Raw genomic sequence first — 144,179 nt, forward strand, 5'->3', positions numbered from 1 at the left:
AATGCTCAACATCACTCATCATCAGGGAACTACAAATCAAAATCACAATGAGATACCACCTGGCACCTGTCAGAATGGCTAACATTAACAACTCAGGCAACAACAGATGTTGGCAAGGATGCGGAGAAAGAGGACTTCTTTCGCATTGTTGGTGGCAGTGCAAGCTGGTGCAGCCACTCGGGAAAACAGTATGGAGGTTCCTCAAAAAACTAAAAATAGAACTACCCTATGACCCAGCAATTGCACTACTAGGCATTTATCCACGGGATACAGGTGTGCTGTTTTGAAGGGACACATGCACCCCATGTTCATAGCAGCACTATCAACAATAGCCAAAGTATGGCAAGAGCCCAAATGTCCATCGATGGATGAATGGATAAAGAAGATGTGGTATATATATATATAATGGAGTATTACTCGGCAATCAAAAAGAATGAAATCTTGCCATTTGCAACTACGTGGATGGAACTGGAGGGTATTATGCTAAGTGAAATTAGTCAGAGAAAGACAAAAATCATATGACTTCACTCATATGAGGACTTTAAGAGACAAAACAGATGAACATAAGGGAAGGGAAACAAATAATATAAAAACAGGGAGGGGGACAAAACATAAGAGACTCTTAAATATGGAGAACAAACAGAGGGTTACTGGGGGGGTTGTTGGAGGGGAGATGGGCTAAATGGGTAAGGGGCATTAAGGAATATACTCCTGAAATCACTGTTGCACTATATGCTAACTAATTTGGATATAAATTTAAAAAAATAAAATTTAAAAACAATCTGAATAGACCTTAAAAAATAAAAAAGATGATGAGAAATGTGAATTGAAATGGGATGCAAGAAATGCCACTTTTCTTTGATAATTCTCCATTACTTGCACTAGATTCCTGGCTAGCTTCTTTTTGACCACTGTATTTGTAATTACTGGTAATAAAAGGCACACACCTTTCATAATTGGGGTTACATTTTGCAAGATAACAATTTTTCAATACAATTTTAAACTTATAAAATATATTTTGGGAAGTAGTGTTATTCATGAACTACTCTTGCTGCCCTGGCCTTAGCTCTAAAAGTTCACCTTGTGGTAGAACTTTAAAACCCACATCTAAAACCCTGAACATTACACTACAATCCAGAGAGTTTTAGGTTAGTAACTGTATTTTACTCTTTCCTTCCTCTCCTCCTTTCCCCAATGCTGTGCACATTTGATCTATCATTTCGCTTTATCCATCTTGTATACCATCTAGTACATTGAGAGCCCACAACATTTTGAAAGATATGTTACAAATGAGACTGATCATAGTCTCATCATTGTATATTGTGTGGAGAATAGAGCAAATGGTATCTTTTTTTGATATCTCTGATATCCATACTAAGAGGATCTGTACCCAAGGGGCTGTATATATATCTGGAACTGGTACAGAAGAAATGATTCTGGACCTTAAGCCAAAAGCTGTAATTGCCTGAGACTTTGGGTATCTCGCAATTGAGTGGGCATGTTTTCTATCTGAGAGAAATGTAAATAATTCATTTACAGAATTCATATCCAGAGAGTGGATAGCGACATATTAAAAACAATAACCAGAATATTTTATATCTCCTTCAAATAAGAAATGGATTTTTGCCTAATCCCTTGAATCTTGGTTGGCCTTGTAAATTGCTTACCACTATACAATGTGGCTGCAGGGTTGTTGTGTGAGTTCCAGAGCTGAGCCCTTAACAGTCCTACAGCTTTGATTTTCATCATATAAAATAAAAATTTCATCACATAAATAAGCTCAGGCTAGACTACTGGATGTAAGATACTGTGTAGAAAGGAAGAGACCCCCAGCCATTTCAGCCACTCAAGCTGAGCAACAAAAATGTAAGGAAACCCATCCTGGATGTTCTAGCACCAGCCAATCTCCTAAATAAATTTAACTGAGTCTCTCCTGTGGATTGTGGGGAGAAGTGAACAGAATTTTTCTATTGTGGACATGGTTACATAAGAACTGCATTTTCCCTAATCCCCTACCCTGCAGGTTTCTGGGTTAGTATTGTTTAGAAGAAGTTTGTTTGGGATGTGAGAGGAGTCAGCATAAAGCAGTAGCCATTCCCCTCTGATCATTATGGTTAGATTAGATATGCAGATGCAGACATTCCAAGAGGTTCTGGTTCTGGCTTGTTTTATTCCAGCTCTGTATCCCAATTCTTTTTCCTGTCTTATTTGAGTATCTACAGTAGCCACAGGCCATGACAGATGCACATAACTTACAGATGCAACTGCCTATGCACACAACTAACAGTTTCACATCTTTCTTTCTCATTCTTTTTCTTCCTTCCTTCCTTCCTTCCTTCCTTTTCCTTCCTTCCTTCTTTCTCCTTCCTTCCTTCCTTCCTTCCTTCCTTCCTTCCTTCCTTCCTTCCTTCCTTCCTTCTTCCTTTTCCCTTTCCTTTTCCTTTTCCTTTTCCTTTTTCTTGTACCAGCTTCCTTTTATAGCCCTACTTCATTGGCTAGATGAGCTTGTTTTCTTAGATTGACTCATTGGTGTTGCCTCTGATTCTGCAACTCCTTATTTTATATTTTTACTTCTGCAGGTCTTTCCATAATTGTTCAGGGTCTGATTTCTATGGTTGAATCCTTATCCCATAATGCACAGTGGCTCTGCTTTCTAAACTGAACTCTGACTGATAGAATTCAACCTAAGTAAAAACTAACAACCCAGATATATTCAAAGAAGTTTTTTTAAAGAACTGAGATTTTGATTTATTACTAAATTCTACTTCTTGGGGCACCTGGGTGGGTCAGTTGGTTAGGCGTCCAACTCTTGGTTTTGGCTCAGGTCATGATCTCACAATTTGTGGGTTCAAGCCCCATATCAGGTTCCATGCTCACAGTGCAGGGCCTGCTTGGGATTCTTTCTCTCCCTCTCTCTCTCTCTCTCTCTCTCTCTCTGCCCCTCCCGCTCTCTATGTCTTTCAATCTCTTTCTCTCTCAAATAAGTAAACTTAAAAAAAGTACTAAATTCTCCTCCTCTTAGCTACTTCATTAATTTCTTTAGCCTTATTTTGGCTTCTGCTATATTCTTTTCCTAAATTTTTGAGTTGGGAATCTAATTCACTTATTTTTGATAAATGTTTAAAGCTATACATTTTCTTCTAAATGCCATTTCAATATTCTTTATAGATTCAAAAATGTCATATATTTATTATCATGAATTTTAAGAAAATCTATAATTTTGGTTTGTAGTTTGTTTTTTAGCCACCAGAGTTTAAGAGAAGATATTTAAAATATTTAAATTTCCATGTGCAAAAACCTTTAAAAAATTCCATTATTTTCTAGTTTTGTTGCATTTGATCATAGAGTGATTGTAACATTTCTACTTTATGGAACTTAAGCCTGTTGTTTTCTCGACCAAAAATCTACATGGTTCGTATCCTTTTTATTTTTTTTTAAATTTTTTCCAGCTTTATTGCAATATAATTAACATATACATTTAGGTGTACAGCATGTTGATTTGGTGCATTTATATATTGTAAAACGATTACCACTGTAAAGTTAGCTAACATCTCCATCACTTCATCCAATTAGCATTTCTTTTTTGTGGCGAACACATTTAAGATCTATTCTCTTAGCAACCTTCAAGTATGTAAAACAGTATGGTTAACTATAATTACCATACTTTACATTAGATCTACAAAATATATTCATCTTGTAACTGAAAGTCTGTACCCTTTTACCAACATCTCCCCATTTCCCCACTCTCAAGCTTCTGGTAACCACCATTCTACTCTCTGTTTTTATATGTTCAGCTTTTCTAGATTTCACATGTAAATGACTCTCTGTTTGACTTATTTCACTTAGCATAATGTTTTCATGTTATTGCAAATGGCAGAATTTCCTTCTTTCTCATGACTGAATGATATTCCACTGTATGTAATACCACACCTTCATCCATTCATCTGTTGACTGACACTTTGGTTCTTTCTATATCTTGGCTATTGTGAATAATGCTACCTTGAACAGTGCAGATATCTCTTCAAGATCTTGATTTCATTTCTTTAGGGTATATTCTCAGAGGTAGGATTGCTGGATCATATATGGTAGTTCTATTTTTGATTTCCTGAGGAGCTGCCGTCCTGTTTTCCAAGTGACTGAACCAATTATGTTCCCACCAGAGGTGTGCTAGGGCTCCCTTTTCTCTGCATCCTAGGCAACACTTGATATCTCTTATCTTTTTTATGATAGCCATTCTAACAGGTGTGAGGTGATCTCCTATTGTGGCTTTGACTAGCTTATCTTTTCAAATTAGTGTTATCTCATTTAAAATTCACTACAAAAAATTGAGTATTTTTATGAAACTGAATATGTTTTATATTTCTCATTACAGATGAGGACATTAAAGTTCAAAATGATAATGTGGTAATATTCTCAGGGTAATATAGTAAAGTCTTGCCCTGTGATGTGAACTCAGGCCTCCAAATCTAATATCCAATGTTCTTTATTACCCCAGCTGTATATAATGTAGTTTCATCAAATTATTTCCTTTTACTTGATGAGTACAAGTCAAGCACAAGGTAGATATTTCAAAATTTCTCAATAGAGAAATACTTAATATTCATCTAAATTTTATTGGTTGTTATTCTGATTATGTAGAGATATTAAAGACTTAATGATGACTTAACATCTTTTATGTATTTAGAATGTGTCATATATTTCTTCACTTTTCATTTTTTTCTTCCCCTACTCTATAATGATTCAAGTGAATATTATAAAATCTAAACTCTCAACCATTCATTGATTCTATTATTCACAGTATGAATTTTTCTCTGAGCAGGGAAACACAGGCCTTATTCTCAAAAATTAGTGGAGGAACTGAGAGATGACATTTGTAATCCCACAAGTCAAATAATCTTATTTTTCTTACCTTTGCTATGGTCCAAGATAAAAGTTAAAAGCCTACTGGCTTCCCTTATCCCACAATATCCATACCATATACATGAAGCACTTAAGAACAATCATAACATTTTGTGATTCATCTTTAACTGTGGCCAAATTTGAATGTTTTAATAACTCTCACTGCAACTTGAACATCTGTTTATTCCCCAAGCAGCAGCTGGTCTTTTTCATGCCATGTCATTTACTGAATGATTCCTACCAATACAGACATTATAAATACAAAGGTCCCATGAATTGTGAGCCTCCTTGACTTAGAAATTAGGCGTAGTATTGACATGAGGTCACTCTCAAGCAGTTGTCACTGCTTTCAGGTACTAATTGAATGTTGCAATATTAATATGTGTGTGGAAAGGATCTTAAAATCATCCAGTTCAACCAACTTGTATTATTTATGAAGAATCAAGGCACCAGATGATTTAGTAAATTATCCAGTCTCACATATGTAGGACAAGATTTAATTCACATTGTCTGAATCCTGGGCTGCCACTATTTCTGCTACACCAATCTAAGTAAGAGCTGTGACACCCATTTTAATATCAGGTATGTGGGGCCAGAAACAAATCTAAAAGTTTCTGGAATGGATAAAGTCAGAAGAACAATGTGGAGTTAAGGAAAGAGCACCCAAATTTCAGGGGGGAAAAAGCCAATAAATATGGGTAATTGCGTGTATAAATAGGATTTAGTCTTAGAACAATTCATTTAAAATGTGTACTTCTAGCAGAGTTTTGAGAAAGAAAAAAGCTTAGTTTAGTGGCAAGAATAAAGGAGTTTGGAGTTTGTTGTGAATTTTAAGTACATATCTTCTCAATTGGCTTTCAATGCAGTTTGTAAAGTCTTCTTGGATCTCAGTGAGAGCTAGATAACCTAAGAAGTCTAGTTTTAACTTTTAAGGCATATGGTATTACCTAACGTGTAGGTTCACCATCCCCATCTTCTGTCTATACTTAAATCTGTCTCCTATTTGTTCCAAGTGAACTCCTGAAACAGGAAGAGTTTTCTGCTTCAAACTGCTTCAGTGAAAGTCTATAAAAGCTAGCAGTTAAAAAATATTTAGGTAGCATGCCATTTAACAGTCTTTCTGTTTAAAATATACATGGCGGGGGGGCACTTGGGTGGTTCAGTCGGTTAAGTGTCTGACTTTGGCTCAGATCATGATCTTGCAGTTGGCAAGTTTAAGCCCTGCATTAGGCTCTCTGCTGTCAGTGTGGAGCCTGCTTTGGATCCTCTGTCCTTCTCTTTCTGCCCTTCCCGCACTTGTGCTCTTTCTTGTGCTCTCTCTCTCTCAAAAATAGAATAAACATTAAAAAATAAATGAATAATAAAATATACTAGGAAATTTATAAAACCTTTACACTCTAGCTACATCCTGTTCACCAGCCTTTGAAAAATGCCTGGCCTTGGGTAGTGTAGAAAACAAATGTTATTCATGTCTGCATGACTGAAATGAAGAACTAAAAATGAGAGGCTATTTCATTTTGATTCTGGACAATCTCCATCTGAAAACTGGAATAGATTATGTTTCTCTGTAGCTCTTTCCCCTCCTTATGTTCTATTCCTTTATCCTACCCACTGTAAGAGACAGTGCCCACATTCCTTTCCACTTGTGTGTTCCCACTTACCATCTATCATCATTCTCAAACTTTGTCCACTCCAGTCCTTCAGTCATCATGATGTTTTGAAAAAGGTTACCATTCTTCCCCTTCAAAACTTTTTGGAAGTTGTGAAAATTTTTTTAAGTACTTCACAACTGAAGAGTAAATCTTCAAATAGCTGATTTTTTATTTCCTGTTATGAAGACTTATATCTTATTTTTAAGCAAATTTCTAAGTCATAAGATTTAATCTTGAATTGAATCAATTAAGATACCTGGAAAGACCATGGTGAAGTATTTGACCACTGTGATCAGGGAAGTGATAAAACAGGGAACTATTTGGTAGTGGGATGCCACTAAATTATTTCATGCCAAAACAAAACAGAAACAAAAACACCTTACTTTTAATTTGATCACTGTATTTTTTCCTAGTTATCCTCCCATCTGGAAATGTCATAATCCTTCCAGAAATCAGAGTGAATGGCCTGGAATAATCAGTCAGTCGTAACTGAATTCATACTACAGGGTCTCTCCGGTTCTTGGGAACTCCAGATCTTCTATTTCCTGTTTTTCTTCATAGTCTATGCAGCCACTGTACTGGGGAACCTCCTTATTGTGCTCACCATCATGTCAGAGCCACACCTTCACTCCCCCATGTACTTTTTGCTGGGCAATCTCTCCTTCATTGACATGTCTCTGGCCTCATTTGCCACCCCCAAAATGATTGCAGATTTCCTCAGTGAGCACAAAGCCATCTCTTTTGAAGGCTGCATCACTCAGATATTTTTCCTGCATCTGTTAGGGGGTGCTGAGATTGTACTGCTGATATCCATGTCTTTTGATAGGTACGTGGCTATATGTAAACCTCTAAGTTATTTAACCATTATGAGCCGAAGAATGTGTGTTGGGCTCGTATCACTTTCCTGGATTGTTGGCATCTTCCATGCTATGAGTCAGTTAGCATTTACTGTGAATCTGCCCTTCTGTGGACCCAATGAAGTGGACAGCTTCTTCTGCGACCTCCCCTTGGTAATTAAACTCGCCTGTGTAGACACATACATTCTGGGAGTATTCATGATCTCAACCAGCGGCATGATTGCCCTGGTGTGTTTCATCCTTTTGGTGATCTCCTATACTATCATCCTGGTCACTGTGCGGCAACATTCCTCTGGTGGGTCCTCCAAAGCCCTCTCCACTTGTAGTGCCCACTTCACTGTTGTGACCCTTTTCTTTGGCCCATGCATTTTCATCTATGTGTGGCCTTTCACAAATTTCCCAATAGACAAAGTGCTCTCAGTATTTTATACCATTTTCACTCCCCTCTTGAATCCAGTGATCTATACCCTTAGAAATAAAGATGTCAAGGATTGCATGAGAAAACTTAGCAGCCATATCTTTAAGTCTAGGAAGACTGATCATACCCCTTGATTTCCTTATACAAAAATGAAATACCTGTTTGGCATTTACCTTCCTCATTCAGTTGGTCAACAAAGCGATGCTACTTCGAGAAACCAGTAAGTTCCTGGCAGAATTATTTATGTAATCAGTCTTAGCACTCACTGAGTTCTGTTCATGTTAATTGTTCTTCACACAATATAACATTTACAACAGGGCATCATCACATCTATACTCAGCATTTTACTGCCCAGAGACCCACTTTTTAGAATATCCAGCTTTTGTCAGATATAAACAATTTATTTGAGTATTCCTCCCCTGAGACATTTGCATGTTTTAAGAGTAAATTTGCTTCCAGTCTCTTGTAAGTAGCCTCTAAGCCAACACCCAGTATACTACCCTGTACACTAAAGTAACAATGAAATTATTTGTTGCTGACAAAGGTGCTGATGCATGAATTATTTTAGTTCAAAAGTCGGGAAAAAATTGAAGATTCTTATGAATTAAAAATATGTGGTATTTAATATTTTGAAACCAAAAATAAGAATGTACCTTATTTATATTCTGTCCCTACGTTCCCTAGAGTGGATTTTCCAATTTTAAAACAGTACAGTTAACTCCAGAAAATTCTGGTAGTCTTATATATTAAAGATTGATATGTAGTATACAGCAAATTCCATCCACACTCCCATTCTAGAACCTGAAACTAGAGACCCAAGGACACTGTAGCTTTTTCATGGTAATGCTAATTAGAGGCAGAATCTAGGTCATTCACCTCCAAAGAGAGAAATATGTTTGTTTTCTAAACAGTAACAAGTTATTTTGGTGCTATGACATTTGTTTTATTGTTTTTATAATCAAAAGATACCTGTAAAGAGTAGTGTCCTAACAGATCTGAACCAGTTTCCCCCCTGGTTAGACACAGTATTTGACTTAAGGGACCTATGAAACAGTGGTCTTTCAACATATTTGATATACCTAATAACTAAAGTTTTTAGAATATAGAAACCATCTAGAAATATCTATTTATTTTATAGATGATGCAGTTGAGAATCAGGGAACAAAGTAACTTTCTCAAGTTCATACATCTGTATGACAAAGTCTAGCCTAGAACGTGCCTCTCCTCTCTCTCTCCCTCAACTGAACAAGGGCTAGGTTATGTTCAAGAGCATTTGGTCATTGTCATTCTGAGAGTTACACATAGAAGAAATGTCAGTGCATATAAGTGGACTAACTGTAACCCTAAATAATTATCCAGCTTCCTGGCATTGTCAAAGTTTGCATAATATTGTAATATTGTATTCGTTTGGGCTTAGGTAAAGACAGGTGAATATCTAGAGATGACTGATGGGAAAAATAGATTGTAAAGAGTTGAAAGAAAGATAAACCAATCATTAGCCGAATGGATGAACAGATAAATGGAAAAGCAGATAGACGGGAGATGGATGTATAGCAAGATATAGATAGATACATACATACATAAGAAATGCTTGTAATCATAAATAAATGAATAAAAACTTTACTATATTGACTCAGTAGTCTGTGTGTTGAATCTGTACAATTGTGAATTGCAACTATCACTTGTTTAAAATTATTTGAAAGGTTATTGAATTTAGTAAAGTTGAAAAGGGATACTCTTAATATTTATTTATTTTTGAGAGACACAGAGTGTGAGTGGGGGAGGGGCAGACAGGGAGACAGAATCTGAAGCAGGCTCCAAGCTCTGAGCTGTCAGCACAAAGCCCAACATGGGGCTCAAACCCATGAACTGCAAGATCATGACCTGAGCAGAAGTCAGATGCTTAACTGACTGAGCTACCCAGGGGCCCTGAATAGGGAAACTCTTAAATACTTCTTGTGATGAAGTACAACTAGTTCAGTTTACTAATGTGTTTAATGGTTGCTTGAGAGATCTACCAATGAATTAATATTAATGAAAAAAGTAATTTAAAAACCTTTTGTTTATTTATGACTCTGGATATTATAAATCTGTTCTCCCACCTTCTCAATTCTGTTAGATCAAGTTTCCAGGTTGTTCATATTTCATTCTGATCAATAGCATATGATTGGCTGATCAGGGTAAGGAATATTGCATTTTTTTTCTGTGTCAGACTATGTATTTTCTGCTCCAGTTTAGCATCTTAACATATACACTAATAGAATTATTGCCAAATAAATATCATGGGTTCCATTATATGGAAATTTACATGTGCTTTAAAATAAAGGTCCAAGTATTAGGAATGCAACATGGTAAATTAACCCCAAACACAAAATCTAGATGGTTAACATAAGCACCAACCTAAGAAAATTTGAATAAAGGACTCTCCCATTCTGCATTCTAAGCGCTCCACCTACAGGGTTCTCTCCCTCCCTGCCTCATATTCTCTACTGACACTCAATTATCTGAGCATGCTCTTTTACCTGGTATTCTCATTACCACAAAGAAGAAGCCTAACACTGAGTCTCAACAGTTTGCTGTAAAGGATAAACCTGACAAACAATTTCAGGAAATAAGTTAATTTTATGATGCCATCTCTTCACCTGGAAGAGTCATTAGCCTAATTGAAACCATGACTACTGTGGAGCAATTTTTTTCTTTTCTTTTTTTTATTCTTTAAATAAGTAGATGTCCTTCATTTATCTCTATTGAGCTTATTTTACAAATTGATCTCTTAATTATAGTCTAATAAATGAAACCAGGAATAGATAAATAAATATATATGTATATATATATGTCAAAGTACTTAATATTGTTCAAAAATTAAATGTACACACATAAAATTGAGTTTGTCTCAGAGTGGATGATCTCAGCAGTGGGCCATCATCCCTAAACTGGGTTCCTGATATCAAAAATCCCTTTAGATATATTTCTCTCCCAGCAAAAAAAAATCATTGTTCTGCTCAAAAAACTACTGTCTCCTGCTCATTTGAGGAGAGAAAAACCAGCAAAGTGGCCTTTCATCTGATGATGTAGCTGAGGGTTTGTGATGCTTCATTATCAAAAACTTTTTTTCTTGTGTCATTTTTTCTGGTCAGTTATCATTTTGCACCCCCCCCCCCCATGATTTAGAAGATGATGTTACAATTTTCATTTTTAAAAATTTCAATGGTTTTATGGGGCACCTAGGTGGCTCAGTCAGTTGAGCATCCAACTTTGGCTCAGGTCAGGATCTCACACTTTGTAAGTTCGAGCCCCATGTCGGGCTCTGTGCTGACAGCTCAGAGCCTGGAGCCTGTTTCAGATTCTGTGTCTCCCTCTCTCAGCCCCTTCCCAGCTCATGCTCTGTCTCTCTCTGTCTCTCAAAAATGAATAAACGTTAAAAAAAATTCAAAAAAATTTCAATGGTTTTAGAACCAAGACATAGTATGATCTTATGACATCCTCCTTGAAGGTTTAACCTAAGCCCCACCTCTTCAAAAGCGGCTCCTCAAATTCTTTTATTAACCTCTACTCTTTTCAGAGCTGATGTTTCCTGCATTATTAATTTTATACATTGATATATATTGTTGCCTAACCATTTCTTGAGTCTGTCTTTTCTTCTTGTAATTTATAAACATTTTGAGAACAGAAACTTTGCCCTTGCTTGCTTTTGTTGTTGTTATTTGGGTAATTTGTTTTTAGTACCTGCCATAACATTTGACTCCAGGCACAGTTACAAGTAGTGATTTGGTACAATTTTTAAAGTAATAATGTTTTTCCAAACACCCTTTTGTGTTTTCCTTGTTACTACCCCACCATTCTTTTACTGTATCATATTAATCATAGAAATGTTCAGATAGAGAGCATTTCAGAGATAAATAGTTGCCCCTATCAAATTCTGTCCCCATCAAATTCTGCCATTAATTATGGGACCTTGTGCAAATCTCTGATCTGATTGAATCATCTGTGACGTGCTTTGGAGTACTTGTTGTGTGTAGGACCTTTGATTGTCAACTCATTTTATCATATGGTAATTCAATTATAAAACTTCCTAAAAGTCAGGAGAAATTGAGGTAGAATGTATAGGGAAAGGGACTCTGCTTTTCTTTTTTTAATAATAACTCCTTATGCTTTTTATTTTGTATTCATTTCTGCATTTTTTTTCTTTTTTTAAATATAATTTATTGTCAAATTGGCTAACACTCAGTGTGTAAAGTGTGCTCTTGGTTTTTAGGGTAGATTCTCATGGTTCATCGCTTACAAACAATACCCAGTGCTCATCCTCAATGCCCATCACCCATTTTCCCTCTCCCCGACACCCCCACCCCCATGGGACTCTGCTTTTATACTCTTCAAAATATCCTGGAGACCCAGGGAGGTATGCATCCCATAAATTTTGGTATGTTGTGTTTTCATTTGTCTCAACATATGTGCTAATTTCTGGTTTTATTTCTTTTTTGATACAGTTGTTCAAAAATAAGCTAATTTCTACATATTTGTTAATTTCCCCATTTTATTTTTGTCATTGATCTCTAATTTTTTATTCCACTGTGCTTGGAATAGATACTTGGAATTATTTCAGTCTTCTTAAATTTGTAATGACTTGTTTTGTGACCTAGCATGTGATCTCTTCTGGGGATGTTTCATGCACACTTGAGAAGAATATATAGTCTGCCGCTTTTGGGTGAAATGTTCTGTATGTGTCTGGTAGGTCCATTTGGTCTGTAGTGTTGTTTCCACCTGCTGTTTCCTTATGAGTAGTTAGTCTGGATCATCTGTTCGCTATTGTATGGGGTATTGAAGTCTCCAACCCTATTGTATTGCTGTCTTCTTTTTAAAGTTTATTTATTTTGAGGGGGAAAGAGAGAGAGGGTATGTGAGGGGGAAGGGACAGAGAGAATCCCAGGCAGGCTGCGTACTGACAGCCTGGGGCTCAATCCCACAGACCAGGAGATCATGACCTGATCTGAAACCAAGAGTCAGTCGCTTAACCGACTGAGCCACTCAGGCACCCCTATTTTATTGCTATCTATTTCTCCCTTCAGATTTGTCAATGTTTGCTATATATGTTTAAGTATTCTCATTTTGTGTACATGTATTTTTCTAATTTTACATCTTCCTGTTGAATTGACTCTTTAGCATTACATAAAGACCTTCTTTGCTTTTGTGACAGTTTTTGACTTACAGTCTATTTTTTCTTATAGAAGTATAGATACCCTTCTCTCTTTGGGTTACCATTTGAATAGAATGTATTTTTCCATTCCTTGACTTTGAGCCTGTTTGTGTGTCCTTAAATCTAAAGCAGATCTCGTATAGACAGCATATAGTTGGATCTTGTTTTTTATCCCTTAGCTGCCCTATGTCTTGTTTGCATGGTGAGTTTATTTACATTTAAAGTCACTGTTTATAATAAGGACTTAGTGTTGCCATTTTGTTCATTGTTTTCTGTTTTTTAATTTCTTTTGTTCCCTTTCCTCTCTTGCCACCTTCATTTTTAATTTTTTTTTTCAACGTTTATTTATTTTTGGGACAGAGAGAGACCGAGCATGAATGGGGGAGGGGCAGAGAGAGAGGGAGACACAGAATCAGAAACAGGCTCCAGGCTCTGAGCCATCAGCCCAGATCCTGACGCGGGGCTCGAACTCACGCACCGCGAGATCGTGACCTGGCTGAAGTCGGACGCTTAACCGACTGCGCCACCCAGGCGCCCCGCCACCTTCATTTTTGATTTGATGATTCTTTGTAGTGCTATGTTTTGATTCTTTTCTATCTTGTATTGCTACAAGTTTTTTCTTTGTGGTTACCATGGGGCTTGCAAAAAAAACTTATTATAACAGTCTATTTTAGACTGGTAACAACTTTAATTGCATAGAAAGACTACACTTTTACCCCCCACACACAAACCCTTTGTAGTGTTGTTGTAAGAATTTAAGCAGATAAAATAGCATGTGCAAAGGCGTCCAAAACAATGGAGTGTTGCACATGAGAAGAAGAAAATTAGCATCTAAAGGGGAGAGGAATGTAAAATAGGGCTGAGAAGGTAAGCAGGATCCAGATGATGCATGGCCTACTATAATTTGTAGTAATTTGTTGTTGTATATTCCCCAACCACATTAGCATTTTTTCTATGATACATAGAATGAAGCCTGTCACATTTTAAGCTTTTAGTAATAAATATTGGAGAATAAATGAATATATGATCTTCAGCAGTAGTGAAATGAGCAGTGTTCAAATCAGCATCAAATCAGAACATTTCACCCTTAGAGACACAAGTGCTGAGAGGTATATGCCTCACCGGGGATGTCCAGTTCTCTTCTCTAATCCTTCCTGCTCCCCTCCAGGTATTCTCTGTCACCTTAATGTAAAGGCTCCCACCAACTTGCATATCATCCACCCAGTGAAAACACACTAACCTGCCATTCAGAACAGACATCAAGAAGCCAGTAAGATCATTTCAGGGTATGGGAGGAGAAGAGATTCTGGGGAATAGCTTCAAGATGCAAGGTGATGGGAAAAGAAGAGAAGAGGTAAAAGGAAGCCTTATTTCCAGAAATTACTGGGTTAACAGTTGCAAGTCAGCTCACCATATAACTTAAGATTGAGGATGCTGGTCAAGTAAACAAATTCAAAATTATACAGGAGAGATTGTAAAGAGATAAGAAAAGCCAGGATAACTTCTCTTCTGTGACTCCAATATCGTCTTCAAGTGCAGACTATGTGTTTGGCACCCTTTTATCAATCATACAGAAAATAAATAAGACAGAACTTTCATCAAATCACCTGAGAAGGCTGTAAAACGTTCTCACAACAGGAACTGGGTAAAAGATGACCCATTGCTTACAGTCTGCCCTCAGTTACCCAATGCTTCCTCCTTCTTTCCAGGGCTCTTGCCACTTTCTTTCAGTACAATCTCTTTCTGCTAATTTAACATCTCGTTCTCTAAAAATAATAAACCAGGGGCGCCTGGGTGGCTCAGTCGGTTAAGCGTCCGACTTCAGCTCAGGTCACGATCTTGCGGTATGTGAGTTTGAGCCCCGCGTCGGGCTCTGTGCTGACTGCTCAGAGCCTGGAGCCTGTTTCAGATTCTGTGTCTCCCTCTCTCTCTGACCCTCCCCCGTTCATGCTCTGTCTCTCTCTGTCTCAAAAATAAATAAACGTTAAAAATAATAAACCATATGCAGCTCCTGAGTTCACTAGGCATTTATATTTTTCTCTGCTTTTTGCCCATGTTGTTCCTTCCCTGTGGCATACTTTCCCCCCAATTTTGCCTTCAAGTCTCAGATTCAGCACTACCTCTGAGGAGCTTTCTCTGACTCTGCAGGCACATTTGGACATGCCCTTTCCTAAGTCTCCATATTACCATGTGCAAACTTACATCATGACCGTTATGACACTGCGTTGTGATTACTTTTCTTTGTACTAGATATAATCTCTTTAAAGGTAAGGGATAATGTCTTATTATTTGTGTTTCCAAAGGACAGAGCATATATCCTGAAACAAACAAACAAAAAAGCCCCAAAAAATATTTCTTGGAGTGGGGGCACCTGGGTGGCTCAGTTGGTTAAGCTTCCAACCTCAGCTCAGGTCATGATCTCATGGCCCGTGAGTTCAAGCCCCACATCGGGCTCTGTGCTGACAGCTCAGAGCCTGGAGCCTGCTTTGGATTCTGTGTCTCCTTCTCTCTCTGACCCTCCCCCTCTCACACTTGTCTCTCTCTCTCTCACTATCAAAAATAAATAAACATTAAAAAAAACATTTCTTGGAATATCTATACTAAAGGGGGATATTAAGGTGGCACCTGTTTGACAGAGCAGAAAATTCTACCTAAGTAAATGTCATCTCCTCTGTTCTAATACTGAACTATTTCAAGAAGAGGGCAGTCCTATCCTCCTATAATTAAAAATGCTGAGGTAGCTCTTCAATATAAAATGAAATACAAGTGACCAAGAGCAAATTTCCACTGGAGTGTAGTCAAAAGAAAATCAGGACATAGGAGAAGAAAGGCATTAAAAAAAGAAGAAGATAGAAGTATAATGAATTTTTTGTATCCCAGTTAGGCTTAAATCCTCATATAGAAATTTACAGGAATATCAGTATTCCAAAGAGATACAATAAATGCTGTTTGTTGAGAGTGAGTCATCAAAAGTTGGGGGCATAATTGAATTGTGTCAAAGTATAGGTTAAGGCTGGAAGAAAAGTTATAAGCATGGTGAAGGAAAAGGCATATTATACATATTATACATTCTTTATAAGGATCAGAAACTGTTGGAGTAATATGCATGAATGGAGTGGCCTAGTTCAAGACAAAACAGAGAGAGGAGATCTCTGGTATTAGCCGAATCTGAAAACTCAGCTGCAACTTAGAATTGTGGTCCAGTGTTCGCAGGGTTATTTTTCTTTTTCTTTCTTTCTTTCTTTCTTTCTTTCTTTCTTTCTTTCTTTCTTTCTTTCTTTCTTTTTTTTTTTTAGAAAATCTATCAAGCTCGGATGCTTGGGTGTCTCAGTCGGTTAAGTGTCCAGCTTCAGCTCAGATTATATCTCATGGTTCATGAGTTCGAGCCCTGACTCCGGGCTCTGTGCTGACAGCATGGAGTCTGGAGCTGCTTTGGATTCTGTCCCTCCCTCTCCCTCTCTCTTTCTCTTTCTCTCTCTCTCTCTCAAAAATAAATAAGCATTAAAATTTTTTTTTAAATCTATCAAGCTATATTTTCTTGTGAAATCTCCCAGTATCTAATTTTGTTGAATTAGCTTGATTTCTTTATAAACCTTTTAGGGAAAGACAAACATGTTGTGAATGCAGGCTGTTGGCTTCCAAACTCTGCTAAAAGAATTAAAAAAAAAAACTGGGATAGACAATGACAAACTTGCACCAAACCAGAGGCTTAGTAAGTGGTTTAAAGCTGAGTTTAGATCAGACAACCTGGCTTCATTGGTGCTATTCACAGTCCCCACTCTGGGAGTTCTTAGTCATGCGGGGGGAGCTGGGGGAGACATATATGTCTCTAGCCTCTTCATTGGAACAATATTGCAAACACAAACTAAAGTACATAGGAGTGTAAAGAAGACCAATTATACTGAAATATAGTTATCAAAATGAGCTATAAATATAGTTTGGGGTTTGACTGATTCCCCAGGAATAGGCTTAACCACAGAAATGCCCAGGTAGAAATTAGATATTTATCCAAAGCTTCAGGGATATCTTAGCAAAATGAAATGTCTGACTTAATGCTATAATTTCACAATTCCAATTTTAACAGTTTCTTAAATAATACTTCTACCATGTCTCCAAATAAACTATTCCCTTATATTTCTGTAAATCTGGACAAGATCTTTCTGCCTGTAGTGGTAACTTCTTTATTTTTAAAAAAAAATTTTTTAATGTTTATTTATTTTTGAAGGAGAGAGAGACAGAGTGTGAGTGGGGGAGGGGCAGACAGAGAGGGAGACACAGAATTGGAATCAGGCTCCAGGCTCTGAGCTGTCAGCACAGAGCCCGAAGCAGGGCTCGAACCCACAAACCGTGAGATCATGACCTGAGCTGAAGTCAGCTGCTTAACCGAATGAGCCACTCAGGTTCCCCAGTAACTTCTTTATTAATAAGCTGAATATAAAGTGAATAGGTAAAAGTCACCATTCGTTTCCCAGTTAATATTTTTTTAATGTTTGCTTGTTTATTTTAAGAGAGAGCAAGCATGGGGGAGGGTAGAGGGAGAGGGAGACAGAGAAACACAAGCAGGCCCCATGCTGCTAGTGCAGAGCCCAACTTGGGGCTTGATCTCATTAATTGCGAAATCATGACCTGAGCCAAAATCAAGTCAGACATTTAACTGACTGAGCCACCCAGCTGCCCCTCCCAGTTAAGAATTTGAAGCATTTCCCTATCTTTTGAATGGGTAAAACATAAAGACAGACAAAATACATGAATAATATTTTATCACTTTTCAATCATAAAAACTTTATTTAAAAACATTGTCGTGAAACAGGACACTGACCTGTAGAACATTGTGCATTGTTTTTTCCCTCCTATGCAATCTTGGAATATATTTAAACTTAAAATGAATAAGAAACTTCTAAAATATAATACTTCCTTTGCAAAACACAAACATACAAAGGACAACATTAACTACATAAATGCACCAAAGATTAATAATTGGCACAAATCCAATATTTTAACATTAGTTAATATTTAGGTAAATTGACACATCCTAGACAGTCTTAAAACCATGCCCTTTAAGTTCCGGTAAGCACATCTATTTCCATTCCGTTTACCCTGTCATTTGTGCATATCTAACACAATGGCACTAAGTAATATTTATTAGTTAGTATTGGTTAAACGTTTAATGAATGCCAAGCACTGCTAATTGTGTTACATGTCTTTTCAATTTTCACAACATTCCTAGTGGTTATATACTAGATCCACATTTTATAGGTGAGAAAACAAAGTCTTAGAAACGTTAGGAATACTTGCTTAAAGTTGTACAACAAGAAGGCGATGCAATTGGAATTCAAGACTGGTCCCATCTAATTGCTAAACATATGTCCCTCACAAACAGAGAAATAGATCTTGTACATTAACGTAGTATCATCAGCACCCAGAAAGGACCTTAAACAGAATGGGTGCTCAATAAATAGTCATTGGACTAAAGATTGCTATTTCAGAAGCAGGGTTTATATTTTATTTTATATGTTTATTTGTTTATTTATTTTTGAGAGAGAGCGAGTGAGCAAGTGGGGAAGGGGCAGAGAGAGAGGAAGAGAATCCCAGGCAGGCTCCATGCTGTCAGCACAGAGCCCGACATGGGGCTTGATCCCACAAACCATGAGATCATGACCTGAGCCGAAATCAGGAGTCAGACACTTAGCTGACCAAGCCATCCAGGCACCCCAGAAGCAGGGTTTATATTTTAAAACAAAGATGATAATTTTTGCTAAAGAATGGAGATGAGACAAAAGGACATTTTTACTTTTTCTCATTTGACTGACTTTATGGCAAGAATAAAGAGTTTATGATTTGGCTAAAAATTAACTAGTATTTTAAACTAGAATGTGGTTTTTATACCTAGCTCCAATACTACATTTCTTCATAAACCTCTGCCACATTATTTAACTTCAGATATTAAATATTTATCTTGAAGATTGTGTTGAATCATGTTGAAACCTTAAAAGTCCAGAATAAATATAAGAAACTATTAATACCATGAATGTCATCATAACAGATTGTTTCCTAAACTATATTCATAAACTTCAGTCAATTCAAAGAGATGCAGCCTATCAGTATGTTGTTATTCATAAAAAACACAAAGTATCTGGCAATCTAATTTCTACAACCACCCTCCATGTTAACAAGAGTCTGTGTAGTTGGGAAGGGAAAAGAAAATGACATTTTTTGGAGTCTGTTGTGTCCACTTTCCATTAAATGGTCACAACAGACAATTTTTATTATCTTCATATTAGAGATTAAACAGGGTAGAGAGATGAAGTGAAACTCCCAGGATAACACAACTAGGAAATGACAGATCCAAAATTAAATCTGGGGTCTAGGTATATTTAGAGCAATGACTTTTACCCATTACAGTAATTCAGTCTTGAACCAGCTCTAAGAATTTTCTGTATCTTAGGTTCTTCCACTGTTAGGGAAATGGTTTGGCTAGCTGATTTTCAAAAAATGTCTTGGAATAAAAAGTATGTTTAACACAATCACTAATAAGCCAGATTAGGAAGAATTGTGCTATGTATTTTTTTAAATTAGTTTCATCTTTTCTTCCTCTAGGCTACGTTATGTTGAGAATGAGACACAAAACTCATACTAAGACTAATAAAGTTTTGTAATGTTTTACTTTGGAAATGACGAACTTGTCATGAATTTAGTAGTTAATTTTTCAAACATTTAGTCTTGAGAGTAAATGAATGCATCATATCTCTGACATTCAGCCAGGTTTTAGGAGAGAATCATATTTTAGTTGTTTACTTTCTATGGTTTAAACTTCACAAATGGCTGTTTAAATAATTATTTGCTATATCAAGTGTGGTAATGATCTATACACCTCTTAAGAAACCAGATTGTTAAATTTCAGATCCTCCAAACTGTTCTCTTTTGTTCAAAGTTGACTCAGAAGAATCTCTTCACCATTTGAATTTTCCCATAAAAATATTTCTAATGAAAAATAAACACTTTTAATCAAAGTTCTGCAAGTGGACACCATCAAAGTACCACAAGGCTGTGCAACTGAGTACGAATGTTCTGGGGTAGAAGACAAGAGAACAGTATTTTATCTCAGGTTTCTCTAAGTTGCTGAGGTATGTTGATAGGATTCATGGGTATATGAAGCCCTGAATTTATGTTTTGATTATATGTGCATTTTTCTGTGAAAATAACCTATAGATTTCAGCAGATTTTCAAATGTGTCTGTAACCTCAAAAGGCTCACAAACATCTCAGTAATTTTTAGACAAGATTACTTCACATCTCTCAACCCTGGCTTCTTCTTTTTGTGAATTTAAACTAAAAGACTTGAAATGAAGATACTAAGTATTGCTATAAAAATAAACTGATGATATAAATCTCAGGAGATTGATTGCACTGGATATCTAGGAGAAGTTTTCCCAAGATTTAGATATTGGTTACTTAGTTTCTTCTTCACAGCCATCTTCATTTCCTGGTTTCTCAAAGTATAGATAAGTGGATTCAGGAAGGGGGTAAAGATGGTATAGAAAACAGACAGAACTTTGTCCACCAGGAAGTTGGTGAAAGGCCACACATAGATGAAGATGCAGGGCCCAAAGAACATTAACACAACTAGGAAATGTGCAGTACAGGTAGAAAAAACCTTAGATGATCCTGTGGAGGAGTGGTCCTTGATAGTGACAAGAACAATGACATAGGAGGTGAGCAAAAGCAGAAAACTTACAAGAGCAATCACACCACTAGTTGAGATCATGAAGATTCCAAGAACATAGACATCTATACAAGCCAGCTGGATGACCAAAGGAAGGTCACAGAAGAAACTGTCTACAACATTGGGACCACAGAAGGGTAAACAGAGAGTAAAAGCTAGCTGGCTCATTGTATGCAGGAAGCCCACTGTCCAAGAAGTTACCACAAGCCCAACACACACTCTTTGGCTCATAATTGTTGAATAATGGAGAGGTTTGCATATGGCAATGTACCTGTCAAAAGACATGGAGATCAGCAGCACAATCTCAGTCCCAGTGAAAAGGTGCAAAAAGAAGATCTGAGAAATGCAGCCCTCAAAGGAGATGGTCTTATGCTCAGTGAAGAAGTCCATGATCATCTTTGGAGTGGCAAAGGAGGACAAGCACATGTCAATGAGAGACAGGTTGCTGAGGAGGAAATACATGGGGGAGTGAAGGTGTGGGGTGCATAGGACTGTGAGCAAAATCAAGCAGTTGCCTGACATAGTTAGTAAATAGAAAACAGAAAACATCACAAAGAAAAAAATCTGGAGCTCAGGAGAATCAGTAAGTCCAAGTAATACAAATTCAGATACTCCAGAATGGTTGAATCCCTCCATGATCTGCAGACTCTGCTCTGCAATGACAAAATAGGACAAAATTACAGAGCTAGAAAATGTGACACTTCTACAATTACACGTGAAGGAATTATGGTATCAATAATTCACAAGAACACTGATTACCTAAAAGCCAATAACTATCTCAGTGAAGATTTTTCCTTTTGGCACAAATTTAACAATTGCTATCAGATATCACTTCAAATGGACAACTTCTTGATTTTGACCAACATCAGCACATTTTGGGTTATATTCATCACATACCCACACACTAATATTCTGGATACTAAGGAGTTATATAATCCATATTTATAGAGGAAGAATTGCACTAAATGTGCTCTACTTATTATTCAGGTATATAAAAAATTAAATGATGGTTGAAATCTCCAAGCTTTCTGTTAAACAATAACAATAAAAATATGATGATGTCAAATCCATTATTGTTGAGCACTGGATTTAACTAACAGTTTAACATAACAATTTCAGAAGACCCATTTAGTGTCTCCTATCAGGGTAATAACTAGTGACCTTCTGTTTCCTCAGCTACAGAAAAAACCCAGTTCCACCCTTACTTTACTTGCAAATTTTCAAATTGTTTTCTCACTATTGATAAGTACTATTCTTAATACTTAAAAATATAAATAATAAGTTACTTTCTTGACCCCATTAAACTATTGATAACCAAAAGGTGTACCTATGAGTTTTTCTCAATTTTATTTTATGATCCCATAGAAACATTTGAAAGAGAGAGAGTATCCCTCCTTCTCATGCTACTCCAACAAAACTATTTTTTTAGACTAGAAAAAAATATATTCTACAACTGGACAAGGAGATACACAAGATAAGTGTTGGACATCCTTGAGTACCATAATGCTCAAAACAAAACAAATTTAAAAATCCACTTAGATGGTGGTATCTCAAGGTGACACAGGAGCCACTTGGGGGAGGGTGGGAAAGACACGTTAAGGACTCAGACTCATTCTTCAAAATTGAGTTTGTAATTTGCAGCACATTTCAAGTTCTGCAAATACCTTCTGTGATGTTCTTTTTAATTTAAATAATCTCCTGTTTTTCCATGACAAAAAAATAGGTTTCATAAACCATTTGCAAATACTCATTGTTCTTTCAATATTGATAAATATCTGTAAAATTTATCAGAGAACAATAGTCCAGAAATATTAAAACTGGACTGTGGCAAAGTAGTTCAAAGGGTTAAGGTGTCCTTACCCTGCTGTGTGGCCTTGATCTTACCTTGATCTTGATCGAGAGATTAAATTAGATAGTCTGTATAAAGCACCTATCATATTTCCTGGGCAACATTTAAGAATTCTCTAGGTTTCAAAATTCATAGTTAAGAATACTGTCCTGAAATAATCAGCTTGTTTTAGTTCATTAATAATAATAATTACAGCATAAATATTCAAACCTAGTTTCAGTGCAGGGATTTAGGAAAAGACGTGTTCTTACAAAAATCGTTTCACCTTTTTCAAGTTAAATTACTTCATTTTAAATGAAAATTATGAGTACCTTGATATATTAAATGCACTGAAAATACTCAGCCTCACACATTTGAGTATTTCTTCTGTTTTCCTAACTTGATAATGTAATTAGTAATGGAAACTCAGAAACTATTATGCCTAATCTATATATATGTATATATGTATATGTATATAGGATGAATATATTGTATATTCATTGTAACTGAATAAACAGTTGTCAGAGTTTTTTCTCCTTTCATCTACAGAATTCACATTTAATTCCTATTTAGTGGAACCATCTATCTTTACATCTTCATTATTTTTTTTCTTTGCTACTCCATTATATTTGCTCTATAGAATTATTAAATGAATTGTTTTTGCCACCTGAAGAACACAAAACACGACCGCTTCCCAAGATCCTTAATATTATTTCCAGATTTTAACCTACCAGTTATACATCAGGAATCAAAAACACCATGTAGTTTGAGACTCACAAGCCTACTGAAATCACCATAATTCTTAGTAAGCATCAAAAGCCTGGAGTATGGATATAGGTTTTTCCCATTCCTGGTATAAAAACCTCTAGAAAGCAGCGACATTCAGGAGATGAGGGATTAGACACTCCTGTCTACTTGCAGTGGGAGTTATTAAAATGTTGAATTGACTTTTCCCAAAGTTACAAGAATTGTGGAGTGTGTCTTTGCTATTTAAAGTGAGGATACACCCATGATGAAGCAGTCTTCATTAGAGAAAGAGCATAATTGGGACTGGAGTGGGAGAAGGACACCTTTGAGCAACACCAAGGAGCATTTTAGTAGCAAAAAATTGCTCCTTTGAATATAGAAATAGTCCCACCTTTAAGCCACAGTGTTCAGTGTCTTAATGTTGGAAAATTACTCTTTTAGGCTAAGATACTTTGTCACCAAAATATATATATATATATATATATATATATATATATATATATATATATTGCTTACTGGAAGAATCATATAAAGGTATAATCTGCATTAAAGTTTTTTTTTTAATTTTTTTTCAACGTTTATTTTTTTGGGGACAGAGAGAGACAGCATGAACAGGGGAGGGGCAGAGAGAGAGGGAGACACAGAATCGGAAACAGGCTCCAGGCTCCGAGCCATCAGCCCAGAGCCTGACGCCGGGCTCAAACTCACGGACCGCGAGATCGTGACCTGGCTGAAGTCGGACGCTTAACCGACTGCGCCACCCAGACACCCCTGCATTAAAGTTTTTGACAGGACATTAAAAATTATTACAGGCTAGTAGGTATAATGATATCTGCCACCACCAATAGGTGAAATCTGGGGAAGGCGAAGTTGGAAAGCCCAAAGTAATAACAAGAAGTTAAGACAGGTACTTTGCAAGTAACCTAGAAAAATGGTGTATGAATTAAATTACACAAATGTAAAGCATTTAGCACAATACCTAGCATAGAGAAAGTAGTGAATAAAATATAGAATAACTAATGGAGGTGATTCTAAATAACATTATTTTTTGAAATGTCCGTCACACATAATTCAGGAAAATACCAGATGTAGATTCTCAACCTGAAACAATAACTGAGGATGTTGCCGTATTTACTTGAATCATTCATGTGTGGATTGCTCTTCAAACACAACTTTCTCCTCAAATACCTCAGTAATTTGAACTCCTCATAGCTATACTACCTATCCTACATTCCCCAGAAGGCTAGCAGTAGAGTCCAAGGAAATCTTCCCTAGATGACCACATTTCTTACAGACTTTGAAATAATAAACAACTTTGTTTTGAATATTTTTACAATTTCTGTAAAGAAAGGAAATTTTTTAAAAAGCCAACTAACATAAGAGCAGTTGAAAAAATTCACTAAATTTTACATATTTGCCCAATTTTTAAGCTTTTTTAAAAATTTTTATTTATTTTAAGAGACAGCAAGTGAGAGAATCCCAGGCAAGACCCATGCTGTTAGCAAGGAACCTGATGCAGGGCTCGAAATCATGAACCATGAGATCATGACCTGAGCTGAAACCAAGAGTCGGATGCTTAACCAACTGAGCCACCCAGGCACCCCAATCAATATTTGCCCACTTGAAAACAAAAAGTAAATGTATACAGACATTACCAGAGTTAACCTGGAAAGGTTAAGAGAATTAACAGAAAGATAATAGAAATAAAAGATAAGTCAGAAAGAGTATGAAGGAGTTTGGGGGCATTATGCAACTGTTCTGTATCTTGGTTGCAGTGGTGGTTACATGAATCATTACATGTCTTAAAATTCATAGCACTGCATACCAAAAGAAATCAAAACCAATTTTAATTTAAGAGAATTTATAAAGTATAATTTTAGAAAGCAAAACCAGATAATTTTGCTTACAAAGTAAGCAAATAAAACCACGAGCTTTCTTATAAACCAACACTAACCTAATAAAATATATAGTAAAAAAAAAAAAAAGCCTTTTCAGATAAGCAATAGAATACATAGAGTAAATAGGAATAATCTTAATCAGAAAGGTGTTGGATCTATGTGACAAGCTATATAATACTCTACAAAAGGAAAAAAGCAAATTAAGGTACATGCTGTGTTGTTGGAAGGCAAAATACAGTATCACTTACAGTATCAGTAAAGTAAATTTTTTTTTATTGAAGTACAGTTAAATACAGTGTTATATTTTCAGGTGTACGATTATGTTACTCAGTGCCCATCATGGTAAGTGTAGCCACCAAACAATGTACCACATTAACCATATTAATAACCATATTCCCTATGCTGTACTTTTTTCTCTGTGACTTAATTTATTTTGTACTATAAATTTATACCTCTTAATCCCCTTTATTTCACTCGTCCCCACCCCTCCCCTTTGGAAACTACCTGTTCTCTGTATTTAAGAGTCTGGTTTTTTTTTTTTTTTTTTGTCTTTTTCTGTTTCTTTATTTCTTAAATTCCACACTGAGTGCAATTATATGGTATTTGTCTTACTTTGACTGATTTCACTTAGCATAATACTCTCCAGCTCCATCCATGTCATTGCAAATGGCAAGACTTCAATTTTTATGGCTGAATAATATTGTGTGTGTGTCTTCTGTTACCATTCATCAGTTGATGGACACTTGGGCTGCTTCCATATTTTGCTTATTGTAAATAATGCTGCAATAAACATAAAGGTACATATCTTTCAAATTTTTGTGTTTTGGGGCAGGTAAGTACCCAGTAATGAAATTACCAGATCATATGGTGTTTCTATTTTTAACTTTTTGAGGAAACTCCATAGTGATTTCCACAGTGGCCACACCAGTTACATTCCCACCAATAGTGCATGAGGGTTCCTTTTTCTCCACATCCCAGCCAACACTTGTTTCTTGTGTTTTTGATTTTAGCCATCCTGACAGATGTGAGCTGATATCTCATTATGGTTTTGATTTGCATTTCCCTGATGTTTTAGAGGTGTTGCACACCTTCTCATGTGTCTGTTGACCATCTGTATATCTTTGGGAAAATGTCTAATCAGGTTCTCTGCCCATTGTTTAATCAGGTTGTTTGGGTTTTTTTGGTGTTAAGTTGTATAAATCATTTTTGTATTTTGAATATTAGCGTCTTATCATATATATGACTGAAAATATCTTCTCCTACTCAGTAGGTTGCTTTATCTTTTTCATAGTTTGTTTTGCTGTCCGAAAGCTTTTTATTTGATGTAGTCCCAATGGTTTATTTTTGCTTTTCTTTCACTTATCTCAGGAGACCTATCTAGAAAAATGTTTCTATGGAAGATCAAATAAATTACTCCTTATGGCTTCTTCTAGAGTTTTACAGTTTCGGGTCTCACATTTAGGTCTTTAATCCATTTTGAGTTTATTTTTGTGTATGGTGTAAGAAAATGTTCCAGGTTCACTTTTGCATGTAGCTGTCCCGTTTTCCCAGGACCATTTGTTGAAGAGACTTTCTTTTCCCCGTGGTGTATTCTTTCCTCCTTTGCCATAGATAAATTGACCATATAAGCGTGGGTTTATTTTTGTGCTCTCTATTTTCTTCCATTGATCTATGTGTCTATTTTTGTGCCAATACTGTTACTGAGAGATAAAAAAGGAAAGAAGCCTTGGTTCTTCTTGCTGCCACTGTGAAGAATAACAGGACAGGAAAATGAAAGTAAAGCAGAGCAGTTTTACTAAAATATACATCAAGGGAGGAACAGGCCAGTCAAGAGAGACAAAGGCCCCAGAAACTCTGGGGTATGAGCTTATATCAGTTTTTTCTCTTTGGGGTGGGTCCTAGAGTAGCGACATTTGAGTGACAGGCCTGGATTATATAATAATTAGCCAACCAAGCATGTCTTTTACCAAGATGCATTTGAAATCCCTGCACAGGGTAGGAAACCGCATTATTTCTATTCTAGAGATAGAGGTCAGATAAGGACCGGCAGCTGCTTTCTGCACAAATGCAACAAGCACAACAAATTTAACTCTTCTTCTGCTAGGATGTTGTAACTGCAAGCTGACTGCTAAATGAGTGGGATGGAGTGGTCCCAGCGTGTCCCTTGTTGGGGCTGTCAGGACGTCTAAGGTCCATCCTCCTGTTGCACATGCCAAGCTTCCTGCCTATCAAGTACCATACTACTTTGATTACTACTACTTCATAGTAGATCTTTTTACTAAAGTTTATTTATTTATTTTGAGAGAAAGACAGTGTGAGCAAGGGAGGGACAGAGAGAAAGGGAGAGAGAAGGAATCCTAAGCAGGCTCCGCACCGCCAGCTCAGAGCCCAATGTGGGGTTCAAACCCGGGAGACCATGAGATCACGCATGACTTGGGCCAAAACCCAGAGTCGGACACTTAACCAACTGAGCCACCCAGGTGCCCCTGGAGTATATCTTTAAATCTGGGGTTGTAATACCTCCAGCTTTGTAACTCTTTAAGACTACTTTGGCTATTCAAGGTCTTTTGTGGTTCCATACAAATTTTAGTGTTATTTGTTCTAGTTCTGGTGAAAACTGCTATTGGTATTTTGATAGGGACTGCACTGAATATGTAAGAATGCTTTGGGGAGCATGGATATTTTAATATTAATTCTTCCAACCCATGAGCATGGAATATTTTTCCATTTGTTTGTGTCTTCAGTTTCCTTCATCAGTGTTTTATAGTTTTGGAGTACAGGTCTTTCACTTCCCTGGTTAAGTTTATATAAATGGGATTGTTTTCTTAAAGTCTCTGTCTGCTACTTCATTATTAGTGTATAGAAATTTAACAGATTTCTGTATCTTTTCTATCTGCAAATTTACTCAATTTTTGTTTTAGTACTTTTTTAGTAGAGTTTTTAGGGTTTTCTAAGTATAATACCATGTCATCTGCAAATATGGACTGTTTTACTTCTTCTTTACCAATTTGGATACCTTTTTTTCTTATCTGCTTGCTATTTTGAGGACTTCCAAGATAAGTTGAATAAAAGTGGTGAGAGTAGACATTCTTGTCTTGCTCCTGATCTTAGAGGAAAAGCTCTCAGTTTTCACCATTGAGTATGATGGGATAGCTATGGCTTTTTCCTTTGGGCCTTTATTGAGACATATTCCCTCTAAACCCGCTTTGTTGAGGGTTTTTGTCATGAATGGATGTTGCACTTTGTCAGATGTTCTTTTTCTGTGTCTATTGAAATGATCATATATGATTTTTATCCTTTCCCTTGTTAATGCAGTGTGTCACATTGATTTGTAAATGTTCAACCACACTTGCATTCTGGGTATAAATTCCACTTGATCCTGGTGAATAATTTTTTGATATATTGTTGGTTTAGTCTGCTAATATTTTCTTCAGGATTTCTGAATCTGTGTTCATCAGAGACACTGGCTAGTAGGGTTTTGTTTTGTTTTGTACTGTCTTTGGTTTTGGTATCAGGAAAATGCTGGCCTCCTAGAATGAATTTGGAAGGTTTCCTTCCTCTTCTATTTTTTTGGAATAGTTTCAGGACAGTGGGCATTAACTTTTCTTTAAATGTGTGCTAGAGGGGCGCCTGGGTGGCTCATTCCGTTAAGCAGCCAACTTCAGCTCAGGTCATGATCTCGCGGTCCGTGAGTTCGAGCCCCGCGTCAGGCTCTGTGCTGACAGCTCAGAGCCTGGAGCCTGTTTCAGATTCTGTGTCTCCCTCTCTCTGACCCTCCCCCGTTCATGCTCTGTCTCTCTCTGTCTCAAAAATAAACGTTAAAAAAATAATAAATGTGTGCTAGAATTCATCTGTGAAACCATCTGGTACTGTACTTTTGTATCTGGAGAGTTTTTTGATTACTGATTCAATTTTGTTGCTAGTAATTTTTCTGTTCAGACTTTCTGTTTCCTCATTCAGTTTTGGAAGGTTATACATTTCTAGGATTATGTCTATTCCTTCTAGGTTTTCTAATGTGTTGGCATATGATTTTTCATAATATTCTCTTATAACCCTTTTTTAATGGTGTCCTTCCTTCATTTCTGACTTCATTTATTTGAGTCCTCTCTCTTTTTTATTGATGAGTCTGGCTAAAGGTTTATCAATTTGGTTTATGTTTTCAAAGAATTAGCTCCCAGTTTCATTCATTTTTTTCTATTGTTTTGTTGTTTTTGTTGTTGTTGACGCTATTTCACTTATTTCTGCTTTAATCATTATTATTTCCTTCCTTCTACTGGCTTTTGGCTTTGTTTGCTCTTCTTTTTCTAGATCCTTTAGGTGTAAGGTTAGGTTGAGATTTTTCTTGTTTCTTAAGATAGGCCTATACTGCTGTAAACTTCTTTTAGAACAGCTTTTCCTACATCACCGCACAATGGTTGTGTTTTCATTTTGATTTGTCTCTGTGTATTTTTTATTTCCTCTTTGATTTCTTGGGTAACCCAACCATTATTTAGAAGTACATTATTTAGCTTCCATTTATTTGCTTTGTTTCCAGATTTTTTTTCCTGTAACTGATTTCTAATTTCATACCATTGTGGTCAGAAAAGATTTATTTTATTATTGCAATCTTTTTTAATGTATTAAGATTTGTTTTGTGTCCTAACATGTGTTCTATCTAGGAGAATATTCCATGTGCGCTTTAAAGAATGTGTATTCTGCTGTTTGGCTATGGAACAGTGTGTGTGTGTGTGTGTGTGTGTGTGTGTTTTTACACACACACATACCGTTGGCTTTGAATGACACAAGACTGCATAGATCTGTTTCCTTGTTGATTTTCTGTCTGAATGAACTATCCCATTGATGCAACTGGGGTGTTAAAGTTCCCTACTATTATTGTATTATGATCAATTTCTCCCTTTTTCCCTGTTAATAGTTGCTTTATGTATTTAGATGCTTCCTTTTGGGATGCATAGATATTTGCAATTGTTCTATCCTCTTGTTGGAATGTTTCCTTTATCTTTCCCTACAGTCTTTGCTTTAAAGCCTATTTTATAGGTTATAAGTATTGCTACCTCAGCTTTCTTTTCACTTTCATTTGCATGATGTTTTTCTATCCCCTTTCAATCTGTGTCTTTAGGTCTGGAATGAGTCTCTTGTAGGCAGCATATAGATGGGTGTTGCTTTTTAATTCATCCTGTCACCCTTTGTCTTTTGATGCAGCATTTAGTTCATTTACATTTGAAGTAAGTACTGATAGGTGTGTACATATTGCTATTTTGTTACTTGTTTTCTGGTTGTTTTTGTAGTTGTTTTCTGTTCTTCTCTCATCTCCTCCCTTGTGGTTTGATAGCTTTCCTTAAATTGTTATGCTTGGATTTTGTTCTCTTTTCTGTGTGTGTATCACAGGTTTTTGATTTGTGGTTACTATCAGGTTCATATATATCATCTTAGGCATATAGCATTTCTATATTAAGTTGATGGTCACTTAAATTCCAAAAACACTAAATTTTAACTCCCCTCCCTTTTATGTGTATAACTTTTTACATCCTTTTGTGAATCCCTTGGTTAATTTTTGTCAATATAATTGATTTTTACTGCTTTCATGTTTTAACCTCCCTACTGGTTTTATAAGTGATTAATCTACTACCTTATTATTTTTTTTTAACTGCCAATTATGGACTTTCCTCCTTTCCACTCAAAGAATTCTCCTTAACATTTCTTGTAAGGCTGCTTGAGTAGTGATGAACTCCTTTAACTTTTCTTTGGGAATCTCTTTATCTCTCCTTCTCTTCTGAAGGATAGCCTTGCTGAATAGAGTATTCTTGGCTGCAGGTTTTTTCCTTTCAGCACATTTGAATATATCACCACTCCCTTCTGGCCTGCAAAGTTTCTGCTGAAAAATCAGTTGGTAGCCTTATGGAGTGTCCCTTGTATGTACTATTTGCCCTTGCTGCTTTAAAAATTCTTTATCATTACTTCTTGCCATTTTAATTATTATATGTCTTGATGTGGACTTCCTTGGGTTGATTTGGGTGGTGGCTTTTGTTCCTCCTCCATCTGATATCTGTTTCCTTCACTAGATTAGGAAAGTTTTCAGCTATTATTTCTTCCAATATGTTTTCTTTCCCTTTCTCTCTCTCTTCTACTGGGATCCTTATAATGTGAATGACATTATGCTTGATGATGTCACTGAGTTTCCTTAACCTATTTTCATTTTTTATTCTTTTTTCATTTTAGCTTGCCTGCTTTCCATTACCCTGGCTTCTAGATTGCTGGTCCTTTCTTCTGCCTCTTCTAATGTGCTATTGATTCCCTCTAGTGTGTTTTTAATTTCTGTTACTGTGTTCTTCATCTCAGACTGGTTCTTTTTTACATTTGTGATCTCTTTTTTGAAGGTCTTACTGAGATTCTCCACTCTTTTTTAAGTCCAGTATCTTTATAACCATCACTTTGTCTTTATCAAGCATATTCCTTATCTCCATTTAAGCTTTTTTGTTGTGATTTTGTTCTGTTCTTTCATTTGAGACATAATCCTGTCTCCTTATTTTGTCTAACTCTGTCTGTTTCTATGTATTAGGAAAGCCAGCTATGTCTCCTGATCTTCACTGTAGTGCCCTTTTGAAGAAAAAGTCATGTGGTACCTTGTAATGCACATACTCTCTGGTCATCAGAATCAGGCTCTCCAGGGGTGTCTTCTATGGGTCCATGCATCCTAGTGTTCTGGCTGAGCCATGTTTCCTTCAGATCAGTTGGCTGCATGGCCCACTTTGGCTGCTGTGGGTGCATAGGGCAGGGTTTGGTCGTGTGCTGTTGAGAAGTCTGAGGCTTCCATGGGCTTATAGCTGGGCAGTGTCAGCAGTCAGGCTAGCTGTCCGCACTCATTCTGTCAGTCTGTCACAGTTACTTGCACAGTGAGCTGCAGGGTACTCTCCCTGGGCTGCCCACTGAGAGATTTTTGTTTGTTAGTGGAGCTGGCATTCAGACCAGTTACTTGTCTGCCGGAACTGTGGGCACTCTGCTGTGTGTGGTTATCTTCCCTACTCCTCAGGACAGGAATCACTTTTGGGTGACACCAGTCCCTGCTGGGGCTGCCTGCAGGGTGTGTCAGGGCAGGAGCTGCTTTACAAGGACCCCTGTAAGTGGGGCAGGTCTGCCTGGGAATGCAGGGGTGGGGAACATGGTAGCAAGATAGGTGAAGAGTGTTCATGCTGGTTCTCACAGTGCTGGCCTATCTAGGCTGGAGGAGGGGAAGAGAAATGGTGCCCATCAGCACTTTTATTTTTGGAGAAGTCTTCTAAAACTCCCTGCCTTTCCTGGATTAGTAAGTATATCTCCTTCATATACCCAGGCACTTTTCAAACTACTGCAATATGTTGTGTTTTCATTTGGTTATGCTGGCTATATGGTTATATGTTACAGTAACTCAGTTTCTTATTGCCCTCCAGCACTCCTAGAGGCTATAGAGCTAATAAGCCCACTGATTTTTAAAATACTTGGAGTTAGTGTGAGTCCCCCATGCTTGGGGTGCCTGGAGAGTGGTCTAATCCTCTTTCTTCTCCCATGGGTGATTAGTTTCTTAAAGAGGTTTGGTTCCCAACCACATCTCTGCCCCTCCTACTCTTTTTAATGTGACCTCTTTACTATATGATTAACTGTAGAAGATCTGTTCTGCCAGTCTTCATACTGTTCTCAAAGTTAGTTGTACAGATGTAGCTGTTATCTCAGTGGGTTCAGAGGCTGAAGGATTCTCCTACTCCACCATTTTCCTGACCTCCAGCAACAAGTAAATAAGGTTTTTTTTTTAATTAACAAAATAATTCCAAAGTTTGTCTAGAGGCAAATAACTGGGAATAATATTTTGGGCCACCTGGGAGGCTGTCTTTAAACCCCACGTCAGGCTTTGTGCTGATAGCTCAGAGCCTGGAGCCTGCTTTAGATCCTGTTTCCCTCTCTGTCCGTCCCCAGCTCACACTCTGTCTCTCTCTCAAAAATAAACATTAAACAAAGAAAACAAAAGAAAAATAATTGAAAAAGTAATGGCTTAGGGACTTTGCAAATTTGATAAAAGCTATTCTCACGTAGATCCAAAAAAAAAAAAAGGAAAATCACTATTTTATATGTATACATAAAATAATGTAATTGCTGAAAATCAATGATAAAAATGAAAAATTGTAAAGCAGCCAGAGAAAAAATAATACATGATACATAGGGAGAAACAAAGATGCATGACTACAGATTTAGTAGTCATTCTTCTAATAAATTCCAAAAGTATGCACAAATAAAAAGGCAATGGGAGTGGGATATTTGAAATATGAAAAGAAGGTGCGGGTAGCAGGACTCTGTCGGCCCAGAATTCTATTCCTATCAAGAAACTCATTCAAAAAAATAAGAGTTTTCAAAAACTGAAATGCTGAAATATAATTCATTATAAGTAGACCTGTACTCAATGAAAGCTAAAGGCAAGTTTTCATGTAGAAGGGAAATGATATCAGATGTGAATCTGAATATACAAAAGGGAATAATAAAATATTAAATATATATATGAGTAAATATGTAAGAATTTTGTTCTCATTTTTAAACTCTTTAAAGCAAAAATAGTAACAACGTGCTGTAGGTTCCATAATACATATAGCAATAAAATGTATGAAAACAGTAACACAAGGGAACAGGAAGGCAGAAATGGAAATATACTATTCTAAGGTTATAATAAAGTTATATTAATTTGTAATATAGAAATTAAGAATGCATATTCTTAAGAATGCATACTTAACAATGTAAATCCTAGAACAACCTGGAGAAAAGAAAAAAAACAATATAGCTAATTAAAGAGAGAAAAAATAAGAACAAATGATACAAATAGAAAAAAAAGCACAAGATGATTTAAAAACAATACTGATGAGTACATTAAGTATAAATGAAATAAACCATGTATTATGGAGTAACCATATACTGGAAACTACAAGTGTGAGCCCTAAATATTTTTAAAAATTAATATCCACATCTTAAAAAGTAAACTGATGAAATTAGTTTAAAAATATTTTATTCAACCAAGTATATCTAAATATTACTTCAATATGTAGTAGATGCAATCTTTTTTATATACTTTTTCATACTAAGTCTTTGAAATCTGATATGTATATATAGCACACCTCAAGTCAGACTAGCCAGAATTTCAGGGCTAAATAGTTTCATGGGGCTAGTAGTTACCTTATTAGACAGCGCAGGCCTAAATACTCCAATTAGACTTTTCAGAAGTCATACGGACTTTATAAGAAAAAAGGAACAACTTTTAGCTCTTTAAATAAAATAAATCAATAAAAAAGATGGTGTTACAAGAAACCCATTTCAAATATTAAAGATGAGTTCAACATCTAATAAAAATCATACAAATATGAATTAAAAGTCTGAAATGACTATATTAAAATCAACAAAGTAGACTTCAGTACAAGTAATATTATGAAAGAAGGGAATAAATGACAAAGAGGTCAATAACTGAAGAGAAAATAACAATCCTGAATATGTATGCATCTAGTAATAGATCTTTGAAATACACAAAGCAAAAAGTGGTAGAATTAACAGGAGAACTAGAGAAACTACTTACATATTTTAGATTTCAATGCCCCTACCTCAGTAAATGATTGAGTAAACAGAAAATTAGTAAGTATATAAAAGACTTGAACAACATTATCAACCAGCTTGTTTTAATTGAGACATCTAGCAACTGCACCAAACAGCTTCTTTTAAAGTGTTAGGAAATATTAAGGCCTTAATAAATCCAAAAGATTTGAAATGCAAAATATGTGTTTTAATTACAATGCAATTAATTGATTTGGAAATCAGTAAGAGAAAGCAGTCTGAAATATCCCAAACATTTAGAAATGTATTTCAAAATACATTCTGTGTATTTTGAATACAGTGTATTTCAAAATAAGTTGAAGAAGAAATCACAATAGAAATGAGGAAATATTTTTAAATGAATGAAAATGAAAACATGACTGATCAAAATTTATAGGATGCATCTAAATCAGTGCTTAGAGAAAAATGTATGCCATTAAATGCTCATATTAGAAAAGAACAGTTGGGGCGCCTGGGTGGCTCAGCAGGGTTAAGCATCCGACTTTGGCCTAGGTCATGATCTCACGGTTCTCTGGGGTTGGAGCCCTGCATAGGGCTCTGTGCTGACAACTCAGAGCCTGGAGCCTGCTTCAGATTCTGTGTCTCCCTCTCTCTCAAAAATAAGTAAACATTAAAAAAATTAAAAAAGAAAGAAAAGAACAGAACAGTCCTCTCTGGCATTCTGTCCTGCAAATTATACATGTTGAGTTCTCCCCCTAGAAACTCAAGTCCTTCTTAACACAGAGTCTGCAGACTTCTCTGTTTCCTGTCCTTCATTGTTCCCCAGAAATTCTGTCAGGAAAATAAGTTAGGAAACCACAGAACTTACCTGTTTGGTTTTTGGTTTTACCATTTGTTGCCTGATGTTTAGTGTCTTGAAATCTTTTTGGTATATTTTTTTTCTGTTGCTCTAAGCAGGAGGGTAAATTCAATTCCTGCCTCTCCATCTCAATCAGAACCAGAAATCCTGGTTTTGAGAACTGGTTAAAAGCTTTAAATATAAATGACAGAGTTTATTCACTTCATATGGCGATAGTGTTACAAATTGTATGGATAAAATGAGCACAACTATTTTTAAAAGTGAGCAATTCACATGAAAATTGAATACATGAAAAAATATAAACACTGTTTGCAATTGTTAAAATAGAAACCTCTACTAGATTTAATACTTTGATCTTTTCTAAATGCAGATCTTTAAAAGAGAACAAATACTGGTGTTAGAAATAATGAGGACAGATAATTTCATATATTTTGGTGGAAAATTAAATTGATAGAATTTCTATGTATATATCAGTGTTTATACCTTGTGATCTAATAATTGTGCTTCTAAAAATTTATTCCCGGAAAATAATTAAATAATTGTGAAAAGTTGTATTTAAAACAATTAGAAAAATTTTTTTAATGTTTATTTTTACGACAGACAGAGAGTGTGAGTGGGCAAGGGGCAGAAAGAGTGGGAGACAGAATCAGAAGCAGGCTCTGAGCTGTTAGCACAGAGCCTGATGCGGGGCTCGAACTCAAACTGTGGGATCATGACTTGAGCCGAAGTCAGACACAATCGACTGAGTCACCCAAATGCCACTAAAACATTTTTATATGAACTTAGCTTAAAATAGCAAAAATCTAAACTTAGAAAGGCAGAGATTAAATATCAAAAATGATAAATACATTGTTATTTAAAGAGTACTGTGACCTGTATGTACTTCTTTGAAATATAACTGTAATATTAAGAGAAAAGAACAAGTTTTAAACTCTGAATATAATATGACCCAATTTTAACAAAATAGTAACTTATTTATATAAGTTACAAAATTTATATAAGTTACAAAATTTTAATATTAGGTATTTCTGAGTATTTAACTTTCACATTCTTTAATTCATTGGATGAATGAATGCTTTCATGGATGTTATATAGCATCATGAAGAAAGAATAAAATAAACATATGGGACATAGGTCATGTTAAAAAATAATAAGTGCGGGGCGCCTGGGTGGCGCAGTCGGTTAAGCGTCCGACTTCAGCCAGGTCACGATCTCGCGGTCCGTGAGTTCGAGCCCCGCGTCGGGCTCTGGGCTGATGGCTCAGAGCCTGGAGCCTGCTTCCGATTCTGTGTCTCCCTCTCTCTCTGCCCCTCCCCCATTCATGCTCTGTCTCTCTCTGTCCCAAAAATAAACGTTGAAAAAAAAATTAAAAAAAAAATAATAATAAGTGCTATGAAAAAAAGTAGTGCACAGAAGGGGGATACAGAGTATTGTGGAAATGCATTGCAAATTTCAATAAGGTAGTCAGGAAGGTTTCACATGGAAGGTGACATTTGTGGGAAGGTCTGAAAGAAATTGTGAAGTGAGTCATGCCAGTATCTTGGGAAAGCACATTCCAGACAGAGGAAACAAGTCAGAGGTCCTAAGGAGGGAGTAGCCTAGCATGTTCCAGGGTCAAGAGACAAGTTAGGCTGAACAGAGTCAGTGAAATGGGCTGTAGTAGGGTAAGAGATCAGAAAGTGAAAAGGCGTAGGAATTGGGGCATGCATACAGGGTCATATGGACTTTGTAAGTAAAAAGGAACAACTTTTAGCTGTTTAAGAAGTCATTGAAGATCTTTGTTTCAAGTTTTTATTTAAATTCTAGTTAGTTAACATATAGTATAATACTATATGTAATATAGTAACATATATGGTAACATACCAGTGCTCAACACAAGTACCCTCCTTCATACCCATTACTCATTTAGTCCATCCCCCACCCACCACCCCTGTATCAACCCTCAGTTCTCTATAGTTAAGAGTCCCTTATGGTTTGCCTCCCTCTCTCTTTTTTTTCTCCTTCCCCTATGTTCATCTGTAAATCATATGGTATTTGTCTTTTCTCTGATTGGTTTTGCTTAACATAATACATTATAGCTAGATGCATGCACACACACACACACACCCCTATGTATTCCACATCTTCTTTTCCAATCATCAATGGACATTTGGGCTCTTTCCATAATTTGGCTATAAACATTGGGGTGCATGTGTCCCTTTGAATCAGTGTTTGTGTATCCTTTGGGTAAATACCTAGTAGTGCAACTGCTGGATTGCAGGGTAGCTCTATTTTCAACTTTTTGAGGGATCTTCATACTGTCTTCCAGAATGGCTATAGCAGTTTGCATTCCTACCAACAGTATAAACAGGTTCTCCTCTGCATCCTTAATAACATCTGTTGTTTCTTGTGTTAACTTTAGCCATTCTGACAGGTGTGAGGTGATATCTCATTGTAGTTTTGATTTATATCTGCCTGATGATGAGTGATGTTGTGTATCTTTTCATGTGTCTTTTAGCCATCTGGATGTTGTCTTTGGAAAAATGGCTATTCATATCTTCTGCCCATTTCTTAACTGGATTATTTGGTTTTTTTGGGTGTTGTGTATCTTAATAAGAGGAGAGATATGATACATATTTTAACCAGATCATTCTGAGAAAAAAACTACAATAGAACATGAGCATAAGTGAGACCAGTGAAAAGGCTATAGCCTTAATGTAAGCAAGAGATGATGGTTTGGGCCTAGCTGGCAGAATTTGAGGGAGAGATGATCTAAATCGGTAATTTTATTGTCATAAAAGTAATCCAGACTTGTTAATATATTCTATTTCCAATCTAAGAGAAAATATTTCTAAAATACTATGAATCCAAGACTTTGGGCCAGAGACTAAAAAGATGGAATTATAGTTTTCTAGGTTGGGATGTGGGGTAGGAGGGAGGTTGTGATGAAGGAAGATTAGGGGTCAGTCTGGAATGTTATATGTGAGGTGATATTAAAACACGAAAGTAGAGCTGTGGCAGTGGCATAAGGCTGCTGGGTAGAGGAGCTGAGAGTTTATGAGAAAGATATAAAGAGAAGTTATCAATATTTCTTAGATGGAATTCAAAACCAAGGAAGCTTGGTAGCTAAGGAGAAACTCCCAAAGAAGAATGAGGAACAGCTGGCTAAGTGGAGGCGAGACTATGAAAGTGAAGACTTTTGATAAGGCAGTGATGCACTATGTCAAACGCCATTTAGAGGCACTACACTAATGCAAAATATTAATGGGGGGGGGGCGGTGCGCCTGGGTGGCTCAGTCAAGAAATCAACTTCGGCTCAGGTCATATCTCACAGGCTCTGCACTGACAGAGCCTGGAGCCTGCTTCAGATTCTGTCTCCCTCTCTCTCTCAAATGAATAAACATTAAAAAATATTAATAGGGGAGCATATGTATGTATAGTGGTGGGCAGAAGGTGTATGAGAACTCTATTTCCTGCTCAACTTTTCCATAAACCTAAAATCACACAGGAAAAGTCTACTAATTTTTAAATCTAAACAATGTGTGAGGAGCTTTGCTGTAAAAAAGAAGGGGGAAATGAGATAATATGTAGAGGGGAAAAGGCAGTGAAGTTTTATTTAATATGAAAGAAATGTGATTATGTACCTAGAAAAAGAATCCAATTGGGAAGAAAAAGTTAATGGTGCAAAAGAGAGAAAAAATAATTACCAGAATAATTGCCTTTAGTAGCAGAGAGGATGAATTCTGATGCATAGATCAGGGAGTTGACTTTTGTAGAAGCAGTACCAAGCGACCCAGTTTCAAGAGAGATGAAAGGGAACATGGTCCCAGATGCAGGTATATGGGTAGATGTAGTGGTATGGGCTTGAGCAGTTCTCTTCTTGTCTTAGTGAAATAGAAAGCAACATGATGGGAGTGGAGCTGGAAGAGATATTTGAGAAATGAGAACGTTTTTTAATAGCCTGAATATTTTTACCATGGATATGATTTATATTTATGAGTATTTTAACTTTTGATTAGTTTTTAAATACAAAAAAGTCCTAGACTTCTTTACATTTTTGGTTACGGTGTACTCATACGAGACTTGAATTTGGGTAAGTTTAATGGGGCAGAGAGGCAGTAGTAGAAGAAGCTTCTATTTTGCTAGAGGGGATCTGATAGGTACACAGTGCTCTGGATCATTCTCTTGGCTCAAGTCTTATGGTTAATGTGGTGGTATTTTTCAGATAACAGAGGGCAAAGATTGTAGCAAGAACAGCCAGCCCTCCTGACAGCCTAGGTCTTCTGTGTTGTTGTGGGAGACATCTCTGGATGCCCAACTCATTGTCTGTTCTAGACCTTCCAACTATTTTGTAAACATGTAATCCTCTGTATTAAATCATACTGTGTTTAAAATAACTAGAATAGTTTCTGCTGTCTGCAATAGATTCATAACTGGTCCACCAAAGAATTATTATACTTAGTGTGAAATCAACTAGGGATGAGATCAACAAACATCTAGGAGTCATAAAAAACTGCCAGGAGTAATCATGAAGTTCTGGGAAAAATTGAAATGTTTCCAATACCTTTTCACATGAAAATAGCCAACTTTGGGCTTCTGGTCCAAGATGGCCATGTAGGAAGACCTTGAACTCACTTCCTCCATAAACACATCAAATTTACATTTATTTATACAGCAGTTTCTCCTGAAGAACTGAGGGCTGACTGAACAGCTTCTGCATAAGAGCAGACAGCAAAAGAAAATGGCAGGAGAGACAGAGGCAGGGTCATGAAGGGAATGCCCATCCCTGAAGCTGTGAACTGCAGTGGCAGGGATAATATTGAGGGACTGTGAACAGATTCATCTGCCTTGGGGCATAGAAAAAAAAAGCATAGCTTAAAAGAACAACTAGTATATAAAAGATCTAACCCTGGGGCTCTACCAAATGGCCAAAGGAGCCACTGGAACTCTCTCTGGGTTGGAGGATCTGAGTTGGTGAATGCCAACCAGTTGACACTCCACCTCCATCTCAAGAATGGAGACTGCAGGATCTCACTGCTGCCTCAGTGAGCCCCAGGCCCCCTAGCCCACCCCAGCCCTTTACACTCAGGGCCACAAAATAGAAGTACAGTTCAAAGCAACTAGCATATAAAAGACCCAGCCTAGAACTCTACCAAGCAGCAGAGGAGACTGTTGGAACTTTCTGTAAGTCAGAAGGGCTGGTGAGAACCATGGTTTATACTCCCCCTCTCCCTAAATAACCTGAACTGAAGCAGGGTCTAGGTGCCCTAAACAACCTGCTGCCTTAGGGCTGGTATGGGCTGGGGGACCCGGTGCTTGCTAACTGTGCCACCAAGGTGGCTACAGGTTGTGACACACTGGGACACCCCTAGTCAGCACTCACTATAGCTGCAGCGTTTGCATCAAGGTGACACAGAGGCAAAGCACCCTAGAACACTCCATGCCTGCATCACTTCAGCATCAGCCAGCTTGCTAGGGCTTCTCCAGTGCAGAATGCTCCCGGACTTCCCAGCTGATAATGCCAGCCTTGACTCCGGTAACCCCACCAAGGTGCTCCCTATGTGGAGTACCCAAGACCCCCCCCCCCCAGCCTGTGCCTACATCAGTTCCAGCCACTCCACCAGGGCACTCCCTGCACTGGGGACTCTGGGACACCCTGGCTCTTATCCATGTCATCTTGAACTGTCCTGTCAGGGTACACTTTGAATGGAGAGCCAAGGGGATAAACTGGCCCATACCCATTGCAGCTTTAACTGTCCTGCCAGGGTGCTTCCTGTGCAGAGTGCTGCAGGATCCCTAGCCTGCACCCCACCTTGGCTCCAGCCACCCTCCTGGGGCACCTTTGTGCAGAGTCCTGGAACACCTTAGTTTACACTCCCTTCAGCTATCCTGCCAAGGTGCCCTATGTTCATACAGCACCAGAACATCCCAGCTTGCACCACTTCATTTTCAGCTACCCTGGAAGGATATCTTCTATGTGAAGAGCCAAGGGACCATAGAAACCCATGTCTGCTTCAGCTTAGTAGTCCTTTCAGGGCACCATCTGCAGACAGAGCCCTGGGGTCTCTAGGTTTGTACCCACTTCAGCTTCAACTGTCCTTCCATAGTGCTGTCTGCATGGAGAGCCCCAGAACCTCCCAGCCTGCACACTGCCATAGCTCTAGCTGCCCACCAGAGAGCACAGAGCAGAACACCCCAACTTACAACCACTTCAACTTCAGCTATCCTGGCAGGGTGCCTTCTGCACATAGAGCCCTAGGACTTCCTAGCTTGCACTCACCTCAGCTTCAGCCATCCTGCCAGGGTGTCCTCTGTACTTATAACCCCAGGACCCCTCCTGCAGCCACTTTAGTTTTAGTTTTTCTGCCAGGGCACCTGCTGCATGGAGAGCCCAGGTACTGTTAACACCAACTCATGCCTACTTTAGCTTTAACTGTCTTCCCAGGGCTCACACTGCATAGAAAGTCCTGGTACTCCTCGGCTTTCACCTCCTTTCGCTTCAGCTATCCACCCAGGGCACCCACTCCCTAGAGAGTCTCAGGATAACTCCAACACAATTCCACTTCAATTCTGGACATCCCAGTAAGGCCGACCCAGCATGCAGTGCTCCATAGCCCCCACCCCATGCCAGCCACAGCTCCTGCCAGCCAGCAAAAGTCACCTAGCACCCACAATCTGCACAGGTTACAATCACACATAAGACCATTCCTTCAAGAGTAAAAGATTTAGCAGTTCTACCTAATCCATAGAAACATAGAAAGTCAAGCAAAATGGAGAGACAGAGAAATATGCTCCAAAAGAAAAAAAAAAACTCAGAAAAATAACTAAATGACAAGCATATAAACAATATGCCTAAAAAGAATTTAAAGTAATTATCTTAAAGATGCTCACCAGACTGCAGAAAAGAGTGGAAGAACTCTGAGATGTTCAACAAAAAGACAAATATAGAAAGGACCCAATCACAGTTGAAGAATATAATAACTAAAATAAAAACACTAGAGGGAATAAACAATAGATTATTGGGTGCAGGAGTACAGATCAGTGATCTCAAAGACAGGGTAATGGAAACCACTCAAGGTGAACAGTGGAAGAGAATTTTTAAAAATAAGGACAGCTTAAGGGATCTCCTAGAAAATATCAAGGAAATGAACATTTGCATTATAGCTTCCCCAAAAGGAAAAAAGAAAGAAAATGGAGAAAACACTTTTGAAGAAATAATAGCTGAAAACTTCCCTATGGAAGGAAATAGACATCCAGGTTTAGGAATCCCAGAAAGTCCCAAACAAGATGAATCCAAGGAGGTCCACACCATTACATAATAATAATTAAAATGTCAAAGGCTAAAGAGAAAAATTTGAAAGCAATGAGAGAAAAATGGCACAAAAGAAACCCCATAAGTCTCTCAGCTTATTTTTCAGCAGAAACTGTACAGGCAAGAAGGGAGTGGCATGATATATTCCTAGTGCTTCAAGGAAAAAACCTACAACCTATACTACTCTAACCAGCAAGAGTATTCAGAATTGAAGGAGACTTAAAGAGTTTCCCACAAGAAAGTTAAAGGAGTTCATCACCACTAAACTGACCTGACAAGAAGCGTTAAAGGGAATTTTTTAAATGGAAAAGACCATAATTAATCATAAGAAAATTATGAATGAAAAGATGTAAAATATGACAGTCTACACATAAAACATGGAGGAGAGAGTAAAAATAAGAGGTATTTCTAGAACGTGTTTGAACCTAAATAACCATCAACTTTAGTGACTACTGTATATTTAGGATATTATATATGAACCTAATGGAAACTACAAACACAAAAACTATAATAGACACAAAGCAAAGACAAAACAAAACACAATACTACAGAAACTCATCAATCACAAAGAAAAAGAAAAAAAGAAACAGAGAAGAACTACAAAAACAAGTGGAAAACAACAAAATGTCAATAACTACATACATATCAATAATTTAACATTAATGATCTAAATGTTCTAATCAAAAAACATGGGGTGGTGGAATGAATAAAAAAGACATTGATATTCTTTGTACAAGAGGCTTGCCTCAGACCTAAAGATACATACAGACTGAAAGTGAAGGGATAGAAAAACATTTGCCATACAAATGGAAGAAAAAAAAAAGCCAAGGTAGCAATACTTATATCTAACAAAATATATTTAACAGAGACTAGAACAAGAGGCAAATAAGGGCATTATGTGATGATAAAAGGGATCAATCCAACAAGAGGATATAACAATTGCAAATATCTACATACTCAACATTGGAGCACTTAAATACATAAATCAAATGTAAATGGGCATAATGAGAGAAATTGATGGTACTACAATAACAGTAGGAAACGTTAACATTCCCCACCCCCTTACATCAATGGATAAATAATCCAGGCAAAAAATCAGCATAGAAATGGTGCCTTTGAATGACACATTAAACCAGATGGACATAATAGATATATACAGAACATCCCAAAACAAGAGTATACGTTCTTTCAAGTGCACATGAAACATTCTCCAGAATAGATCACATGTTAGGCTGCAAAACAAGTCTCAACAAATTCAACAAGATGGAAATCATACCATGCATCCTTTCTGACCACAATGGTATGAAAGTAGAAATCATAACAAGAAAAAAAAAACAACTGGAAAAAACACAAATGCATAGAAGCTAAACCACATGCTACTAAATGACCAATGGGTCAACAAAAAAAAAATTTTAAAGAAATTTAAAAAATACACGAGACAAGTGAAAATGATAACACAACGGTACAAAATCTCTGGGACACAGCAAAAGATGTTCTAAGAGGGAAATATATAGCAGTACAGGCCTACTTCAAGGAGAAAAAAGTCAATCTAACCTTACACCTAAAGGAACCAGAAAAAAGCCCAAAGTCACTAGAAGAAAGAAAATAATAAAGATCAGAGCAGAAGTAAATAACATAAGACTAAAAAACAATTGAAAAGATGAACCCAAGAGCCAGTTCTTTGAAAAGATAAACAAATTGATAAACTTTTGGCTAGACTATTAAGAAAAAAAGAGGACACAAGTCATAAATGTAAAAGAACTGACACCACAGATATACAAAGGATTTTAAGAGAATACTATGAAAAATTATATGCCAACAAATTGAACAACCTAGAAGAAATGGATACATTTCTATATACATATAAATTTCCAAAACTGAATCAGGAAGAAATAGAAAACCTGAACTAGCCAGGTATAGTAACAAAATTCAATCAGTAATCAAAAAACTACCAATACATATATGTATGTGTACATGTATGTTGAGTTTAGAGGGAAGATACCTCAACATAATAAAGGCCATATATGAAAAACCCACAGCTAATACCATACTCAATGGTAAAAAACAGCTTTTCCTCTAAAATCGGGGACAAGAGAAGGGTATACATTATCACCACTTTTATTTAATGTAGTACTGGAAGTCCTAGCCACAGTAATCAGAGAAAAAAAAAGCATCTATAAGGAAGAAGTTAAACTTTCACTATTGGCAGATGACATGATACCATATACTATACATACTATATACACTATGGAAAGCCCTCAAGACTCCACCAAAAAAAGTACTAGAATAAATGAATTCAGTAAAACTGCAATATAAAAACTTAATACACAGAAATTCATTGTGCTTCTATACACTAATAACAAAGTAACAGAAAGAGAAATTAAGAAAATAATTCTATTTACATTTTCACCAAAAAGAATAAAATGCCTAGGAATAAACTTAATCAAGGAGGGGAAAGAACTGTACTCTGAAAACTATAAAATACTGATGAAAGAGTTTGAAGATGACACAAACAAATGGAAAGATATACCATACTTATGGATTGGAAGAATTAATGTTGTTAACATGCCCATACTATCCAATACAATCTACAAATTCCATGCAATCCCTATCAAAATACCAACATGATTTTTCATAGAATGAGAACAAATAATACTAAAATTTATATGAAACTACCTAAGAATCCAAATAGCCAAAGCAATCTTGAAAAAGAGGAACAAAGCTGGAGGGATCCCAATCCCAGATTTCAAAACAATATACTACAAAGTGGTTATCAAAACAGTATGGTTGTGCCACAAAAGAGACAAATAGATTAATAGAACAGAATACAGAGCTCATAAGTAAAACTGGACTTACATGATCAATTAATCTATGACAACAAGGGGCCAAGAGTATACAGTGGAGAAAAGATAAGTCTCTTCAATATTTGCATTTTGCATTTGCTACTTGCAAAAAAAAAAAAAAAAAAACTAGACCACTTTTTTTACACCATAAACAAATATAAAATCAAGTGGATTAAAGATCTACATATGAGACTTGAATCCATAAAACTACTAGGAGAGAACATAGGCAGTAATCTATTCCACATTGTCTGTAGCAATGTTTTTCCAGCTATGTCTCCATACGCCAGGGAAACAAATATAAACTATTTAAACTATTATAAACTATTATAAACAAATAAGTTTTAGCACAGTGAAGGAAACCATCAGCAAAACAAAAAAGCAACTTACTGAATGGAAGAAAGTATTTGCAAATGACATATCTGATAAGAATTAGTATCCAAAATATATAAAGAACTTATTCAACTCAACACCAAAAACACCCCAAATAATCAAATTTAAAAAATGGGAAAGGACTTAAATAGACATTTTTCTAAAGAAGACAGATGGATGACAGACACATGAAGAGATGCTTAATATCACACCAATCACCAAGGAAATCCAAGTAAGAATCACAATGAGATATCACCTCACCCCTGTCAAAATGGCTAGAATGAAAAAGAAAAGAAATACTAAGTTTTAGTGAAGAGATAAAGGAACCCTCATGCACTGTTGGTAGGAATGTAAATTGATATAGCTACTATGGAAAACACTACAGAGGTCCTTCAAAAAATTAAAAATAGAATTACCATATGACCCAGTAATTTGACTACTAGGTATTTAACCAAAGAAAGTGAAAACTCTAATTTGAAAAGATATGTGAACCCCTATGTTTATTGCAGCATTATGTACAATAGCCAAGATATGGAAGCAACCGAAGTGCCCTTCGATAGATGAATGTATAAAGAAGATGTGGTACACACACACACACACACACACATTATATATATATATAATATGCATATGCATATATGTGCATATATAATATGCATATATATTGCATAATGTATGTATGTGTAACATATACATGTTATATATATGTAACACTATGTATATAATATATAGTGTGTGTGTATATAATATAGCCATAAAGAAGGATAAGATCTTGCCATTTGTGACAACATAAATGGACCTAGAGTGTATTTTAAGTGAAACAGACTTATTTCACTTAGCACAATACACTCTAGGTCCATCCAGGTCATTGTAAATTGCAAGATTTAATTCTTTATTATGGTTGAGTAATATTGCATTGTGTGGTGTGTATGTATATGTATGTATACACACACACACACACATACATACATACACACCACATCTTCATCCATTCATCAGCCAACGGACGTTTGGTCTCTTTCCATAATTTAACTATTGTTGATCACGCTGCTATAAACATCAGGTGCATGTATCCCTTTGATATAGTATTTTTGTATTCTTTGGGTAAATAAGCCAGAGAGACAAATACCATATGATTTCACTCATGTGGAATAAACAAGCAAGTAAAGGGGGGAAGAATGAGAGAGAGGTAAATCAAGAAACAGACTCTTAATTATAGAGAACAAACTGATGGTTACCAAAAGGAAAGTTGGGTTAGAGGGATGGGTTAAATAGATGATGGGGATTAAGGAGTGCACTTGCTGTGATGAGCGCCGGGTGTTATATGGAAGTGTTGAATCACTGTATTGTATGTTACACTGCATGTTAACTGGAATTTAAGTAAAAACTTAAGAAAAAAAAGATAAGGACAAATACAATATGATTTCACTTGTATGTGGAAACTAAAAACAAATGAATAAACAAAGAAACAAAACACAGAATGACCTATACATATAGAGAACAAACTGATCGGTGGCAGGATGGAGAAAATGGGTGAAAAGGAGTGGGAGATACAGGTTTCCAGCTATGGAATGAAAAGTCAAGGGAATAATAAGTATGGGATAGGGAATATAGTCAATGGTTTGTAATAGTGTTGTGTGGTGACAGTAGCTACACTTGTATTGAGGATGGCATAATATACAGATGTATTGAATCACTATGTTGTACACATAAAACTAATTTAATATTGTGTGTCAACTCTACTCAAGAATTTTTTAAATTGTTTTTTCCTTCATCTAATTTAGAAAAAAAAGTTGGCAGTTTAATTTTTTTCAAAATATAATCCCTCTTGATAATTTTTCAACTCTTGATATCTGCACAGAATCTTGAGTTTACAGCCCTAAGACATTTATAAAACTGCATATGAGAAATCATTCTGCTGCTTAAAGCCTTAGAATGGTTTCTTATTATAATTACAAAAAAATTACAAAAAAAAAACCCTCTTTATATTCACTTCATAGACTCATGTGTGTTGAACACTACCTTCAACTCTAATCATTTTCACATTCACTTATTATACCTCAATTTGAACTTTGTTGTATTCTTCAAATATACCAAGTTCATTACCTAATCTTCAGGTTTATGTGCTACCTTTTCCCTCTGCCTAGAATGCTCTGTCTCCTGATGTTTGCATGGTTGACTGTTTAGTTCATCTAGTTATTAGCCAAAATGTCACATCCAGAAGAACACCTTGATTAAAGATGGAAAGTGAACTTACAATGTTCACTCCACACTTTCTATTATCTATCAATCCTTTTGCTTTTTTAGTTTCTGTATCTCTTCCTGAAACCATTCTGTTCATGTTTCTATCTTTAATGTCTATTCCCACTAGATTGTACCTTAAGGAGAACAGTGACTTTACTTGTTTCATTAATAACTCTTTCTCCTAGTGCCTAAAATAGTACCAACAAAAATGAAAATGCTCAATAAATGCAGTATTTGGAAATGGATAAGTTAACTTCAGAGGAAATTCTCTGGTCTTGATTTTCTTTTCTTTTTCCTTTAATTAGGCTATGTGCTGATTAAACAGCCTCCTCATGGAAGTTTTTACTTCCTGGTTGCGAAGTGTATAAATCACAGGATTCAGCAAAGGAAAGATCACTGTGTGAAAGAGAGAAACCACCTTGTCAGCTGGGAAGGCTCTGAAGGGGCGAGTGTAGATAAAGATGCCAGGCCCAAACATAAGAAATATAACGATGATATGGGTGGTGCATGTGGATACGGCCTTGCTCTTCCCCTCAGAGGAAGATCCATGTACACGACAGAGGATGACTGCATAGGAGGCCAGAAGCCCCAGGAAGCACAGGAGGGTCATCAGGCCACTGTTGAAGACCATTAGAAGCTCCACCACGAAGGTGTCTGTGCAGGCCAGCTTGATGACCTGTGGCACATCACAGAAGAAGTTATCCAGTTGGTTTGGGCCACAGAAGGGCAAGTGGAGGATGAGGGCCACCTGGATAACGGAGTGGACAAAGCCTCCAAGCCACAGGGCCAACAACAAGGCATAGCAGGCTCTAGGGTTCATGACTGTGGAATAGTGTAAAGGCCGACAGATGGCGATATAGCGGTCAAAGGCCATCACAACAAGGAGTAACCCTTCCCCTCCTCCAAGGAAGTGCAAGAAAAAGAGCTGAGTGATGCAGCCCCTGTAGGAGATTACCTTCTTCTCAGAGAGGAAGTCCACCAGCATCCTGGGAGCCACAATGAAGGAGTAGGATGCATCCAGGAAAGCCAAGTTGCCCAGAAAGAAGTAGAGGGGGGCTGTGAGACCAGGGTCTGATCTGATGGTGAGGATGATGAGGAAATTTCCAGGAAGGATGATGAGATAGAAAATTAAAACTAGGACAAAGACCAGGAGCTGAATATCTCGAGACTGGGTGAGACCAAGAAGGATGAATTCTTTCACCACTGTGCTGTTGTCATTTTCCATCTCTGTCTGCAGTACATCAAGAAGCAGAGTTCATTGTTATTACTGTTTCTTCTATCTAGACCCTCATTCCTGTCCAACTAAAAATATTTGACATATAGATCACATTAGCTTAAAACAGGTCTCAGCCCTCTCCAGTATCCTGGGTAAACTCCAAACCTTTCATTAACTCCAGATTTAAAGCAAGCAAACTAACAAACAAAAATACTGTTCTTATACCACAACTCTTATTCCCATTCAATCATGTGCTTCTATAGAACTGCTCTCCACTTTAAGAATCTGACATCCTGGGGCACCTGGGTGGTTTAGTTGGTTAAGCATTTGACTCTTGATTTTGGCTCAGGTCCTGATCTCATGGCTACTGTGATGGAGCCCTGTGTCAGGCTCTGTGCTGACAGCGGGATACCTGCTTGGGATTCTCTCTCTCCCTGACTCTCTGCCCCTCTCTCTCTCTCTCTCTAAGTCAGTCATTATATTTTAATTTTATTCTTTTCAAATGCTACTTTTTAATATGTATAATATAAATTAGTATCAAGGCATATATGTACTGTATAAATAAATTGCATATACTTAAAGCACATGTTCAAAAAATGTTTTGCTATGGATATGAAATGATCTAAGATTGAAAATTGCTCATCTACAGAAAAATATAATGTAATATATGCCAGTACTGCCCTATGCTATTTATGCTAAATAGCAGTTGCTTTAAGTAAGTTTGTGGCACATGGGGTGCCAAAAAAAATGCTAATGAGTCATTAGTTATAAAGGAAAGACAAAGAGAAGAGTGAGGGAGAGAAAGAAAAGAGAAATAGAGAAGCCAAAAAAAAAACCCAAAACAAAACAAAAAACAAAATAGTATGTCTATACAGTGCATTGTTAGGGTACATATTTTAGAAAACATTAAAAATATCTGTTTTAAGTATCTCCAGAGCTAAATAGAGTGGATAATATACAGGTTTCCATGTATTACTTGCAACCACAGGTGGAATTTATGAAAGTCATACTTCGGTATATTGATCAGTATATATGCATGATATACATATACACAAACACCACACACACACACACACACGGAAAGTGGGACCTACACATAATTTTAATAAAAAATTTGTAGACTCTCTAAATTAGCTTCTCTGCTCACTTCTTAACTTTTCAACATTTCAGCAGCCATTTGTCTCAACATTCATTCCATAATTTTCCTATAAAAAATACACCAAAGAATGTAAGTCAAAGCCACCCTTAGATTTTTTGCATCCCACAAACTCAGAGTGTATTATTTCGTGATGTGTGTTTAAAGATATCTCTAAGACATCAGAGGATTTCTGAAGGTCTTTGTGATTAAGGGTTATAGGCTCTTCTCAGCCTCTTTCCTGTCTTTCACCTCTGTTTTTCAACTATTACCTAAACAGATGGTATTACACACTACCTGACATATGTGATTCATTTTTATCCCATAACCTATTTCGTATATGTGCCTTCTGTACCTGTGATTCTGAAATGGTGGCTGGCATAGATGCAGAGACTATGAGATGAGCATTTTTCTAGGTAAAATAAATTTCTGGACAAAATCTACAAATTACAGCCCTCTTCAGAATAAAAATATCCCATTTTAGCCCATTAGTCGGAAAAGGATCAAAAATCTAAATCCTTACCACTCTATCTCCAATTTTCCTTGCCATTTCAGCTAATACATACGTTCTTCTCACTGTGGCAATGATGATATATTATAGAAGTAGGAAGGCAAGGGAGAAGGGCTGCCCTCATTTTTAAGGTGGAAACCAACTGTGCAGGCCTGGAGCGCCAACAGTGGTCGACCAGCCCCTGGAGCCAGGTGTAGAGACCAAAGGGCCTTACTTCCCCATCTCTTTGAAACATTTACTCATGCTTCCTTCCTAATGTTCCCTCTATTCTCCTTCTCTCCCCTTTCACTCATCACCAAGTCTTCATTTTCCTAATTTATTTGTATAAATTTGTTTATGGTTTCTTTTCCCTTTTTAATTTATTGAACTCATTTTCTCCTAATTTTCTTTCCCTATTTACCTGGCTTTCTATAAATCTAACACTGTATCATTTTCTCTTCTTTCTCCCTATCATTTATTCGTGTTCTCTTCTCTCTGAAATTTTTTCACTCTCTCTGCTTGTCCCCTTGTTCACTGCCACTCCACTATATCCCATGCCTCTCTTGCCATTATATCTAAAAACAAGAGGGGCGCCTGGGTGGCACAGTCGGTTAAGCGTCCGACTTCAGCCAGGTCACGATCTCGCGGTCCGTGAGTTCGAGCCCGGCGTCGGGCTCTGGGCTGATGGCTCAGAGCCTGGAGCCTGTTTCCGATTCTGTGTCTCCCTCTCTCTCTGCCCCTCCCCTGTTCATGCTCTGTCTCTCTCTGTCCCAAAAATAAATAAACGTTGGAAAAAAAATTAAAAAAAAAAAAACAAAAACCAAGGGGTGCCTGGGTGGCTCAGTCGGTTATGCATCTGACCCTTGATTTCAGCTCAGGCCATCATCTTACAAACCATGTCAGGCTCTGCGCTGACAGCACAGGGTCTGCTTGGGATTATCTCTCTCCTTTCTCTCTCTCTCTCTGCCCCTCCTCCACTGATGTGTACTCTCTCTTTCAAAATACACTTTTAAAAAATTAATGTTAATCACTTCTTGGCCTTTTGGCTAAGATCAAGTGTAAAAATTAATATAAATATGAAACAAAAACCATATTGTTTCCTTTCAGACAAAACAAGCAATACATATGCTTCCCACCATCTTCCATTCTAAACAGTTGGTCTACAAAATAAAATGTGTAAGTCACTTTTCAGTACTAACCATTTTCTCTTGAATGGTATCCTTACAGTTTACTAAATCTGAACCACTCATTAATACTTCCCATTCCCTCATATATTTTTTTTTTACTGCATATAAGTGAACTTGATAAAATGAGATGCTTTACCTTTTTGAAAAGTAAATTTCATTAATATCATTCTAATGAAATGAATATATTTAACAAAGTTTCCAAAAATTTGAGTGTAATGTCTGTCAGCATATTAATTGAAGCTTATAAATTATTTAAGTATAAATTAATAAGTTCTATATATCCTTAAAAATGTGGATCAAGCTGAAGAACATGATCAAAAATTTAATACTGATGCTAATGATGGACATATAAAGCACTAAACAAATGTGTTGGTCTTCAGCCAGAAAATTCTCTCATCAATGAAATGAGATGGTTAAATTAAAATACTTCTAAATTCCCTAGCTTTTTAGGAAATAATAAACAATGTAGAAATATCCTTGGTTTGAAGTCCTTTTATATGATTCTAATACCTTTTTAGAATGAGTAAGTGTTGGCTCAGCAATTCACTAAATGTATTACCCTAGGAAAGTCACCCAGCTTTCAGAAGGCTGAATTTTCATTTATCATATAGAATAATGTGTTGACTCCTTCTGTCTGACAGGGATATAAGGATCAAAGGAGATAATAATAATAATAATTAACTTATTCCAGTGTGTTTAAACCAAAGCTAACCCTGCAAATCTGTAAATGTTACGAGGTAGCTCTACTGAGTGGACATATTGCCACGAGATCCTTTGTCAACGGCTGCAGGGTAAACCCTGGGTGACAGCTGCAAAAATCTGATTAATAGAAGAAATTGTGGAAGTGCAATAAAGCCTTCATATAAGTCATTTGTAGATCAAGCTTTTCTCAGTTTTACAAGCTTTCTCTCAGTTACCCTATGTTGATGAATAATGGAACCACAGACAATAGAAGAAACTCTCAAATATGTTGAGTATGGAAGTTAAGATATCTGCGCTAATCTGAAAAATCATAAAATCTGTTAAGTTTTTCCCCTGAAGACTTTAGCCTAACTTTCTGTATCTTCCTTCCTTCCATCTGTACTTCATAAGGAAAATAAAACACATCAGTCATTTATATGCTCCTTGGTTTTAACATCAAATGTCAATTCGCTGAAAGTCACTGATAATTTCACTTAACTATGACAAGAGAATGAAAGTTTTTGTCCACCATTAAATTCTAAGCATCAAGAGATATGGAAATGTATTAGAGGAGACGGTAGAAAATGCCACTCTGCTGAATTTAGGCCTTTGCCTCTGCTATTCCTACTGAAACTCTGACCTCTGTTCCATTGTACTCCAGGGCAGGAGATGGAGCAGAATAGCTGTAATACCTTCTCTGTTGTTCTTTCCTTCTTGTTTCTTATAAATACAAATACTGCTCCCAGCCCCTGAAATTTGAGTCTCCAAGGGTTTTATGTAATTCTCACAGAGTAGCCATCCTTCCTCTCCTGCTAAAAACATTAACTGGCCATTCTTATTGTTCATAAATATTTGTTCTCACATACAGAACGCAGCTTTTGAAACCTCCTTTAACTCTTTGTGATGCAATGGAGAAAGTGCTTTGGACACTTGAGACTACCACAACTCTACTGAATATTTCCAGAGGGAGCTATTAGAATGTCAACTAAATCAGGCATGGGGAAATACCAGAGCTTTGTAAGAGATAAATATTTTTAAATGAATCACATAATGCCACACTGGGTAAATTCTGAATTTTAAAACCAAAATCCTATCAGTGAATGAGATAATAAACCCTATTTGGAGGCATATTTATTAGGTCAAAAGTAAAGATCAAGAAAAATCAATTTCTATTTTAGAAATCAAAAAAAATGTAAATGAAAGATTAATATGTATACATATACATGATATACACATACACACATACATACATATACATCAAGAAAGCAAGCAAGGCCAGGATGAGAGGGTGAGGAAAGTGAGGTATTTGCCTTAGGCATAAAATTTACCAGGGTACCAAAAACTTTAATAATCAAGATAAATAATATTTTAGTGCAGTATTTTGAAAATAAAAGTTAATGTGAAATTATGAACAGAATAATCACATTTTTTAATAAAGACATAAAAATTACAGATTTTTCCCTTTCCATGAGATTCCAGTATGGCCCAGCATGACATTATTATTGATACTGTCTTTAAAGTTTGGTATTTATTTTGGTCATGATGGATTTTTATAATTAATTTTGATTTTTTAAAAATATTAATTAAAACATTCTTTATTACGAAGTTGGTAAGTTTTTTGGTTACTTCCTTAGTTTTTGCACTCAAGGCAAGTGCTTTACTCATTCTCTAGCATCACCATGATCTGACCCTGAAAGCAAACAATGTGGCTAAGTCAGTAATGAGCTTGTAAGATTTAACACATTGCTGTGATGAAGACATAAGCAGAGAGAATATTAATGCTTATGAAGACTTTGAAGGCATAATTCTTCTTAGAGAAAAGAACTTTTGGTGTAAGATAGACCATTTCCTCAAGGGAAAGTGACTTCCCAAATAGGATGTGAAAAGATATATCATGATCTCAGTATTTGTTGTTTATTCACTTTTACTCTGCTCGGCAAAAACAAAAATCAATAACTTTTTTTTTCCATTGAAGATTATTAAAGTAAAAATTAAGGGTCAGAGCAATTAAATGAAGCTTAATTTTCTTTTTTTATATCTGATTGTTTTTATTGTTTTGCTTTAAAGGGAAATCTGAGTTTATGAGTAACTTTACAATTGAAAAAATGAATATACTCTTTGTAAACTAAATATAATTCATAATCAGATATGTATTTGTCCTAATCTATTTGCAGCTCTAAAACACAGTGTGAAAAGTAGAAAAAGGAAAAAAGAGAAAGAGATAAAGAGAAATTTAGAATGATCAAAATATAGGACAGGAAAATAAAGTAGACATAAATGTAAAGATAATTATATATATAATTGTATAGTAACAGCCCCATCTTGGAATAGGTTAGAGTCGTGCCACAAAAGACTTAAAAAGGTGATATTTTTCAGGGCACCTGAGTGGCTCAGTTGGTTAAGTGTCCCACCTCAGCTCAGGTCTTGATCTCATGGTTCCTGAGTTTGAGCCCTACTTTGGGCTTTGTGCTGACAGTTCAGAGCCTGAACCTGCTTTGGATTCTGTGTGCCCCTCTCTGCCCTTCCCCTGCTCATGTGCACACGAGCTTGTGCCCGCGTTCGTTCGTTCTCTCTCTCTCTCAAAAATAAACATTAAAAACAATCATACACATGAAAATAGCCCATTATAGTGAAAAGATTGCCAGGCAGAAAGCAAAAGCTAAGGACATAATCCTGGCTCTAATCTATAAATGTTCAATGGCTTTGGAAAATAACACTACTTTTCTCAGACTGTTTATCCATCTATAATGGGGCATTTTTTTATATTAAGATACTGAACTATTTATCTCTATTGCTGAGTTTTTTGACACTCCCTTAGATTCCGCACCAAATTCAAAAATCACTTACTGTCTACCATGAGCCAGGTAGTATTTTAAGTGTCAGCAATGCAGTACGGACAAGACCAACAACAACTCTGTTCTTTGGAATTTTACATTCTAATGCAGGGAGACAGACAATAAACAAACAAGCAGAAAAGAAAACATCAGATAGTAATGAATGTTATAATGAAGATATAACAGTGTGTTGGAGAAAAAGACTGCTATTTTAGATGGAGTGGTGGTCAGGGAAGGTCTTTCTGAGGCAGTTTCAAAAGATGAGTTCTGAATGTCTAAAAGAAGCCATTCTAGAAAGAAGCCACCAAAAAGAAAGATCTGGGAACACCTGTGTGGCTCAGTGGGTTAAGCATCTGACTCTTGATTTTTGCTCAGGTCTCATGATTCATGGGTTCAAGACTCACAAAGGGCTCCTCTCTGATGGTGTGGAGCCTACTTGGGATTCTCTCTTATTCCCTCTTTCTCTGCCCTTCCCCCACTCATGCTGTCTCGCTCAAAATAAACAAATACACTTGAAAGGAAAGGAAAGGAAAGGAAAGGAAAGGAAAGGAAAGGAAAGGAAAGGAAAGGAAAAAAAAGAAAAGAGAAAAGAAAAGAAAAGATCTGGTGTGCTGAGGAATAGAAAACAGGCCAGGATGCCAAGATAGTGAAAAAATTATACACAGAGACGATTCCTTCCCATCTTTGTCCCCTATCTATATTCCCCCCCAACACACAATTCAGAGTAGGTAATAGCTATTATTCTCTCTGTATCTTCCCCAAACCATTATGCATAAATAAGCAAATGGATTGTATATTCTTTTCTCCCTATTAATAAACAAATGTGATAAACATCCCAAAATAGGGAATTATTGAAATATATTTTAATAACAGCATACAAGTCAGTACTTCACAGGTCTTTAAAATTATATATATATAAATTATATATTTATATAATATATGTTATTTATATAATGTATAAAATTATATATAATGTAAGTATATAATATATATCATGCATAATATAAGTTCTAGAATTTTTAAGCTTATACATGTTGAAAATTGTGGAAAATACATTTCAAAATATTATATATATTCTCTGACCTTTTTCCTAATTGTGTATATTCCTCATCAATTCCTTTCTACCACAGTCATGTTTTAAATTATTGTTATTAACATAATCACATAATATAAAACTCTATTATTATCTCCTGTTTCAAAATTTCCAATTCTGCTTTTTGCAGTAAAAAAAATAATGTATTCAATTACTCATTCTCTTATCAACCATTATTGAAAGTCTACCAGAGTGAGTCATTGTGCCAAGAGATGAAATACAAAAATTAATAAGACAAACATTAACTTCAAGGCAGGCAGAAAATTGTGAATAATATACATAACATTTAAATAATCTTGAGATCTTTTATAACATAACTGTACTTAGAGTATCACAAGAGCAAACAGAAGTGAACACAAGGTGGAGCATTAGAAATGTTTCAAGGAGGAAGAAACATTATGGCTGAGTCTTGATTGAAATATTCACCAGAAAGTGGGAAAAGGAGAAGACAGAATGTGCAAAGGCATCAAAGAATCAAAACTGTGCATGTGCAGAAATATAGTAAGAGATAAGATTGGAAAAACAAGGTAATTGCTTAGAGTGATTATATTTGATTAAGTTTACAATTGAGCAAAAGGAAATTCAGGAAATACCCAAGAGACTGCTGTTTTACCCTGTATGTAAAAAATATATCTAGCTGACTTGAGGAAATTTACAACTTCTCAGTATGTTGTTTATATGTATCCTGTAGCTCCATTGATCAGACTAAGTTCATTTTTCAAAAGTATACTCTTAAATTTAAAATTTAGAACTCAGTAGGGTGCCTAGGTGGCTCAGCTGGTTAAGCCACCGACTTTAGCTCAGGTCGTGATCTCACTGTTCGTGGGTTCAAGCCCCGCATCAGTATCTGTGCTGAGAGCTCAGAGCCTGGAGCCTGTTTCTATGTCTCCCTCTGTGTCTGCCTCTCTCTTGCTCACACTCTCTTTCTCAACAAAATAAATAAATGTTAAAAAAAAAATTTTAAACAAAATAAAATTCAGAACTTATTATGGCATTCAACATGGCAGGTCTTAATCCAACAGATTTTATTCTAGGATATAAAGCAAATTTCAACACATTTTTAAATTGAAATCATATTAAATATAATCTTGGACCACAATGAAACTAAACTAGAAATGTATCAGGCTCATTCCCAAATATTCAGGGAAAAAATATACTCTAAATAACCCATGAGTAAGAAAGTCAAACTAGACATTAGAAAGTATTTTTAATTGAATAAAAATGAAAACACAACATATAAACGTATGCAAAATATAGATAAAGCAGTGCTTAGAAATGTGTAGAATCAACCGAATATATTTAAAGGGTTTATAACAAAGGGTTTGAATCAATAGTCTAATCTTCACCTTTAGAAAAAGAATAGGAAATGAAATCCAAACAAGGAAGAAGGAATGTAATAACATAGACATGAGTAGAAATATAAGAAATTGAGAAAAATAATAGAGAAAAATAAATAAAACCAGAAGCTAGTTCTTTATAAAGAACAACCAAATTGATAAAACTTTAGTCAGAATAGTCAAGAAAAAGAAATTACAAAAATATCAATATCAGGAATTAAAGAGGGACAATCAATGTAGATATGATAAAAATTAAAAATATTAAGGAAACATTATGAGCAATTTATGCCAATGGATTTAATAACCAGTTCAATGCACAAAATTCTAAAGGCCTAACTACTAAAGCTAACTCGAGAAGAAATAGACTGAATAGCTATGTATCTATTAAAGAAATTCAGCTTGTACTTAAAAATCTTCCCATGAAGAAAACTTCAGACCCAGATGCCTCCTCTAATGAAATCCACCATTTATTGAAGAAATAATACTGATTCTACACAAACTCTTTTAAAAAAAAAACAGAGTATGAAAAGGAAAATATTTTCTAATATCCTCTAATTTCTTCTTGTACACATTGGGTTATTTAGAAGTGTCTGCGTCTTAATTCAGAAATGTACATAGTTTTTTCTTAATTATTTCTAATTCAATTCCAGTGTGGTCAGAGAATACATTTTGTATGCAATATACTGAGTTTTTTTATAGGCCAGCATATGGTCTACTTGGCAAATGCTTCATGAAAAGAATGTGTATTCCTCATTGTTGGGTGCAATACTCTATAAACAGCAACTAGGTTAAGTTTGTCCCTAGCGTTCAACTCTTCTATACCCCTACTGATTTTTTTATCAGATGTTCTATCAACTTTAAAAGACAGTTATTAAAATCTCAATCTATGCCTTTGGGTTCTCCATTTATTTATTTATATATGTCTGTATTAGTGCATACATTTTTAAGTTCTATTGCTAGAGGAATCACATTAAGATTGTTATGTCTTGATGAATTGACATTTTTATTGCTATGAAATTCTTTTATAAATACCTAATGATACCTCTGGGTCCTTGAAGTTTACTTTGTTATTAATACAGCTATACCATGAAGTGATTAAGGTTTGCAGGGTGTATTAGGGTTTTCCAGACAAACAGAATAGTAGGATACATAGATACATATTAGAGAGAGAGAGGTTTATTATAATGAATTGGTTCATGTGACTATGGAACTGGAGAAGTCCTACAATCTGTCCTCTCCTAAATGAAGACCCAGGAAAGCCAGAGGTGTCATTTAGTCCAAGTTCAAAGGCCTGAGAACCAGGAGAGCTGATGGCATAAATTCCAGTCCAAGGACTAAAAGAGATGAAATGAAATATCCCAGCTCAATCGGTGAAGAAAGAAATAAGAAGCAAATTCCTCCTTCTGCCTTTTTTTCTATTCAGGCCCTCAATAGATTAAATGATGCCCACCCACATTGGGAAGGGCAATCTACTTTACTGAGTCCACCAATTCAAATACTCATACTAACTAAGCTCATACTAACACTCTCACAGACACACCAGCAATAATATTTAATCTGGGGACCCCACAGCCAGTTGATATATAAAATTAAACATCACATATGGCATATCATTCTCCACCCTTATACTTAAAATATGTCTGGGTCTTTATATTTAAGAACTGATATCTTACAAACAGTATATACTTGAATCTTGCTCTTTTATACAGTCTGAAACTCTATTTTTTAACTGGCATGTTTGGTCCATTTATACTTAATATTGTTGATCTTTGAGTTCATTGGTATTTGTTTTCTGTTTGCCCCATTCCTCTTCATTCCTTTGCACTCCCTTCCTTCCTTCTTTTGTAGTGAATGTTTTTTATATTCCATTTTCTTTCCTGTAAAGGTTATCTAATTAAATCTCTTTGTATTATTTTTAAATATGTGGATGCTCTAGTGATTACAATATTCATCTATAGCTTACCAGTCACTTCAAATTATTATTCAAGGATACTTCATGAAGAGTATAAGTAATTTACAAAAACATATATAAATATTTTATCTTCCCTTAGGTCCTCTGTGCTATTGTTATCATATATTTTACTTCTAAATAAGTTATAAGCCCCATAGTACTTTATTATTTTAAAGCAGTTAATTATAAAGTAAATAATACAAAGTAAAAATACTCCTTGCCATATTTATACACCTTTTTTTTTTTTTACCATTTCCAGATCTTTTTATTCCTCATTAATTCCAGTTTCCATCTGACATGTTTTCCTGTTAACATGAAGAATTTTCCTTTAATATGACTTTCTGTGTGGGTCTACTGCCAACACATTCTCTCTCAGCTTTTATGAATATTAAATGCCTGTTACACTTTTCTTTTTGAGGTTTATTTTCATTAGATATGGAATTCTAGCTTAACTGTTTTTCTTTGAGAACTTTAAAAATCCCATTTCACTGACTTGGTGTCTATGGTTTCTGATAAAAGGTCAACCACCATTCTTGTCGCTCCCATGAAGTGTCTTTTTTCCTCTGTTGCTTTCAAAATGTTCTTTTCATATTTGGTTAGCGTCTGTTACACTGTCGTCTTATTTGTATTTATATTGCTTGGATTTTGCCAAGTTTCTTGGATATGAATTCTTGGAAGTTACTTCTTTTCCTGTCCCATTCTCTCTCTACTCATCTGGAATCCCAATTACACATATATTTTACTATTTGTTATTGCCCCCATAGTATATTAACACTATTAATACTTTTAGTCTTTTATTTCTGTACTTCAGTTTGGGTTGTTTCTAATAACCTATCCTAACAATCATTAGCCATTTTGTCTGCATTGTCCACAATGCTGTTCATTCAGCTCATCTAAGGAATTTCTTTTAATTTCAAATATTGTTGTTTTCAGTTCTAGCATATCCATTTATATTTAGAATTTACATTTCTCTCCTAAAATCCTCATCTAGTTATCCATTTATTACTTATTTGACATACTTATAATAGTTTTTTTCTAAAGTTTTTGTCTGATAATTACATCATGTGGTTTTATATATCAATATTTTTCTATTAGACATACTCTTCCCTATTTTCGTGGCATAGCTCCTAATTTTTAAATGGTAGTCCCAAAACTTCCTGTAAAAATTCAATGGAAGATGAAGAGTATTTAATATTATTTTGCTTAGTTCTTTAGAAACTTCAATCCTTTTCCTCTGTCCACAAGTTAGAATAAGGATATGATCATTCATATTCTTTCAAAGGTCTAGTCGAGCTAAGACTTGGAATCATCTTTAATTAAACTAAATTCAGCTCAAATTAGTTTTACCTCCAACATCTGCCAACTGCCACCAAGATCTTTTATCCTGGTGATACTTGGAGCTGGGAGGAGTTTGAGCCACAATTCAGATATTTTTGTTTCCCTTAGGATTCAACTCTATAGACACCCAAGCACTACAATAATTGCTAAAAATGTTCAAATCCCCTATAATTTTTATTTCTTCCTCCACTGCCCCTTTTCTGAGCAAATTATTAGTATAGGTGTCAGTGGAGGTAGTGGGAGAAATTTATAAAAGTAAGCTATTTATTTTTGTGTTTGGGGCTTTCTCAGCTTCTAGTCTGTCAATAGCTTAGAGCTTTTTACTCATCTCTATCAAATATCTCAATCTATGGCACGATCACTCCTCCATGTGCCCATATCCAGACCAGGTACTTGCCCACAAATATGAAAGCTGCCATAGCTCTCTGCTTGTCTTAGATGGACTTTGTCCCTTTCTGGATCTCTGTAATAAGGTTTCCTTGCTTCATCCACTCTTTTTTTAGCCTCAGAGAAAAGTATAATTTTATTTCTGCACTTTTCTTTTTGTTGATAGTACATGAGCAACATTCTTCTACAAGCTAACCAGAATCAGTAGTCTGTATTCTCATCATTTGTTTTTGAGAATAAAATTATGTTGATAAGCTTTTCCATTTTTTCCTTTGTTAACTTTGTTGGTTTCAATTGCCCATTTCTAGTTTCCTTCTGGGTATGATCTATTTCACATTCATTTATTGAAATTCCTTATGTATTAGTGAATTAATCTTTTGTCATTTTTATTAATTTTTAGTTAACAGCTTTTTTATTTTAATTTTTATGCATAGGTACTCCCTTGTACAATCCTGGGATAGGGAGGAAACATTCAATTCAATGTTCATGCAAGCCTCTATAATTGTTGAGAAAATAATCTGCCCATATATATGTGGTAAATGGATTTTCATCAGTTTTTTTTTACCTTTTGCCTACACATATTTTTTACTATGTGAAATATAATTTTTTTCTTTCCATTTACTATTTTTATATCCTACTTCAGTAGCCTTTCACACTTCCAAGACTGTAATACTATTATCCTACATTTTACCATTGTTGGCATTGTTTTATTGTTTTCTTATAAAGCTGAGAACATATAAACAGGTTCTTCTAGAACCTTTATATCTAGGGTTCCAAATTCTGACTATCAAATGTACTTATGTAAAACTTGAATTTAAAAAAAAATTAATTGGAGAGGTGATAACATTAAAGATATTCTGTATCATCCTTCTGTTCCCAGACCATGGCTAATTTAGATATAGTCCTTCAGTCAAGAATTGGCAAAATAGCTTCTTGGTTCCCCATCTCCTGATTATTGTAGGGATAGATCACTTGGCAGGTTAGTTTTTTACTGTTTTTCTGGCAATCATGTCTGGATTCCCAGCATAGAAAATAGTATTCTATCCCTTCAAAGATTTTGCAAGTACCTAATTTCCCACATTAAACCTATTGCATTTAAAATAATAAAGTAATTTATGTAATCTCCAACAGATCTATAGTAGCAAATAATTATCATCATCATAATGAGTAAAATCAATTGAGGGCAAGGTTTAACATAAAGGGAGGATTTGTAAAAACCCATTAGTAATAATCACGAAGCTCTGAAAAAGTCAGATGAAATAATTTCATGACATTTTTCTATGAAACCAATTACCTTCCTTTCATACCCATTAAGCAAATGGGGGGGTAAGGTAAACAAATATATATATTAGAGAGAATCATATATAGAGAAAGAGGGCGGGGGGGGAGAGAGAGATTTTTTTCAAAACAAGTCTGCAGAATAGCATTTAGCTCTTAATGGAGTTTTGCAACTTATTGATCTCTGCCCAGAATCCTGATGTTGCTCTAAACCACAGAAGAAACAACTGTGGATGAGTGACTCTCTTGCTTAAAATGTTAACATATATTTTTTACAGTATTTAGAATAAAATAAAATTCCTTATCTCAGCCTAATAGACCTTAGTGATTTGACCCTTACAGTCACATAAAATTTAACCCTTAAATCTCTCATAAGTATTCATCATGTTCCAACCATTCAGGTGTTTGTTTTATATTCTTTAGGCATACCAAGCTTATTCCCTAATTATGTATAACTCTCCCTCATTGCCCACAATAGTACCTGACAAATGGGAGGTATTCAGTGAAATAGTATTTGTTAATGTATGATTTATAGCAAGAAGTCCCTCTTCTTGACTTCTTTTTATAAAATCTATTCAGCATACAACATGCCGACTCAGTAACCTCCTCATGGAGGATTTCACTTCCTGGTTGCGAAGGGTATAAATCACAGGATTCATCAATGGAAAGATCACTGTGTGGAAGAAGGAAACTACCTTGTCCGCTGGTAAGGCCCTGAAGGGGCGAGTATAGATGAAGATGGCAGGTCCAAACATGAGAAGTATAATAATGATATGAGTGGTGCATGTGGACAGTGCTTTGCTCTTCCCTTCAGAAGCAGACCCATGTACATGGCATAGGATGACTGCATAGGAAGACAAAAGCCCCAGGAAGCACAGGAGGGTGAGCAGGCCACTGTTGAAGACCATTAGAAGCTCCACCACGAGGGTGTCTGTGCAGGCCAGCTTGATGACCTGTGGCACATCACAGAAGAAGTTATCCAGTTGGTTTGGGCCACAGAAGGGCAAGTGGAGGATGAGGGCCACCTGGATAATGGAGTGGACAAAGCCTCCAAGCCACAGGGCCAACAACAAGGCATAGCAGGCTCTAGGGTTCATGACTGTGGAATAGTGTAAAGGCCGACAGATGGCGATATAGCGGTCAAAGGCCATCACAACAAGGAGTAACCCTTCCCCTCCTCCAAGGAAGTGCAAGAAAAAGAGCTGAGTGATGCAGCCCCTGTAGGAGATTACCTTCTTCTCAGAGAGGAAGTCCACCAGCATCCTGGGAGCCACAATGAAGGAGTAGGATGCATCCAGGAAAGCCAAGTTGCCCAGAAAGAAGTAGAGGGGGGCTGTGAGACCAGGGTCTGATCTAATGGTGAAAATGATGAGGAAATTTCCAGGAAGGATAATGAGATAGAAAATTAAGATCAGCACAAAGACCAGGAGCTGAATATTTTGGGACTGGGTCAGACCAAGAAGGATGAATTCTTTCACCATCGTGCCGTTTTCTAGCTCCATCTTTTCTGCCTACAGAACATCAAGGAATAGTTTATTTTCATCTCTTGCATCTAGATCATAGTTCTTTTCAAACTAAAAGTTATGCCACATCTGTCACACCGTCACTGTCCCACAACCTAAGAAATCTTTTCTAACCTTTATTCTTCTACATTTCATATCTGCCAACACCCTGATCTTAAAGCCACACTCTCTGCTTCTTCAGTCCTGTGCTGCTATTAACTATTCTCTCACGTGGGACTCTGCAATGCCCCTGCCCTGGACTAGTTTATGATTTGCATGAGACATAAGAAAATGTTTCTGACTGAGAAAAAACTTAACCCCAGTTATCAAGTTCTTCAAGTTTTTATTTGAATGAGGGTTAAGGTAGGGATTGACAGCAAACAGGAATGACAGTTTTTTAAGGTGACAGAAATGTTCCATATCTTGACTGTAATGATTACCAGTGTCTGTTCTTTTGCAAAAAAAAAAAAAAAAAGTACTAAACTATACAGAAATTGGTACATTTACTTTATGTAAATTATACCTTAGGAATGCTGACTTAAAAAGCTAAGAAAAAACTGTTTACTTGAAATATGTCCTTCTCTTTATAGAATATCAACCTATCAACCTGGTCTAAAATTTTAAAAATCCTGGGCATTCTGGAGAAATTAAGATCTGAGGCTTATCTGTAATAGTGGCATCTAAATTGGGAACGTGGTCACCCAACACACATTATAATTTATTGGCATGAAAACAATAATGGTAGAATTTCTATATATATATATATTATTATGTCACATTCTTTGATATTCTACTTTTAAAAGTGTTATAGTTTATATAGAATCATGATATAATTGAATATAAAATGTACAAATAAAATATAGATGTTGCTTGCGCATGTTCAAAATGGTTTTTTATTGAAATGAAAAATTTTAAAAGCTTGAAGATACTTGAACAAGAACAAACTACTGGTGATTCAAAACAATATTTCACATGCTTTCAGTTACATGGCACACTTGTTTTTAAAGTGTTGTGGAATATAGAGTGTAGAGAAGAGGGCAAGAAGGGTCCACTAAGTATACGTAAGAGGGGAGAGAATGAAAAAGAGAAAGAAAAAAAGAAAAGCAATAAAGTCCCAAGTCAAGAAACCAAAGGAGATTTTTACAATGGCACATCTATTCAAAACATCAAAATACCTGCGTTTTGTATGTCTAAACCTAAATAGATTAATCAGTAACTGATATTTCCATGTATAGTCTAAGCTGGGAATTATGGAATAGGTACTTTACATCAAAAGGCACATATATGCACACACATAGTTTCCTAAGCAAAACTGAAGTACAAAAATTTACAAATGGCGCCATTCAAATCAGCTTTTCTGTTCCATCTTTCTTTTCTTTTCATTTCTTTTCTTTTCTTTTTTCTTTTATTTTCTCTTCTTTTCTTCCTTTCCCTCCCCTCTCCCCTCCTTTCCTTTCCTTTTTCTTCTCTCTCTCCTTCCTTCCTTCCTTCCTTTAGCATTCACTGGCTTCAATATTTATAACTCCTTTTGTGCATAAAATCTGCTCTTAGAAAAATTAATCAGGAATCCCTCTATACTTAATTCTAAGTAGTGTGCATCTTGCACAGTATTATACAGTGGTTATTTCATAGTCTTTCAAACAGTGATTCTGTCTTTAAGACATAGAAGAAATCTTTAAGCTCCTGTAAGGTTAAGAGCTACAGGCTCTTCCACTGTATGTTGTGTTTTATTTCCTATCATAGACTTCTGTTCTATTAACTCTTTAACAGATGGGATTCATTACCATCTAACATCCCTCACTTCTCTCAGTTAATATATGATGTGTGAAATTAAGACCCAGTATTAACATTCCCAAGACAATTGGTACTTTAATAAAAGTACCAGTACTTTATCTCCAATAAAGTAATTTTAAATATGAGGAAGAACTAAAGCTATATTAACAGATAAAAGGTGTTGTACTAACAGATAAAAGGTGTTGCTGTATTGTTGAATTCAGACTTCACATATTAGTCTATTTCTACTATAATTCTGACCATTACATTCCATGACAGCAAATGCACCACCTGAAGAATTATAATAGCTTTCCACTTATTCCTTCTTTCTATACTTCGTAAATATGAAGACAAAAAGATTTACCTCTCTAGCAATCCAACACTACACTCACACAACAGCAATCACCTCTTAATGGAAGGAACAATTACTGATTATTCCTGCCTTTGTTCTTAAATATCTCTTCTCACAGAGGAGGCTCTTACATTTTGAAATACACAGCCAATTTGTGATGAAATGGAGAATGTACTTTGGGAATTTAAAGGCTAACAAAGCTATAGAATGCTTTCAATGGGAATTATTAGAATGCGAACAAGATTTAATCAAAGTTTAGACTAAAGAGCCCTTAGGTACAAATATTCAAATACACTCAGTTAAAGAGACACTGTGTCACTGCTGGGATTTAAAAATCAACATTCCAGCAGTTGACAATGGAATGTCAAGCATGTTTATTAGGTCTCAGTGAGTAGAAAGCCACAGGAAATTGTTTTATATTTTACACTGCAATTCAAAAAAAGAAAAATGGTATAATTGCTAGGAAATCATAGCTATATCAAGAAACAATTAACGTGGTCAATTAGGTAAATATATTAGATTCAACATATTTCTGGTGACAAAAAATAGGCAAAGACAAAATAAATGATGCTTACAAAGAGTCCTTTGGACTTTCCATGGAAAGAGAGCATGTCCTCCAAACAGACCGTATTATGCCCTTGGTATTTGTTGTTTTCATTTTAGACATAATTGTCTCCTATGCTCTGCTGAAGCAATAATGAGGAACTATTTCCTTTTCAAATATATATTATTAGTTTATTATTATTAAACTAAATAATAAGAATCATGGAGTAGAAGGTAACAAAATTTAAATTTTAGATTTGATTTTGTTTTAAAGAGAAAGATTTTTCAAACTACTAAAAAATCAAAATGCTAAACATAAAATGTTTCTTTTAAAAATGCAATGCATAGGGGCACCCGGGTGTTTCAGTCAATTGAATGTCTGACTTTAACTCAGGTCATGATCTCATGGTTCATGGGTTCAAGCCCCGCATTTGGCTCTGTGCTGACAGTTCAGAGCCTGGAGCCTGCTTCAGATTCTGTGTCTCCCTTTGTCTTTCTGCCCCTCCCCTGTTGCGTTCTGTCTCTCTCAAAAATAAACATTGAAAAAAAATTTAATATAATGCATAATCAAAGACATTTAATTCTCATACAATAATATTAGGGGACTTTAACACCCCAGTTACATCAATGGACAGATCATCCAAACAGAAAATCAACAAGGAAACAGTAGCTTTGAATGGCACACTGCACCAGTTGGATTTAGCAGACATATTCAGAACATTCCATCCTAAAACAGCAGAATACACATTCTTTTCAAGTGTACACAGAACATTCTCTAGAACAGATCCCATACTGGGTCACAAAACAAGTCTGAACAAATTCAAAAAAATCAAAGTCATACCATGCATCTTTTCTGACCAAAACACTATAAAACTAGAAATCAACCACAAGAGAAAATCTGGGAAGACCACAAATACATGGAGCTTAAATAACATGCTGCTTAACAATGGGTCAACCACAAAATCAAGGAAGAAGTAAAAAATTATATGGAAACAAAGGAAAATGAAAACACAATGTTCCAAAATCTTTGGCAGGCAACAAAAGTGGTTTTAAGAGGGAAGTCAGAAAGCAAGAAAACCTCCAGAAGCAAGAAAAATATCAAACTAACCTTACACCTAAAGGAGCTAGAAAAAGAACAAGCAAAACCCAAACCCATTAAAAGAAAGGCAATAATAAAAATTAGAGCAGAAGGGTGCCTAGGTGGCTCAGTTGGTTAAGCATCCTGATTTCAGCTCAGGTCCTGATCTCACGGTTTGTGAGATGGAGCTGCACTGACAACATGGAGCCTGCTTGAGATTCTCTCTTTCCCCTCTCTCTGCCCTTCCCCCCTTTCTCACTCTTTCTCTCTCTCTGAAAATAAATAAATAAATATTAAAAAATAAATAGAGCAGAAATAAATGATTTATAAACTAAAACAACAATCGAACAGATCAATGAAATCAGGAGGTGGTTCTTTGAAAAGATCAACAAAATTGATAAAGCAAAATTGATAAGCTGGACTCATCAACAGAGAGAGAGAGAGAGAGAGAGAGAGAGAGAGAGAGAAAGTTTGCAGTCTTAGCCAAATAAATAAAATCACTAATGAAGAGGAGAAGTAACAACAAACACCAAGAAATACAAAGGATTATAACAGAATATTATGAAAACCTATGTGCCAGCAGATTGGACAACTTAGAAGAAACAGATAAATTCTTAAAAACATATAACATGCCAAAACCAAAGTAGGAAGAAATAGAAAATTTGAACAGACCAATTACCAGCAATGAAATTTAATCAGTAATCAAAAAATAAAAATGCAGGACAAGAAGGCTTCACAGACAATTTCTACCAAAAAGTTAAAGAAGAGTTAATACCTATTCCTCTCAAACTATTCCAATAATATAAGAGGAAAGAAAACTTCCAAATTCATTCTATGAAGCCAGTATCACCCTGACACCAAAACCAGATAAAGACACCACAAAGAAACAAACCACAGAACAGTATCTCATAAATATAGATGCAAAAATCCTCAGCAAAATATTAGCAAACCGAATCCAACAATACATTTTAAAAAATCATGCACAACTATCAAGTGGGATTTATTCCTGGGATGCAAGGGCGTTTAATATTCACAAAACAATCAACATGATAGAGCACATCAACAAGAGAAAAGATAAAAACTGTATGATTGTTTCAATGCAGAAAAAGCATTTGACATAGTACAACATCAATTCATGGTAAGAACCCTCTGCAAGGTAGGTCTAAAGAGAACTTACCTCAATATAATAAAGGCCATGTGTAAAAAACCCATAGCTAACATCACAGTCAATGGAGAAAAACTGAGAGAGCTCTTTCTAAGGTCAAGAACAGGACGGATGTCTACTCTCACCACTTTTATTCAACATAGTAAAAGAAGTCTTACCCACAACAATCAGACAACAGAAAGAATTAAAAGGTGTCAAAAGTGATAAGGAAGAAGTAAAACTTTTTTAGTATTTGCAGATGACGTGATACTATGTATAAAAGCCAGAAGACTCCATCAAAACCTACTAGAACTGATAATAAATTCAGTAAGGTTGCAGGATACAAAATCCATGTACAGAAACCTGTTGCATTCCTATGCACTAATAATGAAGTGGCAGAGAGTGAAATTAGGAAAACAATCCTATTTACAATTGCACCAAAACCAAGAAAATATCTAGAAATGAACTTACCCAAAGAGGTGAAAAATCTGTACACTGAAAATTATAAAACACTACTGAAAGTCAAGATGACCCAAAGAAATGGAAAGACTTCTTATGCTCCTAGGCTGAAAGAGTAAATATTGTTAAAATGTCCATACTACCCAGAGCAATATACAGATTTAGTGCAATCACTATCAAAATACCAATAGCATTTTTCACAAACTAGAACAAACAATCCTAAAATTTGAGTGGATCCACAAAAGACTTCAAATAGCCAAAGCAATCTTGCAAAAGAAAAACCAAACTTGAAATATCACAATTCCAGATTTCAGTTATACTACCAAATGGTAGTAATTAAAACACTATGGTAGAGGCATAAAAATAGACATATAAATCAATGGAATAAAATAAAAAACCCAGAAGTAAACCTATAATTATGTGGTCAATTAATCTTCTACAAAGAAATGAATACACAAAGGGAAAAAGGCAGTCTTCAACAAATGGTGCTGGGAAAACTGGACAACTACATGCCAGAGAATGACACCGGACCACCTTCTTACACCATACACAAATTAAACTCAAAATGGATTAAAGACCTACATGTGATACCTGAAACTACAAAACTCCTAGAAGAAATCATAAGTAGTAATTTCTTTGATATGTGCTACAGAAACATTTTTCTAGATATGTCTCCTCAGGTAATTGAAACAAAAGCAAAAATGAACCATTTGGGACTTCATCAAAATTAAAAAGCTTTTGTGCAGTAAAGGAAACTGAACAAAACAAAAAGGCAACCTGATGAATAGGAGAAGATATTTTCAAATGATATATCTGATAAGGGGCTAATATTCAAAATATAAAAAGAACTTATAACAACTTCACATAAAAAACTTTTTTAAATTAAATAATGGAGAACCTGAGACGTACAGATGGCCAATAGACACATGAAAAGATGTTCAACAACTCTAAACATCAGGGAAATGCAAATCAAAACCACAATGAGATATCATCTCATACCCACCAGAATGACTAAAATCAAAAACACAAGAAACAACTAGTATTGGCAAGGATGTGGGAAAATAGGAACCCTCTTGTACTGTTGGAAGGAATGCAAATTGGTGCAGACACTGTGGAAAAGGGTATGAAGCTTACTCAAAAAGTTAAAAACAGAACTACCCCATGATCCTGTAATCACAGTACTAGGTATTTATCCAAAAAATACAGAAATGCTAATTAAAAGGGGCAAATGCGCCTCTATGTTTATTGCATCATTATTTATAATAGCTGGACTATGGAAGCAGCCCATGTGTTCATCAACTGATGAATGAAGATGATGTGATATGCATGTGCACTCATTGAATACCATTCAACCATAAAAAAGAATGAAATATTGCCATTTGCAACAACATGGATAGATCTAGAGGGTATAATTCTAAGCGAAATAAGTCGGAGAAGGAAAAATACTATGATTTCACTCATATGTGGAATTTAAGAAACAAAGCAAAGTTAAAGGGAAAAAATGAGAGAAAGAGACAAACCAATTAACAGACCGTAAACTAAAGAGAACAAACGGATGGTTACCAGGGGTAACCTGGTAGAGGAGGGGTGAAATAGGTGTTAGGGATTAAGGAGAGCACTTTAATGAAAATAATAATAAAATAAAATAACAAAAGGAGAGGAAAATAAAAACATTTCACTCTAATTTACATCCAGCTCACCAAAGAGAAGGGGGAAGACTGTCAAATGGAAAGAATAGAGGAAGTAAGAGATACATGATATTATAATAATATAAACAGGAAGGGGAAATTAAAAACAAGAACAATTACAAAAACTATATTAGGAAAATAGGAAATGAACATGAAAAGACAGACACGGAAATGCATATTTTGTAAAACCTTATATACAAAAAACTCGACAGTAAAAGAAAGTTATTTTTTAAAAAATGACACAAACAGCCTTGGTGTTTGTGGCTCTCCTCTGTGGCCAAGGCACCACCTGCACTGTGCCCTGAGACCAGCTCCTTCACAGGCTGCAGGTGCCCCTGCATGGGGGCCAAGGGGAGCTGGGGCTCCGCCCTCCTCTGCCCTGGAAGTCATGGACCTCCTCGCCTCCCCCGTGCCACCACTGCTTTGTGTGGGGGACATGGCAAAGCGCAGGGAGGAGAGGCCCTGCTTGCAGCCCACCCCAGCCCCTAAGTCAACATCCCTGGGCAGCGGCACCATGACCTGAAAGAACAGAATATCTGTCAGGCAAGAGCTGCTGTAATGCTTTATGATAATGCCATTAAGAAGTGGGTGCCAGCCGGTAGCTCCACAGGGTTCAGCAGAGTTTATACATATCATCCTACAGGCAATGACACGCTCAGAATGGTGGGCAAGAAAATTCAGGACCATCAGCATTGCAGTGTGGGGGGTAACCTAGTGATATAAAGATGAAGGAAACAACTATATGGATTGGAAAGGAAGAAACAAAGCTGACCTTATTCAGTGACAATACAATTCTCTACATGAAAAACCTCAAAAGTATCTGCAGTTAAAATATTAGATTAAGCCTGTTGAGCATGTTTACTGGGTAGAAGATCAATTTATAAAAAGCAGTAGCTTTTTTGTATAACTAGCAATAAACAATTTGAAAATACAGTTGACCCTGGAATAACCTGGGGGTTAGGGGAACCACCTCCCATGCAGTTGATTCTCCATGTATAACTTTTAACCACCCCAAATTTTAACTATTAATAGCCAACTGTTGACTGGAAGCCTTACCAATAAACATAAATAGTTGATGAACACGTTTTGTATGTTATGTGTATTATGCATTATATTCTGACAAGAAAGTAAGCTAGAGAAAAGAAAATGTTATTAAAAAGATCGTAAGAAAGAGAACATAGACTTACAGTACTGTACTGTGTCAAAAAAATGTCCATGTAGAAGTGAACTTGGTTTAAACCTGTGTTGTTCAAGGATCAACAGCATAATATTAGAAAGATATTGCTTAATTTTTTGAGGAACCTCCACACTGTTTTCCAGAGTGGCTGCACCAGTTTGCATTCCCACCAACAGTGCAAGAGGGTTCCCATTTCTCTATATCCTTTCAACAATAGCCAAATTATGGAAAGAGCCTAAATGTCCATCAACTGATGAATGGATAAAGAAATTGTGGTTTATATACACAATGGAATACTACGTGGCAATGAGAAAGAATGAAACATGGCCTTTTGTAGCAACGTGGATGGAACTGGATGGAGAGTGTTATGCTAAGTGAAATAAGTCATACAGAGAAAGACAGATACCATGTTTTCACTCTTAGGTGTATCCTGAGAAACTTAACAGAAGACCATGGGGGAGGGGAAGGAAAAAAAAAAAGAAAGGGAGGGAGCTAAACCATAAGAGACTCTTAAAAACTGAGAACAATCTGAGGATTGAGGAGGGCACCTGTTGGGATGAGCACTGGGTGTTGTATGGAAACCAATTTGACAATAAATTTCATATTTAAAAAAAAGATATTGCTTAAAGTAACAATAATGTATCTAAGAATAAATCTAATAAATTGGTTGTCTTTCAAAAAATAAACAAGAAAAGAAACGAACAATGAAATATGGGGAGAAAACTCCTCATCTTGGAGAATGTTACAGTCTATTGCCACCAAAGACTTAAAATGTGTGGGGTTTTTTTTCATAACTATATATAAACAGGGACCTTGTCTTCTAATGTTTGCCACGGCACTTAAAATTAACCTGATGATCTAAACTAGTTTTCAGAATGGAGACTTCTTATTTCTGCTGGGAAAAATTTATCATCTTAGACAATCTTAGAAACTAAAATCATGAGCTAGTTGGCATTATAGTGTCAGCAATGTAGCACTGAATGAGGCAAAAAAAAAAAAAAAAAAAAAAAAAAGTTCCTGGGAATTTGACATTCAAATGCATGGAGAAGACAATAAACAAACACACCAGAAAGGAAATATCTGACTGTGGTGAGTGTTGGGTAGAAATATAACCAAGTGATATGCTGGAAAGAGTCGGGGAAGAGGCTGCTGTGCTAGGTGAGCTAGCCAGGGAGAGTCTTGCTGGACAGCTGGCATTTCAACAGATATCTGAATGTCTGGAATAATCCCACTATGTGGATATCTGAAGAGCTGATAGAAGGCCATGAAGCAGGAAGAGAATGATGCACTAAGCAGCAGAAAGGAAGAGAAAGAAAGAGAAAGGCCACTATGGCAAGAGAGTAGTGGCCAAATGGAATTTTTAAAAAGTGTTAGGCAAGATAGAGAGTAAGGGCCAGATATGGATCAAATGCCAATTGGTCATCATTTCATTTGAGATGTTATAAACAGATGAGTGACAATATCTGATTTACATTTTTTAAAGATTATTCCGATACTGGTAAAGAATGGGTTTTAGAAGCCAAGAGTAGAAGCAAGGAGACCAGTTAGGGAGCATTTGAAGTACTGTAGACAAGAGATGGTGATAGGTTAGGCTAGGAGGTAGAACAAGAGATGGATGCTTAACCAACAGAGCCACTCGGGTTAAGTGTTGGACTCTTGATTTTGGCTCAGGTCATGATCTCACAGTTGTGAAATGGAGCCCCAAGTGGGGCTCAGTGTTGGGCATGGAGCCTGCTTAAGATTCTCTCTCTCCTTCTCCCTCTGCCCCTCCCCCAACCCTCACCTCTCATTAATTAATTAATTAATTAAAACCTACAAAAGTTTTTCCTCTGCAGGTTAACATCAGACTTCTTTCAATAGCAACATAGAAAGTTGTTTTGTTTTATTTTAATTTTTTTTAATGTCTATTTATTTTTGAAAGAGAGAGAGACAGAGCATGAGCAGGGGAGAGGCAGAGAGCAAGGGAGACACAGAATCTGAAGCAGGCTCCAGGCTCTGAGCTGAGTGCACAGAACCTGACATGGGGCTTGAACTCATGAACCGGAAGATCATGACTTGAACCAAAGTTGGACGCTCAACCAACTGAGCCACACAGGTGCCCCAGAAAATTGTTGTTTTTTTAAGTGAAGCAATATTTTCAAAAACTTAAAGTATACAAGGATTTTATATAATCTAAGCTATCTTTAAAGTCTCAAGATAGTTTTAAACATGCATTAACCCAGAAATTTATATTCATGCACTTTCCCTGTGTAATATTAAGGACAAATTTCTTCCAACCAAGAGAACAGTGAGGAGTCTTCAGCAAACAGATAAAACAGGATATCAGTATCCTTCTGACCAGAGAGGGGAAAAAAATGGGACTAAAGGGCATATAGCAAACCACAAAGATAATGCTAATACCTTTACTTATAAAGGGTGATAGGGTGTGCCTGGGTTTATATTATTATAATTTCTATAATATCCTTTAATAGATAATCATATCCTCATCATATCCTTTAATAGATAATAAGACTCCATAAATCAGAAAAAAAAGAAGTCCTATAACAAAATCCTATTTAGGAGATTAAAAATAAGAGAGTTTATAGTAATTGCTTCATATGTCATCTCTAGAAGTCAAAGTCTATTATTAAAGCTGTAATTAAATAACTGAAGTATAAGCAATAGAAAGGTAAAATTAAGAATGATAAAACTTTTCATCACTACAATCTGGGTTGAAGAAGAGGAAAGAAAGGTTTATACTAATTTTATCTTTGCTCATAATATGGATCTATTGATATTATTAAAAATTCCAGAAATTATTTTATTATATGATATAAAGACAAATCCTGGAAAAGTGATGTGGCCATCAGCCATATGCGACTATTGAGCACTTGAAATGTGGCTATAAGCTGAGGAAATGAAATTTTAAATTTTGTTAGTTAAAATTTTTAAAGTCATATGTAGCCCATGTATTGCATAGCACAATTCTAGGATAATACATGAACTTTAACTAATTTAACTTTATATTCTTTCTAATTTATTTGTTATTTTTCATTTTAACCTTGTTTTTTCAGTGTTCTGGAGTGTCACCCAAACCTGCAACAGGCCTTATGTAAGTGAGAAGTAAACTTCTGATGTGTAAAACCAATGATCTTTCTTTCTGTGGCATAACCTATTAAGTCTGATAGTCACCCAGAGTTAAAGTAAACCAGTATCCTCACCATCTTCCTGAAAAATACAAAGACTACATTTAACTCCAATCACACAACTCTTATGTAAATGTCATTTCCATAAACTTTAGTTCTTACTTTTTCTAAACTTCAGAAGTTTGTTTGTTGCTGTTGGTAGTTAAATACAGAAGTTTGTTTAGATTTACCACATACTTGCCATTCTTTTTCTGTCATCTCAAATCTCCCAGCTGAGATCATTTCCTTATTTCAAGTGTATCCTACAAAATTCCTCTTAATTTTTTTTTTCTTCCTAAGGATGTTTTTATTTTATTCTCACAGAGTTGATCATTATTTTGTCTCTGAATATTGAATATAACTCATCGTTTTACATTTTTGCTGTTAAAGCAGTCTGTTGTTAACTACCTTTCCCTTGAGGGTAATTCCTGCTTTTCTATTCAGATACTTTCAACATCTGCTCAGTTGTCTTTATGGATTTTATGATGTGTCTCACATTGTCTCTTCAAAATTGCCTCTGCCACATTTTGTCTACCCTCTTCTCTGGAAACTCTGAACTTTTATTCAGTTCTCAATGTCTCTTACCCTTTCTTTCATCCTTTTTATCCCATTTGGCTTCTGCCCTGCAATGTTGGTAGTTTACTCAACTCTATATTCTAGATTGCTATTTCTTCTCTGAATGTGTCTAATTTGCATTCAGATGCATCTATGGAGTTTTTTAACTGAATCTAAGTTCTCTTTGTTTTTCATATAATTTTCCTACTTGTTTTTATAGTGTCCTCCTTTTTCATATTTCCAACCCTTTTTCTATTTCTCAAAGAATACTAAATATATTCAATTTATATTCTGTAGTGGTTTTTTTTTTCTGCTTTTCTGTTGTTCTTCTGGCTCTCACTCACAGAGCCTTGCTTTCTTGTGTGCTCATGATGTCAGATTGTAAACTCTTATTTCTTATATGTAGAATACTTTAAAAGTCTTGGGATAATGGCAGAATACTCCATATGGTATTTGTCTTTCCTTCTATCAGGAGGCATTACAACTCTGGAACCAGAAACTGTAAATAAAATTATCAACTAGCAGTGATTCAGACTACTCAATAGTATAAACTCAAACTCAAAAAATATGTGTGATCTCACTTATAGTTCATAATTCTTTTTTCTCTTTTTAGCCTTTTGGGTGGTGGTTTTTTTGAAAACTTTATTTCACCACTACCCTGAGAATATATCCTTTGAGATCTCAGCTTGTTGTGGAATATTTCCTTGTGTGAGCCCAGGGCTTTGTCTCCTATCCATCTCTGTCCCTACCACACAAACTCTGGCCTTAAAAACAGAACACAAGTTTTCACAATAAAAGATGATTTTTATTCACCATTTATTTCTCTGGGTTCCCAAATTCATTTGATTTCCAGATTCTCAATATTCTATGCTGTCATTTTTTTTTTTTTTGCTAGCTAATCAAAGGATTTCAAAAAAAATGTTTATCCATCGTGTGTATTCATTTTTAGTGACAGGTTCAGTAAAGCTCTCTAATGTGCCACAGACAGAAAGAGAATGCAGCTCTATCATTTCTGCATTACAAGGCATGTGGCATTTCATACTGTTTGATCATGCAAATCACATTAGTTTCAGTCTTAGATATAGTGTAATATATTTAATATTCAGTACCCATACTTCTGTCCTAGCTCCTTGATCCTCATGACTGATTGAAGTTTATTCTGATAGTTTCTTCAAGAATTTCTTGAAAACCACATTCCCAGAATTTTGTTTAATGCTTAAACCTGATGGTAGTCATAGCCTTTTAAATTAAATGCCAGTTTTGCTAGGTATAAAATCTGAGTTTTACACTTACTTGTCTGAAGACTTTTTTCCACCTTACCTTCACTTAATGTTAGTTTATTGTGTTTTGTAGCAATGCAGGCAGGCGAACTGGCCTGCTTCCAATTGAGCTGGTTGGGTGAAACTTCACAAACTTTGTTAAACAAAAACCCCAATCCCTGGGGAAAAAAAAGACTGCCAGTAATGTTTGTTTTTCTACTTACAAGTTCTTATATTTTTAATTTTTAATGAACCTATTCTATTAATTAAAAAAACAGAAGACCTTTATTTTTGTTTGGATAATAGAGATGTTTTTACCAGCTGTAACAGTAAAGTCCATCTTATTAATATTGAGATACCGTTAATACTTTCTTTACACTGCTATGTTTGATATCTTTTCTTCCTATTCCTAACTTCAATATTTTCAGCAAATATCCTTCAGTAGTAGCAGTATAATAGTGTTTGAAGAGCATATTGAGTCAGTAGTCTTTTCTCCAAAAACATTCATTCTACCTAAATGAAGAATAAGTGACCAAATGAATATAAGTCTGTCTGGTTCAGATAGAGAGAAATAACAGTAAGGAAATATAAAATCTAGATACATAAATTATTTTTTATTGTGTATGTATATATCTTTTGTGTGTTAGATGGTTTCTTCATGCCCTGTTGTAATATATTAGAGAAGTCTACTATTTTATTCATTTCCAGGTAATGAGAAGTCAACTTAAAATTCAGGAATCATAAATTCCATCAGTATATTTGGGTTCTTAGAAGAGAAGTCCCTGTCGTTTTGAACATGAAAGAGGGTCATCGTAGAGAAAACTTCCCACAGCAAAGAATGAACTTTTTGCACCATTATTCTATCCTGTGTACCTGAGGTTTTCATCATTTTCATCGTTCATTTATCTATTTTCATTCCTAAAGCTAGTCATATACTATTATCAAAGAAAATATAAGACTAAAGCTCACAACAAATAATATGCTCTTTTATGGAGAGAACCCTAGTTTTGAAATTGAAAAGTTAATTTAAGTAAATAAATTTATATGAACTCAAATATTCTTTTATATTCTGAAGCACAGTCAATAATTGGGTTCTTAGTGTCAGCAATAGTAAATTGATCTCTAATAAATAAATCACTAAAAGATTATTAAAACCAATACATCTAGGTCTCTTCCATATGTACTAATGAAAAAAAAAATGGGTTAATGGGAAAGAACTCTGAATTATAGGGCTAACAAAAGCAGCACCCTACTAAACTAATTTAACATGAGAAGAAAAATTAGCAAATACAGAAAACACACAAAAATGGCAAAGGAGATAATAACCTTTTAAAAATCACACAGCTAGATGTCTGTTCATTCTAGTCAGCCTAGAATCCCTTTCCTTCAAGTCTGCTTTCACACTGGAGGATGTAAGTAGAGACTGGCTATAAAAAGCACTACTTGGCTGGAGACTTCTGCTGGAAAGCGAGGGGTCTCACAGTCTCACATAGTAACAAACTCTGCTATGAATTCATAAAAATTGCTGTAGGCTGTGACAAAATCTTGAGTTCTGTCACCAATACTGTTGAGTGGTTGCCACATGAAATATGACTTAAAACAGCTTGTGTAAATGAATCCTCAGTTTCCATCATGAATTCTTGGAGTAGGAAAAGATAAAGTACAAAATAATCTGTTTTTCTAGTCCCAGGAAGGTGGGTTACCAAACACCATCCCACTGGGCTAGGACTGAACCATGGGAACAATATTTAATTTGGTCACTTGAAGCTACTCATATTCATATGCTAGCCACTTACTTTTTCATATTCATAGACAACATGTCTCCCAGGTCTTATTTATTTTATTATTTCTCAACAAACATTCTCCTCACAGCCAAAGCCTCTTCAGAATACTCATTCAATAAACAATTAGTGAAAATGTGTTTAGCAGACCATCACTACATGTTTTTTTTTAATTTTGTTTTAATCTTTATTTCCTTTTGAGAGAGACAGAGACAGAGCATGAGCAGGGAAGAGGCAGAGAGAGTGGGAGACACAGAACCTGGAGCAGGTTCCAGGCTCTGAGCTATCAGCACAGAACCTGACGTGGGGTTCAAACTCATTGCGAGATCATGACCTGAGCCGAAATAGATGCTTCACCAACTGAGCCACCCAGGTGCCCCTACACCATCATTATATCTTAATTTCTAATGGTGATCTGCTGTAAGTTTCATGGAGGGTGTGAGTAAACTTATTTTTATCTTATTTTCTTTGTTTTTTCAGTGAATTGAGGGAAAAAATCTGGTAGGAATTTAAGAACTCAGATGAAAAGCAGTATTATTACCACTGCAAATGCTTCCTACTTTAGGACGATGACCTTCAGAAAGATTCTAGAATATGCCACTTTCACTTCTCTTTACATAAAATATATCTGTTGACCAACTTCCTCATGGCTGTCTTTACTTCCTTATTTCGCAAGGTATAGATAATGGGATTAAGTAAAGGGAATATCACAGTATGGAACACTGACACCACTTTATCTAGGGAAAAAGAGTCAAATGGGCGAGCATAAATGTAGATGGATGGCCCAAACATAAATACCACAATGGTGATGTGGGAATAGCAGGTGGACATGGCCCGGCTGGTACTCTCTGAGCCTGAATGTTTCTTAAGCATGGCCAGGAGGAAGGCGTAGGACATTAAGAGAGCAATGAAACATACCACAGAGATCAGACCACTGCTAAAAATCATTACTAATTCCTCCGGGAAGGTATTGGCACAGGCAATCCGGATAACCTGCGTGATGTCACAGAAGTAACTGTCTAACTCATTGGGCCCACAGAACGGAAGTCGAACAATGAGAGCCACTTGTATTATAGAATGAATAAAGCCCCCCAACCAGGAGAGAACCACCAGGATACTGCAGAGACGTCGATTCATGATAGTAGCATAGTGGAGAGGACGGCAGATAGCAGCATAGCGGTCAAACGCCATTACTGTGAGCAGGAACATCTCTGAGGCTCCAACAAAGTGCAAGAAAAAGAGCTGTGCAATGCACCCACCAAAGGAAATTCTCTTCCTTTCCACAAAGAAGTCTATGAGCATTTTAGGGGCTGTGATGGAGGAGTACCAAATGTCAAGGAAGGCCAGATTAGCCAACAGGAAATACATGGGTGAGGTCAAATGAGGGTCAAGCCTGATTGTGCAAATAATAAGAATATTTCCTGGAAGGATGAACAAATAGAAGGATAGAAATATAACAAATAGGACTAGTTGTACCTCTCGAGTCTGGGATAGGCCAGTGAGAACAAACTCTGTCACTCTGGTGTAATTTTCAGGTTCCATTTCTTCACTTTTTAAAAATAATGTGGCTATAAAAAAAATAAAGAAATTGCAATTACTCCAAATAGCATTATTTTACTGCTTTTAAAATCATCAGATTGGCCTCTGTCATGAAGAGACTGTATTAGGATACATCTGATTGTCCCATTTGATGTCTGATAAGCCAAAATAGGGGGAAAGTAAGTGATGAACTGAAAATTAAAAACACTGAAATCATATGAAGTGTGTCACATATCAGAAACCAAAATCCCAATCTATTAATGTTATTAATTTCTATTTTTTGTGAAACTCGACAGTGCACTAATTCTTTCCCCATGCATCTACCTTAGTAAAAAATATATGCAGCTACTTATAAGATAAGCCAAATTGTAGACTGGTAATAAGAAAAACAGCTGTTATTTCTAGATTTTTTGTTGTTGTTGAGAAATATAGCCAACTTGGAAACTTGCTCGTCTAATATCGGGTACACTGATCTGGCAGTATTTTCTTTTTAATCTTTCAAAAAGATCCCAGGGCTTCATGTGTAATGAATGGACATTTCTTCTTTAACCAAAGCCTATACAGCTTAATCCTTGGTAATAGGTAAGTAGCCACAATATACAACAATGCAGGGCCATAGATGATAATTCTTTGGGCTGCGATCAGATCTCATTACTGCACTGACCGTGCATTTTATCCACTGCCCCAGGAAGGTAGGAAAAAGATATAGAGATCTAAGAAATGGGTTTGCTTACTACCCAAGCTGACCCATTCTGCCATTTCAAGATGACAGTGGAAATAAGATTATTGTTAAAATTTTGCTCAAGGCCTAATCTTGAACCTACTACTATTAGATAAAACAAAACCCACTGAATAAAAATAATATAATCATTCACTTTACCAAATATGTTTCCTCTTTTAGGTAATATAAACACTGCCCATCAAAGTAAGTATTTCTTATAGCCAACAACCAATATGAAAGAGTTGCTTCTGTTCTACTGATGTGCCGTTTTATAATATTGCCTCTCCTCAGGAGGTAAGCATAGAAAAACAAAGTTAAGATTCTATAAAACCAAGTGGATGAAACAGCATCCAGGCAATAAAGATTATGTATACTATTGACTGAAGTAATCCAGTGTTTCTTCCTTCGAAGCTACCCACTCAATTTGTGCATAATTTTAATGACCATAGACATATGACTTTCAGAATTAATATGCTATAAAAGCAAGAAAATAATGCTAAAGAAGGATGGTTCACTATAAGTCAACACACTGAGGAAATACCAGTATTTGCCAGCAATCTGACACAAAAGGAAGAAAACAAAAACACTGAGAAAGTTCAGCATTGTGGGACTTTTTAGCAAAAGGATAAATATACCCACTCATGAATAGCCCAAGGTGAGCCTTAGTGAGTTAATTAATCACGTTTAGTAAGACAGTGAAATTTAAAATTCAGTTTGGAAAATTTTTAATCAAAAAAAAGATAATGCTGCCAATTTTCAATCCTCAACTTTCTTAAAAGCATGGTTATCCAGATTGACATATTTCCTAGGAATCCAGAAAGCAATGGTTTTACTATATTTACCTAGAGAGGGTGCCTGATAGCCTCCATAAAACATTACACATGATATTGAAAGCTCTATCCCAAAACATATAGCTTCTGTGTCACTTCTATAAATAACCCATTTGTTTATTCAACAACTATTTAGAGGATATCTACTATGTCTTAACTGCTGAGAATACAACAATGAACAAGAAGACTTGGTTTCTGACTCACTTAAATTTCCATTTTAGAAGACTGACAGAAAACTAATTAGTAAACAAGCAATAAGTAAATAAATGAATGATAAATAATCAAAACAAATAATTACCACTATTGATAAGAGACAAGAGTGAAGTAAAAAGAGGATTATGATAGAAAATAAATGGTAGTGGCACATGGTGGTGATGGTGATGGCTTTTTTAGAAGAGCATCTTTGAACTAGTGACATTTCAACTAATTGAAAGCAAGAGAAAAAGCATTCTAGGAATAGGGAAGAGCAAATGCAAAGGCCTTGTGATAGGGAAGGGTTTCTAGGAGCTATAGAAGATCTGCAACTTACTGAAGCACAAAAACAGAATGGAGATAGCCAAAGGACCAAGTATTGTGTCTTATAAGAAGAAAATTATATTTTAATAGCTTCCAATATATTTTAGAATAAAATCTAAAGAATAACTTAACAAGATTTGTGATTTAGAAATATCACCCTTGCCTTTTTGCAAATAAATTGAAGTAGGATTAGGTGTGGGTTAAACTACAGATACAGCAACAGCTATTAAGAGAAACGAAGTGTTTTCTTTAGAAAATACTTAGGAGATCCAATTGGCAGGATTTAATGTTGAATTGTATATTGTCATTGTCCCACTACCAAAGTCAGTCAGAATTTGATCACCATAATGGCAAACTATTAAAAAATGTATCTTTAAATTTTCTGTGTCAAAAATGAGGTTCATCCAGCACATTGAGGTTTTTAATAAAATTTGAGTGAATCTGCCATAACTATTCAGGGATGCTGTGTCCACCCCCTAAGAAAAGCTTGGGATTGTGCCAATAGAGCCGGGAGCAAGGAATCATGTCTGTGGAAATTCTGCAGGGAGCTAAGCCACCTATGGAAACTGAGGTAGGGCATTTCCTTCCTAGGCTGCCATTTAGGAAATAACTATTCCAAGCCACTGCTTACTCTTAGAGCAGCTATGTTGCTTGGTCAAGAGGATTTTAATTCATCCTGCCTACACCTATGCCTCCTACGTTTCTTGATACAAGCCCTCTCTTCTTTTTGTTCTCTTTTAATAAAAATTGTATATATTTAAGGTGTACAACATGGCAATCTGATGTACATATTCATAGTGAAATGAGTCCTATTATCAAGTTAATTAATATAATCTCTTCACACAGTTACCTTTTTTTCAGTGACAAGAACACCTAAAAATTACTCTCTCAGCAAATTTTCAGTATTCAGTACAGAATTATTAATGATAGTCATCATTCTGTACATGAGATCTCTGGACTTATTCATTCATTCTGCATAACTGCAAATTTGTTTTTGAGCAACATCTCTCTATTTTCCCCCACCTCTCTGTCCCTGGTAACAACCATTCTCCTCTCACATGGCTAAAGAAATTACGATATAATAATATATATAATTCTGTCTTTAAAAAAAAAGAGATCTAACATTTACAACAACATAAATGAACTTGGAGGATGTTATGCTAAGTGAAATAAGCGAGACAAAGAAATACTGCATGAGCTTACTTATATGTGGATTCTAAAAAAGCCTGCTCCTCTTTTAACAACATCTAGCGAATTCCCATTCTGTGCTTAATCTGTAGGGATATAGTATCTAGAGGATGACTATGGGAGATACCTAGAAGTACAGACACTCTCCCTACAGGTGAATGAACTGTGAACTCTCCTCAAGGGAAAAAGTGCTTTGGGGAAAATTAAGAATCTGTGCAGAACTTCTTACCAATAATGCAGTGTGCATCCATGTATCTAGCCAAGCTCTCAGTAATCACATGAAGAATAGATATCTTGCCAATAGATATCTTGAGGAATTAGGGATGCTATCACATAGATCCTGAAATAGTAAAAGATGAAACGACTCAAGAGATATGCAGTTACCTTCATACAAGAAGCATTTTTAAAACATTAGCTATCATCTATGACCACCGTCAATTCTCTTTCCTTAGATGAAGATGTGAATGAAGAAGCCAGTGTCTTCCAGAGTAAAAGTCACTCATCCTAGCTCCTCCCAAAAACCAAAAACTCACAACCATAAGAACTGCTTTCAGACTCTGCTTCAATAACATCATGTAGAAGGAGTAAGCTGAAACTGAGAGGCTGGGAAAATGGAAGAAAAGTTAATGTTGTATTGATGAAGGGGGAAAAAGGCTGTAAAAGAAAGAGGAAGTTATTAGTCAGGCATTTCTTCTCACGATGAAAACAGTCCATCTTTATGGGTCATGTTGCTACCAGTGAGTATTCATTTAAATGAAAAAGTAAAATAGTTTTATAAAATAAATAAAAATGTTCATAAATAGGTTCAAGTGATGATTTATTGAAAATTCTTCCCCAGTACTTTCAATTTTGAAAGTACTTCCCCAAAAGTACTTCAGCCTTCCAAACCCACTGATCATGGGACAATGGTGAAGACTATGTAGGAGAGCTTTAGCCTTACTAAGCTAGGGGACCTTGACAAATGGGGACTAAGGCCAAGTGAGAAAGGGAGGCTATAGGCAAGCACGGCAGGAAGGTACTAGATTTTTAGAAAATAGAGACATGTGGACTTTAATTTTAAAGAGTACTCTACTCAGTAAGATCCATGTTAAAGCAAATCATTAAGAAAAAAAGATATTTTTAGAATAGTAGGATAAGGAATCACAAAAACAAAGTCATTACTTGAAATCTTTTGTTTTGTCTTTATAACTCATATATTACATACACATACAGACATATGTATTACATATTCCTTTAATTTCTCCAAAATATTTATAAAGAGGTGAATTTTACACAGTGTAGGATATTTATATGATGCATACTCCAATTTAAAGGGCATCTATAAAGAGCTCTGAACAAGAATTAAGAAACTTGGATTCCCATGACAGCTTAGCCACCAAAATCTGTGTGACCTTAAAAAGGTCATTCAACTTCCCTCTACAGCAGCTTCTTCATAGCGACATGAGGGATTTCAACTAGAATTTTAATGAATAACCTACTGTATAATTCTCTGATTCTATGAAGATAAAATTAAGAACAATGTGGGTGACGATGTGGAGGGATAGTGATTTAATCACCATTGTAGATATACACAGCACATAAAATACATAACTTAAATTCATTTTCCCTATTCCTAAGACATTGAGCTTACCTATCTTATTATGTAAGATAGGGAGGAGGTAAAAGCATCTTCACCACATACAGGGGTATGTGGAGACCAGGCATCTTGAGTCTCACAAATAAACCAACAGCAGAGAATACTACAATGTAGTAATTATCTAGATTTCCTAGATATTTTGTTGCCCACAATAAACTAGGCAAGAAGAAAGCATTAGGATCTGAGAAGGGCTTATTTCAGTATGAGAGGATCATTTGCTGCTTGTGCATTTCTCTTAAAATAGACAGATATGTAGTGTAAGTGCCTTGGTTCTAATTGCAGCTGACCAGTTACTAACTATGTGATCTTGAACAACTCACTCACTTCTCTTCCTTAATGTGTCCATAAGTGCAATGGAGATAGTAATAGTACCAACTTCATAGTTTTTATTGTAGAGATTAATGAGCTAATGCATGTAAAGCTCAGAAAAATATAGTTCATACTTACTTAAATTACTATTAATGCCATTATTATGATAATGATGATGTTTATATTCCCTTTGCAAAGAATCAATAGAGAAACTATTCTTCTTATATATAATTTCTAAAATATTGCCCTTTAATGTCTATTTGTATTTCTCTATCCCCAACTACTCTCCTTGGATCCAGAAGACTAAATTTGAGAAATAGCTTAGAGAAGAGGTCAAGAACATCTGACTTCTAAACACTACTATCTTCTCCTGTTTTCCCTAGACTCTAATCCTATGTGACTGTTGATAAATCACTATTATTAAGTCCTCTGACTAGTCTCAGAGGCCTTTTTCCATAATGACTGAAATCTGTATGAATGATTTCTAACAAACACCAGAGGAATTTGGGCTTGCATAGTAATGCTCTATTCACATCTATTCACATCAGTTTATATTTTGGCCAAAATGCAACTGAAACTCTCAGCCCCTTGAGGACATGAAGCATGTCTCATTTATATATCTATCTAGTGCCTAAGATAGCTACTGCCCCACTACAGTCACTAAGATGTGTTTATTGAATGAATGAATGAATGAATGAATGAATGAATGAATTTATAAGTGAATAAACTAGTTGATGACTTTATAGGAAAAAATGTCAAATACTTCTAAATCTAAATGTTTTATTAATCCATTTGGTGTTTTCTGACTCTGATTCATGATTCTTGATTTTATTTCCTGGAATCCTCTTTTTTAAGATACCTATTCTACCCATATTAACTTCAAATGAAAGCCTGCTTTTAAGAGTTTTTTTCTATTTTCACTTACAGAGTTGTCAAGACTACCAACTCCAGTCCCTTCAAAATGAAACATGTCAGGCCCTATCTCCCCCATATTCACAGAAATCATCCTGAAGAACTATCATAAGTGAGGTTTTTCCTAACTTCATTTCAGGAGTGACAGAATTCAAAATTTTGGAAGGTTCTTTTAATGGTTTGGTACTTACTGAAGACCCATAAGACAGAAAAACCTTCTCTGATTGAGACTGTTTAAGAATGTCTCATCCTGCAAGTATGAGATGATGAAGTCATCCTCTAAATGTCCAGTTCAGAGTTGGGTTTAAAAATACCTGTGGGCATGAAACAAAAGAAGAAATAGTTTGTCCACCATGGTCAAGGCCGGCTCTATATGATCACCATGTTTCCCTAACACCTTTCCCTACTAGAAGCTTCTGCTTCTTACCACTATTCTTTGAGTATTTTACATAATCATTCTTATTATTATATCTACCTCATAGTTTCAAAAAATAGAGTGGTTTATGTAAATATTCTAACACCATTATTCCACCTACCAGTTGCTAGTGACAGTCTTGGTGTAGTCAAGGACTATAGAGGGGGTAGAGGTGCCTCTTCCCCCATCCACAACAGAAAGCTTTGTTTCTATATTTTGGTATATATCAGTTCCTTCCCTGATGTAACAATGAGCTAACTGGCATCATGGATTTTGACTAAGAAAATCAATTCTCTGGAGGCCAGGGCCAGCCAGTTAGGAATCAAAACACTGAGGGAATAATTTAAAAGTTGATGTGTTCTTCATCCAAGGAACATAGAATCACAATATCTGAATTTTCCAGAACAAGTAAGGAAAATGGCTCACTTTCCTAAGTTAGAACTACAAAATGTTATGATGTGGGATATGCTCTCTAAACTATGATGTGTAGTTCCAATTCACTTAGAGATGTTGGATCCTTAGGAAAATGGAGATCTATCAAAATCTAATACTGCCTGAATTACTTGAACAGTTTAGTGATGTTTGCAATAAAGATCTTAAGTAATAACTCCTTAAAATCTCTAACTTTTATTCAATGTCTTCTTCATGTGCTTAGCTACTATATGTCAGACATGGTAGTAGGCACCAGGCATATAATGATGAGCAAGAGAGGAACTGTCCCTATTTCCCTAAATCAACCTATAAATGATTGTCCACCTATAAATACACAAACACTTGCCTATACCTCTCATCTAGAAATGTTCTCTGAAAACTTTAGGTAGGTAAGGTAGATGATAGATAGATGGATGGATGGACAGATATATAGATAGATGATAGATGATGATTATGATAGAGAAAGAAAGAAAGAAAGAAAGAAAGAAAGAAAGAAAGAAAGAAAGAATGAATTTTAGGTTCTATCTCAATTTTATTCTATCAGCTTGATCTCCATCTCTTATCTTTCAGATATTTTTCCTCCTAAAATTATCTTTATATTAAACTCTCTGTTTGTAAAGTAAGGATGACTGAGTTACCTTTAGTAAAGTTGCAGGATACAAAGTTAATATGAAGAAATTGGTTTCATTTATGTACACTAATAACAAATACCAGAAAGAGAAGTTTAAAAATTATCCCACTTACAACCATGCCAAAAAGAATAAAATATCTAGAAATAAACTTAACCAAAGCTGTTAAACAACTATACTCTGAAAATTATAAAACACTGATCAAAGAAATTGAAGACAACACAAACAAATGGAAAGATATTCTACACTCATGGATTGGAAGAATTGATGTTAAAATGGTCTTACTATCCAAAGAAATCTACAGACTCAATGCAATCCCTATCAAAATACCAACAGGATTTTTTCACAGAACTAGCAAAAATAATCCTAAAATGTGTATGGAAGCAAAAAAGACCATGAATAGCTAAATAAATCTTGAGAAAGGAAAACAAAGCTAGAAGTATCACAATGCCATATTTAACTATGTACTATAAACTGACAATAATTAAAAACAGTATGGTACTGGAACAAAAGTAGACACATAGATCAATGGAACAAGATAGAGATCCCAGAAATAAACTCACATTTATACAATTAATCCATGACAAAGGAGGCAAGAGTGTACAACAAGGAAAAGACTGTCTCTTCAACAAATGGTGCTGGGAAGACTGGACAGGTACATGCATAAGAATGAAACTGGACCACTTTCTTATACCATACATAAAAATAAATTCAATATGGGTAAAAACTTAAATGTGACACCCCAAATCATAAAACTCCTGAAAAGAACATAAGCAGTAATTTCTTTGACATCAGCCACAGCAATATTTTTCAAGATATGTCTCCTCAGGCAAGAGAAACAAAAGCAAAAATAAACTGTTAGGACTACATCAAAATAAAAAGTTTCTACACAGCAAAGGAAACAGCCAATAAAGCATAAAGGCAACCTACTGAATGGAAGACAATATTTACAAATGATATATCCAATAAGGAGTTAATATCCAAAACATATTAAGAAAGAACTTAATACAACTCAACATCAAAAATAATAACAAATAACCCAATTTAAAAATGGGCAGAGGATCTGAATAGACACTTTTCCAAAGATAACAATTGGCCAACAGACACATGAAGAGATGCTCAACATCACTAATCGTCAGGGAAATGAAAATCAAAGCCACAATGAGATATCACCTTATACCTGTCAGAGTGGCTAAAATCAAAAAGACAAGAAATAGCAAGTATTGGTAAAGATATGGAGAAAAAGGAAACTTTATGCATTGTTGGTGGGAATGTAAATTGGTGCAACCACTACGGAAAACAACATGGATGTAACAAAAAATTAAAAACAGAAATACCATATGGTCCAGTAATTCTGATACTGATATCTGATACTGGATATCAAAAGGATATATGCACCTGTACATTTATTGCAGTATTATATACAATAGCTAAGATATGGAAGCAACCCAAGTGCCCACAGATAGATGAATGGATAAAAAAAAAAAAAAGGATGTAGTATATAGCTACAATACAATACTATTCAGCCATAAAAAAAGAATGAGATCTTGCCATTTGTAACAACATGTATGGATTTAGAGGGTATTATGCTAAGTGAAATAAGACAGGGAAAGACAAATGCCATATGATTTTACTTACATGTGGCATCTAAAAAACTAACTAAATAAATAAATAAACAAACAAACAAACAAACAGAAACAGACCCATAAATACAGGGAACAAACTAATTGGTTTCCAGAAGGAAGGAAGTTTTGGGGATTGGCAAAATAAGTTAAAGGGATTGGGAGATACAGGTTTCCAGTTATGGAATATATAAATCACAGGGATAAAAGATACAGCATAGGGAATATAGTTAATGGTATTGTAATAGTGTAAAATGACAGACAATAGCTATGCCAGTGAAGAGCATAGCATAATGTATAGACTTATTGAATCACTATGGTGCACATGTGAAACTAATGTGACATTGTGTGTCAATCAGATTTCAATTTTAAAGAGAGGGAAACATGGAGGAAAATTAAATACATATTACTAAATGAAAGAAGCCAATCTGAAAGGCTACCTACTGTTTCATTCCAACTATATGACATTCTGGAAAAGGTAAAACTATGGAGTCAGTAAAAAGATCAGTGGTTGCCAGGGCTTGGGGTTTGGGGCTTGGGAAAGGGAAAGATGAAAAGGCAGAGCACAGAGGATTTTTAGGGCAGTGAAACTACTCTGTATAATAATATACTGATGGATACATATCATTATACATTTTTCCAAGCCCACAAAATATGCAACAGTAAGCGTAAATCATAATGTAAACTAGACTTTGGGTGATTATGATATGCTGTAACAAATATATCACTCTGTTGGGGAACACTGATAATGAGGGGAGTTATGCATGTGTTGGGGCAGGAAGTATATGAGAAATCCTAGTACCTTTCCTTTAATTTTTCTGTGAACCCAAAAACTGCTCTAGGAAAATTTAGCCTTAATTTTTAAAAAATCAGGAGAAAAAAAATCTCTCTCCTTTCAGGTGTCTATATCTACTCTCTGCCATTGCCTTCAGGCACAAAGGTATTAACAGCTCTCCTGCTCCTTACCCTTGGTTATATGCTGTCCCATGTGACTCCTCCATATCTACAATTTTATAGACAGTCCCCCTGTGAATTTCTCTTTGTGAATTATCCTATCTTGAGTGTGTCATCAGCTTTCTGATAAGAGTCCTAAATGATACAGTTTTCGATAAATGTGCCCTTAAACCCATCAACTTGCTCCATCCTATTGCCTATACCTTTATAATTAAGATGCTCCATCACCATCTTAAATAATTTAAATTCCCACTCTCTCTCTGTTTTCCAAAGCCCCCCTTCCTGGGGCTTCTATCCTTCTGCTTTCCATTTCTATTGCCCCCTATGCCTGCTTCACAGCTCTCATCTTAAAAGTGCTTTTGGCCACCCCTGCATTGATTTCTTGAGCCTATCTCCTCTTAGTTGTTTTTCCTGGGACACATCCTCCCATACTTTCAAAGAAAGTGTACTTATAGAGTAAATTTTATAAATCTTTGCATGACTGATAATGTGTTATTCTACTTTCACACCGGATTGATGGTTTTGTTCTATATAGAATTCTTGCCTGAGAATCAGTTTCAGTCACTTTTCCACTGTATTGAAGGGACCAGTGTTGTTATTGAATACTCTAGTGCCTTTTGGATTTTGCGTACTTTTTTTATGGCCTGTATTTTTTCCTCTCTCAATAATTTTATAATCTTATCAATCTCTAGGGTAATAAAATTTCATAATAATGTGCCTTAGTTACTGTTTTCTCATCACTAGGGTAGGCACTCAGTACATCTTTTGTATCTGGAGACTTAAACCCTCCTGCTCTGAGTTTTCTTTTCATTGTTTCTTTTAAATTCTTCCCCTCTGTCTTCTCTGTTCTCCTGGGACAAATATGAGTTAAGTGTTTTACCTCTTGACTTGAATTTTCATATTCAGTTGTTTGGAAGTGACTGGATGGCTCAGTTGGTTAAGCATCCAGGTCAGGTCATGATCTCACAGTTTGTGAGATCGTGTCCCAAGTTGGGCTCTCTGCTGACAGTGCAGAGCCTGCTTGGGATTCTCTCTCTCTCCCTGCCTCTGCCCCCTCCTGCTCATTCTCTCTCTCTCTCTCTCTCTCTCTCTCTCTCTCTCTCTCTCTCTCAAAACAAATAAATAAACATTAAAACAAAAAGATATCAATGGTTTTTACAGTGAATTTGTGTTATCTCTGATTCCAAAATTCCCTTTTGCCTTCCTAACAGCTCACATTTTACTTCAACTACCTTATGTATATTAAAGACTTAGGCACCAAAACTTTGACCAAAGGCAGAGATCAACAGAGCAGAGCTTACTGACTGCTGGGCTTCTGATCAAGGTTCTAGCAGAGAGGCAGCCATTCCATTTGTGATCTCCAAAGGAAAAATGTGAAAGACTTTTCTCCAACATAGTTTAATTGCTTAATGCAAAGATGTCAGTATTCTGTTTGTGAAGTGTATGCCTGTGTGAGCATCTGAGAGTGAGGGGTGAAAAGAAAAGGTGGTAGACTGAACCATTCCTTTCTCTTAATTGCCCTATAACTAGCCCTGAACCCCACTATCATCCTTGCCTGGTGCCCTGGCATCTCAAACATGTCAGGGATTCTTGGGAGATAAATCTGTCTATTTCTCCTCAATATTCCTCTCAGTTGCTACTTTCATGTTAGCCTTCTCTCCTCTGCCTTATCAGTTACCCCGCCTTTGTCTTGTCTTTTCCAAACATATGTTGAAATCTTTTGTCTGCATCTAACTTCTGTCCTATTCGTGAGTCTAAACTTTTTTCTCGTTTGTTGTTATTGCTATTTTATTTAGATCTTAGGAGGAAAAAGGAAAACTCATGTAGCCCACAATTTTAAATATAAGTTCAGTATATATTTGTTATTTTTTAAAAGGATAGAATGATCCTTTTTCACAGAGGAAAGGTAATATGAAAAATAACTATAGGGAAATGCAACAAAAGGTTAGTGGTGGTATTTTAATATTTTAATGGGGTCACCATAAATAATGTCGTCTCTGTTACTAAGGGAAAAAAGAAACAGTGGATACTGGGATAACAACAGGTAGACTCTGTCACAAATAGGTATTGTGCATCCAGCTCTGTGCCATACATAGGGAGTAGAAAAAAGGTAAGATATGTTATTTATATCATTAATAAATTACAGAAATGAGTTAAAATCCAGTAAGGGAACAAAAACTGAGAAAAAATGTCTGATACCATTTTACAAACCATATGGAGGTGTGCTTAAGGCACACAGAAAACAGATGTTGGATGAAAACAATCAAGGAAGAATTCTTGAAAGATATAGAGATATAGAAACAAGATCTAAAAAGTTCCTCAGAATAAAATTGCTTTTCTGAAGTACTGAGACCATCCAGCTATCCTCTGACCTTACTAAGAACACAACAGAAAAGAATCTATTCTGTCCCTTTCAAAAATTGAAAATAAATTTAACCAAAAATGTATACTATATCTCCTTGACTTAGTCATTGCAATAGTTCAAATGTCAATTCATTTTAGTTGCTTTAGTCTATGTATTGCAAAAATAAAAGTAGGATAACTTTTAGTACAAATAATATACTACTAGGATTATAGAGAGTATTCAAATTTTCCAACAGGATGTTTAAAAAATTGCTCCACACAAAATATGTAAAATGTACCCCTTTTCCCCCTGTAAAGAAACAATCCTTTGGGAAGTTTATGAATGTACACTAACCTCTTAATTGTATGCAGCGTATATTTCTATGTATGCATTTTCACTGCATTCTATGTATGTATTATCGTTATCTCTTTATGAATCCATTTCCCCTACTAGATTATATGATATTTGTGGGGAAAGACTAGGAAAGGAAAAAAGAAGGAAAAAAAAAGAAGGAAGGAAAGAAAGGAGGAGAGAGGAAGAGAGGGAAGGGAGGGAGATTGGGAGACAAGGAGGCAGTTTCTGGGAAGTTAGCCTTCTGTTTTTAAGAGAAATGGTCAGATTCCTCAGAGATCTTTCTCTTGTAACATCATTCTACATTGTTGAATTATAGTTTAAGAAAGCTTAATTTGAATTGAAGGGACATAAAGCAGTTAAAGAGATACTGGCTCAGAGTGTTTACTCTCCTACTCTAAAAGTAAGAGAGGATAAACCTTGACAGTATAGAAACCTAGACAGTATAGAAAGGCTTCAGTTTAGCCCACCTAAACATAGAAAAAAGAGTCTCAAATTATTCCTGGTTAAATGAAAAGTACAAGATAATTGAATTTTAGGGACTATTCCTTAAAAATCATTAATAAGTTACAGATAATTGAAGGTATTAGCTAATTCTCTGATTTTGCAATTCTGACAAGCTATCCCTTCTCCTTTTCCTTCAAGGAGACCTTGCGACTCCATATCCGTTTCATGGCATTCTTTACATCTTCATTCCTCAGAGTATAGATGAGTGGGTTTAGCATTGGGGTAATGGTAGTATAAAACACAGACACAGCCTTATCCAGTGGGAAAGTAGTGGAGGGACGGAGATAAATAAATATACAAGGGACAAAGAAGAAAGTTACTACAGTGAAATGAGACCCACAGGTAGAGAGAGCCTTGCGCCGGCTCTCTGAAGACCGCTTACGAAGACTAAACAGAATGACCGTGTAGGAGGCCAGAAGAATGAGGAAACACCCCAGAGAGATGAGACCACTGTTGGCAACCACCAACATATTTACGAGGGTTGTATCAGCACAGGCAAGCTTTAGGACTGGGTGGACATCACAAAAGTAGTGGTCAATGACCTGATCATTGCAGAAAGGCAGCTGAAAGGTCAGAAGGGTCTGAACAAAGGAATGACCCAGGGCTCCTAACCAGGACAATGATGCCAGAACAATACAAACATTGGCACTCATGATGGTAGTATAACGGAGAGGTTGGCAGATGGCAGCATAACGGTCGAAAGCCATAACAGTCAAAACAAAAATCTCCGCACACCCAAAAAAGTGGAAGGTAAACATCTGAGTTACACAGCCCCAGTAGGAAATGGTCTTTTTCTCAGAAATAAAGTCTGCAATCATCTTGGGTGCTGTGGCTGAGGAATAGGCAATGTCCACAAAGGACAGGTTACTGAGGAAGAAATACATGGGCGTTTGGAGCTGGGGATCAGAAAAGACCGTAAGCAAAATGAGCAGATTTCCCACCATGATCACGATGTAGAAGAGGAGAAATAAGGCAAAGAACATCAGTTGCATTCCAGGATCTTGGGAAAGTCCTAGGAATATAAATTCAGTGACATTATTAGCCACTTCCATGGGGACCCAGATGGTACTGGCTTGGTGGCTCTGGTTCTCTGCAAAAATAAATAAATATAAACCACTGTAAGCATGGTACAGCCTAAAGGAGAAGTCTTATTAAAATATTTAAGTGATGCTAAATATAGGAGAGGAAACTTCCTATGTCTTGAGCATAGTCAATTTTCTTACCACATTATTGACTCACATTTGATTTCTGTTACACTCAGACCTATAGTTCTTTTCTCTCAAATAATAATCTAGAGAATATGACGATTTTTTATTGGATTTAATGTTGTTCCCTAATCCTCCCTCTCTCTCTCTCTCTTGTATTGCCAGAAATTCTCTTTCAGATGGAAAATTTTAAATCAATTATTAAATAAATTTTTGAGGCTTAAGGTAAATATAAGAAGTCAGAATCCGAGATTTGATGCCAAATTTCTTAGATGGATCTTTTTTAACATAATGTACAGAGATCAACTTTAGAAGAATAACATTCTACTTAATCAAATGATAAAGACTGTTTTTAGTTTCTAAATTAGGTTGGGAGTTTCAATACAATTAAAGATTAAGTCATTTTTAGTGATGAACAACAGCAGAAACAAAGGTCTCCTGCTTACCAAAAACCCATGCTTATAAGTAACATCCTGGGAGTTTGAGTCCTAAGACTTGGTATGCATGTGAAAATTTCATTTTGCTTGTCAGTAAGGAATACGTGAAGAGTGGTCAACCTATACAGAGAAATGTTTTTCTCTATGTTGTTCTAAAGAGTTAAAAAGCTAAAACATACTGAGGCCCCTATCATTCTCAATCCCTTTGCCTTGAAATAGCCTTCTGTCCTTGTAATCATAGGTAAGAATCAGTAAATTTCCATACAGAAAAAGCTATAAATGGTAGTTAAAGAATAAGTCTAACACCATTTTACAAACTATACACAGGGATGCTCAGGGAATACAGATAAAAATATTGAGTAAAAATTATCAGGGAAAAATTCTTGAAAGAGATAAATCATAAGACAGGATCTAAAGAAGTTCCTCAGAATAAAACATGGCTTTTCTGAAGCATTGCAAATTACTAGCTATCTTTCATCTTTGCTAGGAACACCTTTTTTCTGCCTGGAAAGTGAAAGCTGAGTGATTTAAGTTTGAACACCCCCACCAAATGGATTACTTTAAGTAATCTATTTTCTCAATCTCAGTCTTCTCATTTATAAAAGATGGGTAACAAAAATTTTACTTCACAGAACTGTTACATAAATAAAATGAGATCATTTGTGTAACTTTTTTTATATTTATGAGGTGATTTACTTTGTTATTTGAGTCTGTGAAGTGTGGGATCTTTTTAGTAAGTAGAAGTTTTCATTTGATCTATTCATTATATAAAAATTATATCAAAAATATTAAAATTTATCCATAATTTTATTCCTGAGATAATAAACGATAATATCTGTCCATATCCATGGTAGACATATTATTAATAGTGGTGATACTGATAGTAAATATTTACTAAGCACTTTACTATGTGCAGGATTATATGCTAAACTATTAGCATATGTTACCCCATCTATCCTCGCAGCAACATTTTAATTTCTATCTCCATTTTAAGGAGCACAAAATTTTGAAGAGATTAAGTAAATTATCTAGTAAAACACAGTCAGTGAAGAGGCTGGTATTTGAATTGAGACATTCTGATTCCAAAACCCACACAACACTCATCCCCCTAAATAAATAATAGGTAGAACAATAAGTGAAAAGATGATAATGATAGATGATAGATAGATAGATAGATAGACAGATGATAGATAAAAGAAAGAACTAGATATAGAAAAAGAAAAAAAGAAGATAAACTTCTCATGAAAAGGAATTCCTTTTTTTAAAAAATCAACTGTGCTCTTACGGTGTAAAGTCCTTTGATTAGAGGATACGCTCCAAGTCCTTAACATCTTTGAATATTCTGACACTACAACAGCAAAGCCAAATTGTTCTCAGTCATAACCAAATGGCAGAATCATAAGGGTTGAAAATCATTTAGGTAATAATAGAAAATTTCTATTGTACTTACTATTGTCTAAGTGGTAATAATTCATTTAATCCTCATAACATTCTTACAGTGTAGGCTATCATCATTATCCCCACTTCAGAGATGAGGAAACTGAAGCACAGAGAAAGTGCATAACTTGCCCAAGGTCACAGAGCTAGGTAATTGACAGAGTTGGTATTGGAACCTAGGCAAAAGGACTTTAAAGTTTATTTTATTTTTTTTATTAATTTTATTTTTTTTAATTTACATCCAAGTTAGCATATAGTGCAACAATGATTTCAGGAGTAGATTCCTTAGTGCCCCTTACCCATTTACCCCATCCCCCCTCCCACAACCCCTCCAGTAACCCTCTGTTTGTTCTCCATATTTAAGAGTCTCTTATGTTTTTGTCCCCCTCCCTGTTTTTATATTATTTTTGTTTCTCTTTCCTTATGCTCATCTGTTTTGTCTCTTAAAGTTCTCATATGATGCATACTCCTGGAGCTGTGGGACTGTGGGCATAAAGTCAGCATGCCTTCATTCTCATTTAAAAGTCTTAAAATTTCTGTAATAGCCAAAAGACTCCTTTTCTGCTAATTGTGAAGGTTTTGTTTTTTTGTTTTATTTTAAGTTTATTTATTTATTTTGAGAGAGAGAGTGGGGGAGGGGCAGAAAGAGAGGGAGGCAGAGAATCCCAATGCAGGGCTTGAACTCACGAACCATGAGAGAACCATGAGATCATGACCTGAGCTGAAGTCAAGACTTAGACTCTCAATGACTGAGCCACCCAGGCACCCCTAATTGTGAAATTTTGTAAAGCTGTATCCAGTACTTTGAGGCAAACACTACATTTACAACTGGCAAGATCATCACAACATTCAGAGTTTGTGCCCAACTTTGCTTAAACTTACACTGAGGATGTCATAAGCAATGTGGTACTGATAATCTTGATGTTATTTCATTGACATGTGTTGCCAGAGGAGGCCTGCATGTAAACCAGCAATCCCAGGTCTAGAGGAGAGTCGGAGACATGTTTCCAGAGAAGGTCTTCACTGAGTGGAATGTTGAAAGGTGAATTAGAGTTAACCTGATGATGAAGAAGACTGCAGGGTGAGGGCACAGGGCAGGGCAGGAAGAAGACAGGGCAGGGCAGGAAGGACATTCCAGGCCTAATGGACTGGAATATATGAAGACAGTGTAAATCATCATAGGATCCCCACTGGGGAATGCCAACAGGTTTGACATGATTCAACACAGGATACATGAAAGCAAGTGTCAGGAAGTGAGGCTAAAAAGGAAGAGGAGCTCAGATCATAGTCTTGTATGTTAAGTTGAGGAGTTGGAATTTATTGTGAATGATTTGGCGGATCATAAAGAAAGATCACTCTAGCAGCAGGAGGGCAGCAGGAATAGGTGCTGAAGAGTAGCTGTTACAAAGAAGCCTGAAACCCAACTTTCCTCGGTTCAAATTCAAGCTCCCCTATTTGTTCACATTAGGACTTTAGGAAAGTTACTTAACTTCCCTTTCCTCAGTTTTCTCAAGGGTTAAACGTAGATAAAAATACCACACAGCACTGGGGCGCCTGGGTGGCTCAGTTGGTTAAGCTTCTGACTTCTGCTCAGGTTATGATCTCACAGTTTGTGAATTAGAGCCCTGCAACAGGCTCTGTGCTGACAGCTTTGAGGCTGGGAGCCTGCTTCAGATTCTGTGTCTCCCTCTCTCTCTGCCCCTCCCCCACTCACGCTCTGTCTCTCTTTCCTTCAAAAATAAATAAACATTAAAAAAATTTTTTTAAAGGAAATAGCACACAGCACATAATTGCTGTAAGGATTAGGTGTGTATCTTATGTAAAGCACTTATGTACATGGCACACTATAAGTGAACACATAATCATCATCCCCATCTTTGTGACCAGAGAATATGCTGACTGGAAGGAAGGAGAAAAGCCTGGATAGGAGTCATTGTAAATGCTAAATTCCTTACTACATTCATCTCCTAATTCCCATTTATATGTATTTCCATGCTTTCCATTTTTACAAAACTTACCTACTGATGACACCCACTTTCTCAAATATATTCTTTGACTTAGAGTAGTAGCAGAAAATAGTGCATATTTTTTAATCACTTTAAGAGTTCAAGCAAGGATACCAAAGATGTTTGGGCAGCTACCGTATTCTTCTTGAGTAGTGACAATCTCAACTTTATCTGGGATCACCTCAGAAGCTGATTAAGGTAATTCAAGTCTAAGACCAAGATCCTTCTACTATCTTTACTGGGAGAAAGAGAACAGGATTTATAGATAGAACAACAGAGCCTGATTCAAGAGCTCTGCCTCTTACAGGCTATGTGATCTTAACACCATTTTCCTTACTTCTATTAACTTCAGAGTCCTCTCCTGTGAAAGAATAATGCCACACATGGTAAGGATCAAATTAATTAATGGACACTAAAGCAATAAGTTACCTGTAAAACTAAGTCATAATCATTTCAGTGAAAAAAATTCAGAAGCATCAGTATCCAATGTCTGAACACTGTGGACCAGGGCTTGTATGGGACTCATCAGCATTTCCACTGGTCTGTACAGGTTCTTAGGTCAAATTTTGTCTCTCAGATAATGCCAAAGAATATACACTAGTTATAATGGTACCTCTGCTGTTAAAGAAATAAGATTGCTCATTTATTTAACTCCATAAGCCCACTTGAATTATTTCAAATAAAATAAATAGCAAGACTGCAGTGCCCTGAAATTCTCTGAGAAAGAGATTTAGTCTTAGTTTCTTCTGTGAACAATTTGCAAAGAACAGGGATCAAATATTCTGTTTCTCCTTCCTAACACCAAGTTCCATCCCACGGCGAGCTCTTTGTGCAATAGTGTCCTTGACATCAATATCCCTCATAGAGACATGTACACAGAAAACATGTACATTTTCATGCCTCTGGTCATTTGACATCATTTTATTACCTGTAGATACTTTGAACTTTTACCTATAGAAAAATTTAAAGTCCTAATTTATCCTGTCCCTCTAATTGTCTATAATTGAGAAAGAAACTTACTAATTATGTGTGGAACTGAGAGATAAGGAATAATAATCTGAATAAGGCTTCAAAACAACTTGCAAATGTGTTAATGTAACACCATGTAGGTTATTTAAGGTACCATCCATATCATCTTCTATATTTCAGGCAACACCAATATTTATTTATCCTTTCACTTAATAAATACTTATTGAGCACATTCTCTGTGTCTGGTGTTATGCCGTGAGTATAAAAAAGATAAGTAAAACCCAATACCTGACATAGTCATTCATTTTAGAGTAATATGTTTAAAAGGCCTTCTCAAATCCTCTTATATTGAACCATAACTTATGTAAAATCTTATACTTACATAGATAAAAAAAATATTAGTGATTACTTGACTTTATTCCACTCATCTAACCATGAGTGAAACTAGTGAAGTGTAAGAGGAAATTGAATTATGTAGGCTGCACTGCTAGTGATAAAGCTAGAACTAAATTCCAACTGAAATAATATTGATACACACCTTAAACTACAGCAAACTATTTCCTAAATCACTTAAAAGAATTATTATAACAGATGTTGTAAGTGGATGAAGAATTTAATGATTTCTCTTTATCCCTGAATATGATTTCAATCAATGAAAACTGCCCTTGCCTCTCACCCTGGTTGTTAACTTATCATTACAGATGGGAAACTTACTCTGGCTGTCTTCTTGAGTGTGGTCCCACGACATGGATTTGGACAACCTGAGATCTTCTTAGATCAATAAACCTTTCTGAGATGGAAATGTGATCTATATCTAGATATTCACGCTAAAAGATTGAAATGTGTACAGTGATGTTTCTCTTATGTGTGTGTTGCATTTCACAAGACGATTATGCCTACAGCCTGAGAAGAGGTCCTGTTTGTTCATTTGTTCTCTCCTTCTTTCTCTCAGGATTTTATGAGCTTATAGCCATGCCATGGCTTCTGATATTGGTCTGTAAGACTTTATTTCTGTATTCCTGGCTGCCAGGAGAAAGAAACTGTCAGCAATCTTTATGCATCATCAGAGTCCTGAGGGAATGGCTGGCCAGATGATTAGGTAGCATCTAGAGAGTATTATTAGGCAGGAAAGTGCCAAGTATAATTCCCATTAAGTGACCCCTTGTAAAACCATATTGAAGGCTACTTGGTAAATTGCTAGTTAAAAATAAGCAGGCCATTTTTGCAGCTTTGCACAATTTACTCATAGCTAAAGTTGGGGCAAAGGAAACTTTGTAATGCTCAGTATCACTATATTGGACCACTAACCCAAGTATTTTAGTTTATAAAACTATTAAAGTGTTTTCATTTAAAAATTCATTTTAAAAACTACTGAAGCTCAAGTACACAAGCAAAATGTTTAATTTAGTGACACAGTAAAGATACTGCCTCAGTCCTATTATTACATGCATGAGTTTCTAAGAACTTAGGTCAAGGGGGCTTTACAAAAATTGAGGATTACACCTCTGCCCTCTAGTATAAAATGTGTTATTGAATTGCAGCATGAACTTCCAGGTCATGCCTAAAGTTCTGTGTGTTTGAATGGCACAACCACAACAAGAGAAAATACAGTAATTCAAATAGCATTCACCTAGTTAGGGTGCTTTTCTAAGGCAGAAAGGATGATCACATTGCAGCCTAGAAAGGCCTTTTGTTGTTGTCATCAGCAGTTTATTGTCCCATGACTCTAGGTTATAAATAAAGGGGCTGTTCAGACAAGGAATGGCTAACTGTGAGCATACTGTTTTCACTGGATTCCCCACTCAAATTCTTTTTGAGATGAAAAATTGTCATGTGCTTCTCTCTCTTTCTTCCTTATCTTTCTTTTCTTTCCTTTCTTCATCCCTCCCTTTCTTCCTGCGTAAGTTCCTTCTTTTATTTCATTTCCTTCGTTCCTTTCTTTAAAAACACATTTAGCCAGACAAAGACAGACAAGTGTTGTATGATTTCATTTATATGTGGAGTCTAAAAAAGCCAAACTTGTAGAAACAGAGAGTAGAATGGTAGCTACCAAGGGTGGGGGTGGGAGAATTGGGGAGATGTTGTGAAGGGGAACAAGCTTACAACTAGAAGATCAATAAGCTCTAGAGATCTAATGCACAACACACCAACTGTAGTCAATAATTACTTCAAATCTGCTAAGAGATTAGATCTGAAATGTTCTTCCCACAGAAAAGAAATAATAATAACATGATGTGATAGAAGAGTTGGCCAAAGTTATAGTAGTAACCATGTTGCAATATATAAACATCAAACTAACATATTTTACATGTTAAAATTACAAAATGTTATAGGTCAATTATATCTCAATTTGGAAAAAAAAAAAAAAACCTTATCAAGAATTTATTGGTGCTGGGCACCATGCCAGACACTCCAGATACAACAACCACTGAATAATGGGGCAGCCCAATGAGTGAGGAAACAAAAGTACAATAACTATGGTGTGTGTTATGCTGATGAAAGATAAGCACACCAAGCTATGAGAATTCATATGAGGACCAATAAATAAAACTCTACAAGGACAGGCTCAGAGATGACTTGCAAGAAAATAAGACTCTTAATCTGAGTACTGAAGGCAAGAAGTGGGTCACTAATTCCAGCGGAGGCAGCAACATCTTCAGAGGCATGAAGATATGAGGAGAACAGCAAGTAGTTTACAGGCTCAAGCAACACGACAGGACTGAAACCATAAGGGAGGACTGGGACCATGACTTGGTCTCAGAACAAGCGTAGTCAGTAGACCTGAGCCCAAGGTTTAGAGTGGTACTGTAGCCCAGTGAATAATGTGGGGACTCCTAGGCATTACCCTAGATTTTCTTATCCCCACGTATACTCTATGTCCCTACAGATTCCATGATAATATTTGTACCAGAGTCTAGGACAAGATACAACTTGCAGATAAGAAACTATATATCTGAAGAAAAAAAGAGGACAAGATTGATAGGGACAGGAAAGACTTACTCACTTAAGAGAGGAAGCAGACTGTACTGTGAGTGTTTACATTATAGATTTCACCATTTTTCTCTAAGTAAAAGAATCTCACCAGGTGTTTTGTTTATGGGATAATTACAAAAAGCGTCTTGGAAACATAATAAGCATAAAGATAATAATAACTAAAAATACAATAAATAAAAAATGGATAACTTAGATAAGCCTATTCATTAAGGAAAAACTACTGAAATATAATCTAATAAAACAAATATAAATAAAATGTGGAGTTCAGCTAATAGTATGTATCAGCTCTGGCTCATTAGTTCTGACAAATATGCCATATCACGTAAGATGTTAACAATAAGAGAAATGGTGCAAGCTGTACAGAAACTCTGTACTATCTTTGTAACTTTTCTGTACATTTAATTAACCAGAGCATTTCAAAAACACTTAAAATGTGATTTTTTAACATAATTTTGAGAGTACATATATTGCCCAATATGACATTTCGTGTCAAGGTTGGTTTCAATGTCAATGGGGGAGTTACCAGGGATTTTACTATCATATGGCATGGATCTGGAGTCAAAAACTCTTAATTCATCTTTCTGTCCTGTGATTCTTCAGGATCAAACAATTGTACAGTCTTCTTTCAGCCTCTATTTCCCTTTTAACATAAAATATAATAGTAATGGTAACATAAGCAGTCAATACTTACTGAGTTCTGTCTTATGCAGAAATGCTTATTAGGGCTTTACAAATATTATTTTGTGTAGCTTTCCTGAGAACCTTATGCTCTGTACGCTATTATTGTCCTCACTGTATACTCAAAGGAGCATTGAGAGATTAAGTTCCTTGTGCCCTAGTAAGTGGTGAGCTGGGCATGATGAAGCTGTCTCACACCAGGGTCCACACTTCTGACTTACTCTCTCCTCTGTGCTCTATTCTCCCCAATTATCCGGACTTACATACTGTCTTAGAATGCTCTTCACATTCCTCTGGTGTTTATTGGGAGACTTCATAATTAGATATTTGGGCAGTCTGTTGATGTTTGGTGGAACACCTAAACGGCAAGATGTCTACCGCATTTCTAGGCACACAAGAGGCACTCTGGAAATAGTTGTTAAAACAATAAATGGATAATAGATTAATAATGAATTAATGAATTAATAATGAGTGAATGAATATTAAAAGATCAAAAAAATCACCAAGAGTTGTTTATCAGAGGAATATCTCCCAGGAAATGTTTTCCATAAATGAAAAGTAAATGTGTGGCACTGGGGTGGCTCAGCCAGTTGTGTCTGACCAGCTCAGGTCATGATCTCACAGTGTCTGAGTTCAAACCCTGCATCTGGCTCTCTGCTGTCAGTGCAGAGCTCTTCAGATCCTCTGTTCCCCTCTCTCTCAGCTCCACCGCCACTCATTCTCTCTCTCTCTCTTTTTTCTCTCTCTCCATCTCCCTCCCTCAAAAATAAACATTGAAAGAAAGAAAGAAAGAAAGAAAGAAAGAAAGAAAGAAAGAAAGAAAGAAAGAAAGAAAGAAAGAAAGAAAGAAAGAAAGAAAGAAAGAAAGAAAGAAAGAAAGAAAGAAAGAAAGAAAGAAAGAAAGAAAGAAAGAAAGAAAGAAAGAAAAGTATATATTGTGGTGGCATGCTGACTTCTCTCCAATAATACTTTGTAGTTTCTAGGGCCCTTAAAGGGAGAAATTTGACAAAGGGAAGTGGGATTTTGTCTTCTTTTTTTTTTAATTGTTTTTATTTTTTTATTTGTTTTTAATGCTTATTTTTGAAAGAGAGAGAGAGAGACAGAGACAGAGCACAAGTGGGGAAGGGACAGAGAGAGAGGGAGACAGAATCCAAACCAGGCTCCAGGCTCTGAGCTGTCCACATAGATCCTGATGCAGGTCTCGAACTCACGAACTGTGACATCATGACCTGAGCCAAAGGCAGATGCTTAACTGACTAAGCCACCTAGGCACCCTGGAAGGAGGATTTTCTTACCACATTGGCCCATTCACAATGTGTACTTTGGAGCTAGTTTATAAATGTGCAATCTTACTTTGCATGTGTTCTGGAAATATTAAGTCAATAATCCTCTCATGATATGATAAACCAGGCTTGTCTTTGTCTCCTTTCAGTTATTTCAGTACCCCCTCAAAGGACCACATGATCTGGAAATAGGGGGCAGACCTACCCCAAATATCCATGGGACCCAGAGCAAAAATACAAATGCAGCCCAAATAACATATGGCTAACAGCTTTAAATCAAGGGAACAAAATTTAAATAAACTTAAATTTTTATACTCAGAGAACAATATTCTCATACTCTCATATTTGCTGCAAAATCCTCAGACTCCTTGAATTTGTACACCAGAATGGTAGTGTGGAAAGAGCAAGCTTTGGCCCTTAGTCCCCAGCCCACCTCTTCTTCTGGCTCTAAAGCCCAACACAAGAGGTCTCTCATGTATGAATATGGACTCTGCAGCCCAGATTTCCAGGCTCTGTCCCCTACTTTACACACAGTGCCCTCAACCTGAAGGTTCCCATGCCAGTGATATGGTCTGTCCTCAGCGGGATAGACCCAAAGAAGAGGCTCAGGCAGGCCCTGAAGTAGGCTCAAGGCATTTAAGAAGAGAACTCTGGAGATGATAGCAATTGTGTATAGTCTGAAAAATAGAAATGTTATCAACTTATTAATAAAGAGAATTTTAATATAGATAATGGATTAAGCAACTATTGGAGGATTAATAATGCAAAAGGAAACACACACAAGTCTTGCTTTTCTGAATATAATGCTACCAATCCCAGATATGAACAGGACATTTGAAATGATTTCCCAAGACTCTAAATTTTGCTAGGAAAGAGGAACATTAGAAAAAGGGAGGTTGCGTCCAGCTGATATGAAAAGAAAGCCTGGAACTTCATGTCCCTGCAATGTGTCTGGCTAACCCACAACACCACTTAAATCGTCTTGTCAACTCACACACTACTCTGTAGCTAACAATGTCCTCCTGTCTGCTCTTCTAGATGTTCACTACAGGCAAAGGACCTCTGTAGAAATGTTGTGGAGTGAAAGAGAAGAGTATGATCCGTACCAGGGATACTAACCCACTCAAACTATCAAGAAATCATCCAAGCTCTTACATGACCACAGGCATTGCAATTTACCTAGTAAATCTTAATATTAGGTGGAATTTTGAATATTCTTTCCTTAGTTATGTTTTTTAGCTAAGTGATTTAAAAAACCCTCTCTACTGCAACTGATCAGGAAATAAGTGGGCACATACAAAAATGTTGCTAAAAATATTTGCTAAAAATATTGCTAAAAGTATTATTTAGTAAATAGAATTAATACCCTTCCATAGACATAAAAAGTTGCAAAGATCCTTATGCCAGAAATAGATAACCTTAAACATAAATGTTTTGTGCATGTTTTTAGTGATCTCCTACCTCTGAAGTTCCTCTTTAGGTAAAACAGAAAATATACAATTAGTCCATCTAATTAGGGTAAAGACTTTCTGGAAAGAAAAATATTAGCTTAATCTTAATTATCTAAAATTCCTACTTTCTTACTTGATCATATTTTTTCCAAGTGATCTTATGAAAGTCATTTAATACATCTGTTTGTTTGTAAAATTGAAGTTGAATAATATTACCTACTCCACAAAGTACTTTTGAGACTTAGAGGTAATGAGTACTTTAAACCTCAGTTCATTTCTTCACCCCTCCCCTTACAGGTCAGAGCTCTTAAACATTATGATCAGTTGAAGAGCTAGCTTATCAACTTGCCCCAATGTGATTCCACCCAAAGAGAAACTCAAGAGGAATGGCATGCCTCCTCTAGAGAAGCCTCCACAGCAGGACACTAGGAGTTTCCATCACCTGGCACTTCCTTCCCTTCACAAGTAAGCTTCACTAAGAGCATTGCTCACTATGTGAGTTGAACTCAAGTGCATTTCTAAAATTTGGCACAATATAAAACATAGTTCCTGGGTGAACATTAATATGTGGGGTGGTTAGTGCTGTTTCAGGTTTTGTTAGAGACAGGATGAAAGGGATTCACACTGCTTCAGAAGAGACTCTGATGATATATCAGAAGGAACTTCCTGACACTAGGAGTTGTTACAGCCAGAGGACCAGGACAAAAAAAGGAGATGGGATACCTTCTTTCGTCTGAAGAGAATTTAAAAGTAAAAAGAGGGGCCCCTGGTTGGCTCAGTGGGTTAAGTGTCCAACTTGATTTCAGCTTAGGTAATGATCTCACAGTTCCTGAGTTTGAGCCTTGCATCAGGTTCTGTGCTGACAGCACAGAGCTTGCTTGAGATTCTCTCTCTCTCCCCCTCTCTATATGCCCCTCCCTTGCTCACACTCACTTTTGCTCTCTCAAAATAAATAAATACATAAACTTAAAAAAGGATTGTTTAAAAAATAAAATAAAAAATCAAAGTGAAATGACTTAAATAAAGACTAGTTATAGACAAAAGGATAGAAGAGTTGAACTTTCAAGGTGTCCTCTTGAGCCTAGTACTCAATTCCTGGGCCATTACACATTCCTGACTTCTCCATTTAATATTTAACATCTGACAAAGTTACTATGCCTCAATAGCAATCAACAGCAATTATAATGTTTATGCTGGATTTTATACCAAAGTCATCAAATTGGTTTCATGCATGTACTCATGTACAGGATGAGTCAAGAATGTCCCAAGAAAGTTATGTTTTATAAATCACATCTTCCTGTTCATCCTTTAATATGGCAGAAGGATGCCACATGCTTTTTTCTCAGCTTCTTCATGACTGTCTTCATTTCAGCATTTCTGAGTGTGTAGATGAGAGGATTCAACATAGGTGTGATCACTGTGTAAAAGACAGAGAATACCTTATCCACGGAGAAGCTGCAGAAAGGCCTCAGGTAGATGAATACACATGGCACAAAGATCAGGCTGACCACTGTTAGGTGGGAGGCACAGGTAGAGAGTGCCTTGCTGTGGCCCTGACGGAAGCGAGTTCTCACAGTGATGAGGATGATGGCATAAGAGAATAGCAAGACCAAAAAGCAGATGAGAGATAACAGACCACTGTTTGAGACCATCAGCACCTCTAGTACATATGTGTCCGTGCACGCTAGCTTGATGACCTGTGGGACATCACAGTAGAAGTTGTCCAGTTCAATGGGACCACAGAAGGGCAGCTGTATGACCAGTGTGACCTGTGTGATAGAATGGATGAAACCCCCACACCAACAGGCAAAAACCAACTGAAAGCATAGCTGACGATTCATGACTGTCAAGTAGTGCAAAGGATTACATATGGCAACATACCTATCATAGGCCATGACTGTCAGCAGAAACATCTCACTGGCTCCCAGAAAGTGCAGGAAGTAGATCTGGGCCAAGCATCCTGAAAAAGAGATGACCTTGTCTTGCTGTAGGAAATCTCCTAACATCTTGGGCACGGTAACACAGCTCAGGCATAGGTCAATGAAGGACAGATGGCCCAAAAAATAGTACATAGGAGATTGGAGCAGGTGAGCATCAGCTCGCACTGTTACAATTATCAAGAGGTTTCCCAAAACAACAGTCATGTAAAAAAACAAAAATATTAAGAAGAGAAATAGCTGTAGCTCCCAAGAGGATGATAGGCCCAGAAGAACAAATTCTGTCACTTTAGAATCATTTCTTTTTTTCATCATCAAGTCAAGAATACCAAGTGACCTAGAGAAAGAAGAATTAAATTGGAAGAAGAAAGATTTAACTTAGACAAAAATTTATATATATATATATAATCATATATATATATATATATATATATATATGTATATATATATATATATATATGATTTGGGGTCTGGTGTTTATGGAATCATATTCCAAGATGAAAAACCTTTTTAAAAAAAATTTTTTAACGTTTATTCATTCTTGAAAGACACAGCATGAGTGTGGGAGACACAAAGTGAGAGAAGGAGACACAGAATCCGAAGTAGGTTCCAGGCTCTGAGCTCAGCACAGAGCCCAATGCGGGGCTCAAACTCATGCACAGTGAGATCATGACCCAAGCCACAGTTGGACACTTAACCAACTGAGCCACCCAGGTGACCCCAACATGAAAAATCTTAAGCAATTTCTGTGAGGTAGGAAATATATATTCCTGTATAAATAGAACAAGAAATATATTCCTGTATAAATAGAACATTGCATTCGTTCCAACCCTTCATTCCTATAATGCTTTTAAGTTACATTTACAACAAACTAGGGAGGGAGAAAATTACCTGGGCATGAGGTGATGAGAACGTGAAAATCATTCCATTTTTGTAAGAGACAAAACTATAGCCTTTAATGGCAAGAGTTCTGGAATGAAGTCTAGATCCAATGCCCAACTCAACCACTCTCCAATTCAGTGACCTCAGGCAAGGTATCAAACCCAAGTTTCATTCTTTGTTTATTCAATCTAATATAGGCATAATAATATCTTCCAAGGTTGTTTTGAGAATCAAATATAATCTATGAATAAAATGCACTTAAATAAAAAATTACTTAACTCCCTAAAGTGGGGCAGTATTTCTTATTAATCTCTATACTTACACCACAATGCTTACTGTGTAATAATTTATCAAATTGAAGGAATAATGCTTTGTACTATAAATTACTATACTGTACAAAGTTAGTAACTACTATAAATGCACATGTTAAGAAACAAATTAGGAAGGATTGAAAAGAAGCTCATGTTTTTTGTTTTTATTTATTATCATAGGCGATGGAGGTTGGAAAATTTGTAGAAACTGGGTAACAGGAAATTAAATCTTTGTCTTTAAAGTTTAAGGAATCATCTAACTTAAGATGAGTAGGATAGTGACTAGAACACACTAATCACCAAAAGCAGAGACCAAGGGCAATGATCCTTATCATTGAGACAGGTACAAAAGAGGCTCATTATGACCCATTTCATAGGAAAGGATAATGAGGGAAGTCAGAATTATGCTGCTTTTGGACTTTTCAACAACCATAGGTACACTTAAAAGAAATAAAGTTTACACTAAGATATTGTTTTATCCATTTTCTCCTTCTCTACATTTACATTCACTTGCAATATTGGGTGAGAATATCTCAGATTACAAATAAAAAAATCAGGGAACATTGGTACATTCTTTCCATTGAAGTGGTTAAGAATTAGCAGATGTTTCTCTGTCTAGATTAGATTTTCAATCTAGAACTAGCTCTTGGTAAAATATTAAGTGAGACAAAATTTGTATTTTTCTGTCTTCAGTCTGTTATGCATTCCAGGTTGTACTTGGTTCTTTCAAATAAGTCAGGTAAAGTTATCTGATAATTATTCAGATAATCCAAAAATAAGAATTCTTAATACCAAGAAATTTTGCTTTACACATTGTTTCAAGATAACCAAGTGAGAGAGATATTTGGGGCCAAAGAAACTTTTGGATGTCTTGATCATACCACATATGTGACCATCCTCTTCACCTGCCTATATCAGGTGCCCAGGTGCATTTAATTCTACAATCTGATAAATAATGGAGGAAACAATCTCACTCTGTAGATTCATTTTGGAAAACAAAACAAAGCAAAAAAGACAGGAAACCATTTTCTGTCATATGTACAGCCCTACTTGAACTCTAATAGAATGGAAGTTTCCCAATCCTCTTTGGATATACCAAAGATTGTGAATTTCCATATGGAAATGGCAATCTGGTGTTCTTTCCAATTATCTAAAATATTTAATTAGATGAGGTCAAGTTTTCATTGAAATTCTGCATCTAATTTCAAACCTCATCTTTGGAAAACTAGAAAGAGCCTGAGAAAGAACAACCAAAATTATTTTTTAAAAATTCAAAAGAGGTTTCTGAAAGCAAGGAAGAAAAAAACAAGTGGAAAAGCAGAATCCAAAGCATTCTTATAATTTATGGCTGAGTAATAATGTGATTATTTCCTAATGTGAAAACAATATGCAAAGGGTAGTCACTTGTATTACACACTTATTATTTCCATAGGACAGATATAAAGACAAGCTTGTACTAAAACAGACAAAATTAAACCAATCAGAAGGGTAGATTAAGAGTATGTAAAAAATGTTAAAACCTAATTACTCCAAAACATTGTTAAGTCTTAGTCTATGATCTAACTTTTTAAAGTAATATTTAATATTCAGGGACTTCAGTACAATAAATATTTTCAGATCATCCCTAGGACATTAGCATAATAGGACTTCACTAATAGTGATGTTGAAATCATTACATTTCGGGGCGCCTGGGTGGCGCAGTCGGTTAAGCGTCCGACTTCAGCCAGGTCACGATCTCGCGGCCCGTGAGTTTGAGCCCCGCGTCAGGCTCTGGGCTGATGGTTCAGAGCCTGGAGCCTATTTCCGATTCTGTGTCTCCCTCTCTCTCTGCCCCTCCCCCGTTCATGCTCTGTCTCTCTCTGTCCCAAAAATAAATAAACGTTGAAAAAAAAAAATTTTTTTTTAAAAAAAAGAAATCATTACATTTCATGAGACAAATACAGACAACTCTATATTTGAGTTTTAATTGAGGTATGGGCTAGATTCTGGTTATTCTTAAATTTCTTACTAACTGAAGAAATGTTCTACCTTCAGATAATATAAAAACACAATGCCAACCAATATAGAAAGTTCATTTGCGGTATTAACTGCCATGTTTGGAAGAAATATTTCCAGTTTCTGTATTTCTGAAGTCTCTGCTCACAGTAAGAAATCCAGCCTGTGAGTATTCTGTGAAGGACAAAACCAGCACTATCTCTAAGCATGAGGGACTGTCCATCACCTAAAAATACCTTCCACCACAACATTTTCCTAGGCTGACCCCCTGCTGGGATCTGGGAAGCAACATTCACCCTATCAAGCGTTTCAGGCTTCACATTCAAAGAATAAGAATTCGTGAAACTCAATAAAAATGTTTTTAAGTTGGCAAAAAGAGACAAAGGAATTGAGGAGAATGCTTAATGAGAAGTGAAAGCCTTTATGGAAGTACCAAAGCAGCACGGAGGAAAGAGAACAAAACCAAACTCTTTAAACAATCAAGGGCTATTTGTGGACAGTTAAGCAACTACTCTAGTTTTTCTACACAAGGAACTAGAGAGGTCTACACAGAAAATACTTTAAAAGAGGAATAAAATTTTCCTTGTGGGAGTGGTTGTGGTTTTTTCAAACAATGTATTTTGCTATTTTGTCTATTTTTGCCTGTGTTGAGCTAAAAGTATTCTCAGAAGAAGAAATTTGACCACAACAATGACAGAAAGAGATTTACCAGTTGAGACTTAAATGCTATGTGAACTTCTTTTGGGGGCATCTGATGTATTTTCTAATTTCTCCTGTAACACCAGGAAATGTATGAAGATGATACCTATGATGGTATCTCCAACTGAGAAGGAAGGTATAATCCTTCTGCTCTAATCTTTCTGCTCTAATCTTTGTTTGAAATATTGCATCTTAAATTTCATTTGGGAGAAATTAAGAATTTAGCAAAAAGCAACTGAAATAAATAAATGGAAAATAGGATCTAAGAGGAACTACTGTAGAATTAGGTAATCCTAAAACAATACTGCCATGGGTCCAGTGCTTTTGTTATATTAAGCTGATCCTATTTTATCCAAACCTTGTTTTTACCTTCCAAGACATCACCAGTCCTAGAATTCCCTGATGCTATGAGAATTTCATTGCTCTGTGAATGCATCTAAGGGTATAAACCTAGAACAAACTCAAATGATTTCTTAAATTTAAAAACAATGAATGTCAGAGAGGTATAAATATGGTTTCAGAGATAGATAGAGGAGTAAATGGGGTGAGTGGAGCTTTAAAAAAACACATTTTAGAAACTTACATGATTACATGTCAGGAGCTATGTGGGTTTGAGGAAGGAATATGTTACCCTGCTATTCCTCCCACCAATCTCTTCATACTTTCAGACCAGCAAAATTATAAATTCTCAGATGATCATCATAGTTGCCCGAGTCTGTGCCCTAACTGCTTTCTTATAAGTCATGCTCTAGTTGAGGCCTGGCTGTACAATTGGAAAGACCTCTTGTCCCCAGGGCTCTGGATGTGTCTGAGGCTTTTATGGTTCTTATGCCATTGCTCAGCCTAATGAGCCTTAGGATTCTCTAGGCTGCTGTTGTCTGAATCTCAGTTCTTGCTAAAAAGCTGAGCTTAGACCCCACAGACTCCAAAACAGTCAGACCTTATTGCATAACACAGCCCACCCCTTTTACTTACTTTGGATTGATTAATTTGGCACTGGTTATGCTACCAATTTCCATGTGTCAATCTATACCTGAGTAAAATGATTCTCACTGCTTTCTATATGAAACATGGTCCTGAAGTAGGCAAGGCTGAATGATAAATACTAAGTTAGCACTGCAAGCTATAGAAGCAGAAACACTTCCCTCAAGGTGTCACAGAGCCTTCATTACAATACCCGAGTCTCTTGATGATGCTTCAAGCAACTTACCTAATTGGTGCCTATGTATGGATCTTATACAGAAAACACAGCTGCTGTGATTAGTAATTGAATGTTTTTTATAAATTGTTGCTGTCACATATAATTTTTTAAATGCTATAAACAAAATTCTCAAAAAGGTGCTTAAAACGTCAAAAATTATATTTAACTCTTAATGAAGAAGAGCAGGATAATGAAGCCAGTTCAAAAGATAATATAAAAATGTGGCTTCAACTCTGGAAAACAGTGTGGAGGTTCTTTAAAAAATTAAAAATAGACCTACCCTATGACCCAGGAGTAGCACTGCTAGGAATTTACCGAAGGGATACAGGAGTACTGATGCATAGGGGCACTTGTACCCCAATGTTTATAGCAGCACTCTCAACAATAGCCAAATTATGGAAAGAGCCTAAATGTCCATCAACTGATGAATGGATAAAGAAATTGTGGTTTATAGACACAATGGAGTACTACATGGCAATGAGAAAGAATGAAATATGGCCCTTTGTAGCAACGTGGATGGAAATGGAGAGTGTGATGCTAAGTGAAATAAGCCATACAGAGAAAGACAGATACCATATGGTTTCACTCTTAAGTGGATCCTGAGAAACTTAACAGAAACCCATGGGGGAGGGGAAGGCAAAAAAAAAAAAAAAGAGGCTAGAGTAGAAGAGAGCCAAAGCATAAGAGACTCTTAAAAACTGAGAACAAACTGAGGGTTGATGGGGAGTGGGAGGGAGAGGAGGGTGGGTGATGGGTATTGAGGAGGGCACCTTGTGGGATGAGCACTGGGTGTTGTATGGAAACCAATTTGACAATAAATTTCAAAAAAATGAAAAATAAAAAATAAAAATGTGCCTTCATATAGAGTATTAAAAAAAACATTGAAATAAAATTTCTAAGTTATATGTAAACTGGTTAATGTCCTAAAGGGCAACACAGTCTTAACCTTTGGGATTACCTTTTCTACCACACTAAAAAGAAAATTAACACAATTTAGCAGTTTTCTATTACATCTCTCTTCTTAGCATCCAGAATATGAGAAATAAATTTGTTTATATGTCACCCAATCTATGGTATTTTTGTTATAGCAGCCCAAAAGAACTAAGACAGTAACTAACTTCTATTTCCTCACTAGCACAAACAGAAGAGTTGATATTTGAGAATATCTTTCACACACAAGCATCTCAGCAGATCACCATATTGCATACATTTCATAAATGCCTATAATCCCATGCATCTCTTTTTATATTTCTTAAATAGGAAGCAAATTAAAATTGGGCCTCACAATCAATATTTTTGTGTTCTATCTTATTAAGAGTTGTCTAGGTATCCAAAGATTTTTCATCAATTATCAAGTTAGTGTTAGTCCAAGGCCTTAAAGTTAATAAAGGATATTGGAAATTATATATAAGATGACATTACAGAGCAACACAATTACTATTTATAAACTATTTATTAGAAAACATTCAATTTGGTTGAACACATAATTTTACATTTTTAATAATGCTTGATATGTGAAAGTAATGCTAGCTCATCTGATCAGTAAAACCAGTAGATGAAGTTTATTAAATTCATATTAACCAATTTTCCTATGTGAAAACAAAGTGGTCTTACAAAAAATAAAATGTAAATTTGTGTTATATTCTAATCTATTATAAATGATGAAGAAAAACTTATAGTTCCTTCTAAACCAAACTAACCAGCCCTTTTGATTTGTCCAAGGAATTATTCTGAATACCTGAACTTGGATTCTTACATATGAACGCTTCTGAGATATCAGTTTCTGTTAGAAGCTGTTCATTTTTTTCTTAAAAGGCTAGCGCATTTAAATTGTTAGAAATTCAATTTATTTCTTTCCCTTATTTAAAATTTGTGAAAGAACTTATTCTCCATAACCAACTAGAATTAGAGCGCCATTAAATTGAAGAAGCTCTACAATTGAAGCTCTACAATACAATTGAAGAGCTCTACAAGCTCTGTTCTTGTTCCTAGAAGAAAATATTTAATTTAGCACTCATACAAGAAGGATAAAATATTTCATCATTTACATACACAAAGAGAACTTTCAGCTGCAGTTAACAAATCCGCAGTTAAAAAAAAAATATGAACACAGATAACTGCAAATCTGCAGTTAAAAAAAAATATGAACACAGATAACATGTAAAAATTCCTATAGAAAAAAAAAAGAACATGTATTTTCATTCAACAATTATTTATAATGCTACAAATATATGCCAGGCACTATGCTAATGACTGAGTTCATAATTATTTTGAACAGAAGAGACACTGTCCCTCACAGAGTAAACATTCTAATATGAAAGACAGACAAGGTATAAAATAATTGCAGATTTTGATAACTGCTATGAATGAAAAAAAAAGGGTAATGTAATAGAGAGCAAGTGAGAGGCACCAACGTTAGAGAGCATGGTGACTAAAATACAGTGAACAAGGGGGAATATGAGATGAGTTTCAATAGGTAGCCAGAGTCCTATAGGTCATGGTGAGGAGTTTGGACTTTATTCTAAAAAGAGTGGAAAGAATTTGAAGTAATTTTTAAAAAGTAACTGAAATTATTTCATAAATTTTTTTATAGTATCACTCTAGAAGGATCAGATAGAGGAAAATGGGAAAGCAGGTAACTGGCTGCCTTCCAGAAAAGAACTAATAATATTACACTAGGATACTGGCAAAGGAAATAGGCATAAATGGATAGATTTGATATTTTTAAGAGATCAGACATTTTTAAGCATGGATTCATGTAAAAGCAGTAGAAACAAAGAGAAATGGACAAATTAAGATTTTTTTAGAAGTAGAAATGACAAGAGTTGCCTTAATTACTAATAATAGAAACCTAAATTGTTTAGACCTACTACCAACAGAAAAAAAATGATAAAATGCATCAAAAAAACTAACAAGATAGAAGGGAACAACAACACTGGATTCTTTGGGTGATTCAGAACCCAGAGAAATAAACAAAACAGTGGAGCATGAAACCTTCATTTTCCCTGACAGGATTGTGTCAGGGTAAATGAGGGATTCATTTCAGGAGCTTTGCAAAAAGAAGTTAAGGCCCAGGGTCTTCCCTACATGGGGAGCCTTATAATAAATACTCTTCATCTTAAGCACACAAAGGGGGACACAAAGAGTTATATCTTTAGGATAAGTGGAAAACAGAACTACTGGGTATTTACCCAAGGAAAACAAAGACATTAATTCAAAAAGACATGTGCTATATTTATTTCAGCATTATTTACAGTAGCCCAGGTATGGAAGCAATCTAAGTATCCATGAGTAGATAAATGGATAAGGAAGATGTGGCAGATAGAGATAGATAGATAGATAGATATAGTTAGACAGATAGATAGATAGATGATATAGGTATACATACACACACACACACACAATGGAATATTTCTCAGTCACAAAAAAAGGACTTGTTGTTGCCATTTGCAACAACATGGATGGACCTAGAGAACATTATGCTAATAAAATAAGTTGGACTGAGAAAGACAAATATCATGTTTTCATTTATATGTGGAACCTAAAGTACAAAACAAATGAATAAACAAAAAATCATATCTATAAATACAGAGAACAAACTGATGATTGAAAGAGGGGAGGAGGATGGGAAAATGGGCAAAATGGGTAAAGGAGATTGGGAGTTGCAGGCTTCCAATTATGGAGTAAATAAGTCACAGAACTAGAAGGCAGGAACTAGAGTCTATTTTTCTTCACATTCCTTTACAGCTATTATTTTTGTCTTTAGTTTCCATTGTTTATAATTTGTAGAGTGTGAATTTTTAATTTTCAGTGTTAGAATGTATTGGACTTACTCTTTGAAGTTTTAGTTTTTTATGCTTGACCAAATCTAAAAAATTTTTCAGATATGATCTCTTTAAATATTGTTTCTGACTTTTCCTGTCTTCAGGATTACTAATTAAACTGTTAGACTTCCATATTTAACCTCTCTTCCATTTTTCTCTCTTTTTTGTCTATTCAAAATGCATTAATGTAGAAGGTTTTCTGATGTAGTCTCTAGTTAATTTATTTTCTTATTTGCTGTCCCATCCACTATTAAACCTGTCCATAAATTTTTAATTTTCATTATATTTTCATTTTTATTTCTGGATAGTTATATTTTCTCAAAAAAATATATATCCCAATATCCATTAATAAGCATGTTTATACATCTGCCTGGTGTCATTGGATGTGGATGTTATGCAATAGAGAAGTTGAAATCAATTGCCATGATGGAAGAAATCTGTTAGGGATGGGAAGGATGGATGTTAAAAAAACGATGCTGACCTTTAGCTTTTATGGAGAAGAAATGCCTGCCAGCTGCTAACTCAGTGGTGGGGATGTGTCAGCAAAAAGTGAATCTAAATACCACAGAAAACAAATCTACATGCCAAATGTTACTGTTCACTAAGGCAGAAGAAAATTCCAGTGAATTTCCAATATCCTTGCAAACTTGATGCTAATAAAAGTATCTCCATCACAGTGGGCAATTCCCCACCATGATGTACACAAATTTTGGAAAAAATTTCTTCATTACAAAATGGACATATTTTCATTTGGATTGGTACAAAAGATAATAGTTGACAACCTGTGGTATGTCTACCACAGATGACATTAAGATGGAAAGAACTGATCCTAGACAAAATTATTAAGTGGGTAACTATATCTTGGTTCCTGTTCACTCTACCTTTTGTAATTCTTCCCAATCACCATATACATATTGTGGTTCTAACTTACACTGACTCTTGATGCTCAAAGATCCCCGCATTGCACTATAATGACCTATAAATGTTTTATTCTTCAATTTTTTTTTGCTCAAATGCCAAATACAAATGGGAATTTGATTATTCTTTGTTACTATGCCTGATTCCAGAAATTCCCTAAAAAGTCAGTCAGATGATGAGATCTTAAAGAAATATGCAGGAAACATATTAGAGGAAATATTTTTGTAATATGATTATATGGGCCCCTTATACTCAACAAAAAAAGGATAATTCTTAAAAAAAAAAAAAGTACATGCACACACAAAAGCTTATAAGAGGGATACCTGGATGGCTCAGTCACTTGAGCATCCAAGTCTTGATTTCTGCTCAGGTCATGATCTCAGGTTCCTGGAATCGAGACCTATGCCAGGCTCTGCACTGATAGATTCTCTCCTCTCTCTCTATCCCTCTCCTGCTCATGCACTCTCTTTCTCTCTATCCCTCTCTCTCAAAATAAATAGACTTAAAAAAAAAAGCTTAGAAGAATGTTAAGAGAATCTTGAGAGAGCTCATCATGCTATGACACTACAAAGCTAATACAATAAGACATTAATTCTGAAGAAAACCAAAAATGTAAAATGTACCATAATGGATTTACTTCCTGCACTAGAAACAAATATTTCAGTCTTTAAGTTGTCCATTTTTTTTCCTCATAAGCCAGAAATTTTTTTTCTACATCTCTCTGGGGATTGACAATAGGGCTGCCTCCTTTCCCTAGAGGAACCTTGGTTTTACAAAATAAAGGACAATTCATAATTAGCTTTGAGTTCAGGAGACACAGCCACATATTCATCTTACACAACTATTTATTTTTCCTAGTTCTTCTACCAAAGACACCTAATCACAGAAGGTAAAGGCAGATGCTGGCCTGAGAGACTAGCCTACCCAAAGGACTACCAAAGGACTACTGAGGTGAGAAGTCACTTTTTAAAATACACAAGGGGCCAATCTCTGGAAATACAGACTAGAAATATATAGAGAATAGGGTCCTCTCCAGAACTCCATTTCTATATTAAATGTTTTATGTAGGTGTTACTTGAATCCTTTCATCCAAATTAAAAATTGGAAACAATTTCCAATATCTTTCCCACATCATCTTCCAGGCCTCTCCCCTAATGAGACTCTGGCAACCACTGCACAGTTAATTGAACAAGAGAGAGTTTGTTTTTCAGTGAAGGTCTTGGAATCCACACTTTTGAGACTAAAATTGAGACTGAGAAGAAAGGACATAGCTACCAGTATGCAGAAATTGCATCATGCTCCTACCTTTTTTTTTCCCCTAGAGAAATAATCCTAATTTTTGTTATTGTTCTTAGTATCTTTGATGAAAGATCTGAAGGACAAAATCCAAATAGCTTTAATTCCTGGCAAAGTCGTGGTGTTTGCCACTAACTGAGGTAAGTATAGATGAATCAGCTTTCTAAAACATTAATTTTTCTAGCTTTTTCACAACTCCAAGATAGGTTCTTTTGAAAACAAGAGTCAGTTATGACAAGAACTCATAGAAGATAATGTTAAACAGGACTGAAAGCATTGTTTCCCTGATTCCATTTTAGGAGCTGTATGTACACATCACTCCAGGGTTCCAAAGAGACATAGCACGGAAGACAAAGTCACAATACAAATACCATTCACTAGGAAGTCTTAGCAGGTTATGAAATTAGGAAAAGCAAATCATTTTTGAGATGTTTCATAAATGCATTTAAAACTAATGTTGGCTCTTCATGTCGTGTGTATATATATGTAAATACACACATACATATTTAACTCATGAGTAGCCACAGCTGGGAAAATCACAGTAATGGTTTTATCTGGTAAAAATAGATCCTATGATATCACTGCAAGCTGAGAGAAGCAGACCCAGGCAGAAAACCTGGCCAAACCAAGATAATGGCATGGAGAAATTAAAAGTCCTGCAGGATATGTCAGACATAAACATACTTAATACCAACACCAGAAGACTCCTTGGGCAGAGCGAAGTATTTCTTTACCTTAAGTGAAGAAACCAAATCAAACTATTTCAGGTCTTTCCTCTTCCCTGAGTTGCTATACATTTTCTTCATTAGGTTGGCCACAGAAACCAGATCATTAAATGTTTGGGGAAATAATCAACTCAATCTAGATCAGAACACAAACTCCTATTTCTTCTTAAATACTAAGTCAATCTGTTCCACTGGCTGCTTCCTCCAGTTATATTTCTTCTTGGGCTTCATGGAGTACTTTTCTTCTAATAATACTTTTACAGAAATATGAATTGAAGTAGCAACTGTCTGAAGTGGGCCACAAGAGCAGAGAAAAGCAGAGTTTCTCAAAGAAAATCTTCTGGGTCCATAGTGCTGCTTTAGAGTGATTTAGTCTTGAGGGAAAGAAATGTATCAGGGCTACATCTACCCACCCTAGGACCTTGGTCATGTAGCTGTATTTGATAACTAGAGTATTCAGATGGCACAGACATCGAGAAGTCCTAGGAAAGCAATTTGGGCAGCTCCTTGTTATGGTTCCCAGGTATCTTCTCAGTACTTTCATAGGTCATATTTACAACCTTTCCCTTTTCTCTGTGGACAACTGAAAGGAATAGGCTTCACTAGGACCCAAAGGAACCAGTGCATATACATTTGTAGTGTAGGCTGGGTCCACTTCAGGATCTCAAATAGGATGACTAACCATCCATCCTGCTTCCCTGGGCCTAATGGGTTTCCTGAATCACAAGGCGGTCAATGCTAAAATTGGGACAGTTCCAGACAAACAGGTACATTTGGTTACTCTAATCACATACCATATTGGTCTACTACCTCCTCTTTGTGGTATGCCCTTACTCTCATCTGCCCCTACAACTTCCCTCCCAGCTTCAAGGTCTAATGGAATGGTTCTTTCCCTACATACATGAAATGATTAAGGGCTTCTAGATAGAAATCTGAATTAAGATTCAACTGAAGGTATAATGATTTACTCATTTAACAATTACATAGTACATATGGCCTAAAACATAATGTATTAGATACAGAAAAAGAATCAAAGATGATTAACAGTTGGTCTCTATTCTCAGAAGTTGATAGTCTAGTAGGTAAGCTAAAACATGTAAAGAAATATCCATGATACAAAGTATAAGGTGTAACTTATTTAGTGCAGAAAACTACCAGAGATTTTAGAATGTTACTTCTCATTCATTCTAGCTTAAAAAAATAATGAGTCATTTGTTTAATGTTGATTTAGCAAATATGTGGGCATGGCTATAGAGGCTGCACTGCACGAGGCATTGATAATATAGAAATGAAAAACATAACTTCTGTCTCATAAAGCTTATACACTGAAGAGATAGAAAAGCAAAAAGATAGAAAGAAAGAAGGAAGGAGCAAAAGACACCTTAGGTAGGGAGAACAGCATGTCATTTGATGGAAATGCAACTATTCTTACTGGACATTGAGCTCAAAGGTGCACAGGGAAAGAGATGAGGTTAAATAAGTAGATAAAGATCAGATCATGAAGGACATTGTATGTTATGCTCAGTTGTTAGGATTTGGTCTCATGGTGATGTCTCATTGCTGCACAGATTACATCCTAAATGAACATCTCTGGATCAGGATCCTCTTCTGAGTCAGTGAGAGAATTCATCCTTCTGGGTTTTCCCTGCAGCAGGGAGATTCAGGTCATCCTGTTTATGTTCTTCTCCATCATCTACCTCCTGACTCTCATGGGAAATGGAGCCATTATCTGCGCTGTTTTTTGGGATCAACATCTCCACACCCCCATGTACATCCTGCTTGGGAATTTTGCATTCCTGGAGATCTGGTATGTCAATTCCACTGTTCCAAACACACTGATCGACTTCCTCTCAGAGACCAAGACCATCTCTTTCACTGGATGCTTCCTTCAGTTATATTTTTTCTTTTCCATGGGCTCCACTGAGTGCTTCTTTCTCTCAGCAATGGCCTTTGATCGCTATTTTGCCATCTGTCATCCTCTGCATTATGCCACAGTTATGACCAGACAACAGTCTTTCAACCTAGCAATTTCCTGTTGGGTATGTGGCTTTCTCTGGTATCTGGTACCTGTTATTCTCATCTCCCAACTGCCTTTCTGTGGTCCTAATGCAATTGACCACTTTGTATGTGACTCAGGCCCACTGCTGACCCTTTCATGTGCTCCTGCCCCCGTGTCCAAGCTCATCAGCTATACCCTAAGCTCCCTCATCATCCTCCTTAGCTTTCTCTTCATCCTCATCTCCTATGCCCTGGTTCTACTTGCTGTGCTTCAGTTGCCCTCAGCATCCAGTCGGCATAAGGCCTTTTCGACATGTGGATCCCATTTGTCCGTGGTGCTGTTATTCTACGGGACGATTATGGTGATGCACGTGAGCCCTGGGTCCAGCCATTCTACCCTGATGCCAAAGATCATGACCTTGTTCTATGCAATGGTGACTCCACTCTTCAACCCTTTGATTTATAGTCTTAGGAATAAGGAAATGAAAAATGCTCTCTGGAAAGTTCTGGAAAAGTTTAAAATGTCTTTAAAAGTCTTTGACAGCAAACCCAGCAGAAGTGTGAAATAATCTAGTTTAGTATGATATGGGTGAAATGGCCACCCTTTTACTTTCATTCACTTGAGCAGTCATTCATTGGACATATAGTCACTGAAAGCCTCCTCCATATTAGACACTTTGCTTGGCACTGGATTATAAAGATAATTAGGAAGATAATTCAGACCGAGTCTCTTACATCAAATAACAATCTGGTAGGGGAGAGAGACAAGTAAGAAGATAATCGCCATAAAATGCAATAAATGTTCTTATCAATATACATACAATTTGTCACAGAAACACAAAGAAAGAAACATTTAATTTTGCCTGGGTTTTGTGGTGGTAGAAATTAGTGTTAAGGAAAACTTCAGTCAAAGCAATACGAGACATTTGTGTCTGTGGTGGGAATAGGGAAAGCCTTATGTTTCTGTTCAACTTCTAGCTAGATTTTTCAATTACATTGTGATGTCTTTGAAAGGATATGGGGCTTTAAATCAGAAGGTCTGGATAGGAACTCATTCTTCCATCAATCAACTATGTGAATTTGGCAAGTCACTTAATTTCAACTAAAATTGGAATGGTAATTTCTACACAAGAGAACAATTAGTGTGGGGTTCTAATGAGATAATGAGTCATCTCTTGCACATAGAAAGCATGCAATAAATGTTAAATGAATATGAATATTTATGAATTCTGTGTTTTCATGTTCTTTAACAAAATCAAAAAAAATCACTGACTCCGCATGTAAGTCACCTCCCATTACTATCGGCAAAGCCCTTTTACAACAGATCTCCTCGACTTTTCTTGGAACATAGAGTAGATTTCTTTCATTTACATCCAAAATACCCTGTGATTAAGTTTTTCTTTGGTTTGGTTTAGTTTTGGTGTACATGCACACACAGTATTCTAAAGAATTAATCCTCAAACTGGCTTTTGTATATCCATGGGAATACATGAAGACTTTCCAAGAGGTACATAAGCACAGATAGGTCAATTTCCGGATCCTCCACTTACATATGTACATTTTCCTAAATCTGCTGTGCCTGAGAACACACAGGTTGCTGGAGCTTCATAAGGCCTCATTTCACACAATCACTCTTCTCCCACTTCAAATATAAAGCTTGCCTTTCACCTATTCTGATCTTAATATTAACATTGCTTAAGTATACATACTTCTAGTTAGGGCATTAAATGAGTCATTTGAAATACTGATCTACTGTGAGAGTGAGTGAACTTAACTGTCAGATAATAAATCCTTTTGTTAACAGGTGGTTTACCAATTATTTGTTTCCAACACAATTAAAGTAGAATGGCTTTTTGGGGTTGTCCCAAAAGAAAAACTGAGGCAAGGCCTTGGGTGCAGGTAGTTTATTGGGAAGTAGATTCAGGAAACAGGAATGGGGACTAAGAAGAAGCTACAGTAATCACTGAGGGATTGATTCCCCTAGAACCTCTGAGAATTGTCTATCTGAATGGCATGAGGCTAAAACGTTTATCAAATAACTATGGTTGCACCTTTACTCCTTATGTTTCCAAAATGTATTGGCTGGTATGCTAAGCCAGCAGCTGTGACTTCAGAAAATGCCCTGGGAAGAAAGCAGAACAACACATGGGTGTGGACTGAGGGGGAAGGGATGCCATCAGGCTGATTCTGAGCTCCCAAGGGACTCTATGCAGCCAAAATCAGAGGTGGGTCAGGAAGCTCAAAAACATTCAGTACAGAGGCTACTTAATTGATTTGCTTAACAGACAATTACAAATAATATTGTAGTTAACAGGCAAAATGTGGTGTGGTAAGAACCAGGCTGTTTGAATTCAAATCCTGGCCCCTCCCATCTGCATGACTCCATTATTTCATATTTAAAGAGGTAACAATAAGAGAACTTTCTTTATAGTGCTGAGGTAAGGATAAAGTGAATTCATGTACTTGTCAGAGAACCTAGCAAAAGTGAATACTAAACTACCTCCATCATTATGATATTTTGTTCTTCTGTCTGCAGATAATTTATTCTCAGTACAGGCTCTCATTTGGAAGTTAATTTTCCGTCCAAAAGAAAATTCCCAATTACTAGAATGTAGCTGAAAACATAGGCATTAGAACAGAGTTAACTAGTCAAAACAATGCATACTCAGATCAGAGTGTGATAGAGTATAGAATATACCAATAATATAGGCATTCCTGAGTCACAAAGCAGAAATATTAGTGTCTTAAAGGAAGAGCAGACTTTCTCAGCAATACAACTGACAAAGACTATCTTAACATAGGTTATGAGCAAATGCACATGCAAATGCTGAATCACCCATATTAAAAAAAAAAAAAGCCCTCATGTAAAAGAACATAAGACATGCTGAAAATTACCAGTATAGTCAACACATTGTAAAAACATTTATAAACAAATGTTCCCCAGAGTGAAACAGATTATTATGTTATTATCATAGGCACTTATTTCATGAGAAGGAACTAGAACTTGATATCAGATCTCTACTTTCAATAGTTTATTGTGTAATACTTATAGTTTAATGAATACATTATATTGAAGATCATATACATTTCTTATTTTTATAGATTGGACTTTCAGAGATAATATGCTCTCTGTCTTCTTCAAATTCCTAGTTAACCTCTTTACTTCAAATATTGCTATATATCATTCTTTCTCAACTAGGAGTATCTATCAAAATCAATAGGACCTTTCTACAAATTATATTTGCCTGAACCCTGTCCCTGGAGATTCTAATTCAGAAGACGAATGATGTGTCTTAACACGTCAATTTTGTAACAAAATCTCTACAGATGAGTCATGTTCACACAACCCAGTTAAGAAAAGCAATTTTACGAATCAAAACCACATTGAGATAACACCTCACACTGGTCAGAGTGGCTAAAATTAACAACTCAGGAAACCATAGATGTTGGCAAGGATGTGGAAAAGGGGGAACCCTCTTGCACTACTGGGAATGCAAACTAGTGCAGCCACTCGGAAAAACAGTGTGGAGGTTCCTCAAAAAATTAAAAATACAATTACCCTACAACCCAGCAATAGCACCACTAGAAATTTATCTAAAGGATAAAGGAGTACTGATTCATAGGGTCACATGTACCCCAATGTTTATAGCAGCACTTTCAACAATAGCCAAATTATGGAAAGAGCCTAAATGTCTATCAACTGATGAATGGATAAAGAAGATGTGGTATACATATACAATGGAATACTTCTTGGCAATGAAAAAGAATGAAATCTTCCCATTTGCAACAATGTGGATGGAAATGGGTGTATTATGCTAAGAGAAATAAGTTAGAAAAAGACAGATATCGTATATTTTCACTCATATGTGGAATTTGAGAAACTTAACAGAGGACCATAGGGAAAGGGAAGGGAAAAAAAAGTTACAAACAGAAAGGGATACAAACGATAAGAGACTTAAATACAGAGAACAATATGAGCATTTAGGGGGGTGGAAGGTTTGGGGGGGCAGGGAAAATGGGTGATGGGCATTGAGGAGGGCACTTGTTGGGATGAGTACTGGGTGTTGTATGTAAGCCAATTTGACAATAAATTACATTAATAAGAAAAAAACTGTTTCCTGCTCCTATTCAAATCCTCTTCTTCCATTATTCTCATCAGAGAATAATGACCCTCTGCTGTAGCCCACACTGTCCACATTCCAAATCAGCTAAAATCCCTGTGGCTCTTCTTTAATACAAAGTCAATGCACTAATTGAAGAGAAAACCTAATCATTCTATTTACAATACTCCAATTTTAAATTCTTTCTACAGAATCCTAAGCAACTACAGTTCTACCACTCTATTTGCTGTTGTTAAATTACTGCTAAAATCCATGCAAAAGACAGGACTCAAAGAATGTGTTCTCCATAAAGTTTTAGAAAAATTTTAGACTGCAGTTACCTATGAGAGTGGTCTCAATCTCTCTTCCCTTTCCTCTCTTCCTTTTCCTCTCTCTCATTCTCTCTCTCTCCAAATATTCTCAGGGATATCTCTGGCTTTTGGCAGAAAAAGAATTTGCCTTCAAGTTAGGCAGTTTCTAAAAATAGTCTTCTCCACTATACAGATACCATTTACTCTGTGATAATTTTGTTGCTACATAACTAAACTCTTTCCTGACTCTCAAGCCAGAGTTCTATCTAATCATATCATGACCTGTATAAATGCTCTTACATATCAAAACAAAAACTCAGTATCTATTATTTGTGAATCAGAGTTGTTTCCACTGCTAAATCTGGAAAGGATCATTTTTGTGCAGGGGATATGTGTATTCCTTTGCCCTGAAAGCCTTACAACCTTCATGCTATGGACTGAATATTTGTGTTGCCCCAAAATAATACATTGAAATGCTAATCCTCAATGTGATGGTACAGTATTGGGAGGTCACAAGAGTGGAGCCATCATGAATGGGATTAGTGTTCTTATAAAAATGACCCCCGAGAGATCCACTGTGTGAGTATTCACAGTGACAACCATCTGTGAATAAGAAGCATGTCCTCACCAGACTCTGAATCTGCTGGCACCTTGGACTTTCCAGTTTCTAGATTTGTGAGAAATAGATTTCTGTTATTGATATGCCAGCCAGTCTATAGTAATTTTGTTACAGCAGGAAACAGACTAAGACACTTCAGGAAGTAGATAGCTTTTTAGTACCATGACCTTTCCAAGCATAAACGCCTCACATGCAGCCTGGTTTTTCTGGTGTCATACAATGACAAAACCACCCCACATTGGCAACTTTGTGCTATCATAAAATATGTTGAGAATTGCAAAACTCTCTACAGTTTTTAATTCTCTTCTTTGTAGGTATTATGGCCACACTCAGGATAGCATTTGTCAAATGATGCATAATCATTGTTGAACTATCTTTACCAAATAATGAGGTTTACATATCATTCAGTCACAGATTCTTAAGAATGGAAAGAAACTTCTAGATAAGCCCATTCAGCTATACATCTAATGCTCCACCCCAACAACTGGTTCTCTAACGTATTGAATTCCCATCCAGTGATGAGAAAGTTATTTGATTTCTGCCCAAGAAAAAAAAAAATCCTTGTAATTTTGTGTGGTGATGGTTATGGGTGTTAACTAGACTTATTGTGGAAATCATGTTGTGATATATACAAATATTGAATCACTATTTTCTACATGTGAAACTAACATGTTATACGTTACTTATGTCTCAATAAAAATATTTAAAAGGTCTTTAAAAATTTTGGGGGACCTGGAGGGACAATAAAATATATATGCTTATAAAATATATTAACAGGTCAAGGCTAAAAATAAACTCATCTGAGGGGTACCTGGGTGGTTCAGTCATTTGAGCATCAGACTCTTGCTTTCGGCTTAGGTCACGATCCCAGGGTTATGGCATAAAGGCCCATGTCAGGCCCTGTGCTGTGCATGGAGCCTGTTTAAGATTCTCTCTTTCCCTCTGCCTCTCTCCCATGCTCATGTACTCTCTCTCTCTTAAATAAAAAAAGTTAAAAAATTTTTTAAATAAATGAAAATAAACTCATCTCAACACAATCACTTCATTTACTAAAATGGACAATTAAAATCAAATTAATCTAAATCACCATTATTTGTTTTTCCTGCTTTGAGCATAAGTCTTCTCACTGATAATACTGTAAAACAAATACTGAGACAACAATAAGGGAAAGAGATCCTATGAGTTTGGGCAGACTTAAGGCAAAGCATATTAGAGAATGAAGAAAAGAAACTAATTGCAGTAGATGTGGGTAGTGACATTATTAATATTTAAACTAGTCCTCTAGCTATTTGTTGTTTTAGGAACTTGTAATAGATGGAGACACAAGGTCTGAGGGGATGGATCATGAAAACAAAAAATTTTTAGATTGACATTACTTGAGAGAAGCAATTTGTTGACTTGATGGGTCTCTAATCTGCCTATTTCTTTTTCATTCTCTGGTTCATCCAAAGTAGCTTCCTTACTGTAAGGCTTTCTTCCTTACCCACTCCCATCCTCTCCCTTCCCCCTCCTAGCATCCCAAAAATTCACATCACAGCTAAACCACCCTTTCCATCAAGGTTCTCTATACACAGTTTCTCCTAGCTAGAATGCTCTCCTCATTCAGGTGAGTTCTACTGTTCTCGTTGAACCTCATGATAACTACAAACCCAAAACCTATGACAGACACACAAAAATAAAGAGAAAGAAAGCCAAACAAAACACTATGATACTCATCCATTACAAAGAAAGAGGGCAAGAGAAGAAGAAGAAAGGAACAAAAAATAACTACAAAAACAATCAGGAAACAAATTTTAGATTAAATGATAATAAGTACATGCCCATCAATAAAGACTTTAAATCTAAATGGAGAATCTTAAATTCTCCAATCAAAAGGCATAGAGTGGTGATATGGATAAAAAAAAAAAATAAGACCCATCCATATACTGCCTACAAAAGATTCATCTCAGCCCTAGGGATGCAAACAGACTGAAAGTGAAGTGATGATAAGACATTCACCATGCAAATAGAAGTGGAAACAAAAACTGGGGTAGTAATACTTAGACCAGACAAAATAGACTTTAAAACAAAGAGTGTAACAAGAGACAAAGAAGGGGATTAAATGATAAAGGGATCAACCTAGCAAGAGGATAACAATTTTAAATATCTGTGCACCCAACACTGTAATATCTAAATGCATAAAGCAGATATTAACAGACATAAAAAGAGAAATTGATGGTTATAAAATAAAAGTAAGAGACTTTAACATTCCACTTACATCGATGAATAGATCATTCAGACACAAAATTAATAAGGAAATAATGTCTTTGAATAACACAGGCACCAGATGAACAGAACATATACATGTAAAATATTTGATCCCAAAAGAACAGAATATATGTTCTTTTCAAGTGTACATGGAAAATCCTCCAGATTAGATCACATATTAGGTCATAAAATAAGCCTCACTAAATTTAAGAAGATTGAGATCATACCATGCATGATTTCTGAGCAAAATGCTATGAAACTAGAAATAAATCACAAAAGAAAAAAAACCTAAGAAAAACACGAACACATGGAGACTAAATGATACTAAACAACCAATGGATCAATGAAGCAAAGAAGAAATCGAAAAATACATGGAGACAAATGAAAATGAAAATACAACAGTCCAAATAATCATTGAGACACAGCAAAAAGTGGTTCTGCGAGGGAAATATAAAGCAAACAGGCTTACCTCAAGAAACAAGAAAAAACTTAAACAGTTTAACCTTACACCTAAAGGAACTAGAAAAAAAAAGAAAAAAACAAAGTCAAACATGAGTAGAAGAAAGGAAATACTAAAGATCAGAGCAGAAATTAATGATGTAAAGACTTAAAAAAACAACAGAAAAAAACCAACAAAACCAATAGCTGGTTTTCTGGAAAAAAAAAAACTAAACTAAACTAAAAACCCTTAGCCAGGCTCATCAAGAAAAGAAAGAGAAAAGACCTAAATAAATAAAATCAGTAATAAGAGATAAATGACAACTGACACCTCAGAAATACAGAGGATTGTGAGAATACTATGAAAAATTATATGCCAACAAACTGGTCAATCTAGAAGAAATGGATAAATTTCTAGAAATGTATAACCTCCCAAAACTGACCCAGGAAGAAATAGAAAATCTAAACAGATCAATTATAAGTAACAAAATTGAATTGATAATCAAAAAAACAAACAAAAAATAAAAGTCTAGGACCAGATGCATTCACAAGTGAATTCTACCAGACTTTAAAGAAGAACTAATACCTATTCTCCTCAAACTATTCCAAAAAACAGATGAGGAAGGAAACCTTAAGTCTAGAGAAAAAACTGAGGGTTACTAGAGGTGAGGGCACTTGTTGTGATGAGCACTGGATGTTTTGTGTAACTCATGAATCACTAAATTCTACACCTGAAATATAGAATTTAAATAAAAACTTGAAAGAAAAATAAAAGAAAGTAAAAACAAAAGAATAAAATACCTAAGAATAAACTTAACCAAGAGGTGAGTACTTAACCTGTACTCTGAAAACTATAAAACACTGATGAAGGAATTCAATATGACACAAACAAATGGAAAAATATTGCAAGCTTCAGGATTGAAAGAATTAACATTATCAAAATGGCCATACTACCCAAAATAATCTACAAAATCAAAGCAATACCTGTTAAGACACCAACAGTATTTTTCACCAAACTAGAATACTAAAATTCATATGCAAACACAGAAGACCCTAAATAGCCAAAGCAATCTTGAGAAAGAATGAAGCTGGAGGTGTCACAAATCCAGATTTCAAGATATACTAGTTATCAACAATATGGTACTGGCACAAAATACACACATAGATCTATAGAACAGGATAGAGGGGCACCTGGGCAGTTCAGTCGGGTTAGCGCCCAACTCTTGATCTCAGCTCAGGTCATGATCTCACAATTTGTGAGTCTGAGCCCCGAAATTGGCTCCGTGCTGACAGTATGGAACCTGCTTGGGATTCTCTCTCTTTTCCTCTCTTTCTGCCTCTCCCACATGCACTAACTCATCTCTCTCTCTCGCTCGCTTGCTCTCTCCCTCCCTCTCTCTCTCAAAAATAAAAAAAAACTTTAAAAAATAAATAAAATAGAAAAATAAAAAAAAATTGAACATGATAGAACCCAGATATAAGCTCATACTTATATGGCCAATTAATTCATGACAAAGAAGGTAAGAATGCACCATGGGGAAAAGACAGTCTTTTCAATAAATGGTTCTGGGAAAACTGGACAGCTACATGCAAAAGAATGACACTGGAACACTTTCTTACACCATATACAAAAGTAAACTCAAAATGAACTAAAGACTTAAACATGAGACCTGAAACCATAAAACTCCTAGAAGGGATTATAGGCAGTAATTTCTCTGACATTGGCCATAGCAACATTTTCCTAGATAGTTTTCCTGAGGCAAGAGAAACAACACCAAAAATAAATTACTGGAACAATGTCAAAATAAAAACCTTTTGTACAGAGAAGGAAACCATCAACAAAATAAAAAGACAGCTTTCTGAATGGAAGAAGACACTTGTAAATGATATATCCAATAAGGGGGTAATATCCAAAATCTATAAAGAACTTACACAACTCAACATCAAATAAATTAATTAATTAAATTAAATAAATAAATAAATAAATAAATAAATAAAATAATCAAATTTAAAGTGGGCAAAGGATCTGAACAGATATTTTTCCAAAGAAGACAGTTGGCCGGCAGACACATGAAGAGATGCTAAACATCACTAATCATCAGAAAAATGCAAATCAAAACCACCATGAGATGTCACTTCACATCTGTTAGGATGACTAAAATAAAAAGGACAAGAAATAGTAAGTGGTGGCAAGGATGAGGAGAAAAGGAACCCTCATGCACCATTGGTTATTAATGTAAATTGGCATAGCCACTGTGGAAAACAGTATGGAGTTTCCTCAAAAAGTTAAAAGTAGAAATACCATATGATCTAATAATTCCACTATTGGGTATTTACCCAGGGAAAACAAAAACACTAAGTCAGAAAGATATATGTGCCTCCTATATTTATTGCACCATTATTTACAATAGTCAAGACAATCTAAGAAAGCAACCTAAGTGTTCATCAGTAGATGAATGGATAAGGAAAATGTGGTGCGTACACACACACACACACACACACACACACACACACACACACAGGAATATTATATAGCCATAAAAAAGGATGCAATAGATTATGCCATTTGAGACAACATTGGTGGACCTAGAGAGTATAATGCTGAATGAAATAAGTCATACCAGGAAAGACAAATATCATATGATTCTACTCATAAACAGAATCTTAAAAAACAAACAAACAAACAAACAAAAACAAAGAAAAAGCAGAATCAGACCTATAAATACAGAGAACTAGTGGTTGCCAGAAAGGAAGGGGGTGGGGAGCTGGGCAACATTGATGAAGGGGAGGGGGAGATACAGGTCTCCAGCTACGGATTTAACAACTCAGGAATAAAAAGCAGATCATAAGCAATACATTCAGTGATACTGTAGTAGCAACGTAACAGGACAGATTATAGCTATAAGTATGCAGAACACAGTATAATATGTAAACTTGTCCAATCACTAATTTGTACACCTGAAATTAATGTAACATTATGTCAACTGTACTCAAAATGAAAATAATTAAAAATTTTGAAAAAAGTATTAAAAAATAAAAAATAAAAGTAAATTCATTTGTCCTCTAATTCAATGCTTGTGAAACTACCTTAAGTGAAGCCTAGCTTTTTTTTTTCCAATTCATTAGTTGACAATTTTGTAAAGTAAAAATAAGTAGAAACTGAAAAATAAAAACATATATATAGCCCATTCTGTATTATTAAACACACATAAAACTTGTCTCCCATAAATATTTTTATTTCATAGTGTTTTCTTTCTCAGCTTTTTATTGACATTACAGTTAGTTAACATACAGTGTGATATTAGTTTCAGGTGTACCACATAGTGATTCAACACTTCCATACAACACCCAGTGCTCATCACCAGTGACCTCCTTAATCCCCATCATCTATGTAACCCATTCCCCACCCATCTCCCCTCTGGTAACCATACGTTTATTCTCTATAGTTAAGAGTCTGTTTCTTGGTTTGCCTCTCTTTTTTCTCCCCATGTTAGTTTGATTTGTTTCTTAAATTCCACATATGAGTGAAATCATATGCTATTTGTCTTTCTCTGACTGACGTATTTCCCTTCCATAATACTCTCTAGCTCCATCCATGTTATTGCAAATGGCAAGATTTCATTCTTGTTTATGGTTGAGTAATAGTTCTTGTGTATGTATATAACATCTTCTTTATCCATTCATCAGTAAAGGACATTTGGGTTCCTTCCATAATTAGTCTATTGTTAATAATGTGTGTGTGTGTGTGTGTGTGTGTGTGTGTGTGTGTGTGTGTGTGTGTTTAAATGCTTACTCTTGATTTCTGTATTTGCCATGGACTGGTAACAATTTGAGGACTGCATTGGTGCACTGACCATACTTTGAGTAGCATTATTCTACGTCATACCTCAAGCCCTCTTCAATGAGCTAAGATGTCTGTCACAGGGAGTTTTAACCTATATAGATTTCTCCCTTCCTCCAAATTTCTTTCACATCTGTAAATACAGGATAATGCAGTCATGCACCTTGGAGTTGTCTTTATTAACTTTGGTATGCCAGGTGTTGTTTTTACAAATAATAAAACTCATATAATTTTTAAAATGTCATTTATATGACAAATATTTAAGGAGGACCAGTAGATGCATGTATTTTTTCACCTTGATTAATTCTAAGTTGATTGGTTTGTTCTCAACTTTAAAAGACTTAACAATGTGGGAGGAGAGAAAAGATAAGTACACAAATAACGATAACATACAGCAGCTTGTGACAAATGTTTTAGGGAAGATACAAAGATGGTTAAATAAAAATTCAGAGATGGAAAAGTTGCTTTGGTTAGGGGAATAAGGAAAAGCATTACAGAAAAAATGTCATTTGAAATAGACCTTGAAGGATAGATGGGGTTTTTGCAGGTGTATACGGAAGTAATGAAGATTCTAAACAGAGAGACCACAAAGAAATGAATATGGGAAATTCAAAGCTATCTAGAGAATACAATGCTGTCCAATCTATGTATAAAAGGGAGTAAGGAAAGATAAGAAAATTGATACCAATTTATGGATAACGAGAATTTCTGAATAAAACCACTGATGTTTTTTATCAGGCAAGTAATAAGATCAAGGCTATGTTTTAGGAGTTTCTAAGTCCTGAAGTAGTATAACTAAGAGGTAATAAAGGTCTAAATACCATTTTTCCTCCTTAGTCTTTCCATGTGAGGAGTTTGTTTTTAGATATTCCTCAGTCATTCTGTGGTCCACAGACCCGCGTTCCTATGGAATACAATCATGATGTTCTCTATCAGTTTACACTATGTGGTATGAGCATCATTCCCACCTGGGGGTTTTAGTCATACTACATAAATTCCATATGCCATAAGGTAAAAAGGGGACACCAATCAATGACATCAAATACTCCTCTCATATTAATTGGGAAGTCACATGTTCCTCTGTAGTATTGCAGTCAGTTAACTTAAAAAACTGACACTTCTTGTTCTTTTCTCTCCTACCTAAAGAATTCTGACAAGCTGTCCTTTTAAAAGCTACTTCTAAAAAAAAAAAAAAAAATTAAAAAAAAAGCTACTTCTAACTTCTACAGATTTTATTGTCAATGTCCTACAGTGTTCTATACCTCGACATTTTCCTCATCTAGCTCACCGTACTTCATTTCTGTATCTTCCAACATGTGCACAGACATTAGAAGTGTTCCTGAAACTCATATCAAAACTTTTGGTAAGGGCACCTGGGAGACTCAGTTGGTTAAGTGTACAACTTCAGGTCAGGTCATGACTTCGCAGTTTGTGAGTTCGAGCCCCGCATCGGGCTCTGTACTGACAGCTCAGAGCCTGAAGCGTACTTTGGATTCTGTGTCTCCGTCTCTCTCTGTCCCTCCCCCACTCATGCTCTGTTTCCCTCTCTTTCTCATAATAAACATTAAAAAAATTAAAAAAACTTTTGGTGACACATTTTGCTTTATTGTTCCTCAAATTTTGTCTTCTAAAAACTTTTTAGAATCCATATTCCAGGTAGGCAAACTATTTGTAAATAATAGTGCCTCAGAGAAGTTGTCACTCTTTACTGACTCCTCAGAGAACATCCAATCATTAAGTTTTTAAGTATCCATCAGCTTAGAGAAGAACTTTCCTAATGCCATAGGGGCCAAGTCCCAGGAGAATGTGTGATAAACAAAGTACATTCTTAATTTTTATGAAGCAATAAAACTCTTTACCCAGCTGGACAAAGAAGTATATGGTTCATCACCCAGGTCCTCTGGAGATTTGGTAGATGTCAAAACTATGGTATTTTTACCTTTTGAGCACTGCAGAAAGTCATGACACCTCCGTGTCAATTCTCTTTCATTCCAGAATTTCTTAATTTTAATATTAATATTCCTATTTGGGAACGTTTAAAAAATAGATACATGCTACTAAAAGCACAAAGACAGCTTCCACCAAATCATTATAAAAGACTTCTCAGAGCACTGGTATGGGCAATAGTTTAGAAGCAAATTTGTTTTTGAAAATTTTGTGTTTGTGACCCAAATGTAAGCCTTTACAACTTTCAGAACTCACATCCCTGCATATTGCCACACAACACACACACACACACGCACACACGCACACACACACACACGCACACACGCACACACACTCAGGAAACTCAGATCCCTGACACCTTTTCCATGAGAATGTAGGATAAAGTAAGTGTACTTAAAGAAAAAGTATTTGACTTCTCTTTTCTGGTGCAATTTTTTTAAGTTTTCTTAATATTTATTTATTATTGAGAGATGGAGAGACACAGAGCGTGAGCAGGGGAGGGGGAGAGAGAGAGGGAGACACAGAATCTGAAGCAGGCTACAGGCTCTGAGCTGTCAGCACAGAGCCTGACGCAGGGCTTGAACTCCCAAACTGCGAGATCATGACCTGAGCCACAGTCAGTCGCTTAACCAACTGAGCCACCCAGGCACCCTATCTGGTACAAATTTTTAATTTAAACAAGCATATAAGAAAAATCCCAAATTTTATGGAAAGAAAAAGACTTCAAAAAAAGTCCCATACCTAGCTGTTATTTTGCAAACTTTTACAGGTGAAAGATTAAGTGAAAACTTAAAGCCACTGCTTCCTACAGAAGACACTGAAGAACTGCAATATTAAAGTCAGTGTTGGTAAGTAAAATTATAGAATTACATTTTTACGATGCTTAAGTTAACAGCAGTAACAACCAAAATACAGGGATATTGGCTTTAAACTTACTGCCAAATTGCTATACAATATGTCCATTTCTTTTCATATTTAAATGATATGTTAAGTAATATATTTAATTGAGATGTTAATGGTAAAATTAAAACCTTCTTTACTGAGTCTCTTGCACTATAAAATGGGTTTAGGATAAGAAACTAAGAAACTAAGTGTTAACTCTGTGTTATATGCTACTCAGAAACTATCATAGATCATTCCCCACCCAAAAATAACAAGCTTTACAAAGTGAGTTTAATTTTGCCTAGTTCTATCACGGTGGCATAATGAGGGAGAGATTCAGAAGCAGGCAAAAGTTTGTTTCTGCGCAGCCAGCTACCTACTATGCCCAAAACTCAGAGTATATAGCCAAGAACAAGTAGACTACATTCTCTTCCTGATGACCCCATGTTCATTGTCTTCTCTTTACCCTGAAAAAGGAGCACATTTGAAACCAGTCCTAACTGATAACAATATGTCTCTTGATCTTGCAGGTTAGTGACTCAATGAATGTCTCTGAGCCATATTCCAGCTTTGCTTCTGTAAGAGAGTTTATACTCTTAGGTTTTTCCTGTGAGTGGAAAATTCAGATCCTCCTGTTTTCACTCTTTACTACAATGTATGCTTTGACTGTAACAGGGAACGGGGCCATTGTCTGTGCTCTGTGGTGTGAATGGAGACTCCACATCCCCATGTACAGATTCCTGGGGAATTTCTCCTTTCTAGAGATCTGGTATGTCTCTTCTACAGTCCCCAAGATGTTGGTCAACTTCCTCTCAGATAAAAAGACCATCTCATTTGCTGGATGTTTCCTCCAATTTTATTTCTTTTTCTCTTTGGGAACATCTGAATGTTTCCTCTTGGCCGTCATGGCCTTTGATCGCTACCTTGCTATCTGCCGTCCCTTGCACTACCCTAATATCATGACTGGGCATTTCTGTACCAAACTGGTCATTATCTGCTGGGTTTGTGGATTTCTGTGGTTCGTGATCCCCATTGTATTCATCTCTCAGATGCCCTTCTGTGGTCCGAACATTATTGACCATGTTGTGTGTGACCCAGGGCCACTGTTTGCATTGGCATGTGCCTCTGCCCCAACAACCCAACAGCTTTGCTACACTCTAAGCTCATTAGTTATCTTTGGTAACTTCCTCTTCATCCTTGGATCCTATATGCTTGTCTTATTAGCTGTGTTGCGTATGCCTTCTGCCACTGGGAGACATAAGGCCTTCTCTACCTGTGGGTCTCATTTGGCTGTGGTATCACTCTTCTATGGCTCCTTGATGGTCATGTATGTGAGCCCTAGACTCAGACATTCTGCTGGTATACAGAAAGTTGCAACTTTGTTCTATGCTATGGTAACCCCACTCTTCAACCCCCTCATCTACAGCCTCCGGAATAAGGAGATAAAGGCAGCCCTGAGGAAAGTTCTGGGGCATCTCAACATAATCCAAGATACACTTGATGATCCCTCCATTATTAGGTCAGTATAGTCTCACAAAAAGCAGTCAGGATTATACAGTTATTCAAATCTTCAAATATAAGTCTAGTGATATTAACTATATCAGCTTATGAAATTAAGCATCTATGAGGCCACTTATAATCATAAAGTGGCCAGGTTATATATAAATACATGGAAGTACTGGGTTCCACTTTGCCACTTAGAGTGTATATGACCTAAGGAATGTACACATCTAGGTGTTTTATGGAGTGTTCATATGAAAATATCTGTGTTCTATTTGATAATTTAGACTAACAGTTCTGGGATCAATAAAATTATGTCATTTTGTTTGTTTAGTTGTCTGATTGTAAATAAAAGAAGGAAATGTATTTTTTTCTGCTTGTCATTCTTTTCATATTTGACTGTATTATTTTGGTGATGTGGTCACCCCTGGCAAATAAACCGTTAAAAGCAATTATCCAAAATTTCTATGGGACAGTAATGCTATGGTAGCCTAAAGACATTTAGACATATGTCATTTGTTTTCCTTACACATTACCTCTTTCTAAGCTCCTTAAGGAGCAAATTCTAATTCTAACAACATCAATCAAAATACTCTGAAATACAGTATTCTGATTGCCAATACTTTTACCTAGACAAAGTGCTACCAAAAGCTTAATTAGCCAATTAGTTAAGTTTTAGATGATAGGATATCTCCTACTAAAACTGGAGAGGGAAATGATCTACTTTATAATAAATTTCCTAAGTTTAAAAAAATAAGTGACAGTTCATTGTTATTTGTTGTTAAAACAGTGTAAAAATAACATTAAGGGAAATCAGTAAAGAAGAAAAGCATCTAGAATTCAATCCCTGTAACGTATTTTCATTTATACATATGCTTTGCTTACTATAACATCAAACTCGTTCCTATACTATAGCAAGTTTTTATAATTATTGTTTTTTAGGAACCATAACATTCCATTCATACTAATACGGTATGGATTGTAATTTTTTATGTGGTGAGATGAATATTTTCCTAGAAGGAGGATTGTCCTTCCAAGTAGCTTGAAGCTGACTTGTGCAAGAAAGGGAATTTCCAGAAGGGGGATTAGGAGAAAAATGAATGCCACCATTATGCAATAATGACCACTTCGTTATTATCCAGGGATTCAGATCTTCCTTCCATCTACCACCAATCCTTTCATTATACATTACAGTATTTCCACTATTTTAGTGTAAAAATTAATACCTCAATTAAATCTTCATAAAGATTTGCCATAATGATGTTTTCAAACTGGATTGGACTCATCATCTAATCCAAAAACTGCCCCCATAAAATCCAGGATGTAAGACTACTATATGCATATGTCAATTTTCCCTCTGGGGTTTTTATCTTAGAACAGTTTCCTGGTAAAGAAATGGATTACTCAGTTCGAAAGATTTGTGCATTATGGATTTGTGATTTTTGAAACAGACTTTCTAGATAGAACAATTATTTTTCCCTTTGATATGAGAAATTGTTGAGCTCCTTAGTCAATTTTACTTACCAGAACCCTGCCATGTATCTCTCACTTAACCAGTCCTTTGAGGATGTTTTCTAATTCTATACCCCTTCCCAGGGTATGTGACTTTTCAGTTTCCTGAGATCCGAAAATCAAAGAGCTGAAGAATAGGTAGTAAAGGCAGAAAATATTTCCACCATAATGTTAAAAATCTCCACTTTGGGTTTATTCAGTTAATACATTTACACAGCCACTAACTCTTCAATGATCCCTTCTTACAATTCCAAATATTATGATTGGTTCACAATCCTTTCCATAGTATTAAATTATTTGATATACCACTACCATTTTATACAATATTTTCTCAAAGCCAAACTGCATCCCAAAAAGAGAGGGAGAGAGAAACGGTTTTAAGGAGAGCAGTAAGAAGATAGTGTTCTTTCTTTTCTGAGCATTTAAACTTAAAAAAAAAGCAAGATCTTAGTTAAAAACCTATTGTTAGTTTTCTTGGGAAAAATTAAAAAAAACATGTCTAGTTTTCACTTTCAAATGTAGTCGTGATGTTTACTAACTGCCTTTAAACCCTTGGTAAGCTAAATGTTGAATATCCCTCAACCGTAACTAACTTCCTCACAAAGTAAAAGCTATTCATAAAACCAAAAATTATGTATGTTCAAGATTTTAGGAAAAGTAAGAGCATGGACACATGGGGAAACAATATCATAGGAAAAGAGAAAGTGCATTTATTACTTTAACAAGTTTAGATGTGCAAATTCACCACCACAGGGTTTGCTCTTATGAAAAGGGTTATCCTTATTGCCAAAAATAATAATTAACATTTTGAGTCACTTGTTTGGGGCCTGGCACCTGTTCCAAGTCTTTTACAAATAAGTCTTTATTTTCTACTCATAACAACCCAAAGAGGTCAGGTCGGTGTTATAGTATCTCTGATTTTCCAATAATGAAACAGGCACAAGGAGAAACTTACATAATCAGAGACAGTATTTGGATCCCAGGTGGGCTAACTACAAGGCCCACACTTTCCTGCTACTATCAAGGAGAAGGGCCAACACTCTGAAAAATAAATTGGTTACAAATTTAAGTACTATCGTTAACTGTGTGAGCTTACCCAAGTTATCCTTTCTTTCTTGATTTTTTAAATCTATAGACTAGAGCTAATGATAATACTTCCCTCACAGAAAGGCTGTCATGAATAAAGGAGATTAATTAGAATAGAATCTTATACATAGTATATATGATTGATTGATTTCAGTTAATATTAATACTTTTCACTTGGAAAGCTCTTTATCATTTACAAAATACTTTGACATACTCTCTCAATTCAACCTCACACACTCTGTGACAGAATTAGGGTAGACATTCTCATAGTCATTCCATAGATGAGACCCAGTGAAAGCAAGTATGTTGTCCAAGGTCACACAAGGAAGTGAAGGAAGCAGTTGTGCTGACTTCCAGGTCAGTAAGAATTCTGCTGTGCCATACCTTCTCTCCTGGAAACCCTGGCTGTGTCCTATGTAGTTACCTTCAGAACTGCATGGCAATGCAGGTCAAAAAGCTGGATTTATCTAGGAAATGAATACTGTAGAAGAGATATTCATGTAGGAGATATGCTTATAGGAATTTCTCCTCAATTGTTTTAAGACAGTAGCTACACACATTACATGAAGACTTATGTAATAAATATTTAATAGGTAAAATATTATGTTACTGAATGAAAAGGCGGATCATGACACTATTATTACATAAGCATACTTAAATAGAGTGATGGTATTATGGGTAGTTTAGATTCTTTTTTTTCTTTTATGTTACTGTTTATTTCCTAATTTTTCCATGATAGGCATGTATACTTCATCTAATTTACAAAGGATGTGCAGTTTAAAAAATCAATGTTTATAAAGGGATATATAACTTAGAGAAACTCCTTTAGATATTTTAACCTAAGATTTCTATTTTATGCATTAAGAAAGGATAATGCTACTGTCTTTGGTAAGCCTTATAACAGGTGCCTTTCCAGAGCTACTCAAAGACTTCCATGTGGGGTCACATTGTGGAGAGAAGTAAATTTGGCTTCCTCATGCTTCTATTTCACTCAAAATCAGCTCTTTCTGTAAATCATAAAGAGATTCTTGGCAGCAAACTCTGGCTTTGCAGTTTTTGTTCTAGATGCTCAGAACAGAAAGAAAATGGAGGAAATAGACATACCATGCAATCAAGTGAATTTTCAAAAAGAGGAAAATTTTCCCTGGGGACTTCCCCTCTACATTTTTCTATCTCTCACATAAGCCCCTGCTTAGTATAAGAACAACTTTTCATTAAAAGAGAGCTTGAGGGGCGCCTGGGTGGCGCAGTCGGCTAAGCGTCCGACTTCAGCCAGGTCACGATCTCACGGTCTGTGAGTTCGAGCCCCGCGTCAGGCTCTGGGCTGATGGCTCGGAGCCTGGAGCCTGTTTCCGATTCTATGTCTCCCTCTCTCTCTGCCCCTCCCCCGTTCATGCTCTGTCTCTCTCTGTCCCAAAAATAAATAAACGTTGAAAAAAAAAAGAGAGCTTGAATTATTATGCTTTCAACACTTGCCTTTTATGCACTTCTGTTTTTTTAAAACAACCTGTTTCAAATGTCCATCTCTTTTAAAGAACACGGGCCATTTCTTTCTCTGTCAAAATATATACTTTAAGTCATCATAATAAAAATAGAGCCATTTTTTAAAAATGATCATTCAACTATCTCAAAAAGAAGCAGATAATCCAGAATGAAAGAACTGGAATATAGTCAATAATACTGTAATAACCTGTATCATGACATATGGTAACTATACTTATTATGCTGAGCATTGCATAATGTATATAATTTTTAAATCACTATGTTGTATACCTAAAACTAATACAATATTGTAAGTCAACTATATTTCCATTTTTAAAAGTTGGAAGCAATAATTACTTTTTATTAAGTAATTCAATCATTCCAGATTTTACCCACTTGAGTGATGAAAACAAAAAGGAAACTCAAGATCTACCCAGGAACCCAGAATGGTTGAATATATTAGCCTTAGATTCAGTTGTGTATAACAGAAATCCAAGTAACAGCAACTTATACAAGGTAAATATTTGGGTTTTTTTCCCTCACATATATACTTCTAGAGATAGATAGTCTATGCCAGTTCAGAGGTAGGCAGTTCCAAGATGTCCTGAGGGACTCAACCTCTCCTGGCTTTTTGATAAATCCTTCTTAGTATTTTCATCCCCAAAATCACCTTATTGTCTTAAGATAGGAGCTAAAGTGGCAGACTTCAAGAAGGAGGCCAATCTCTACTCCACTTATAACTCTGAACAGAAGTGTGCCACTCAATGACCCCTATATAAAGGAGACTACACCATTTGATTTCTCAAGCTGAGCACATTGCCACCAGAATAGAAGACAGTTATTAGGCAGAAAGATAAGAAAAATGGATAGTAAGTAGTAAGTATGAAGCTAATGTACCTCTGCCATGCATGGATTGAGCAAAAAAGGAGAAAATGACTACAGTGATGGAAATTTAGAAATATACCCTTTTCTCAATTATACCACTTTAGGAGGTTGATATTCAAGCAAATATTCATATCCAAATGAACAGCAAGAGAAACTGATTCAAGAGAAAAGTCTTGAAAAACAAAAATGTTAAGAACAGAAACAACAAAAAACATGAGGCACCACACTGCCTAAGAATTTAATCAAAACTCATGAATGTGCATGGAAAAATTAAATATAAATTTGTTTCCCAAACTTCAACAAACAAAAGTACCTCATGTAGTACTTAAGAAAAATGAATTATTGGGAAGATAGATGAAAAAATATTTTAATATCTCTATAATAAAATTTATATAATTGT

The 144,179-nt window shown here is 35.9% G+C and overlaps 9 protein-coding genes across 9 annotated transcripts; 3 read left to right on the plus strand and 6 right to left on the minus strand.

Annotated features, from left to right (window-relative positions):
• The first annotated feature begins 7,012 nt into the window (after nt 1–7,012).
• On the plus strand, nt 7,013–7,960 carry LOC123582220 (olfactory receptor 4K3). Its single transcript, XM_045448472.1, has one exon. It carries the CDS (start codon nt 7,013–7,015, stop codon nt 7,958–7,960), a length of 948 nt encoding a protein of 315 aa, XP_045304428.1.
• Nucleotides 7,961–19,857: 11,897 nt separating this feature from the next.
• LOC123582221 (olfactory receptor 4K2-like) lies at nt 19,858–21,399 on the minus strand. The gene has a single exon (XM_045448473.1). It carries the CDS (start codon nt 21,376–21,378, stop codon nt 20,410–20,412), a length of 969 nt encoding a protein of 322 aa, XP_045304429.1. The 5' UTR covers nt 21,379–21,399; the 3' UTR covers nt 19,858–20,409.
• Nucleotides 21,400–48,677: 27,278 nt separating this feature from the next.
• On the minus strand, nt 48,678–49,672 carry LOC123582222 (olfactory receptor 4N2). The gene has a single exon (XM_045448474.1). It carries the CDS (start codon nt 49,599–49,601, stop codon nt 48,678–48,680), a length of 924 nt encoding a protein of 307 aa, XP_045304430.1. The 5' UTR covers nt 49,602–49,672.
• Nucleotides 49,673–63,878: 14,206 nt separating this feature from the next.
• Nucleotides 63,879–64,805, minus strand: LOC123582223 (olfactory receptor 4N4C). Its single transcript, XM_045448475.1, has one exon. The coding sequence runs from the start codon at nt 64,803–64,805 to the stop codon at nt 63,879–63,881; it is 927 nt and encodes a 308-aa protein (XP_045304431.1).
• Nucleotides 64,806–80,380: 15,575 nt separating this feature from the next.
• LOC123582224 (olfactory receptor 4M1) lies at nt 80,381–81,320 on the minus strand. Its single transcript, XM_045448476.1, has one exon. It carries the CDS (start codon nt 81,318–81,320, stop codon nt 80,382–80,384), a length of 939 nt encoding a protein of 312 aa, XP_045304432.1. The 3' UTR covers nt 80,381.
• A 13,476-nt stretch (nt 81,321–94,796) lies between these two features.
• LOC123582225 (olfactory receptor 4S2-like) lies at nt 94,797–95,735 on the minus strand. The gene has a single exon (XM_045448477.1). The coding sequence runs from the start codon at nt 95,733–95,735 to the stop codon at nt 94,797–94,799; it is 939 nt and encodes a 312-aa protein (XP_045304433.1).
• A 12,709-nt stretch (nt 95,736–108,444) lies between these two features.
• Nucleotides 108,445–109,434, minus strand: LOC123582226 (olfactory receptor 4Q3). The gene has a single exon (XM_045448478.1). The coding sequence runs from the start codon at nt 109,393–109,395 to the stop codon at nt 108,445–108,447; it is 951 nt and encodes a 316-aa protein (XP_045304434.1). The 5' UTR covers nt 109,396–109,434.
• A 13,077-nt stretch (nt 109,435–122,511) lies between these two features.
• On the plus strand, nt 122,512–123,438 carry LOC123582228 (olfactory receptor 11H2-like; the record flags this gene model as incomplete). The annotated part of the gene is made up of 1 exon (XM_045448479.1): nt 122,512–123,438. A coding segment is annotated over exon 1 (927 nt), but the record flags the coding sequence as incomplete, so codon positions are not given.
• A 12,924-nt stretch (nt 123,439–136,362) lies between these two features.
• On the plus strand, nt 136,363–138,843 carry LOC123583677 (olfactory receptor 11H12-like). The gene is made up of 2 exons (XM_045450821.1): nt 136,363–136,380; nt 137,902–138,843. Exon 2 carries the CDS (start codon nt 137,968–137,970, stop codon nt 138,841–138,843), a length of 876 nt encoding a protein of 291 aa, XP_045306777.1. The 5' UTR covers nt 136,363–136,380; nt 137,902–137,967.
• Nucleotides 138,844–144,179: the final 5,336 nt, after the last annotated feature.

The sequence above is a fragment of the Leopardus geoffroyi genome, chromosome B3, assembly GCF_018350155.1.
Source record: "Leopardus geoffroyi isolate Oge1 chromosome B3, O.geoffroyi_Oge1_pat1.0, whole genome shotgun sequence".
Taxonomy (NCBI): Eukaryota; Metazoa; Chordata; class Mammalia; order Carnivora; family Felidae; genus Leopardus; species Leopardus geoffroyi.

What these genes read in the sequence shown, in the direction of transcription:
- LOC123582220 (XM_045448472.1), top strand. Translation starts at nt 7,013, where the DNA reads ATGGCCTGGAATAATCAGTCAGTCGTAACTGAATTCATACTACAGGGT.
- LOC123582221 (XM_045448473.1), bottom strand. Translation starts at nt 21,378, where the DNA reads ATGGAGGGATTCAACCATTCTGGAGTATCTGAATTTGTATTACTTGGA.
- LOC123582222 (XM_045448474.1), bottom strand. Translation starts at nt 49,601, where the DNA reads ATGGAAAATGACAACAGCACAGTGGTGAAAGAATTCATCCTTCTTGGT.
- LOC123582223 (XM_045448475.1), bottom strand. Translation starts at nt 64,805, where the DNA reads ATGGAGCTAGAAAACGGCACGATGGTGAAAGAATTCATCCTTCTTGGT.
- LOC123582224 (XM_045448476.1), bottom strand. Translation starts at nt 81,320, where the DNA reads ATGGAACCTGAAAATTACACCAGAGTGACAGAGTTTGTTCTCACTGGC.
- LOC123582225 (XM_045448477.1), bottom strand. Translation starts at nt 95,735, where the DNA reads ATGGAAGTGGCTAATAATGTCACTGAATTTATATTCCTAGGACTTTCC.
- LOC123582226 (XM_045448478.1), bottom strand. Translation starts at nt 109,395, where the DNA reads ATGATGAAAAAAAGAAATGATTCTAAAGTGACAGAATTTGTTCTTCTG.
- LOC123583677 (XM_045450821.1), top strand. Translation starts at nt 137,968, where the DNA reads ATGTATGCTTTGACTGTAACAGGGAACGGGGCCATTGTCTGTGCTCTG.